This window comes from Jaculus jaculus, chromosome 12 (assembly GCF_020740685.1).
Source record: "Jaculus jaculus isolate mJacJac1 chromosome 12, mJacJac1.mat.Y.cur, whole genome shotgun sequence".
NCBI lineage: Eukaryota > Metazoa > Chordata > Mammalia > Rodentia > Dipodidae > Jaculus > Jaculus jaculus.
In genome coordinates, this window is record NC_059113.1 from 67462663 (window position 1) to 67606841 (window position 144179).

General features: G+C 40.6%; 2 protein-coding genes and 1 pseudogene across 4 annotated transcripts; 1 reads left to right on the forward strand and 2 right to left on the reverse strand.

Moving 5' to 3' along the window:
* Positions 1-1412: 1412 nt before the first annotated feature.
* On the reverse strand, positions 1413-2214 carry LOC101607858 (annotated as a pseudogene).
* A 2417-nt stretch (positions 2215-4631) lies between these two features.
* Trpc3 (transient receptor potential cation channel subfamily C member 3) lies at positions 4632-77448 on the reverse strand. Of its 3 annotated transcripts, none has more exons than XM_045131159.1 (11): positions 76684-77448; positions 52697-52879; positions 36449-36613; positions 31965-32181; positions 30493-30726; positions 27123-27387; positions 20653-20848; positions 17992-18201; positions 13545-13628; positions 8347-8422; positions 4632-5478 (listed from the first exon to the last, which is right to left on the reverse strand). In XM_045131159.1, the coding sequence occupies exons 1-11, from the start codon at positions 77413-77415 to the stop codon at positions 5336-5338; spliced, it is 2505 nt and encodes an 834-aa protein (XP_044987094.1). In that variant the 5' UTR covers positions 77416-77448; the 3' UTR covers positions 4632-5335. The 3 variants fall into 3 exon arrangements, 2 of the variants coding, with proteins under 2 accessions (XP_044987094.1, XP_044987093.1); XR_006632915.1 differs by having other exon boundaries at positions 5463-5478; positions 13545-13581; positions 76684-77444; XM_045131158.1 differs by lacking the exons at positions 17992-18201; positions 20653-20848 and having other exon boundaries at positions 13545-13581; positions 76684-77444.
* Positions 77449-126779: 49331 nt separating this feature from the next.
* LOC101614089 (small integral membrane protein 15-like) lies at positions 126780-127320 on the forward strand. Its single transcript, XM_004672991.2, has one exon. The coding sequence runs from the start codon at positions 126968-126970 to the stop codon at positions 127190-127192; it is 225 nt and encodes a 74-aa protein (XP_004673048.2). The 5' UTR covers positions 126780-126967; the 3' UTR covers positions 127193-127320.
* The last annotated feature ends 16859 nt before the right edge of the window (positions 127321-144179 follow it).

The following is a 144179-nucleotide window of genomic DNA, read 5'->3' on the forward strand; positions in this document are numbered from 1 at the left end:
ACATTGACACTGGGGTCAGAGGACAAGGGAGCTCTCCTAACTTTCAAATCAATGTTGTTGTGAACTTAAACTGCTCTAAAAAAATAGTTATGAAGGTGTTCAATAGGTTTTAATAGTAACTACATATTTATATTTTTCCTAAGTTCAAATATTTAAAATATAAATATTATATCTTTAATACTTAACTGTTCTCTTCAAAGAATAAAAAGAATAATAAACCAGTGATTTAAATAAAGATAACATGAGAAGATGACATTCTTCAATAAGGTTAAAAATTCTGAAAGGGGAAAGTGGTGGGGGGAGGGTATTACCATGGGATTTTTTTAATAATCATGGAAAATGTTAATAAAAATTAAACTAAAAAAATTCTGAATCAAAATTTTATGTATTTATTTGTTTTGGTTTTCAATGTAGGGTCTCACTCTAGCCCAGGCTGACCTGGAATTCACTATGTAGTCTCAGGGTGGCCTTGAACTCATGGCAATCCTCCTACCTCCTATCTCTGCCTTCCAAGTGCTGGGATTAAAGGCGTGTGACACCACGCCTGGCCAAAATTTACTTTTTATAAGTTACATATTTTCTTTTTTTGGAGGTAGTGTCTCACTCTGGCCCAGGCTGACCTGGAATTCATTATGTAGACTCAGGATGGCCTCTAACTCACAGTAATCCACCTACCTCTGCCTCCCAAGTACTGGGATTAAAGGCGTGCGCCACCATGCCTGGCTTTAGAATTTTTATTCTTTTTTTTCTCTTTTTTTTTTTCTCAATTTTTATTAATATTTTCCATGATTATAAAAATTATCCCATGGTAATACCCTCCCTCCCCCACCCCACGTTCCCCTTTGAAATTCCATTTGCCATCATATCCCCTCCCCATCTCAATCAGTCTCTCTTTTATTTTGATGTCATGGTCTTTTCCTCCTCTTATGATGGTCTTGTGTAGGTACTGTCAGGCACTATGAGGTCATGGATATCCAGGCCATTTTATGTCTGGAGGGAGCACGTTCTATGGAGTCCTACCCTTCCTTTGGCTCTTACATTCTTTCCACCACCTCTTCTGCATTAGAGCCTGAGCCTCGGAAGGTGAGATTGAGATGTTACTCAGTACTCCAGCTACTTCTTTCCATCACTATGATATTTTCTGAGTCATCCCAAAGTCACTGCCATCTGAAAAGAGAAGATACTCTACCCAAAGTGAGAGTAGCATTAATATAATGGTATAAATATTAAGAGAAGAGCTTACTGGATAGTTTGATAAGCATACTATATACATTTTTCCAAACATCAGATGTTACACCCCTAGGGCTCATGACTACACCTGTTTTAAGTTTTCAGTATCAGGGATGTGTTTCCCCCCTGAATTTTTATTCTTAACACAAAACATGGCCTTGAAAATTACAAGATGATAATGTTCAGTCATCACTGGCATTTTCTGATTCACTCAGCTGCAAATCATTTTCTAAGGGACTCATCAGAAGGCCACCATGATCGTGAAATCTATTGCAACTGGCATCTGTATCATAAGTCCTGTGCTGTGGTGTGGCAGACATGGGAGGATGTCCTGAGACACATTTCACTGGACCTAAAGCAGAGGACCCGTCTTCTTCCTCATCTGAATCACTGGAACTGTCCTCACTACTTGAAGATCAGGAACTGTTGGGAGTCTGATGAGCTGTTGCTACTGCTCATCTGGTCCATTAAACTAGCTTCTGCCTTCACTTCTCTTTCAATATCATCTATTGGAGATGTTGGTGACACTGTGTCTTCTAATGAAGAAAGTTTACAGGATTAGAAATACTAGCTGAGTTCTGCAGTTGATGCTGCTGTTGTTCTAGACGATACTGAATTTTATTACCTCCTTCAACTCCTGTTTTGTTTTGTTTTTTTTTTACAGTGATGTTGCTCCTGAGGTTTTCTAGTTGACACTCTCCAGTATCATGGTTAATAATTAGAATGCATTCTTTTAAGTAACGTCTCTTGGAACTGTTGAAGACAGTGACTGGTGGAATTGAACCCTGGATATTTGGTAGTTATTGTAACCTGCTCATCTTTGCCAACTTCAAGATCTCCTTCACAAGAAGCATCAATTGAATGCAGTTTTAAAGTCATAGCATACAGTGTGGAAAGCACAGTGTGGATGCTTCTTAGTTTGTCGCATAAGTTGAGAACTCATTGGCGCCGGTCCAGGCATGAGATTCCCATGGGTCCATTCATTCTCCTAGCTCCAAATCTGCCTTCACAAACCTTCTGGTTAAACTCAGCCTTGGAGCTGCTCAGCCAGGCACTGTGCCTGCCAACCGCAGACTCTGCCCCTTGTGCCCTCCTGTCCCCTCTTCTTCTCTGACTGTCCTGTCCTCCTTTCCTTCTCTGACTTTCCTGTCACCCTTTCCTTCTCTGACTTTCTTTTCTCTCAAGACCCACTTCCTAGAAGAGGGCTGTGACAACAGTGTGTATGTTGTGCAAGACTGACCCAGAAGAGCTCCCTTTATTCCCGCCAAAAGGCTTAATTAATCCTCACTTTGACCTTCTATCTTAGGGTGGATCCCCAGACACAAAATCTTACGGTGGGGGGGACTGGAGCTATAGCTTAGTTGTTAAAGGCATTTGTTTGCAAGCCTCCTTGCCTGGATTTGATTCCCTAGTACCCACATAAAACCACATTCAAAAAAATGGTCCATGGTCCATGCATCTGAAATATGTGAGCAGTAGCAAGAGGCCCTGAAGCACTACTCTCATTCTCATTCTCTTTTGCACTCTCCCTGCAAATAAATAAAAATATTTTTAAAAACCCTAACAAGGTTTAGACACAGTGATTCCCTAGAGTAAATCTCCCAGGAGAAAGAGGTAAAGACAGACAAGAACTTAAAACAATTTCACCTCAGCTTAAATCTGATTTCAGCCTCATCCCTTCTGAAACTCTTCTGGGTCCAGGATTGGAACAAAAGATTAACTCAACCTTGATATGAAGGGCAGCCATTTGTGCCCATATCAATTAGCTGTGGAGAAGGCAATCTGGGCAAGGCTGCTTCCCTTCTGCAGAGGGAGGTCTCTGAACTCTTCTCTGTTATCTGGGAGGTAGGTACTTAGCTCTGGGCAAGGGTTCAGGGCAGGGTAAGAACAGCATCTACCACATTAAAGACAAATATTATTAGCATAGAATGAAAAGTGATGAAATATTCTAAAATGATAGCAAAAAATGTACAGAGTCCTTTTGTTAACTCTCCAAAAGTAGGAATTAATATTATATAATATAGTAATATAAAAATTATAGGGGCTGGAGAGGTGGTTCAATGGCTAAGAGCGCTTCTTGTAAATCTGCCTGAGTTTGCTTCAGCTGGGCATGGCCACATCCACATCCATAACCCCAGTCTTGTGGGGCGCAGAACAGGAAAATCACTGGGGTTTATGAAAAGGACAAAACTTTGGAATCAGTGCGGACTTTGTTTCAAGGAAACATATGGATAAGAGATAGAAGGGGAACATCTCACATTTCCCTCTGCAAGCATCCACATGTGCATACAGTATACACACACACACACACACACACACACACACACACACACGCGCGCACACACACACATACACTTTACAGAACTAATCTGTAAAGGAAGTTTTATTTGATGTTCTTTGTCTTCATGTGTAGAAAGCCTTCCTATGTGATAGTAAGAGTGCTGTTATTTTGTTAATTGGTTTAGAAGTCTAATAAAAGCACATGAGCTGTGATCACAATTTGTATCCCAATAAGACTTTGACCAGAGCAGACTGGAAAGACTCAAGATGCTAAACATGAAACTTCATGGGAGATTTAAATCTAACTATAAAAATTCTTTGAGTGTTCTGAAACCTACTGGTTTGGTGTCCTTTCCTATCGAAGTTGCAGATATTGTGTATATGACCTGTGTTAAGTTCTGTTACATAAGGAGTCCAACACAGCTATATCACAACCTAGTCTGCATGTCAAGAACTACAATCCTTTCATAAGAAAAACAGATGTCAGTCATGATCAGCACTGATAGCAAGAGCTGCCTGCAAAGGAGCAGAGGCACAGCTGGTGAAGCATAGCCTACCTCCCCACAGCCATGGCTCTTTCCTATTTCTCCCTAGAGCCCATAACTAGAGTGGAGCAGACAGGCAGGACAAAAATTCATATGTTGATATCTTATTAAGCATTAGAATATTATAACAAAATAATAAACCACTATTACCCCCACTTAAAAATAAAACTTGCCCTTTGAGACATACCTGTAAGTTGAGCCAATGTGAATTTTTTCATTGTATGCATATTACATTTCTTTTTCTATTAGGAAAGCTTATGTGTTCCTGATAATGGGTGCTCTTTTAAGGTGTATAAATGATAGTTTACAGTGTTCTAAATTTGGACTTTTATAAAATAAAATGTACTTAAATTTTGATGTTTCTAGTCCTTTATTTAAAATAATGGAATTGTTGTTAAAATGCAAATATAATTTGAATGTAATTAAAATGCTGTTTTAAAGAAATAAACTTTAAATATTCTTATTAAATGAAATTCTATTAAATTATTCTCATCTTATGAAAAAAAAACTTCTCCATTGACTACATTCACATGACTAAACAACACACAAATGTAAGGCAGAAAGAAAACAAGTGCATATTTTAGAAAAATCTTTAATGTGTTGCTTTGAACAATGCTATGAAACTTTAACACATAGTGTATCTGTATATTCTATTAGCTCATTTCATTTTGTTAAATTCTTCACTTGGGTTTCAAAGGTTTTAGGATTACCAGTGACATCTAAAAGTCTCAGAAAATCTCACCAAGTCATAGTTCGTTGTAAAATTCCTTCAGTTTCTATAAAATAAAAATCTTTTCAACACTTGAGTAAGATAAAGTATGCTATATAACAATGGTCTTTCATCTATACTTAGATTTACTGGCTGTTTCTTTTAGTTGGTTTTAATGACATTTACGGAGCACCTCCTATGTAACAGGCACTGCATTAAATGCCAGAAACACAAAGATGAGAATGACTCAGTCTCTGTCCCCAAGGAGTTAATGGTCTCTTGAAGGCCAACTAGTAGTGCAACAACATAGAATATACTCTAAAGTGACAAAATGTCAGTTACTTAATATTGGGCTTTAAAATACAATGGTATGTTGTTGTTTGTAATATTGAGGCCAACAATAAAATGCATCTTCATGTGTTGAAAATCATTCGGATCTAAGCTTGTAAAGATTCACAGGATGAAGGTAGTTAATGCTGAAATTTACACTATAGTTTCAAGTATTTCATACTTAAGAATATTATTGCCCATGTTTGTGCTATAGTCAGAATCATGGCTGCAAGTTGCTGCCTTATTCACACCTCAGTACGTTGGGATTCAGTTTCTCACTGAGTTTATGAATTAGGATGGCTAATTCCTCAGTTGCTTGGCTCTTGTCCTCCAAAAGTTCATAACGAAGACTGGAGATATCTTGCTTGATTTCTTTTAATTCACCTGTAATATTTGTATTAAAAAAAATATATATATAATTGGTGATTTAATTTTCATATTTAGAAACAGAACAAAGTGAAATGCATATGATATGAAAACATTTGCTTCACAAAGCTGCCAATATAAACATTTCAAAAATTTCCTTTAAGAGATTAAAGAAATGTCTTCCTTCAAAATTCATACTGACCTTTGAAAACTTTAAAAATAGTCCAGCTATATATATAATACTAAAACTGTATCAAGTAGTAATTTTGTCAGTTTAGCTCAAATCCATATCCTCTTGCAGGTCAGGCAAGCAGTCTGCCAGGGGGTTATACCCAGCCCAGGCTTACCTTGTCTACAATATTGCCTGTAAGGTGAGGCAAATGATCAATATGCATTTTTTGTGTCAGGAAACAGTAAAATCTAATATTTCATTGTTAGACACAGGTAGAACCTGTATTTCCTTCAGACATAGGGTTGACACCTACATCCAATTGTTTTTATCAAATGGAACCCTAGCAAAACTAAAAAGTAACACTAAAAGTAAATTGATTTAGTATAACATATAAATTAAAAGTCAGATTTAAAGGAGGGAAAGAAGCTGAGTGGTGGTGCATGCCATTAATTCCAGCACTGGGGAGGATCACTGTGAGAGTTCAAGGCCATCTTGAGACTATGTAGTGAATTCCAGGTAAGCCTGGGCTAAAGTGAGACCCTACCTATAAAACCAAACGATAAAAAAAATAAAGCATGGAAAGAAGTATTTATTAGGGAAGGTCATGATGATTGTGGTCTATCTACAGAGGATCAGAGTGTAGAAAAAAGGGAGGAGACATGGACATACCTTAACAAGGACTCCACCATCCAAGAGAATAGCAGTGGTTGGATGTTATAACCCAGCTTCTCCCAAAACTTGACCTGCCAGTGAGCTATCTAGACTAAAATTAAAAACTAGGTTGCCTGTCCTGCTTCTCATGGGTAGGAGCTCTCTGTACTCTCTCTCTCCTCTTTCCTTTTCTTACATCTGGGCTTCCAAAACCTCCTTTTGTTTTCTTGGGCAAAAGCTATGTCTTTATTTCCTTAAATTCCTCTTCTCTTTTTTTTTTTTTAAATTTTTTATTTATTTATTTGAGAGTGACAGACACAGAGAGAAAGACAGATAGAGGGAGAGAGAGAGAATGAGCGCGCCAGGGCTTCCAGCCTCTGCAAACGAACTCCAGACGCGTGCGCCCCCTTGTGCATCTGGCTAATGTGGGACCTGGGGAACCGAGCCTCGAACTGGGGTCCTTAGGCTTCACAGGCAAGCACTTAACCGCTAAGCCATCTCTCTAGCCCAAATTCCTCTTCTTTTAAAGCTCTTCCTCCTAAAGCTCTAAGCTATAATAAAATCTTTTTGAACCTTAAAAAGTTAATTACAAATTAACTGGGCGTGGTAGCACACGCCTTTAATCCCAGCTCTTGGGAGGCAGAGGCAGGAGGATAGCTGTGAGTTCAAGGCCAGCCTGAGACTACAGGGTGAATTCCAGGTCAGCCTGGGCTAGAGTGAGACCCTACCTCGAAAATCCAAAAAAAAAAAAAAAAAAAAAAGTTAATTAAAAATTTTAAAAAGCTGGGCATGGTGGTACACACCTTTAATCCCAGCACTTGGGAGGCAGAGGTAGGAGGACAAGAGTTCGAGGCCACTTTGAAACTACATAGTGAATTCCAAGTCAGACTGAGTTGGAGTGATAACCTACCTCACAAAAACCAAAATGATAATAATAATAATAAAGTAGGTTGCTTTTTGATACAGGGTCTACTTGACTAGCCTGGTACTCACTATGTAGCCCAGGCTGGCCTTGAACTTGTAGCAGTCCTGCCTTGCCTCTCAAGTGCTAGGATTACCAGTAAATACCACCATGACTTACACTCTTGCCTTTAATGAAAGTGTCTGTAAATCTAGACAGATGCCCTACCTTGACAACACCTTGAAAAATAGACACAGAATACACTACTGACTACCTCGTAAGAAAAGTTAACCCAGCTGGGCATGGTAGTGCACGCCTTCAATCCCAGCACTTGGGAGGCAGAGGTAGGAGGATCGCTGTGAGTTCAAGGCCACCCTGAGACTCCATAGTGAATTCCAGGTCAGCCTGGGCTAGAGTGAGACCCTACCTTGTAAAACCAAAAAACAACAACAACAACAAAAAAACATCATGTGGTCACACATGATGGTAATCACAGCACTCAGGAGGTAGAGGTAGGAGGATTGTCATGAGTTCAAGGCTACCCTGAAGCTACATAGTGAATTCCAGATCAGCGTGGGCAAGAATGACACCTGACCTCGAAAAACCAAAAACTAAAATAAAACAACTGATTCTACAATGTCTAGAATGATGCAGTCTTTGTCACTCTGAATGGGCAGAAATTACTTCTGATCAACATTTTATTTACTTTGTTTTTTTGGTTTTTCATGGTAGGGTCTCACTCTAGCTCAGGCTGACCTGGAATTCGCTCTGTAGTCTCAGGATGGCCTTGAAGTCTCAGTGATCCTCCTACCTCTGCCTCCCGAGTGCTGGGACTAAAGACATGCGCCACCACACCTGGCTTCTGATCAACATTTTAAATAGCAATTTATTTGAAAAGATGGAGTTAGGCTGGGCGTGGTGGCACATGCCCTTATCCCAGCACTTGGTAGGGAGGACAGCCTGGGATAGAGTGAGACCCTACCTCGAAAAACCAAAAAAGAAAAAAAAAAGATGGAGTTTTAATGAAGTAAGGTAAGAGTCTCCTGTCAATCTTGGAGGAATATGAACTGCAAACTAGGATTGGATTTTTAAAGTGCCCTCCACTGTATTTTCCAGTTAGGTTAGTTGTTAAGAAAGATGTTTCTCAATTGAAGATGCTTACCTTCATTAACTTCATCATTTTCTTTGTCTACTTGTGCTTTCAAAACATACCGCTTTATAAGTCTTTTCATTATTTGCTATTGGGCAAAAAGAAATGATATGTCAACAATAGTACAAGAAGTACTCATGACTATGCTGCATAATCCTACAATGACTGCCAATAACTCAGAGGAGAGAACTTTATGTAACTATTTTGAAAGAATTACCCAGATTTTAAGATTTAAAATTTTTTTTAGCTTTTTTTGGGGGGTGGGGAGTGGTTCCAAGGTAGGGTTTTGCTCTAGCCCAGGCTGACCAAGAATTTATTATATAGTCTCAAGGTAGCTTTTGAACTCACAGTGATCCTCCTACATCTGCCTCCTAAGTGCTGGGATTGAAGGCATGCACCACCATGCCTGGCTCTTTTTTCTTTACACTTTCTACTGGAATCCATAAATATGTTCTTTTATTTTTAATCTTTAAAAAAAAAGTTTTCAATAATGGTTCAATAATTCATTGGAAGCAACGAATGTTTTCTCTTTAAGGTGCACCAACACTACATTTTCACCATAGGCATGACCTTATTTCTTATTACTTGGAAATATATATGAGTATACTTTCTTTTTTTAAAATTTTTAAATTTTTATTTGCATTTTCCATGATTATAAAAAAAAAATCCCATGGTAATTCCCTCCCTCCCCACCCCCCACACTTTCCCTATTCTCCATCACATTCCCTCCCCATCTCAATCATTGTACTTACATATATACAATATCAACCTATTAAGTACCCTCCTCCCTTCCTTTCTCTTCCCTTTATGTCTCCTTTTTAACTTACTGGCCTCTGCTACTAATGAGTATACTTTCAATGGAGAAGATTTGGAATGACAGGAAACAAAAAAGAAAATAAAATTACTGATAACCCTAGGTCCAAAAGAAACTACTATTGTTTTTCAGGCATATGTCACTCTCATATTTTCCTTCTAATTTTCTCTTTCTCTCTCTTTAAATAAGTCAATAATAAATATATACATACATACATACACATATATAATTATTAATGTGTTATATTTAGTGTTTCCTGGATATTATATATCCTATTGTACTGCACATGTTCCCTTCATAGCAATATATATTGTGAACTATTTTTTACAATCTAAATAAATGCTGTAACAGGATAATTGCTTATATTCATAGGGAGAAAATGAAAGTTTGATTCCTACCACATACCATGGATTAAAAAAAAGTTAATTCCAGCCGGGCGTGGTGGCGCATGCCTTTAATCCCAGCACTGGGGAGGCAGTAGGAGGACTGCTGTAAATTCAAGGCCAGCCTGAGACCCCATAGTGAATTCCAGGTCAGTCTGGGATACAGTGACACCCTACCTCGAAAAACCAAAAAAATAAATAAAAAATAAATAAATAAAAATAAATAAATAAATAAATAAATAAATAAATAAATTTTAAAAAGTTAATTCCAGGGGGCTAGAGAGATGGCTTAGCAGTTAAGGCACTTTAGAGCTATTTTTTAAAATAAGAGCTCTTATTAGAATAGAAAATCGATAAATCTAACTTCATTCTGATTTAGAAGGTCTGCTTATTACAAAGAAAATAGAAAGGGAGGCCACAAACTGGAAAATAATCTTAGTAATTGCTATAACCAACAAGTAATTTGGAATCAAACACAAGAATTCTAATTAAGAAAAATTCACTGGGCCTGGTAACACATGCCTTTAATCCTAGCATTTGGAAAGCAGATGTAGGAGGATCACTGTGAGTTCAAGGCCAACCTGAGACTACATAGTGAATTTCAGGTCAGCCTGGGCTAGACTCTACTTCAAAAACAAAATCAAGGGGCTGGAGAGATGGCTTAGCAGTTAAGTTCTTACCTGTGAAGCCTAAGGATCCCAGTTCAAGGCTCTATTCCCCAGGAACCATGTAAGCCAGATGCACAATGTGGCACATGCATTTGGAGTTTGTTTGCAGTGGCTTGAGGCCCTGGTGCACCCATTCTCTTTCTGTCTCTGCCTCTTTCTCTCTCTGCCTGTTGCTCTCAAATAAATAAATAAATAAATAAATAAATAAATACAAACAAACAAACAAAACAACAATAAGCTGTTAATCCCTGAGCTGCATGGGAGTCCTAGTCTCAAAAGAGCAAAAATAAGCTGGGTGTGGTGGTGTACAGCTTTAATCCCAGCACTTAGGAGCAGTGGTAGGAGAACTGCTATTGAGTTTGAGGCCACCCTGAGACTACATAGTGAATTCCAGGTCAGCCTTGGCTACAGTGAAACCCTACCTCACAAAACCAAAAAAAAAAAAAAAAAAAAATTCAAGTAGCCACTGTTCAAATGGCCAAATGACAGCAAGCATCTCAGAAGTGGAAACATGAATTGTAACAAGTAATGGAGTAACTTTAAGTTCTTTTCTTAGGAAGATACAATTTTATATCTAACAAAGGGAACACACAATACATAAACTTGATAATAATAACTGTTGGGATGAATACTTTATTGTCATGAGTGCAAACAGACCAGTCACTTTGAAAACAGTAACAACTGATGAACATTCACCCCCATTCATGGCCCAGAAAACTGAACAAGTGACCATGAGGTGGTACAACAGAGTTTATAAGCACTGTTGTCTTCAGTAGCAAGAAATGGAAAATCTAGAGAGATATCAGCAGGACAGATACATCATGGTATAGTCTACAATGCACGGTTACTGTGTTCATTAATAAGATTAATGAACCATAACTAAGCACAAATATGGGCGAATCTTAGAAGCATAATATTGAAGGAAAATTTTCAGTTGTAAAAGACTTCACAGAACATGAAACTATTTTTATAAACCTCTGGAAAATCTATATTATATTTTAGGAATTTTTATGTTTGTAATAAATCTGTCTGGAAAGAAAAAACTGCACCCAAGACACTAAAACTTCAGGATGGCAAATACCTCTTAGGGGGCGGCAAAAGTGTGGGAGGTGAGGAGAGGCAATGGACTAATAATGCTCATAGATGGTAGCTTTGTGGGCTCATGAACATGCTTCATCATTTGGTGTGCACTACATATATTCCTGTGCATGTATCAAACATCACATTTAAGATGTCACATAAGATAGGAAAAGTGGGATTAAAGAGGCCCAAACTAGTTGAGTGTGGTGGCACATGTCTTTAATCCCAGCACTTGGGAGGCAGAAGTAGGAGGATCATCATGAATTTGAGGCCATCCTGAGACTACATAGTGAATTCCAGATCAGCCTGGGATACTTCGGGAGGGGGGGGGAAGGCCCAAACTACAATGCTATCACAGTGGGAATAAAAATATACTTCAATTTTAAGACAGTAGAAATTATAAATCAAAAGTGGGCCATGCGATGCTGAGGTAAGTAGAAAGGGAGCAACTAGTATAATGTACTGTCTGGACAACAGAATAACAAGCCCATGTATTTCACCAGCCACAGTAAAATATAAATCCTACTGAGATACATGGACTCTAGATCTAGAACAGACACTACTTGTTAGGTCTTAAACTCACTAATTTAGTCACTGTATATTTAGTAAGAGCTAGTTTTATGGACACCCTGTACCAAGTGCTTGGAATAAATGATGAACATAGTCCCTTGCCAGTGAAACTTCCCATCTAAGCAGCAACTCAATGTGACAGGTGACTTTATCAGGATCTGGCGTTTTGTTTCATTTTACATTGCTGGGGTTGGAACTCAAAGCCTCACTCATGTTAAGCAATCACTCCATCACTAAACTAACCCCTGGCCTGAGGGGATTGATTGAGATTACAGTGAAGGTAGATTCTTCTAGAAAGAAAATATAATGTTATAAGTATGAATTAAAACAGCTTGAAAAGCAATAATAGAATCAGTGGGAAATAAAAACTTATTCAATAAGCAGTGCTGAGACAATGGACTATCCTTACACCCTGCTGGTGGGAATGCAAACTGGAGCAGCCACTGTGGAAGCCAGAGTAGAAGTTCCTCAAGCGACTAAAAAGAGAACTAGCATATGACCCTGGGTATATATGCTAAGAGCCCTAAGCCAGCACACTTACTGAGATACCTGCACACTATTCATAATAGATAGCAAATGGAACCATCATAGCTGTTTATCAAGAGATGAATGGGCAAAGAAAATGTAGCACATATATATGATGGAATTTTATCCAGCCATAAAGAAAAATGACATTTGCAGGAAAATGGACACAACTGGACATATTATGTTAATTTCTACTTTATATAAACCTTTAGGAATTACCCAGATTTGTTGGTATGCAACTGTTTAAGGAGAATACTGTGACTTTACACTGTAGGTAGGCTATGCATTTTGCCTGTACAAAGTATGGAAAATCTAGACTTTATAAATTCCTTGATCCTCATTACTCCTTATAAGCTAGGAGTTAAAGATCTGTTGAAACAAATAACTAGAACCTCTTCTGCACTGGAGAGCAAGGTCTAAATGTCACATCCAATATCAAAACTGTGTGTGTGTGTTTTGAGGCAGGGTCTCTCTCTAGCTGACCTGGAACTCACTCTGTAGCCCAATAACTGACAGTGATCCTACTACCTCAGCTTCTCAAGTGCTGACATTAAAGGTGTGTGCCACTATGCCTGGTAAAATGTAAAATATTTTAAAGTCATACTGATGAAACACCTGCACCTTCATTTGGAACATGGATTGCCTGCAAGAACAACCTGGAGAAGATAACACTGCTTATTCTAGTGTACTGCATCTTCCAAATGTTCTTTCAAAATTTTAGCAAAACTTTTGTCTCAACACTGCAAAAAGAATCCTTTTTGCTGTACTTAGGTGTCAGAGACCTGTAATCAAAACTACTGAGGAGGCTAAGGCAGTAGGATCCCAAGTTCAAGAACTACCTGGGCAACAAAGTGAGTTTGGGGCCAGACTGGGCAATGTACTGAGACCCTGACTCAAAATAAGCGCCCCTCCCCCCCAAAGGAGGCTGGATATAGCTCAGTGGCCAGGTGCTTGCCCAGCATGCACACAGTCCTGGGTTCAATACCCAGGACTGAAAAAAAAAGCCAGAGTGAAGGAGTTGTACTCTGACCACTGATCTCTAACATCCTATTTTCTCTGTTCTGTAGTGTCCTCATAGTAAATCTGAAGGATATGCTACCATATACACATACATAGTAACATGGGAAGGAACAAACATCAAATAAAGAGAAATGGCTAATGCATGCTTACCTGATAACGTGTTGGCTGATTGAGAATGCTGTTAAAACTGTGTGATTCAAAAACTCTCGAGTTAGACTGAGTGAAGAGGTTTAACTAGGAAAAAATACAATTAACCTAGTAAATTAGAATACATTAATTTAAAATCAGAAATATAGCCAATTTTATTCTCCTGCATAACACTTCTGAGGAATTTGAGTTTAATAAAGGGTTTAATGTATCTCCAAAGGTAAACATTAATGTGGAAACATGTTCACAGTCATCATGTGTTGGCATGATGTACTGTAACAGGTCTGTTCATTAGGAATGTATTTTAGGGGCTAGAGAGATGGTTCAATAGTTAAGGTGTTTGCCTGCAAAGGCTAAGGACCTGAGTTCCATTCCCTGGTACCCATATAAGGCCAAATGTACAAAATGGTTCATGTGTCTGCAGTTTATTTGTAGTGGCAAAAGGCCCTGGTGCACTTATACTCTCTCTCTTTGTCAAATAAATCAAATTTTAAGAAAGAATGTATTTTGGAATGTGGCTCCTACTTGTAATTTTTCATGGGGATCTAGTATACTTATCAAAATGTACTCATGACATCTAGACTTCTAGGTATCTTTAAAGCAGTTTGACATATGACTGAGCCCAAGTTCTTCCAGACTTGAGCAGAAACATGCAGACAGGTTTGGGTGATTCTACTCGTAGGCATGTTGCCTTATATTGAGCAAGGATCCAAAGTTTAGACAGAATTTGGCTTAAGAACTGGGGCTTTAGTCTCTCTCTCCTTTTTTTCCTCATTAAGCCTTGAATTCAATTTTGAGCAGGCAGAAGCCAGAGGAATACCCAGGCCTTGTCCATATTTTACCCATTCTGGCAAGTGGCCACCTGGAAGATGTGGTTCAAAATTAGGGCCTCATCTATCCAGAAAGTTATACTCTCCCTGCCTTAATCATTCAAGAGGTGTGGGAAGCCTGTGTGGAGGGAGGTGGCTGGACAGGCCATAACTTTACTGCTATGGTGCTGGTAGAATGTTGGCTAACAAAGTTAATTTTCCCTCTGCCAATAGGGGTCAGTATATGACTGCTGAATGAGATATAGCTGTCTAGGTTAGCAGGGAAGGTTGATTAGGCCCCTTCCTCTCTACTAAAAAGAAAGAAAGAAAGAAATAAAGAGAGAGAGAGAGAGAGAGAGAGAAAGAAGGGAGGGAGGGAGGGAGAAAAAAGGGAAGGGAGGGAGGGAAGGAAGGGAATTTCTTCAACTTTTCACTGAATTAAAGCTAGTAATAATGTTTGCATCTATGAGTAAGATTACGGTGGTTTAGCCAGGATGCACGCCTCAAACCCTGGAACCCTAGCTTTGAGGAGGCTCAGGTAGGACGACTGCAAGTTCAAGGCCAGTCTTCACAACTTACTGAGCTAGGGAAAGACTAGATGATAAAGCAAGGCCTCCTTCTGTTTTCAGCATCTTCTCTGAGGATGCTGCCATGTCAATGGTGCAACACAGCAGGAGTGGCACTTTGAGAGGAGTGCTCCCCTCACACTTCTGTGAGCAAGCTGTCCAGTGGAAATGCTCTGCTCATCCTGGCTGTGGTATCCCTCAGCTACACTATGACAGTGTCAAGAGTGAAAGCCAGGCGTGGTGGTGCACACCTTTAATCCCAGCACTCGGGAAGCAGCAGTAGGAGGATTGTTGCGAGTTTGAGGCCACCCTGAGACTACATAGTGAATTCCAGGTCAGCAAGACCCTACCTCAAAAGAACCCAAAATAAAAATAATGATAAAAAAGAGTTGACAAGCCTTTAATCCCAGTACTCGGGAGGCAGAGGTAGGAGGATCACCATGAGTTCGAGGCCACCCTGAGACTCCATAGTGAATTCCAGGTCAGCCTGGGCTAGAGACCCTACCTCGAAAAAAAAAAAAAAAAAGAAAAGAAAAGAAAAAAAAAGTTGAGTCCATGAATTCTGTTGCCTACTGAAATAAAAAACTTTAAGGTATATTCTATAAAGTGCAAAAACTATTTGGTTCCCATCCTTGAAATACTTTCTTTTTAATAACAAAGCCAGGGTTGGAGAGATAGCTTAGTGGTTAAGGTACTTGCCTGCATAGCCAAAGGACCAGGGCTTGGGCTGGAGAGATGGCTTAGCAGTTAAAGTGCTTGCCTGCAAAGCCTAAGAACACATGTTCGAATCTCTAGATTCCCACATAAGCCAGACGCACAGTGACAGAAGCGCGTAAGGTCACACATGCACACGAGGGGGCACACACATCTGGAGTTCAACTGCAGAGGCTGAAGGCCCTGGCATGCCCATTTTCTCTCTCTCTCTTTCTCAAATAAATTAAAAAAAATTAAAAAACAAAAAGCCAAATGATCCAGGTTCAATTCCCCAGAACCCATGTAAGCCATATGCACAAGTGGCTCATGTATCTGGAGTTCCTTTACAGTAGCTAGAGGCCCTGGTATGTTTATTCTCTCTCTCTCTCAAATAAATTAACATTAAAAAATTAATAAAGTCTCAATAGAAAGTACTCTCAATAGCACAGGAGCTGTCCACGATGATAAGTAGAGACTGGGTCCTCTTAGGGGTCAGCTACTAAACTTTACCAGTTGACTAAAATAATGGATGTCAACAGTTCACCTGTATTGCATGTAAAAGTGGGCCATAAGGTAAAAAGTCAGCTACTGGGTAGCAACCAAAGGAATTCCCCACCAACCCTGCAGTGGGCGCTGGTTAGCTCCAGTGAGTTACTTAAGTAGCTTCAGGTACCTTATCTGTAAAATAGGAGTAATGTCACAAAATCTATAATATAGAACCCATGCCACAGTGTTGCATGGTCCAAATGCACAGCACAGCACTTTGTGAACTGTGGTAAGGGAGGACATTTGATATTTGGCAAGTATGGAACTTTATACATCTCATTTGCTCCTCACAGTAGCCCTGTGGGGTTTCCTCCCTTTCAGGTGAGGCAGTTAAAGCTCAAGAGGGGTAAGGTGGTTTCTTCTGTGTTACTTGCTAGTGAGTCAGACCTGGACCTAATACCAAGCCTGTCTTCTCACTATACTTGCAAGGTGTTAATTTTAACTGTGGCATGTGACAGCCAGTCACTGCTGTGGAGCCTAGAAGCCCAGCTCTTGTACCTGTAAGAATAAAAGAAAGACTTAAATGACCACTTTATTGTTTGATGTTGGGGAATCAAAGTGAGGACTTTGCATATACTAGGAAGCACTCTACCAGTGAACTACATCCCCAGCACAGGGTCACCTTCTTTTCCAGGGTTATTACAAACCTTGAAAACACACCTCTACCTTAAAAAATTAAGAAATTAAACTGTTTTGTTTTTCTCCAAGCTTCCATTGAGAAAAAGCATTTACCTCTGCTTAGGCAGGCCTATGTTTTACAGAAGTGGTATGGTTACCTGTGAGCCTCTAGAATATTACAGCTACAGTTCATTTTCACATTTTTTTAAAGCAGAGCCTCACTCTGTATCCCAAGCTGGCCTCAAACTCACATGTGGCTCAGGCTGGCCTTGAACTTGGGATGTTCCTGTCTAGGTCTCCCGTGAGCTGGAATTCCAGACATGAACCACTGTACTAGGCTCCACTTTCACATTGGCAGACAAACTTATATTTGAACCTCACATGTGGTATTTGTTTCCTTCCCTGTTATTTGAAATCTTCCCCAATCTTTACATGTTTTACATCGATTCTATGAATATTAACTTCATATTAATAAAATGTTATTGTGAAACTTACCATCCTTAAGATGTGACTTAACTGGGTCAGCTCAAGGGCAGTCCATTTTTACTTAGTCACATGACAATATTTCTGCTATCTGAGGATGCATTGGGCTTGTGTCAATGACATGCAACCAAAGGAAAGAAGACCCAGTAAACAGCCTCTCCAAAGATGAAGAGTGTGGTGGTATGATACATGTACCATGGGGCTGAAACTATTTAACTTCAGAATCTCAGCTGAGAAGCAGGGATACACGTGTGCACATACACACACACACAGAGCAGTTTTTTTTGTTGTTGTTGTTGTTTGTTTGTTTTTGAGGTAAGATCTCACTCTGGCCCTGGCTGACCTGGAATTCACTATGTAGTCTCAGGGTGGCCTCAAACCCACAGCGATCCTCCTACCTCTGCCTCCCAAATGCTGGGATTAAAGGCGTGTACCACCAAGCCTGGCTACACAGAGCAGTTTTTGATGGTGATCTTTTTGTTTAACAAGTTAAAGAAGCTTTTTGTCTGCTTGTTTCCATCATGGCAGTTCACACAAAGTGCTGACCCACAGCAGGGCATAGACTAAGTGACTTTTGGAAAGATTACAGAAACAGTAAGCATTAGTCTATGGAAGACCATGGAGTGGACAGTTACTGCCATCATCTTCTAAGTTCACTTATGGATATTATTGAATGAACATCAAAAGCCAAGAAGAAAGAGACAAAACACTTATTTTGAGGTTTTCAATACCTACCCTGGACTTTGAGTTACCCATTCCCATTTCCAGATCTTTCTGCAGCCTTCTCCTTCTGCATTTGGAAAAATTCATGATTCGCATGATGAGATACACAAATGATTTTGGACTAGGAACCAGGCTGAAGGGTGGAGGCAATGTTTTCCCATCATCAAAATAGGATAACCAAAGTTTTGAACGTGCAAACTTCCATTCTACATCACTGTCATCCTACCAAAAATACATCCATTTATAAATTAGTTACCAAATTTTAAATATTCTAGTAACTGATACAAGTTTTTAAAGCCTGTGTGTGTGGGTGATGTGCATGTGTGTATTGTGCACATGTGTGTGCAGGTGCATGTGCACATGTGCTCATGCAGAGGCCAGAAGCTGATCGTTGGGTATCTTACTCTATCACTTTCTACCTTACTTATTGAGACAGGTTCTCTCATATGGACCCAGACCTCACTAGTCGACCTAGCACTCTTGCCTCAGGGATCCCCTGTTTCTGCCCCCAAAGTGCTGGGACGACAGATAGACATTTACATGAGTGCTAGAGATCTGAACTCTAATCCACATGCATTTTTATCTACTGCATCATCTCCTGAGTGCCCTTGATGTAAGTTCTTACAATGAATGCCTTAAAAAATTGTATTTATTTATTTGAGAGAGGGAGTGAAAGAGAGAGGCAGAGAGAAAAATTATGGGTATGCCAGGGCCTCTAACCATTGCAAACAAACTCCAGATGCATGTGCCATCTTGTGCATCTGGCTTTATGTGGGTATTGGGGAATGGAACTAGGGTCCTTAGACTTTGCACCACTGAGTCATCTCTCCAATACTGAATATCTTCTTAAAATAAGTAACTTATACATATTTTTAAACTTATATACTTATATTTATTACACAAAATCCCTACACGTCTATATACTTTTATATAATACATTTAATACTTTATGATAAGAATATCAATTGCTACCTGGTGTAGTGGTACATGCCTTTAATTCTTGGGAGGCAGAAGTAAGAGAATTGCCAAGAATTTGAGATCAGCCTAGAATTACAGAAGTGAATTCCAGGTCAGCCTGGGCTAGAGTGAGACCCCACCTCAAAAAAAAAAATTAATTGCAACCTATAAACCCACCTCTATCATTTTTTTTTATGTTCAACATTAGCTCTCACTCCCTACAGTCCTCTCTCTTCTGCTAGACCCATCTAAACCAGGTTGTTGATACTGGGTTGGTATTCAAAAGACAAAAGACAGCCTGGGCTGGAGAGATCAGCTTAGCAGTTAAGCGCTTGCCTGTGAAATCTAAGGACCGCAGCTCGAGGCTCGATTCTCCAGGATCCACATTAGTCAGATGCACAGGTGGCGCATGCGTCTGGAGTTCGTTTGCAGTGGCTGGAAGCCCTGGCGCACCCATTCATTCTCTCTCTCTCTCTCCCTCGTTCTGTCTCTGTCATTCTCAAATAAATAAATAAAAATGAACAAAAATAAAAAATAAAAAAAGACAGCTTGGTATTTAGACCTTTTTTTTTTTTTTGCTTAGTTCATTTTGTTATTTTTTCCTAATATTTTATTTATTTATTTGCAAGCAAAGGGATACAAACACACAGAGATAGAGAGAAAGAGACGGAATGGGCGAACCAGGGCCTCTAGCCACTGCAAACAAACTCCAGATGTATATGCCACCTTGTGCAGCCTCAACAGTTGAGCAATCTCTCCAGCCTTTGTTACTTTTTTCAAAGAGAATTTCATACTCTTCATACTGTAGCCTAGCATGGTCTGGAAAACACTAGGGGTTCAACTTGTGCTGATCCTTCTGCCTCTCAAATTCTGAGATTACAGGTATGTGCCACTATGTCCAGCTTGATCATTTGTATTTTCAAGTGTGTGTCTTCAAGTGTCAGATATATTTCCAAGTGGCCTGGACTAGACTTCCATATCCCTTTATCCTTAGTACTCCCCATGGGTACAACTATCCTCACTGATGGGGGGTAGGGAGTGACAACATAGTAGAAGTGCTAGCACAGCAGGGTGGCAAGAGGCTGGAGACATGGAATGATGACATAGGTAGAAGATACTATCAGAATAGGATGACAAGGGGGCTGGAGAGACGGCTCAGTAGGTAACATGCTTGCCTCACAAGTATGAAACCCTGAGCTTAATTCCCGATACCCACAAAGAAATGCTAGGCATGGTGTGCAACCCCAACTCTAGGGACATGAATAAAGGCAGGTTCTTGGTGTCACTAGCCAGCCAGTCTTCCTTAAATGGTGACCTCCAGGTCAATGAGAGGCCTTTTCTCAACAAGTGGATGGTGGGGCTAGAGAGATGGCTTATCAGTTGCCTGTGAGGTCTAAAGACCCTAGTTCGATGCTCAATTCCCAGGACCCATGTAAGCCATGTGCACAAGGTGGCATATGCATCTGAAGGCCCTGGTGCACCCATTCTCTCTCTCTCTCTTTCTCTATCTGTTGCTCTCAAGTAAATAAATAAATAAAAGTAAACAAAAAAAATCTTTAAAAAAAAAGGTGGATGGTCACTGACGATGACACCCAAGGTTGTCTTCTGGTGTTCATACATATATGTACCCATACACATAGATACATGCACACACATATACATACACATAAAAATAGGGTGTCAATGAGAGAGTCAGTGAACAGAAAACAAACTTACCTCAATTTCTTGATATGAGCTATTAATCATAGCAATTAGCATGTTGAGTAAAACCACCACCATAGTTACATTGTATATTCCATAAAGAACATATCCAATATTCTCTATGAATTTGTGATCATATTTGAGCACAACAGAAGTCACTTCAGACAAACCAAATATTGACCAAAACAAAGTTTTGAAGCTTTCTTCTACACTGTTGAGAAATAAAACACACAAGTAATGAACAGTTTCCAGTATTAAAAAGCCAAAGCAGAAAACAAGCCAGAATCCAATACTACCAGAGGGCTGGGAGCTTGGTTTGGTGACTAAAAGCATTGTGCAATCCTGTCTATAAGTCTGGATCCCCAAAACTCTCATAAAGCTGGATGCAAGTAGCAAATGGATCTGTAATCCCAATGTGTCCATGGCAAGGGGAAACAGTCAGAAGAACCCGATGCTCACAGGCCAGCTAGTCTAATGTTCATTATAGTGACAACAACAAACCATGTCTCAAACAAGTGGAGGACAGACACCAAGTTTGTCTCTGATGTCTATGTGCATACTATAGCATGTATGTGCCCATACATATACACACAACCAAAAAACTGCCATCCTCATAAACTCCTTGTAACTGATCAAAATTCTAAGAGTATAATTATTTTGCTGTATTAATTTTTTAATTTTAGATTTCTGGAAAAACTTTTATTTATTTGCATGCATGTGTGCATTGCTGGGATTCCATGTACATGCCACCATGCCCATGCCCAGCTTATGCGTAGCTTTGCAGTAACTGGTGCCAATGACTAGTTTTTTCTGAAATTACAATTAAATAAAAATTCACAGCCGGGCATGGTGGCACACGCCTTTAATCCCAGCACTCGGGAGGCACAGGTAGGAGGATCACTGTGAGTTGGAGGCCACCCTGAGTCTACATAGTGAATTCCAGGTCAGCCTGAGCTAGAGTGAGACCCTACCTCAAAAAATAAAAATAAAAACAAAAAATAAAATAAATAAATAAATAAATAAATAAATAAATTCACTCAGTTGGAGAAAGCCAAAGTCATGTCACAATAGCTATGTCTTTGTCTTAGAAAGAATGAAGATTTATTTAAAAAAATATTTTTACTGTGGAAATCAGTGTGGAGGTTCCTAAAACAGCTAAAGATTGATCTACCATATGACCCAGCTATAGCACTCCTAGGCATATATCCAAAGGAATCATCTCCTTTCCTTAGAAGTACGTGCTCAACCATGTTTATTGCTGCTCAATTTATAATAGCTGGGAAATGGAACCGGCCTAGATGTCCCTCAACTGATGAGTGGATAATGAAGATGTGGCACATTTATACAATGGAGTTCTACTCAGCGGTAAAGAAAACTGAAGTTATGAAATTTGCAGAAAAATGGATGGATCTGGAAAGGATTATACTAAGTGAGGTAACCCAGGCCCAGAAAGCCAAGCACCACATGTTCTCTCTCATATGTGGATCCTAGTGGCTTCTGCGTGAGAAGGAAAATACTCACTAGCAGAGGCCAGTAAGTTAAAAAGGAGATATAAAGGGAAGAGAAAGGAAGGGAGGAGGGTAGGTAATAGGTTGGTAATTGTATATATGTAAGTACAATGATTGAGATGGGGAGGTAATATGATGGAGAATGGAATTTCAAAGGGGAAAGTGTGTGGGGGGGAGGGAGGGTATTACCATGGGATATTTTTTTGTAATCATGGAAAATGTTAATAAAAATTTAAAAAAAGAAAAAAAATTAAAACAAACAAAGCCCCCCCCCAAATATTTTTACTTATTTATTTGCCAGCAGAGAAAGGAAGAAGAGTATAGGTTTGCCAGGGCCTCTTGCCATCGCAAATGAACTCCAGATGCATGTGCCACTTTGTATAGCTGGCTTTATGTGGGTTCTGGGGAAAGCAAATCCAGGTCAAGCAGGCTTTGTAAGCAAGTGCCTATACTACTGCTGACCCATCTCTCCAGCCCAAAGAATGAAGATTTAAGAGTCTGATCTTATAGGTGGGCTAGGAATTTCAAATCAGATTTTCTGGACTAGAACAGAAAAAGGATGTGCCAGCATGTTATTTGCATCATGATTCATAATGAAAAAGTTTTCATTTGGGATAAAAACAACCTTAATATCCAAGGAACAAACAAAATAGTTCTGGTACATCCATCCAGACAACAGAATGTTGTACAACCACTGGGGAAAGCAAAATCAATCTTTCTGTGCTTATAATATTGGTGTGCCCATTCTTTCTCTCTCTGCTCTTTCTCTCAAATAAAAATCAAATATTAAAAAATATATATTAAAATGAAATTAGAGCTATGTTAGATGAAGAAATAATATGTAACAAGTGTGAACTATTTCATTATTGAAGAAAAAAGAAGGGCATACCAATACTTATATTCTTCTTGAGCAAAAATAATCCTTGAAAGCCAGGCATGGTGGTGCATGCCTTTAATCCCAGCACTCGGGAGGCAGAGGTATGAGGATCATTGAGGGTTCAAGGCCTCCCTGAGACTACACAGTGAATTCCAGGTCAGCCTGGACTAGAGTGAAACCCTACTTTGAACCCCCCCTGAAAAAAGATAATAATAATCTTGAAGTATTTGAAAGAGACCATGAGAACTACAGAAACAGACTGAGGATCAGGTTTGAGGGCAAGGCTGTTCACTACAGACATCTTCCTGTTGAATGTTTTGTGACAAGAGCAGCCACCCCTTGTTATCTATGGGGGATTGGCTCCAGGAGTCCCAAGGGAATCAAAATGTGTGGAAACTTAAGAAAGTACCTTAGATGACATAGTGTAGTATTCACAAACCACCAGTACATAGCTTCCTGTGTTATCTAAACCATCACCTGGTTACTTATAATACCAGATACAATGGAAATGCTGTGAAAATAGTTGTTATGCTTTATTATTTAGCGACAAATGGTGAGAAACAGTGCATGTTCGGTACAGACACAAGTTGTTTACTTTAATATGTGTGTCCATGTTTGTAAATGTGTGGAGGCGTGGAGACCAGAGGACAACCTTGGATGTTGTTTCTCAAGAATGCCACCTACTTTTTAGAGATAGTGTCTCTCGTTATCCTGAAGCTTACCAATTAGATGAGATTAGTTGGCCAATTAGTCTGAGATCTTCTTGTTTTTCCCCACCCCAGCACTGTGATTAGAAGCACTTTCCATTATACTTAGCATTTTTACATAGTTTCTGTGGATTGAACTCAGGTCCTCATGCATGTGAGGCAAACGCTTTATTAAGCTGTCTTCCTCAGCCCCCACAATTTTTTACAGAATATTTCTGATGTGTGGTTGACTGATTCTGCAAATGTAGTATGCACAGATCCTGAGGGCCCAATTCCTGTCTCCCTAGAAATCTTGCTTAGCTGAGAGAGAAGAGGAGGCTACAGAGTGAAAGGTTCCTTAATTTATAAAATCTGCTCTCCACTCTTTCCATTATAATGAGTATGCAGGCCCTTGCCAGTCTAATTGACTGCATTTGTTCCTCACATGATTTTGATCAATATGTCTTTGGCTGGTTCTATCATATGATTAATCAAGAGGTAATTGCTGATCTGTGAACTGGATAAAGAATCTTTAAACATAAACTGGGTGCAGTAGCCCATGCCTTTAATCCCAGCACTCAGGAGGCAGAGGTAGGAGGATCACCATGAGTTCGAGGCCACCCTGAGACTACACAGTGAATTCCAGGTCAGCCTAGGCTAGAGCAAAATCCTACCTCAGGTGTGTGTGGGGGGAATCTTTAAACAGATTTATTTTTTAAAGAAAATAACATACATTGGTGCTGGAAAGGTGACTTAGTGGTTAAGGCATTTGGCTACAAAGCTAAATGACCTAGGTTTGATTCCCTAGTACCCAAGTAAAGGCAGATGCACAAAGTGGCATGTGCATTTGATGTTTGTTTGTTTGCAGTGGCTAGAGACTCTGGTGCACTCATACTCTGCTTGCAAATAAATAAACTAAAAAAAAATAATTTTACAACAAATTCTATTCATTCACTCAACAAATATTGATTTATTTGCATCTATGTCAGCATCTACTATATCCTAGAAATTTTGCTACACTCTGAGGATAGAAAATTGAGTAGAAATGATTCTATTTCTATAGAGTTATCCTGTCACGAAGCATTCCTGTGTGACATGAAAGCACAGATGCTGACAGGAGGCTAGGAAAATCCCTAGTTTCGGTTTCTGAGTTTATTCAACCACATTACAGCATAGTTCTACTCCTTTCTTTTGCTCCTTTGCAATAATCCTGCCCCAGAATATCTCCTTTCCTGGGTTACGTGGAGGGAATGTGTGGGGAAAATGGGATATTAAAATGGAGAGGATACTGCAATTCTGAGCTCCTACTGTGGAAAAGAGGCTTTATATAACCAGTCTTACATAATTCTCACCACATTTATATTTAAAACCTATCATGCTTATTTTAAAGATAAGGAAAATGACACTGAGGAATGTCCAGTAATTTAAACAAAGGGCACTGTTAGAAAATAGCAGATATGGCATTAAATTCCTGGTCTGTTAGATTTTCTAGCCCACATTCTTTCCACTACACCACATGGCCTTGCCCATACTACCCTCCAAGGAGTGGGGGAAAGAAAATGTAATGTATGTGCACCAAATGGAGTCAAACAGATTTTTTGAAATTTACAATAAAGAGTGTCTGGGAGCTGGGGAGATGTTCAGTTGTTTAAGGCATTTGTCATGCAAATGTGAAGACCCAAGCTCAGATCCCCAGAACCCATGTAAATGCTAGGCATGGTGGTACATGTCTGTGATGCCAGCATTGGGGAGGTGAAGACAAGCAGGTCCCCAAGGCAAAGTGGCCAAGTAGACTAGCTGACTCAGTGAGCTCTGTCTCAATAAAAAAAGTGAAGCATGATAGAGAGAGACACCCAATGTCAACCTCTGGCCTCCACACACATGCAGCCACATGCATACAGCACATTCACATACATGTACAAAAAAATAAAATAAATAAAGTGGGGCTGGAGAGATTGCTCAGTGGTTAAAGCACTTTCCTGTAATGCCCAAGGACCAGAATCTGATTCCTCAGTACCCACAAAAAGCCAGATGCACAAGGCAGTGCATGTGTCTGTAGCTCATTTGCAGTGGCTAGAGGTCCTGGTATGCCCATTCTCTCTCCCTCTCTCTCTTTCTCTCCCTCACAGCCTCTCAAATATATAAATAAAATAAAGTGAGTAGCAGGTCTCTTTCATTTTTAAGAGTTATTTAAAAATTAATTCAGAACCAGTTAGATGTTTTCAAGGGCTTGATATTATACTTTAGTCTAACGGGAACTTATTGAATATGTGTTGGCTTCCAATTGTAGCATTACAGGGAACAAAGGGAAAGGTGGTTTATGATATTCCTGCCTGTTATGACTGAGACACAAAGGGCTGATTTCATCTCCATGACAACCATGACACTCATTGGTGAAAAAGAATCTCACTGTTAGGGGTATATTTCCATGCTGGGGGAATATGGCAAAGATAAAAACTATCGGAGGTTAATCAAGGAAAACATCAGGGAGGAGGTGAATCTTCAAGGCAGAAGTCAGCATAACCAAGAGATGAAACTAGTATTCTCTTTTAGAGGGGCTGTGAAACACTTAGCTATCCTTTTATCTTACCCCACTCCTTGCAGTGATTAATAATAAAGACCCTAAAATAGAAGGTGATGCTTCATTTTTAATATGTAGCACTGAGATAAAATGATGAGACTAAATGTTCTACATAATGTAAGAGACATCTAGATTTAGACATCTGTTGTGCCATTCTGTAAAACAGCCCATTTTGTATGGAATTTTTCTAGATTCTGCAGTGAATTCTTACTGAACTAAAAATTGATCCATGGAGCTATACCTGCAAACACTGTTTCTATAGGTTTATTTTTCTGCTCTTGAAAACACCTTTATTAGAACAACTGAATTTTCCCTTTGCTTCATATAGTCTTACCATAATTTCTTAAAAACATTATTTATTTATTTATTTGACAGACACAGAGAGAGGTTGAATGGATATGGGTATACTAGGGCCTTTTGCTACTCAAACAACTCCAGATGCATATACCATCTTTCATGTTTGACTTTACATAGGTGCTGGGGAATTGAACACAGGCTTTTAGTGCCTTTGACCTCTGAGCCATCTCTGCAGCCCAACTTGTTATAAGTTTTAAACATGTTCTTATTTATTTGCATGTAGACAGACAGAGAAAGAAAGAAAGAAAGAAAGGAAGGAAGGAAGGAAGGGGGGAAGGGAAAAAATGGGCACACCAGGGCCTGTTGCTACTGCAAATGAACCCCAGATTCATGTGCATCTGGCTTTATGTGGGCACTGGAAAATTGAACCTGAGCCAGCAGGTTTTATAAGCAAGCATCTTTAACCACTGATCCATCTCCCCAGCCCCTAGACTTGTTATTATTCTTTATATAATTTTAGTAAGATTCTTACTTACGTAGTAAAAGCAGGATTTACTTTGGCCCCAAGGTAGTAAGAATAAAGTATGAACATGCCAATCATAAAGGCCAGAAACACCATAATAAAGAGAACCATAAACTTGAATATGTCCTTCACAGTCCTTCCAAGAGAGATCTGCAAGGGGCCAAAGCTTTCATTTGCAGGAAGGATGTATGCGATCCGTGAGAAGCTGAGCACCACAGCTATAGCATAGAGGCCTTCAGATATGATCTGAGGATCGGAAGGGAGCCATTTATCTCTAGCTAGAAAAGGTGAGAAAGAGATTAAAAAATGGAGTTTCCTAATTATTACTAACTATGCAAAGTAAATACTTTAAGTAGGGTCTATCAAGTAAGTAGTGGTTCTTATCTCAATTGGAACTACTCTAGATTAAAAAAATACTTAATCTTATTTATTTATTAGAAAGCAAGAAAGAGGCAGAGAAAGAAGGGGGGGGAGGAGAGCGAGGGAGAGAATGGGCGTACCAGGGCTTAAAGCCACTGCAAATGAACTCCAGATGCATGTGCCACCTTGTGCATCTGCCTTATGTGGGTCTGGGGAATTGAACCTGGGCTCTTAGGCTTTGTAGACAAGTGCCTGAACTGCTAAGCCATCTCTCTAGCCCTGGAACTACTCTAGATCTAGAACTGCTCAGATACTTTTCTTTTCTTTTCTTTTTTTTTTTTTAAGGTAGGGTCTCACTCCAGCCCAGCTTGACCTGTAATTTGCTATGTAGTTTCAGGCTGGCCTCAAACTCACAATGATCCTTCTACCTCAAACTCCCTAGTGCTGGGATTAAAGGTGTGTGCCACTACTCCTGGCTTGTTTTTTTAAATATTTAACAGTAAACGTCTGTATGACTTTCAATGGATGAAACACTATTATCACAATACTAAAATGGCTTTACATGATGTAGGAAGAAAATAAGATGCCAAAAAATAGAGATTAGGATGCTTCATGGACACAGGGTGTCTAGGATTATGAACAATGGATTAATATCCACTGTCCCTTAGTCATTAGCCTTATTGGTTGGTTATTTTCTTTCTGTAGGTAAAGCTAGACTAAAACTTCATTTCCTTGTTTGCAAATAAATCTATCTAACAATTAATGCAGATAAAGTGTCAAGCAGCAAGGAAGAAGAATGCCACTGAGTCACAATGGTGCTGGCAACATTAGAGCTGGGCTGCATAACTTACCCCTAAAGAATAAAATGCCAGGCAGGGCATGGTGGCACATGCCTTTAGTTCCAGCACCCAGAAAGCTTAGGTAGGAAGATCATTGAGCTGGAGGCTAACCTGGCCTACACAGTGAGTTCCAGATCAGCTTGAGTTAGAATGAGACCCTGCCTCAAAAAACAAAACAAAACAAAACAAAAAACCCAAACAACAATAAAAAGAAAGAAATGAAAGAATAGGATAGGATGAATAGAACAGAACAGAACAGAACAGAACAGAACAGAACAGAACAGAACAGAACAGAACAGAATAGAATAGAATAGAATAGAATAGAATAGAATAGAATAGAATAGAATGCCAGGAAGTTGAACATGTTGGATATAGGTTGGGAGTGGGGTCCCTTAGCAGCCTTTCAAAGTTTCTTCTAAATATGACAGGTCAGTGAAACACTATGTAATTAACTTCAATGCAAACTGGCCTATTTCCAAAATGGACCACTGTAAATATTTGCAAGAACGAACTTAACATTTGCTGAGAGTTTACTGTATGTCAGACACTGTATTTAATGACCCTGTAGAGTCAATGTCATCTTCTTTGTATAAAAGAAAAAATTAAGACTTAGAAAAGTTAAAAACTTAATTAAAATCATAAATCTGGGAAGCAGAAAAGCCTGTGTTCAAAAATTTCCCTTCAGCCAAAGTCACTAAATACATAGGAATAAATTTAAATGCATAGGTTATGGGAATAGTCAAGATTATATGTCACAGAAAAACATTCCTTAATTACAAGGGGTGACCAACAGCTCCATTTAAATTCTTGCTTAACAATAACAGATATTATGCTTAAAATTTTGTGCATTGTAAAATTATATATTCTGGAGTGTGAGTCCAGCCTTCCTTAGAAATGTTAACATTTGTTGGACTCCTCAAAACCTTAAGCCCCAATTACACTTTGTAAGAGTCTTCTTCACAACCACAATACATCTACACTCTGCCTTACTTTCTAATCTATAAAATAGGTGTCAGACAGTCATTTAGTTAACTAATAATTATTTGTGCTATTGGGGATTGAACCTAGGGTCTAGTACATGTTAGGAAAGCACTGAGCAATATCCCAGCTATTCTTATTTTTCTACTCTGTTCTGTTCTTTTGTTTGGGACTGAATCTCACTAAGTTGCTCAGCTTGGCCTCAAGCTTACTATGTAGCCTAATCCAGCCTTGAACTGTCCTCCTCAGTGGCTGGCATTGTTATAGATCTGTCCATCATACCTGACTAATATAAAACTATATGAATTTGTTAATTGTGGCTCCTTAATACTGGATTGAGCTGCACAAGGACTGTGCCAGTGTCTTTTTGCCTGGATGCTCTTGCCACATGAAAGACCTAACATCTTCCCCAATCTTCCTGATAGGTTTCCAGAGCTTATCTCCTTATATGTACTTTAACACCACATCCTGCCTTTGCTGAATTGTTGCTCAAGGTGCCTGTATAGAGGTCCCAGTACCTTTTAGCATAACATGCCCCTAAGAATTTAGTTCTACAGAATCCAGAGCTCATTCCTTCCCCACTGACCATAAATATTCCATACATTTCTCATGCTAGACACACAGTAGTTGCCTGTGAACCTGAGGTTTGCCTTTCTACAGTTTCAGTGACTCATGGTCAGATGTGGTCTGAACATATTAAATAGCAAGATGAGAATTAACAATTCAGAGTTTTAAATAAACTGTTCAGTTTTCTGGTATCTTGATAAAATCTTGTAAGAGTTGGCTCAATCCCTCACAGGACACAAATCACCCTGTGTCCAAAGTAACCACATGGTATAGATTACCGTCCCATTAGTGACTGAGTACAGACTCTCAGGTTGACCATCTCTATATGGCAGTGTATATGCTCAAGAAACCTTGACTCACTCAATACTGTGCCCAAAGTATAAGATAAGTGATGCTGCCAATTTTATCACAGTGTATTATCATGATTATTTTTCACTAGTAAATGTTATTAATCACTCACCATGCTTAATTTGAAAATCAAACTTTATTGTAAGTATGCATTTATATATGGGGTAAAACATAGTATATGCAGATTTTGGAATACATTTCCCAGGGATGTGGAGGCAACTATGTCTTAACTGGCTTTCCTTCCAAAATGCCCTTCTTGAAATGTAAAAGGACACCAAAGCTGATACTCACCGTAGGTAAAATACTGAACCTCGGGTGGGAGGGTCACTTCAGTGAGGTCACTCTCTTGGACATAGCTGTCCACATACTGCTGAGCTTTTGTTGCCTGCAAGAAAGCCAGGAACCGGGCCGTGAAAGCAGCAATGAAGATGGAGAGCATCCCGAAGTCCAGCACATTCCACAGCTGCACAATGTATTCCCTGGGTCCTTCCTGCCAGAGCTCCTTGCACTCAGACCACATCATTCCTGTGCAATAAGCCCAGAGTGCAGGTTAGCTTTTACAGCTGAAACAGAGAAGCCAATGCTCTGTCCTCCATCAGGCCACGCAGAAAAGGTCTATCTGTGCAAACATAAGGCTCTGGCAAAGTTGAGTGGGAGAAGCCGCTTCCACTCAGGGACTGATTCACTCAACCAAGTCAGAAGTTAGAAAACATGGTTCTACATGTGGTACCCGAAATGTCACTAACTCAAACACGGAATGTGTGTAGGTAGCAGGCACAGAAAGGAAGACAGGACAAAAGCAAGGAAGCTTCAGCAATCTAAGAATGTTGCTTTATGAGATTTTTGGAGGATAGGATACGAGGGTCCCTATGAAATCAAAGTGGTTGGTTAGTTCACATCATAGTACTCAAGAAGCAAGTAAGTCCCCAAATGAGGCCCTGTGGACATCTAATAAAAGCCATTGCCAGGTTACTGTGGAATACTCACTTGCTTTCTTGCCTCATATTCACTGCCTGTAACGGAGGTGAGGAACACAATCTGGAAGAGACCCAATTCTTAAGGAGAAGGCCCTACCAACAAAGAAGCAAATCAGAAAATGCCACTTGGAGAGGACAAAAAATTCCAGCTCCTCAAACTGCCCTGACTCTGTACAGGGAAATGAAGAATTTTTCAAAGAAATGTAATGGCTCAAAGTAAGATTCACAAGACAATGACTTGTCTCAGGATGAGGCCATGAGGTGAATAAGGAAGAATTAACCAATTAATGCAGGAAAAGAAGACACCAAGGACAGGACAGAGCATGCAAGAACGACTTTGAGTTAGAAAGCAATGCACAAATTGCTTCCAACTTCCATTTCCTGGGATGGAGCAAAAGTAACTGTTTTCTCATATTACTTGATGACTGTGACATAGCAAACATTCCAAAACTGGTATTTGGAACTAAATCAATATACAGGTTCTTTAGGCACAAGTGTTTCAATTATATGATCACCATAGTGAATGCCATTTAAAAACTCATTTTTTCAGTTGTTGAAGTTAGATTTCTGAAACATGGCAAGTTTGTCATTAGGCTCATGTTAATAATAAAATGAATTTAGTATTAAGGTAAATTTTTAGCATGACCTATTATCAAATTATTCAATTATTTTGCTATTTATCTTATGATGATGATGATGTTCTTAAGAGTAAAATGCTTTTAGTAGAAAATGATGATTAGTTACTTATTTATGGATAGAAGTTAGGGTACTTAATAAAAAGCTTACCAAGAACCCAAACCATAATTAGCATTTCCGTCCATGTGAACTGGGTGGTTTTTACCCTGAAGATCTGCTTAGGGTAGTCGATGACCGTGATGTTTGGCAATGTGCTGATGCCTTCAAACCTGTCTGAGGCGTTGAACACAAGCAGGCCCAGGAAGATGATGAAGGAGGCTGCATGCGCCACAAACTTCATGAAAGGGCTTCTCAAGATCTTCCCCAGCTGAAACATGACAGATGGGGCAGGAGGTGGCAGGGAGAGGGAGAAAGAAGGAAGGAGGAGAAAAGGAGGGTGAGATTATACCTAATATGGCTTCTACTTGGGACAATCACTATGTAAAATGACAGATAGATGATATAGATAGATGGATGGATACACAGGTGAATGGATAGATGAGAGGTAACAGATGATAAATAAAAGGGGAACTGTTTCTGTTTTTGAAGAGGTTCCTCTAAAAACATTTCACAAATCTTCAAAATTTAGTTGCTAACTGTCTAGTCTGCTGTGGACTATGTAGCACTGGTTGATGCCCTTCCAGAAACCTGAGGGCTGGTGTTGGGTTTTGCTCTTTCTTTTACATGAAAGACTATACAAAGACAAAGTTTTTCAGGCCTGGAAAAAGAAACTTCAATTTGGCATGTGCAATTCTTTCTGGCTTTGTGAATGAAATGCTATGGTGTTTGTAGACTCACCTAGTGAGTACATTAAAAAACCTTTTAAATATAAAATTACTACAGTAGAAGAATATTTTAGTTCTTCTTTCAATTTTTTTGTTTTTTTTAAAGATGGATTCTTCTTTTTTTGTTGTTGTTGTTCACTTTTATTTATTTGAGAGCAACAGACAGAGAGAAAGAGGAAGAGAGAGAGAGAGAGAGAGAGAGAGAGAGAGAGAGAGAGAGAGAGAGAGAGAGAATGGGCATGTCAGGGCCTCCAGCCACCGCAAACGTACTCCAGATGCATGCACCCCTTGTGCATCTGGCTAACGTGGGTCCTGGGGAATTGAGCCTCGAACTGTGGCTCTTAGGCTTCACAGGCAAGCGCTTAGCTGCTAAGTCATCTCTCCAGCCCAGTGTTTTTATTTTTGAGATGGGGTTTCACGCTAGCCCAGGCTGACCTGGAATTCACTATGTAGTCTCAGGTGGCCTTGAACTCAAGGAAATTCTTCTACCTCTGCCTCCCAAGTGTTGGGATTAAAGGCATGTGTTACCATGCCTGGCTTTAGTTCTTCTTTCTAAATAGCCCAGAATCATTAGAACTTGTATCATGCTTTTTGAAAATATTTTATTTACTTATTTGAGAGGGAGGAAAAGGAATACACACACACACACACACACACACACACACACACACACACACACACGGAGAGAGATAGAGAGAGAGAGAGAGAGAGAGAGAGAGAGAGAGAGAAACAAATGGGTGCACCAGGGCCTCCAGCCACTGCAAACAAACTCTAGACCCATGTGCTACCTCATGCATCTGGCTTACACAGGTACTGGGGAATCAAACATGGTTCCATAGGCTTCACAGGCAAGCACCTTTTTAAAAAGGTGCTTATTACTTTAAAGTGATTATTCTAAGGTGATTTCTTGAACATTTCCTATGACACACTGTCATTCAAAATCCCATGTTCTGAGTCAATCAATCAATTAATAAAAAAAAAATAAAAACAAAACCATGTTCTGGGGCTGCGGAGATGGATCAGTGGGTTCAAAAGCAATAGCTGTGTGTGTGTTTAAACATGGGTTTAATCCCTGGCACCTACATAAAGAGTTGAGGAAGGCCATTCATGCCTGTGATGCCAGAGCTGAGAGGAGGGAGACAGGAGAATCACTGGGGCTCACTGATCAGTCAGTCTAACTGAGAAAAAAGGAGGCTTCATGTTCAGTTAGAGACTGACTCTCAAAAGAATAAGGCAGAAGAGTGATAGATAAGGACATCTGACACCCTCTTTGTCCTCTAATATATGTGCAACACACACATACACATACACATGTCCCATGTTCTAGTAGAAATGAAAAAAAAAATTGCACTTGTTCCCAGGGCTTCTAAAGCCCAAGAATTAGGTACATTTAGTATATTTATCAAACATATTCCATGTTACACATTCAGTTTCTGCTTTTAACTCAACCTGTGATCTTTCAGGTTCATAATTGAAAGACTAACTTCAAACAAATCAAGAATCTTAATATGATGTCAACAAATGATCAAAAACCATCTGACATGAATGCAAACAAATGCCTCATCTTTCATACTAGACATAGCAAAATAAACAACACAGTTCCACAAAGCGGACACACAGTGGCAAAGAGGGCATGTGGTGGCTCTTATCCGATACATATGTGATTTCCTGGGCACTGCCAGTCTGCTTTTTGTAAAGGTTGACCTTTTAAAAAAAGGTACCTTTTTATTTGCAAGCAGAGAGAGATAGATATATAGAGACACAGAGAATGGGCATGCCAGGGCCTCTAGACACTGCAAACGAACCCTAGAGGCATGTGTTACTTTGTGCATCTGGCTTTATGTGGATACTGGGGAATCTAACTCAAGTCATTAGTTTTTGCAGGCAAGTGTCTTAACCACTGAGCCATCTCTCCAGCCCAAGGTTGATCTTTTAAAACTTCAAATGAGATGGAAAGAAATCTCCACACTGATCATTAAAATGGGACATACTTGGGAATTCTTCTTCTGATGGTATAGTCCTAGGGGTTGAACCCAGGGCCATATGCATGCTAGACAAGTGTGTGATCACTGAGACACATCCCATATGATAGGTTTTAAAATATAGGAAAGTTCATCACATTGCTGTAACTGTACTTTTAAAAATAAAGACAAGAAAAATAAATAAAAACAAGAAAAAACAGAGTGGATTCAAAGGTGCTGAAGTCAACCCAAACAGCATTCTCAGTGAATCACTTGTGTTAAAAGCTGCAAGCCCTTTGAAACTTCATTTCCTCTAGAAGTGAAAACTGTGCCTGGGTTATGACATCTGCCTCAGCGCAGGCAATGTTGCAGTCATGTCTTGTATTTAAAGAATCGTAGTTTCTCTGTGGTATATAATAAAGAAGTTAGTCATCAAATTATCAAAATGATAAACTTTCTGCTTAAGTTGCAGGGGAAGGGCTCAACAAGGAAGTGAGGTGGATGAACATTCTCACAGTGCCCGCAGAGCTCGGTGTGCAGGCAAGACTACTGAGCCCTGGGGGAGTGGTAGATGTCCAGGGTCATTTGTAAGTGACCTTGACTCATTTTGCCAGAAACTGCCTCTGATTTACACAAAACCAGATTTCAGAATATCAAAACAGGGTTAAAGGATCTGAGAGCAGCTCCTTTCTGGTGGTGCCCTTGGTCAGCCTAATACAGACTCCATTAGCAGATTCATATTTTTGTTGGTTTGTTTGTTTTTCAAGGCAGGGTCTCACTCTAGCCCAGACTGACCTGGAATTCACTACGTAGTCTCAGGATGGCCTCAAACTCACAGCAATCCTTCTACCTCTGCCTCCCTAGTGCTGGGATTAAAGGCATGCACCACAACACCCAGCTTATTTAGGGGATTTTAAAACAAGCCAATTAGCTCTACATAGGCAGGCTAAGGAGAGGTGCTGATCAAGGCAAAACTAAGCAGAGTGAAAAACTCAAACCCTTGACCCATCTATTTTAGAACTTTCTGAAAGAATAAATAGCAGAACATTACACCTACATACTTGAAGTCTGGATAACATAGGCTGTTCTTAGTTTATGTTATACACTCACCCTAGGTCTTCAGATGAGCTCCCAAGTTTGCTCTTGTGTGTGTGTGGGGGGGGTGTATGAGTATATGCAGCATGCATGCAAGTGCTTGTCATGTGTAGGGGGCTATAAGGACGACATCACATGTAGTTCCTCACGTACCATTCACCTTTTTGGAGACAAGATCTCTCACTGGTCTGGCATTTACCAAGTAGATTAGACTGATTAGCCAGGGAGCCCCAGGGGCTGCCTGTTTCCACCTCCTCAGCACTGGGTTATAGGCATGTTCCATCATGCCTGGCTTTTATTTTACATGGGTTCTGGGGATCAAACTCATGTCCTCATGTTTACAAACAAGTACTTTACTGACTGAACTGTCTCTCCAGCCCATGTTAACCATCTTTTGGTCCTACTTCATTATAAGTGTCTACTTCCTTTTCCTTTTGCCCACCAGCCCAGGCCACATATCAACAGCATCAGCAAATGCTGCATCACTCCAGCCACTTTCAGTCTTTCTGTCTACCATAGGTATTTTACCTTAAAAGCCCAAGCCTTTTATGCCTGCAAATGTGATCCATCCTGCTTATTCCCAATCCTTTCATTCCTTCTTTAAATTGACCCAGCTATTAAAAATCAGAATCTGTGTGTCTTGAGTCAGTTAACATGCACAGTAAGTAAGATAGCCTAAAGCTTAGTTTTTGCTTTTTCCCACCAAAGATACACATCACACCAACCACAGAGGGAAGACAGAGAAGGCCAGTACCCTGCTACAAGGTGCAATCCAATAGCCGATGGCAAGGAATGGAAGGCCCAAGGCCACAACCAGCACCACCAGACACTTGATTGCTATGGTCTGTTCCCGCAGGCCAGAGAGATTCTCATACCAGATGGTCAAAAGCTGCTGCTGGCAGTTGGGGTGAGCCACAAACTGTTGGGAGTAGAGAGAGAGAGGGAGAAGGGTTAGCATTCTGTCAATGGTGGCTACAGCACACATGTACATTCTCAGCAGTCATGTCATCATCTGTGTTAAGCCTCTTAATCAGCTTTTTGTTTTCTCCAAAAGTCAACATTGTTTTAAAATAAATTTTCAGGCTGGGCATGGTGGTGCATGACTTTAATCCCAGTACTTGGGAGGCAGAGGTAGGAGGATCAGTGTGAGTTTGAGGCCAACCTGAGACTACATAGTGAATTCCAGGTCAGCCTCAACTAGAGTGAAATTCTACCTCGAAAAGTTAAAATAAATAAATAAATGAAATAAAAATAAATTAACATAAACAAGTAATTTTTTAGTTATATGTATACATATAATAACCTCTTGTGTCTTTCCTCCACTTTTTAAAATTGCTTCCTAACTAATCAGGAGAAGTGAAAAGCAGAAGGGAAATATAATGTCGTCCTTAATCAGTCCTTTCTGATACAAGCTTTGAAAAAGTCACTGAGTATCTTATGGAGTCTGGGTAACATCTGATTTTCTTTGTGAAAATGGGCTTACTTGCATTTAGTTAAGAAGTGTGGGGGTAGTGGGTGTTTTTTTTTGTTTTTTGTTTGTTTTTTTTGGCTTATTGTTGACTATAGATAAAATAGGAAAGTTATTAAATTTTACGAGCAACCTCTAAACATGCATGAAAAGCTCTGCACAATGGTCAGTGGACCAGTAGGTGGTATGTGGGCTCCACACTTCACTGCTTTCAGGAACTACAGCAGATGTCCTTCCATCCACTCTTAGGAACCACCACCTAGCACAAGAACATCAGCACTTCTATCAGCAGCAGGCTTTTGTAGTAGTTGTTTCTTTTTGTTTGTTGATCAGTTTCTTGTCTTTTTGCTTTTTTGAGACAGGGTTGCACACTGTAGGCGAGGCTGGCCTGGAACTCACTATGCAGCTCAGACTGGACTATGACTCAAAATTTTCTAGCCTCACACTGTGTGCTGGGATTGATAGAGTATACACCTGTATGTCCAGCACAGTGGTTTTAATAACTATAATTCTAATTTGACAAAAAGGAACAGAACAGAGTATATTTATTTCAATTCTACCATAATTTTTTTTTAAATTTCATTTTCTTAAATCATTTGCCTGCATCATTTATATGGGCTAAGATTTCTGTCAGGCACATGAGCCACCCTGTGCATTCTGCTTTATGTGGGTACTGAGGAACTGAACCTTGTACTTGCCTGCAAAGTCAAAGAACCCAGGCTTGATTCCCTAGGACCCATGTAAACCAGATACACAAGGTGCTACATGTGTCTAGAGTTCTTTTACAGTAGCTAGAGGACCTGGTGTGTCCATTCTCTTTCTCTCTATCTGCCTCTTTCTCTCAGTCTCAAATAAGTAAATTAATTAAATATTTTTTAAAAGGTATCTTCAGGTTGGGTGTGGTAGCATATGCTTTTAATCCCAGCACTGGGGAGGCAGAGGTAGGAGGATCTCTGTGAGTTGAGGCCAGCCTGGGACTATATAGTGAATTCCAGGTCATCCTGGGCTAGAGCAAGACCCTATCTTAACCAACCCCCCAGGCCTCCCAAAAGGTGTCTTCAATAAAATAAAATAAAATAAAAATATCAAAGTATCACTGTCTTCTAAAAAACAAAATAAATACCAACAATGAACCCATTAGGAAGTGTCCCTGAGGCTATAGGTACTCCTGTCAGAAAGTTCCTTGTTCCTTGAATTCTATTTAATGATCTTAATGATGCTCATTATCATGCCACTCAGCTATTATTAATGACTCACTTACAGGGAAACAGTTTTGCACTTACTGGGCTGGAGTTGCCCACAAGCAATGCTACTTAAGATAAATTGAGGCTTACCTGCCAGGGTAAGCAGTGAAGGCACAAAGTTCCTTGCACCTACACTCCAGCCCTATGAGGCCACCTGGAGAACCTGGTTATTCACTGACAGAAGTAGTAATAATGTATTTATAATTAAGCTTGAAATACTTAATTGAATTATGTGCAACATTAACCAATAGTGCTTGGGAGGTCTAAAGTAGCACAAAGATGTAATCTCTTCTTGTTAGATGACTCATATGAAAACAACATAGACCAAGTTTGCATTTTGAAATCCTAACCTGCAATGTGTTGGCTTTAGAAGGTGGGACTTTGGGATGTACCTGGGTGCTGAGGATGGAACTCTCTCTAAGGGATTGGTGCCCTTGTGAAATTGACTCCAGCCTCAAGCTTCCAGCATCCACAGCTGTGAGAAATGCATATCTGTTGTTTGTAAATCACCCAGACTATGCAACTGCCTAAGAAATGCTTTGCTGAAACTTCCTTTTTTTAAAAAAAATTATTTTTATTTATTTATTTGACAGAGACAGAGAGAGAGAGAGAGACAGAGAGAGAGAGAGAGAGAGAGAGAGAGAGAGAGAGAGAGAGAGAGAGAGAGAATGGGCACACCAGGGTCTCCAGTCACTGCAAATGAACTCCAGACATGTGCATCCCCTTATGCATCTGGCCAATGTGGGTCCTGGGGAATGGAACTTGGGTCCTTTGGCTTTGCAGGCAAACGCCTTAACTGCTAAGCCATCCCTTCAGCCCTGAAACTTCCTTTCGATTCAGTTATAAAAAATCCCATCGCAGCTCATTTCAAAGTGTAGATCTTTAGAAGTCAAGATTTTGTCACTCTTCCAAGGTTCTAGCTTTCCTTCCTTCCTTTTTTCTTCCTCTCTCCCCCCTCCTTCCTTTCTCCCTCTTTCACTCCCTCTTCCCTTTCTGTCTCTCCCTCCCTTCCATTTTTCCTTCTTTCCTTCCATCCCTCTTTTTTTTTAAAGAAGCAGAGACTCATCATAGCCTTAAGATCCTCTTGCCCAGTCTCCTGACTATTTGGGATTAAAGATATGTGTGCCACCATGCCTTGCAAGGTTTGGATTTTAAAAAGTGTTTCACATACCAACACTGTCATTGCTTGACCTCATAATAACATCTGTAGATATAATCCATCTTGAAAAATTTCTGGGTCTACGTAAAACTTCCTAGGATTCTTACAGAGAACTCCAAAATTCTACTTCTGACCTGTGCTATATTTATATCATTTCCTTCTTGCTTCACACCTTCCTTCATAGATCCTAAATGTCTCGTATTTATTCATCACTTATTGAAAATGTCATAAATTCCTACAATCAACCAGGCCCTGCATTGAGCATTTGGCACAAGAAGATAAAAATGGAAGTATTGGTATTGCCATAAGCAGTCATTTCTTTAACCACTGAGCCTTCTCTCAAGCCCAGATCCCATAAGCAGTCATTTCTTTGGGGTACACAGTAAGCTGTCAATAGATACAATGTAAGCTATTATAATGGAAACTTGAATTCTCTATGCTTGTCAAGATAATAAGAATTTAAGCCTGGGTATATTGGCTCAACCCTATATGTAATTCCAGCCCTTGGGAAGCTGTGGCAGGAAGATCACAAGTTCAAAGCCACTACATTAGTGAAACCTTATCTCTAAAAGTGAACAAAACAAAAACAAACAAACAAAAAACCAAACAAGACTGCCCACATGTGCTAACACGTGGTTATTGAGAGACCAAAAAGAAATAACACGTAACTAATTAAACAATGACACTGCCATTGTAGGACAAACCATTGTGAACAGAGGATCCCGGCTCAGATAAGGAACTAACTGATTAAAGTTGCTTCTGTTACTCATGCTCACTTGCTCAATAAGACATTCCAGAAATACTTAGCTGTGGGGTCCTCCAGCCCCTTGCAAAAGATAGGTTCTACAAGCAGTCTGCTGACCAGAGAGAGCAACTAGAAATGTTCCCACACGCGCCTTCTTGGAACCAATCATTTTAAAAGATGCTATGTGATGTAACCCTTTTCTCCCCTTCCCACTCTTTTCCTTTATAAACCCCTACTTTTAGAAGGTCAGGGCTCTCTCCACTCTCGCTGAGTCAGTCTGTGTGGATTGAGTCCCTGCTTAAGCTTGACATTAAAAGAAACCTGTTGGGGCTGGAGAGATGGCTTAGCGGTTAAGCGCCTGCCTGTGAAGCCTAAGAACCCCGGTTCGAGGCTCGGTTCTCCAGGTCCCACGTTAGCCAGATGCACAAGGGGGTGCACGCGTCTGGAGTTCATTTGCAGAGGCTGGAAGCCCTGGCACGCCCATTCTCTCTCTCTCCCTCTATCTGTCTTTCTCTCTGTGTCTGTCGTTCTCAAATAAATAAATTAAAAATGACCAAAAAAAAAAAAAGAAACCTGTTGCTTTTACATTCGAGTGTCTCGGCTTCTGTGGCAGTCCTCTAGGTGACCTCCTGGGTGACCAGGGGTCTTGGCTCCTGGTCAGGGGTTTTGGCACAACAGTTATAATCTCAGCCCTCAGAAGGCTGAGGGAATAAAACCAGGAGTCTGAGGCCAGCCTCAGCTACATGAGACCCTGCTTCAAACAAATACATAAAACAATTTAAAATAAAATACAGTCATTGTCATCTGAATGTTGCTGTTAGTGTCTTGGAATCTGGAGGCTCTACATTTGTGAGAAATTGTAGAGAGCTCTAGAAATTCCAGGGCTCAAGCTTTAAAAATTTTTTTTCACCATTTTTTGAAATTTTTTTTTTCAAGGTAGGGTCCCACTCTAGCCCAGGCTGACCTGGAATTCACTATGAAGTCTCAGGCTGGCCTTGAACTCACAGTGATCCTCCTATTTCTGCCTCCCAAATGCTGGGCTTAATAGCATGTGTCACACTCGGCCTAGCTTCAAATGTTTAGATTTGTATGTGACTTGAAATAAAAGTCAGTAATAGAGGCCAGGAGGCTAAAAATGGGACTATGAGGGAAGGAGGAGAGGGAATGGCCTAAGGGGAGAGCATAATAAATATGTAAGTAGAGGGGCAAAATAGTGGGGTTGAAGTGGTCTAACTGGTGTCAAGGAAGGGGATAGAGGAGATGACAGGGTGAGAGGGGGTTAATTAAAATTGAAGATGTTATGAATTAGCTATATGAGAATCTACTTACTTGCTAGATAAATTCTACATTTAAAAAAGAGAGAGTTTTGAGCTGGAAAGATGGCTTAGTGGTTAAGATGCTTGCTTGCAAAGCCTAAGGACCAAGGTTGAATTCCCCAGTACCCATGTAAGCCAGATGCACATGGTGGTACATGCATCTGGACTTCCTTTGCAGGGGCTAGAGGCCCTGACATGCCCATTCTCTATCTGCCTCTTTCTCACACATCTTCTTAAATAAATAAATAAATAAAAAATATTTAAAAGTAAGCCAAATAACTTAATAAATATTATAAATTAAGTCACAGGTTTCTGAATTAAAAAAAAAATCTAATCAGAAGCATATGGCTGGGGAGGCCATAAGCCCTAGGAGAAAACTACTACTATTGTGTGAATATATTTATGCCCACTAAACTGCCCTCTAAATACTTATGTTTATGCCCAAATGTTAATGCAACTCTTTTGTACTTTTGGTGAGAGAAGCTTCTCTTTCCAGATGGTGGCGACCACTAGGATAACTCAAAACTCACCAAAGTGCTGAGAAGGGTAGTGGAGGAGTGTTCAGCACTAAATGCAACATCTCTATCACACCTTCTAAGGCTCAGAAATCATAGTGACAGAAAGAATGAAAGAGTGAAAGGAAGGGGTGGACTGCTTTGCAATATTGTCTTTTTTAAAAATATTTTAAAATTTTATTTATTTATTTATTTGAGAGTGACAGACAGAGAGAAAGACAGATAGAGGGAGAGAGAGAGAATGGGCGCGCCAGGGCTTCCAGCCACTGCAAACGAACTCCAGACGCATGCGCCCCCTTGTGCTTCTGGCTAACGTGGGACCTGGGGAACCGAGCCTCGGACCAGGGTCCTTAGGCTTCACAGGCAAGTGCTCAACCACTAGGCCATCTCTCCAGCCCATCAATATTGTCTTTTAGATACAAAATTATTGTGGTATTTCTGACCTCACAATGGCTGATGCTACCTACACAGACCTGCACAGAAGGGGAAAAAAAAAAAGACATCAAAATAGAAGAGAGACTAGTTGGAAAGAAGAAGGGATTCAGTGGAGGGGGATTTTTAGGGGTGAATAGACAGGGTTGTGGGAAGAGATTGTGATCATGTTATATTGTTATATGGAAGTGGTCAATAAAATTTAATTAACAAAACAAGAGACATCAGAGTTGTATCCTAAATTACTCTTTAGTGATTGTTTGCTTACTGTGAGCCACATCCAAAGTTCCAGTGTTTCCAGTGTGATAGAGATCTTTAAGATGACTCAGCTGAAAGGCAGCATTCATCAGTATTTCCAGCTTGTTGGAAAGCTGAGACAGGAGATCTTCTGAGCCTAGGAGTTCAAGGCAACTTGGGCAATTTGGTAAGATCTTGACTTTTAAAAAATACCAAATATGGGGCTGGAAAGATCGCTTAGTGGTTAAGGTGGTTTGCCTGCAAAGCCAAAGGACCCAGGTTCAACTCCCCAGGACCCAAGTATCTAGAGTTCGTTTGCAGTGGCTGCATGCCCTAGCAAGCCCATTCTCTCTCCTACTCTCTCTCTCTCTCTCAAATAAATAAATAAAAATTAAAATAAACAAAAATTATACCCAGGTGTGGTGGCACATGCCTTGGGCGTGGTGGCTCACCACTATCCTTTAATCACATGAGGCTGATGTAGGAGGCTCACTGTGAGTTCTTGGCCAGGCTCAGACAACAGAGTGTGTTCCAGATTAGCCTGACTAGAGTGAGACCCTGCATTGAACCAACCAACCAATCAAAAACTCAAAGAAGACTTAAGAGATAACGTAGCCATCATTGAAGGGGTAAATCCCTTCATAAAAGTCTTCACAAAGTTCAGCAAGTTTACTGTCCCCACTTCTGTCAGGTGAGGACAATTTCACTCCTCTGGGGTCTCAAGGGTCAGTGTCAGGGTATGCCCTCCCAGACAGCAGACCCTGCCGGTTCCTTGACCTTGACCTGAACAACATGCAGAACTGGAAGAAGGGACATGTCCCTATTACTGTGATTTAGGACTGCCAGTGTTCTGTTACAGCAGTGCACAGAAACAAAGGCACTGCTCTTCCTTAGATTTTAACCATTTTTATTTGTTTTTGTTGTTGTTTTGTTTTGTTTTTTGAGGTAATGTCTCTCTGTAGTCCAGGCTGAATTCACTAGGTAGTCTCAAATTGGCCTAGAACTTATAGCAATCCTCCTACCTTTGACTCCCACAAGTGCAGTGATTAAAGGTGTGCACCACCACACCCAGCAACATTTTCATTTGCATATGCATGTGTGGTGTGTGTGTATCCATGTGTATGTCGGAACACATTTGTGTAGGTGCATGTGCATGTGGAGTCTAAAAGTCAACATTGGGTATCTTCTTCAGTCATTTTCCACCTTATTTTTTAATTTTTTTGTTTGTTTTTTCCAGGTAGGGTCTTACTCTAGCCCAGGCTGACCTGGAATTCACTATATAGTCTCAGGGTGGCTTTGAACTCACAGAACTTACAACAATCCTCCTACCTCAGCCTCTTGTCCACTTTAGTTTCTGAGACAGTTTCACAGGGAACCCAGAGCACATGGATTCAGCAAGACTGGGTATCCAGCAAGCCCCAGGGATCTTTCTGTCTCTGCCTCTCTGGCACTAGGATTATAGGTGTACCACCATACCTAGCTTTTGTTGGGGGGTGGGCTGCTGGAGATCCAAACTTAGGTCCTCATGCTTGGGTGACAAGTATTTACTAATTGAGCCATCTCCTCAGGCCTTAAACTTTTTTTTTTTTTTTTTTTGAGGCATTGTTTCACTCTGTAGACCAGGCTAACTTAGAACACATGTCAATCTTTCCATCTTCATGATTCTGGACTTAGATATGAGGTAACATGCCCCCAAGAAAAGAAATATTAATGCTTAGCTCTTTTCCTCCCTCTGGGCTAATATTATTTATGGCACTAATTACATCTATATAGAGGTTGTATAGCTGATCAGAATCAACCCTTCAAACATGACACTGATCCTTGAGACCTGCACCACACACAACCAGCCTGAATCATGCTGCCTGCATTTTTACCTGTTATATTTTAAAATTCAGCTTAACAGTCCTGTATCCCACATTATTCATTCTACTCTCTTCTTATTTGAGATAATACATTACCATATCTGTTGATTCCTTTAAATCCACACAAACAGATTTTCCTCAACAACTTAAATACTAGTACAAATACATAAAGGGCATTCTTACAAAAAAAAAAAAAAAAAGCTTTTTTGCAGTGGCAGTATCATAGCCAATGAGGTTTATCTGAAATGTGATTATTGCTAATAGAAAAAAAAGAAAGCAACACAATGTGAGGAAGCAAGGGCAAAAGTCCTAATCCCTCAGGAGATGAGTTTTATTCTTCCCAGCAACTCCAAAATAGGACAGTGACATTTATCTCCTAAAACCACTCTACTTCCTAGAAAAGGTCTGATGCTGCCACACGTTCATGGCCAGCCATATAAGATTTGTGTGTTGTCTCTTGACTTCAGTGAACCAGTAAATTGAAGTCATTACAAAAACAATACCTTTGTATGAAGACTTCTGATTTGAAGAGAGAATGTTTTACACATAAGAACATTTAAATTTTTCTTTTCTTAAAAAATTATGTATTTACTAGAGAGAGGAAAGGGGAGGAAAGAGACAGAGGGAGAGAATGGGCATGCCAGGGCCTCTTGCCACTGCAACCAAACTCTAGACACATGTACCAATTTGTGTATCTGGCTTTATGTGGCTACTGGAGAATTGAACCCAGGCCATTAGGCTTTATAAGCAAGTTTCTTTATCTGCTGAGACATCTCTCCAGCCTCATTTTAATTTTTCAGTGGAACAAAACTACTACAGGGTTACAGAACTTTTTTTTTTGGTCAGACAATTAATAAATAGTAAGCTGAACCACCAATCAGAGCAGGTTATACAAAACAACCGAATAAGTTTACATTTAAAAAACACATCACACCAGGCTGGAGAGATTGCCCAGTGGTTAAGGACCTTAACAACCTAGGCTCAATCCCCTAGTACCCACATAAAGCCAGATACACACAGTGGCACATGTATCTGGAATTCTTTTGCAGAGGCCGGAGACCCTGGTATGCCCATTCTTTCTCTGCCCCCCACCACTATCTCTGCAAATAAATTAAAAAAAATTTTTAAATGTCATACTGTCATTTTATCAAGTCAACTTTCAAAAGAACTGTCTTGATGGCATTACTGTAATTCAAGAACTTGGTAGGGACACTCTGATCTTGTTTGTAATGATACTATTCGTAACATGTATCCCAAATCTACACAGCTCATCATTCTTCCTGTGCACTGCTCAGGCACTGGGCCTCCCCATACTTCCAGAAGCACCATCTGTGGAGAACTGTGTCCAAGCTGCTGCAGATCTCTTTTGTATTACTTTTCTGTAGTTAAACCTAATCCTGTTCTGAACAAAATGGAGCACAGGGAGGAAAACTCATGTATAAGCCCATGTTTACAGATTCACCAGTCTACCAAGTCCCAGTACCTTCTGTCAAGAAATTTCTTAGAACAGACAGCTCACCATGAAGTAGTACGGGGTAGGGACACTGAAGATCAGCTTCATACCACAGAACAGTACAAAGGTACAGTCAGAATTAGAACTCAGACTTCTGGGGCTCAAATCTACTCCTGATAGAAAAGATGTAGGCAGGGGCTGGAGAGATGGCATAGTGGTTAAGTCACTTGCCTATGAAGCCTATTGACCCAGGTTTGACTCCCCAGTACCCACATAAGCCAGATGCACAGGGTGGCACATGCATCTGGAGTTTGGTTGCAATGGCTAGAGGCCCTAGTGTGCCCATTCTCTATCTATCTGCCTCTTTTTCTCTATCTCAAAGAAGAAAGAAAGAGAGAGAGGAAGGAGGGAAGGAAGGAAGAAAGGAAGGAGGGAAGGGAGGAGGGAAGAGAGGAAGGAAGGAGAGAGAATGAAAAGATATAACTTTTTGTTCTTTGATCATTTGAGAGCTAGAAATAGTATTTGTATATTAGTGTTTGTTTATTTGTTTGGGGGATAGGATTGAGACAGAGTGTTAATATGTATCCCAAGCTTGCCTGGGACTGGTGGTCCTCCTGCCTCAGCCTCTGAATTATGGGATTACATGTGTATACTACCACACCCAGATAATATTCATTTATTACTAGAGGATTTGAAATGTTTAAATATCATTGCAGTTACTTTCTTATTGCTAGGACAAATACCCAACCAGAAGTAGTTGTTACAGTTTCCAGGTGAAGCTTATTGGGGGCAGAAGCTGGCTTACTTTATCATATATCCACTAACTCTCAACAGTAAGGACTAAACTTAGTATCAGCCAGTGACACACCCCCTCCATCAGGGGTCTGGAGATTATGTAGAAAGCTATCTTAATCAAAAATACCTAAGGCTATGGGGGACATTTACATTTAAACCATCACAAATATGTGAACCATTTGCATTTTTTTCTGTGAATTACCTTTTCAACTTCTTTATTTTTGATAGACCTCTATAAATCCAAACTTTGGGTATTAAGAACACCAGACCTCTGTAAATTATAATTGAGGTAGACATATTCTCCTTCATGTTCTTGTTTCTCTAACATTCAGAAGTTTCGAGTGGTAGACTGTCAAAATTGTTTATACTTTTGTTTTGAGATTTCTTCTGCTATTAACTAGAAGGTTCTTTTCTTCATAAACATTAAATTCATGGACATATGGGGATTCTTTTTATGGTCTTTTTTGTTTTCATTTTATGAGTTATTGTCACTGAGCTCTGTAGGGACTAGATGAAACTCTTGGTTTGATTTTGGGGGACTTAAGCCCTAGGACCTTAACCCAGGTAGAAGTCAATGGACTTGAGGTCAGAGTTGAGAGTAGTCCTGAGCAGGTGGCAGAAGAAAGACTGAATCCTGTATGGGGTTTAGATATCTTACCATTCTATAAAGATAATTTTGGTGGTAGAATTATGGGCTTTTTGCATACACATGACTTCACTGTTATGTGGAGGGTAGGGGGATTTCCACAACATACAAAGTTATTTTCGAACGCCTATTCTATAGACCACCTCTGAATCACAATGGGCAGATGTGTTATCATGAATGGCAGTTTTGTATGGGGACCAGAAATGAGATACTCAGAAAGGAAGCAGCAATAATAACTGGGGATTTCTTTTTTCTCTTGCTCGAATGAAGATAGGTAGATGATGAGTGAAAATGAATGAATTCTTTAAGAAGAAGAAAGGAAGAATTGGGACATTATTGGGAATTCTGAAATAGAATTCTTTTTTTGTTTAATTTGTGTGTGTGTGTGTGTGTGTGTGTGTGTGTGTGTGTGTCTGTGTGTGTGTGTGTGAGATAAGCTCTCATGTAGCCCAGACTGGCCTTGAACTCTTGATCCTCCAAAATGCTGGATATGTGCCACCACACCTGACAAAGAGAATTCTTATATGCATTTATTAAATGAAGGTTCTAAGACTATTCTAACATTTCTTTATGGTACAAACAAACCAGATGTACTTACAAAGCCCTAAACCTTCTTTCAGTTCTAAATATATTATGTTGTTTCCTGGTAGCTGATTGCTAGCAAATTTATTATTAATGGCACCTCATACATTGTAACCTGTACATGAATTTGTTTAAAATGAAGTAAGGCATTCATTTTACATGGCAGTCTGGTTAAAACACAGCACATCTGTAAATAGTTGTCTCTGCTAATATGACACTTTCAAAGCAATGATAAAAAGCCTGTGACAAGAGAAATCAATTCTCTTCTTTACAGTGCCAAGAAGAAGAGATGCATACTGCAAAACCTAGAAGAATACATCTGGATTGGGTAAGTTCACTGAGAATGATCTGTTCCAGGTTCAACCATTTTTCTTCAAATTTTTTATGTCATTTTTTCTTACTGCTGTATAGAGTTCCATTGTGTAGATATACCACATCTTTGTTATCCATTCTTCTAGTGATGGACATCTGGGTTGATTCCAGCGTTTAGCTATTATGAATTGAGCCGCTACAAACATGGTTGAGCAAATCTCTCTGGCCTGTGGTTTGAAGGTTATAGGGTAGATGCCCAGTAAGGGTATAACTGGGTCTGTTGGTCACAGAAAAAAAATCGTCACATAGTCTCACTCATCTACAACACCTAACCTGAATCTACCCAAGATACCTTACGTACCCAGCAAGCACCTCATGGACTAGACACTAGGATGAATGGGGAGGGAGGGGAGGGCATCAAAGGGGTGGGAAACACTAATCTGGACCCAAACGGCAATGGTACCATAAAATTCTACTTCCTAAAAGGCAGACCAAATGGCTGAACCTTCACTAGACCCTTACAGGAAACACCTGAACCTCAAGACACTGGAGAGGATAGGATCAAGTCTAACCTAAATTTTCTACATCTTCCCTCCCTCCCTCTCCCACTATCCCCCCCACCTCTCTCCTCTCTCTTTTTTTTTTAAGTTTTTTTTTGTTCATTTTTTTTTTTTATTTGAGAGTGACAGACATAGAGAGAAAGACAGATAGAGGGAGAGAGAGAGAATGGGTGCGCCAGGGCTTCCAGCCACTGAAAACGAACTCCAGATGCGTGCGCCCCCTTGTGCATCTGGCTAACGTGGGACCTGGGGAACCGAGCCTCGAACCGGGGTCCTTAGGCTTCACAGGCAAGCGCTTAACCACTAAGCCATCTCTCCAGCCCTCTCCTCTCTAACTCTTGTATATTAGTTATGTTTTTTCCTTGTTTTCGTAGTGGGCACTGACCTGTAACCCCCACTACCAGCATGGGGCTATCATCTACAATGAGCTTTTGATCAGAGAAACCTACAAGGTTTCCTAAAACAATAACAGACTTCTGTCAGAGTACTTGATGACCCACCAAAGGTCAGTGGTAAGACCCTATTGCTGAAGACTCCATACGCAGCTAACACGTAAAATGGAATGGCATGGCTGGAAGCCAGGAGAGTGTCAGTCTCCAGACAGTCAGTGTGTCTAGTGCCAGAAGGTGCTACATGGGCAACTGGGGGAAATGACCAATATCTGTCCAAGCAACTCATGGTCTAATCTAATTAGCAACAAATAACCTGATGTGATGCCCACACAAGTGCAACAGTGGCACATAGCCATGGTGGGGAACCAACTGCTCTTGATTTGGCTAACTGATCCCCTCAGTGGTACTAGACCCATAGCTGGAGCTGGGAAACAAGTCAGAACCATTCCCAAACATAAGCCCACTCTCCAATATCAAGCTACCATCAATCATGGGGTACAAGGGGGCCTACACCTATTAAACTCTCTATCAAAAAAGTAAGTGTTACCTCAATTTTACGGGTGCTGTAACTTACTCTCCGTTGGAGAATCTGCTTCTCTTTTTCAGATAGATGCAGATCCTAAGGACAGAGCTGCCCCAACATATCTCAAAAGGGGCCTGACTGAAACTAAAGAAAATTGGCAAAACAAGCAAGGGCGCTGTTTTCCTGATGAACCGGATACCAGCACAATGGGGAAGGAGACCAACACAGAGAAAAATCAACTCCTACCAAATCAGAGAGCCAGAGCCTCAGAGGCCCCCAACACCTCAGCACTGAAGCAGAGACCAAAAATGAACCCAACATGGCTCAGGGAATTTTGCAGAAGAGGGGTGGAAAGAATGTCAGAGTCACATGTTGGGTCATGATATGCAGAGACATTTATCGTACCAGTAACTGTGGACTAACTCCACAATGCACGACCCATTTACATCAATAAGGAGGGTCCATTGGGAGGGGGTAGATCATGGATGAGCCTATACAATGGTACCAAACTGCCTGTATTTGCTGAAAAGAAAACTAATAAATTAATTTTTTAAAGAAAGAATACATCTGGAATGTTTCCCCAAAATGGTTTACTATCAATCTTGCTATCATCTTCCCCCTAACATAAGAAAAGCCAACTGGGAAGAATGCTCTGTGAACGAGTCTAGCCAAATTAATTATCTTATATTTGATCATTTCTTTGAAAAGTTGTTTTACTTCAATCTTTACTGAAAGTCTTGGCATTTGATCATCTTAGTAAGTAGAAAGGAGATCTCTCATTAATGACTAACCAAAATACTGTAAGACATATAAAGGTTTTCTGCATTGTGGTAGAGGTGTGTGTGTATATGTGTGAGTGTCCCCAGAGGGTGGAAGAAAGAGAGGGACTCTCCACCCTCACTTGGTATTAGGTAGGGTACAAGTACTAACCAGAGGTGTGTAGCAAGTCTGATTTGGAAGGGGCCCTATGACAACAGGCTAAGGACTGCTAAGACCAGGATTGACCACCTGCTAGAGATAGAATGCTCTGTTTGGGTCCCAGAAACTCATCTGGGCCTGGTTTTGAGTGAGATTTCTGGAATCTCAGCTTATATAAATTCTCCCCCCGCCCCACGCCACACCTATGATTATGCACTTCCTAGTGTTCGTTGCCTAAATTCCCGCCTGATGAGTCGGTTGTTTTGTCTTCTAATACTAAGGACAAGGACCAGTACAAGGAAATCATTTGGTAATTCTACTTGCCTAAGAGTCATTATTCAAGTTTGAATTATTACACTTTTTTGTTTGTTTGTTTGTTTTTTTGAGGTAGGATCTCAGTCTAGCCCAGGCTGACTTGGAATTCACTATGGAGTCTCAGAAAAATCAACTCCTACCAAATCAGAGAGTCAGAGCTCAGAGGCTCTGGGTGGTCTTGAACTCATGGCAATCTACCTACCTCTGCCTCCTGAGTGCTGGGATTAAAGACATGTGCCACCACACCCAGCATGAGTTTGAATTTTTATAGCATGGAAATGTTATTAGCTAACACTTGCTTGTGCTACTTTACATGCATTATCTCATGTCATTTTCAAACAATTGTTATTGTCCCACCTTACTAACAAGCAGACCAGGACTTAGATGAGAGCTATGCTTACTCAAGGAGCCCATGGTGACATTAGCACTTGAAACCTTGCAGGCTGGCTCTCCTACTGTCTTTTCTCTTAAATGCCAGGACATTGTGCAGGGAGGACAGAAGTCTTAAAAGTGATTGGCTGACCAAGTCATAAAACCAAATACACTTCTGATAATAGTTCCTTATTTGTGATTTGTTAGCTTTTCTAAGGTACAAACATACAAATTCATATACCATGTATAACTGTCAGGCTCCAGATAACAGTGATGCTGACCATATGAAAAAGTTTAATAGTAATTTCATGGATGATTTAATAGTTTGACAAAAATTAACAAATGAAAAAAACAGAAAAGTTTTCTGCAGTAATCAGAATAAAATTAATCTTGATCTTTACTCATAGCACTGGGATGAACCACCTCCATGGCTGTGGGACCCAGACATGTCATTGCAGCTTGGCAAATCTCAGTGTTCTTGCATAATGGAAATTTCATCATTTATCTTACTTATTTTATGGGTGAAGTATAGGTTTTCTGCAAGGATCAACAGGAGAATGAATGTCATGGTACTTGACAAAATGAATACAAGCAGCAGATATCATTATAATTATGATTCTGTTTAGTTCTGAGAGTTCATGTACTAAAGCTGGCCTCAAACTCACTGTGTGTCCACCTCCCAAATGCTAAGATAACAGCCATGTGACATGAAGAAGAATATAAAATTAAAGGTATTTGGGTTGGGAAAATGGCTTAGAGGCTAAGGCGTTTGCCTGTGACGCCTAAGGACCCTAGTTTGATTCTCCAGGAGACACATAAGCCAGATGCACAAGGGGGCACGTGTATCTAGAGTTTGTTTGCAGTGGCTAAAGGCCCTAATGTGCCCATTCTCTCTTTCCATCTGCCTCTCTCTCTCGCAAATAAATAAACAAAATATTAAAGGTATTTGAATTGACAGTTTTCAGAGTATATTTGCTTATCATACTCCATTTGAATCCCACCAAACTCCTGAGATACATAAGAGATAGCATACTCCTCATATATAAGGAAACAATTCATGAGTTTTCAAAAGACTATAATGAACAATGATTCCTAAATTGTCCCTTGAATTGTAACACCAGCTTTCTATGTCCTTGGATAGTAGTGGCCCACTCACCTTTTTGACTTCATACTTAATGGCAAGTTTGACACGACTCAACGAAGCTTTTTGCATCTCCAGAGGCTCAGTGGATTCCAGATCTCCATTCAGAATGGCCTCCACTTCTTCTGAGTCACGGCAAAGATCAAGCACACCCACTACAAAGTCTTTGCACTGCATAGAGAGCTTCCTGTAGTCATTCTAAAACAGAAAGTTTCATGTTTAATACAAAGAATTTCTTGAATTTGATGACAAGTGTTTGGGTATGGGACAGAATATAAAACTGTGTCCTGCCTCTGGGGAGAAAGATGGAGAGACCCTTCCTGTATACAAGATAGGTTGAGTGAGATATTGATGGATGCCTTCTCCTGTCCCCACTAAGTTCTCCTCTGCAACCCACCCATCTGGATAAGTGCTCTGAACATGGTAGAAACATGATCTCATATGTGTGGTAACAACGTCAAATTCATAGAAGTGAAGAATACAGGCTAGGAGGTAGGGAAGGGATGAAGAGGTATTGGTCATAAGTACCAAGTTTCAGTTTATACAAGAGGAATAAAGTTTTGAAATCTGTGACATATACAATGAATACAGTTATAATGCATTGTGAATTCCAAAAATGGTAAGTGTAAATTTCAAATGTCACACCACAAAAAATAACTGAGGTATTAGATATGCTAATTTGCTTGATGTAACCATTGCACATTGTATACTAGTACAAAACATTGAATGGGGGGCCCTAGCCCAGTAGTTAAAGGTTATTGCTTGCTGGGCCGGGCGGGGTGGCGCACGCCCTTAATCCCAGCACTTGGGAGGCAGAGGTAGGAGGATCGCTGTGAGTTCAAGGCCACCCTGAGACTACAGAGTTAATTCCAGGTCAGCCTGGACCAGAGTGAGACTCTACCTCGAAAAAGCAAAAAAAAAAAAAAGATTGCTTGCAAAGCCTGCCAGCTTGTGTTCAATTCTCAAGCCAAACACATGAGGTGGATGTAAGAAGTGCCACAAGCATCTGCTGTTTATTTGTAGCAGCCACTCAGTTTTGGTGTACCCATGAACACACACACACACACACACACACACACACACACACACACAAATAAATGCAAATTTTATAGAATCATGTCATCTGCAAATAATGATAACTTTATCTCTTCCTTTCCAATTTGTATCCCTTTTATGTGTGTCTCTTGCCTTATTGCTATGGCTAGGACTTCCAAAACTATATTAAATAAAAGTGGGGACAGTGGACACCCTTATTTTCTTCCTGATTTTAGTGGAAAAGCTTCCAGTTTTTCCCCATTCAGTAATATGTTGGCTGTAGGCTTGTCATAAATAGCCTTTATTATATTGAGATATGTTCCTTCTATTCCCAGTCTCTGAAGGACTTTTATCATGAAGGGATGTTGGATTTTGTCAAATGCTTTCTCTGCATCCCATGAGATGATCATGTGATTTTTGTCCTTCAACCCATTTATGTAATGTATTACATTTATAGATTTGCATATGTTGAACAATCCCTGCATCTCTGGGATAAAGCCTACTTGGTCAGGGTGAATGATTTTTGATATACTCTTGTATTCTGTTTGCCAATATTTCGTTGAGAATTTTTGCATCTATGTTCATGAGGGAGATTGGTCTGTAATTTTCTTTTTTTGTTCTATCTTTGCCTGGTTTTGGTATCAGGGTGATGCTGGCCTTATAGAAGGAGTTTGGTAGAATTCCTTCTTTTTCTATTTCCTGGAAAAACTTAAGAAGCAATGGTGTTAGATCTTCCTTAAAAATCTGGTAAAATTCAGCAGTGAATCCATCCGGGCCTGGGCTTTTTTTAGTTGGGAGATTATTGATAACTGTTCGGATCTCCATGTTTGTTATAGGTCTATTTAAGTGATTAATCTCATTTTGATTTAATTTAGGTAGGTCATATAGATCAAGGAAATCATCCATTTCTTTCAGATTTTCATACTTTGTAGAGTATATGCTTTTATAGTATGTCCCTATGATTTTTTGAATTTCTCTGGAATCTGTTGTGATGTTACCTTGTTCATCTCTGATTTTATTAATTTGTGCCTCTTCTCTCTTTCCTTTGGTCAGATTTGCTAAGGGTTTATCAATCTTGTTTATCCTTTCAAAGAACCAACTCTTTGTTTCATTAATTCTTTGGATTGTTTTTTTTTGTTTCTATTTCATTAATTTCTGCTCTAATCTTTTTTTTTTATTTTTAAAATATTTATTTGTAAGTAAGAGAGATAGAGATAAGGCATAAAAATAAAGTGCACACGCATGAGAGAGCACAAGCAAGCCAGCGAGCAAGCCAGGCGCTTGAGCCACTGCGAATGAGTTCCAAATGCATGTGCCACTGTGCATTGTCTTGACTTGGGTATTGGGGACTCAAACCTGTCTTGTTAGACTTTGCAAGAAAGCATCTTAATGTCTGAGCAATCTGTTTAGCCCCAAGCCCTATATTTTTTCTTTTTTAAAAATTTTTATTAACATTTTCCATGATTATAAAATATATCCCATGGTAATTCCCTCCCTCCCCACCCCCACACTTTCCCATTTGAAATTCCATTCTCCATCATATTACCTCCCCATTACAATCATTGTAATTACATATATACAATATCAACCTTTTAAGTATCCTCCTCCCTTCCTTTCTCTATCCTTTATGTCTCCTTTTTACCTTACTGGCCTCTGCTACTAAGTATTTTCATTCTCATGCAGAAGCCCAATCATCTGTAGCTAGGATCCACATATGAGAGAGAACATGTGGCGCTTGGCTTTCTGGGCCTGGGTTACCTCACTTCGTATAATCCTTTCCAGGTCCATCCATCTTTCTGCAAATTTCATATCCTTTTTTTTTTAACCTCTGAGTAGAACTCCATTGTATAAATGTGCCACATCTTCATTATCCACTCATCAGTTGAGGGACATCTAGGCTGGTTCCATTTCCCACCTATTATAAATTGAGCAGCAATAAACATGGTTGAGCATGTACTTCTAAGGAAATGAGATGAGTCCTTTGGATATATGCCTAGGAGTGCTATAGCTGGGTCACATGGTAGATCAATTTTTAGCTGTTTTAGGAACCTCCACACGGTTTTCCACAATGGCTGGACCAGATTGCATTCCCACCAGCAGTGCAGAAGGGTTCCTTTTTTTCCACATCCCCGCCAACATTTATGATCATTTGTTTTCATGATGGTGGCCAATCTGACAGGAGTGAGATGGAATCTCAATGTAGTTTTAATCTGCATTTCCCTGATGACTAGTGACGTAGAACATTTTTTTAGATGCTTATATGCCATTCGTATTTCTTCCTTTGAGAACTCTCTATTTAGCTCCATAGCCCATTTTTTGATTGGCTTGTTTGATTCCTTATTATTTAACTTTTTGAGTTCTTTGTATATCCTAGATATTAATCCTCTATCAGATATATAGCTGGCGAAGATTTTTTCCCATTCTGTAGGTTGCCGCTTTGCTTTTTTCACTGTGTCCTTTGCGGTGCAAAATCTTTGTAATTTCATTAGGTCCCAGTGGTTAATCTGTGGTTTTATTGCCTGAGCAATTGGGGTTGTATTCAGAAAGTCTTTGCCAAGACCAATATGTTGAAGTGTTTCCCCTACTTTTTCCTCTAGCAGTTTCAAAGTTTCCGGTCTGATGTTAAGGTCTTTAATCCATTTGGACTTAATTCTTCTGCATGGCGAGAGAGAAGAATCTATTTTCATCCTTCTGCAGATATTTATCCAGTTTTCAAAACACCATTTGCTGAAGAGGCTGTCTCTTCTCCAATGAGTATTTTTGGCATTTTTATCGAATATCAGGTGGTTATAGCTAATTGGGCTTACATCTGGGTCCTCTATTCTGTTCCACTGATCTACATGTCTGTTTTTGTGCCAGTACCATGCTGTAGAGCACTTTTTTAGATGCTTATATGCCATTCGTATTTCTTCCTTTGAGAATGCTCTAATTAGCTCCATAGCCCATTTTTTGATTGGCTTGTTTGATTCCTTATTATTTAACTTTTTGAGTTCTTTGTATATCCTAGATATTAATCCTCTATCAGATATATAGCTGGCGAGGATTTTTTCCCATTCTGTAGGTTGCCTCTTTGCTTTTTTCACTGTGTCCTTGGCAGTGCAAAATCTTTGTAATTTCATGAGGTCCCAGTGATTAATCTGTGGTTTTATTGCCTGAGCAATTGGGGTTGTAATCAGAAAGTCTTTGCCAAGACCAATATATTGAAGGGTTTCCCCTACTTTTTCCTCTAGCAGTTTCAGAGTTTCCAGTCTGATGTTAAGGTCTTTAATCCATTTGTACTTAATTCTTGTGCATGGTGACAGAGAAGAATCTATTTTCATCCTTCTGCAGATATATATCCAGTTTTCCCAACACCATTTGCTGAAGAGGCATTCTTTTCTCCAATGAGTATTTTTGGCATCTTTATCGAATATCAGGTGGCTGCCCTAATCTTTATTATTTCTTCCCGTCTACTGATTTTGGTTTGCCTTGTTCTTTTTTTTCCAAGGCTTTAAGGTGAAGCATTAGGTCGTTTACGTGCGACCTTTCTAATTTCTTAATATAGGCACTTAAGGCTATAAATTTACCTCTTAGAACTGCTTTCATTGTGTCCCAGAGATTTTGGTATGCTGTGCTCTCATTATCGTTTGACTCTATAAATTTTTTTAATTTCCTTCTGGATTTCTTCATTGACCCATTCATCATTTAGTAGTGTATTGTTTAGTTTCCATGATTTTGTGTATGCTCTATAGCCTTTCTTGCTACTGATTTTTAGTTTGATTCCATTATGGTCAGATAGAATGCAAGGAATTATTTCAGTTTTCCTGAATTTGTTAAGATTTGCTTTGTGTCCTAATATATGGCCTATTTTAGAGAATGTTCCATGTGGTGTTGAAAAGAATGTATATTCTGCAGCCTTTGGATGAAATATCCTGTATATATCAGTTAGGTCCATTCCTTCTATGACCTCATTTAGTTCAGATGCCTCTCTGTTTATTTTTCCCGGGATGACCTGTCAATTGATGAGAGTGGGGTGTTAAAGTCACCCACCACCACTGAGTTTGGTGTTATCTGTGACCTTAGTTCTAATGGTGTTTGTTTGATGAATTTGGAGCCCCCATGTTAGGTGCATATATGTTTAGGATTATAATGTCCTCCTGTTGGAGTGTGCCCTTAATCAATATAAAGTGACCTTCCTTATCTTTCTTGACTAACGTTGGACTGAAGTCTACCTTGTCAGATATTAGGATAGCAGCCCCTGCTTGTTTTTTAGGCCCATTTGCTTGAAACACCGTCTTCCAACTTTTCACCCTAAGATAATGTCTATCCTTTGTAGAAAGGTGAGTTTCTTGGAGACAACAAATTGTAGGATCCTGCTTTTTAACCCAGTCTGCAAACCTGTGTCTTTTCGTTGGGGCATTGAGGCCATTGATATTAAGAGACATAATTGAAAGGTATGTAATTATGTTTGCCTTTTTTTTTTTTAATGGTTCCGGTTCTACCTGTGCTGTCTTCTGTTGACTAGCATTTGAGTATTGCTTGCTTTTTCTAGGCTCCTTATATGTGTGCTTTTCCTTTTCTTCAGCATGGAGGATTCTATCAAGTATTTTCTATCGAGCTGGTTTTGTCTTCAAATACTCCTTTAAACTGCTTTTATCATGGAATGTCCTTATTTCTCCGTCTATTTGAATGGATAGCTTTGCAGGATAAAGTAACCTTGGTTGACAGTTGTTATCTTTCAGAACTTGGAATATATCACTCCAAGCCCTTCTTGCTTTTAAAGTTTGTGTTGAATAATCTGCTGTAATCCTGATGGGCTTGCCTTTGTAGGTAACTTGATTTTTCTCTCTAACTGCTTTCAATATTTTTTCTTTGGTGTGTGTGTTTGGAAGTTTGATTATAATATGGCGAAAAGAGGTTCTTTCCAGGTTTTGTCTGGCTGGGTTTATAAAGGCTTCCTGTATCTGCATTGGTACCTCTTTCCCAATTTGTGGGAAATTTTCTTCTATGATTTTTTTGAAGACGCCTACTATGCCTTTGGAGTGGAATTCTTCTCCTTCTACTATGCCCTGAATTCTTGTATTGGATCTTTTCATAGTGTTCTGAATATCTTGAAATTCCCACTCATACTTTTCTATAAGTTTGTCTTTCTCTTTGTTGGACTGTATTAGATCTGCCAGCTGGTCTTCTAGCTTAGATATTCTGTCCTCTCCCTCATCCATCCTACTGGTGAGATTTTCTACAGAGTTTTTTTTATTACATTAACTGTGTTCTTCATTGCTAGTATTTCTGACTGGTTTTTCTTTATTATTTCTATTTCCTTATTTATGTCTTGTATTGCCTTCTTTATTTCATTACATTGGTGTCCTGTGTCTTGTTTGATTCCTTTGATTTCCTCTTTGATTTCTTCTTTGATTCTTTTGATTTGTTCTTTGACCTCTTTGAACATATATATAATCATTCTTTTGAACTCTTTCTCAGGCATTTCTTCCAACTTGTTCTTGTTCTTGGAGGCATTTCTGATGCATTAATACTTTTAGGTGGATTTATATCATCTTGCTTTTTAGTGTTTCTTCTGTTATAATGTATATATTTTTGCATCTTGGGTTAAGTTAATGCTTGTATTTTCTAGCTAGGTGGGTACTCTTAGCTGTATCAATTGATTTGATGTTATATATCTTCAGGGTAGGAGCTTAAGGTGTTAGGTCTGGCTCTTAAGACTCTCAGAGTATCTACAATGGTGTTCCTAGGGGTTGAGTTTCCCTGCTATAGGAGTATTCAAGCAGGCTGAGTGGAATAAAATACAGGTAGATTCTAAAATTTAACTAAACATGTACACATTCAATCAAAAACAGCCCCAAGTATGTATGCAAGAGTAGTTATTATAATGACCAGATCCTCTATCAACAAAGAGGTTAAGATTTCTGGTCTGTTGAGGGATCCAAGTCAGCTTGCGACCAAATGAGACCCTTCCCTGGTGCAATCCCAGTTACCTTGGATGACTTTGGTCTCAGTCAAGTTGCTGCCTGGGTCGTCAGGCTGCTGTTCTGATTTCTGGAGCTGGGCACTGGCTTTTCCTGCAGGGCAAACTGAGCCTGGCAAGTGTGGCCCTGCAGATCAGCACCCCTGCTGCTGGAACTGCTGCTGCTCAAACTGCTGCTGCTGGGTCTGTAGCCGCTGCTGCCTCTGCTGCTGCTGTAGCTGCCACTGCTAGAGCCACCACTGCTGCTGAAGCTGCTGCTGCTGTGTCCACTGCTGCTGCGCCACTGAAGCTGCTACTGTTGGGTCTGCCGCTGCTGCCGTTGCTGCCGCTCCGGGGTCTGCTGCTTCTGGGTCTGACGCTACTGCCGCTCCTGGGTCTGCTGCTGCTGGGTCTTCTGCTGCTGCCACGACTGGAGCTGCTACTGCTGTGGCCGCTGTTACCGGTGCCAAAGCCACTGATGTTGCTGCTGAACTCTGCTCCTGCTTGGGTCCCACTGTTGGCTCAAGTTGGCGTGGCCGTGTCCTGGGACTGCTGCTCTATTCGCCGGAGCTGGGTTCAGGCAGTGGGGGAGGGGAGGGAGCTGCAGCTGCTCTGGTTCTCTTGCTGTTCCACGTGTTCTTCTACCTCGTGGTCTGCTCCTCTGTTGCTCACTGCTGCTCTCCCTTCACGTTTCCTGAGTTGTAGAGAGCACGGGATGAGGGGAAGCTCCCGCACCTGGCTTTTCCTGCGGCTGGAGCCGAGTCTGGCCGCTTTCTGGTGCGCTTCCGCCACGGCAGTTGGCCGAGCTGCCGGGGCCGCTTTTGCAGGCCTGTGCGGGCTCTAGATGCTCTGGATCTCTTCTAGTTCTCTGTTGCTGTTTCAATTTCCTATATACCTCACTTTTTAGTAAAAGTTTGTATTTTGCTGAGTGTTTTTAGTCTTTTTCCCCTCTAGGCTGCTTTGGCGTGGTACCTACGCCACCGCCTTAACTGGAAGTCTAAAAAATGCAAATTACGAAAAGCACTCCATAGGGGCTGGAGAGATGGCTTAGCGGTTAAGCGCTTGCCTGTGAAGCCTAAGGACCCCGGTTCGAGGCTCGGTTCCCCAGGTCCCACGTTAGCCAGATGCACAAGGGGTCACACGCGTCTGGAGTTCGTTTGCAGAGGCTGGAAGCCCTGGCGCGCCCATTCTCTCTCTCTCCCTCTATCTGTCTTTCTCTCTGTGTCTGTCGCTCTCAAGTAAATAAATAAAAAATTTTAAAAAAAAGCACTCCATAGTATTCCATAAGCAAATTCAATGACTTTATCAGTTACAAATTGTAGATGGAGATGCAGCTCAATGTTACAGTGCTTGCCTAGTATGCATGAAGCTCTGAATCCAATTCTCAGCACTACAAAAGTAAAATAAACATTTTGGGGTGTTTACCCTTGAAACAGCTTCACCATATATGTTTTAGAACCCACTAAATAGCCCAGGCTAGCCTTAAACGTGAAATCCTCTTGCCTCAACCTACAGAGTGCTGGAATTACAGCCTATTAAAATAAAAATTTCAATTTGCTCCATAAAGACAGATGTGGTGGCTCAAGGCTGTAATCCCAGAACTGGGGAGGCCAAGATCATAGGATTATCATAAGTCCAAGGCAAGCCTGGGCTATATTAAGTGAGTTTCAGGCCAGCCTAGGTACAATGTGAGACCATGTCTCAAAAAATAAAAAAAAGGGCTGGAGAGATGGCGTAGCGGTTAAGTGCTTGCCTGTGAAGCCTAAGGACCCCGGTTCGAGGCTCGATTCCCCAGGTCCCATGTTAGCCAGATGCACAAGGGGGCGCACACGTCTGGAGTTTGTTTGCAGAGCTGGAAGCCCTGGCGCGCCCATTCTCTCTCTCGCTCTCTATCTGCCTCTTTCTCTCTCTGTCACTCTCAAATAAATCAATAAAAATCTTAAAAAAAAAAAATAAAAAAAAATTAAAAACAAAAAGCAAGAAATTTGCTTCAGAAAAAAAAAAGTTGTATGCACACAGTAATATGTTTAGATTAAGAAACACTGGCTAAGTATGATGACAGCAAATCAAAAAGCTTTATCTCCTTTGTACAAACAATGGTTATTTTAATGCTAAAACAAGCCCACTTCTATAATGGAAATTTTTCTAAACAGGCAGTTTGACACTGAAGAGCTACTGTATGTGGAAACAAGTCCAGTGTCTAACCCCTTGCTGCGAAGTACAGACCTCATACCAGCTGCAGCACAGGGAATGAACTAGGAAAGCAAATTCTTAGACTCTGTCCCAGAAGTTCCAAAGCAGAAACTGAGGAAGGAGCCAGCAATTGGTGGTGAATCACTTTTTCAGCTGCTTTTGATAGAAGTCATTGTTTGAGAATGACTGTTGGATAACTGAGGAGTGGAACAGACCCACCCATCTATATGGAGAATTTCTTCCCTGGTTTGTGGAAGCACTAGCTAGCATCTTTCCCTGCAGAGCTGGAAGAAGAGAAATGGCTGATGATATGTACTTGAATTCTACAGGGTTACAGAAAAAGTTTCCACTGGAACCAACACTTTGATAAAAATAATCAGTGAATCTTTAATTCCATTTAATTCCATATTTGTTTGGTATGATGGGCTACTGGTAGCCTTCCCTGATTACCTGCTGAATGGAAATTTATTTTTGGCCTATTAGTTCTAGTTAAGGTACCAATGACTATCTCCTGGGAAAGTGTTTTATTTTTGGAAACCCTAGCTAAAACTCAATGACTTTCACTAAAAGTCTAGTCCCTCAAGAAAGTTAAACTATGCACTGGATATAATTCCAGCTCTCAGGAGTCTGAGGCCAGCCTGGGCTACATAGTGAAATTCTATCTCAAAAAAAAAAAATCAAAAAAGTTAGCCATGTAATAATTTAATTTAGCACACTTGAGGAAAACAGAGTCCTTCATTTTAATATGTAGCTATATAACCAAGTGATACTTTATACAGTAGAATTACTGGGCTTCCAAAAGAGTGTACTTTAAAAGAAGACATGATGAATTCCAATGTTTGTCCCTTAAATAACTAATTTGATTTGGTGGGAAAAAGCACATTACCAACTAAAATAAGCATGAAGTGGAGAGTCTGAAAAAATAGAATAGTTTCCATTTCAGATATCAGAAATTCAGATAAAAAACAGTTACAGTTAATCTTTTTCCCACATAAGGGAAGAGAGAGTGAATAAAACCTCAGTCTCCATTCAAGTTGGTATTCTGACTAATAAAATTAATAAAATGTTCAGTCTCTAATTTCTTTGCAGAGGGTCAGTTAAATCTGCTTCCATCTGCTTCTCATTCCTGAAAGGCTAATGGAATGGTTGTTTTTTGTTTGTTTGGTTGGTTTTTTGAGGTAGGGTTTCACTCTAGCCCAGGCTGACCTGGAATTCACTATGGAGCCTGAGGGTGGCCTCGAACTCACGGCAATCCTCCTACCTCTGTCTCCCGAGTGCTGGGTGGAATGTTTTACTATAGCAGACAGAAGTGTAAATCTGTGTTGTTTCCACAAAAAGTTCCCTTTTTGATAGTTTTCTAGGTGAAATTGCCTCATATAATTCTTCAGCCCATACTGTTCTGTAAGATTTGTTACAACATAGGTTGGCCATTTTTTAACTTATCAGAATTAGAAGAGACTTCTATACTTTGAAGAAAGTCTGGTACTCACTTGTGAAGTACTACCTGAATAGTGCTTGACTATCTTTGAAAATTACATTCTAGAAATTGTCCAGCTTAATTTAAATACATCTAGAACATTTCACATGGACTGAAAGATCTACCAAGAAACAAACAAAAATGGTAATCATATAATTGTAAAGAAAATGCTTTGTTTTCATAACAAGGCAAATATTTCCTGCTGGAAGATGTCTGTTGCCCACTTTCAGAAAACAGAGGTGGACATAATGGTAATTTGTTTTTATTGGCTTTTTGTTTTGTTTTGTTTTTGTTTTTGGAGGTAGATTCTCACTCTAGCCCAGGCTGACCTGGATTTCACTATGTAGTCTCAGGGTGGCCTTGAACTCATGAAGATCCTCCTACCTTTGCCTCCCAAGTGCTGGGATTAAAGGCGTGTGCCACCACATACAGAGGCTTTTTGTTTTTTTTTTAACATTAGGTTTCCTTATGTTGCTCAGAAGGATATGAACTCCTGGGCTTAAGTAATCCTCAAGCCTCAGTTTCTTAAATAGCCTGAACTGTAGGCATGTGCATAGTGTTCAGGGAAAAGAAAGCCCTGACTAATGATTTCTTTGTTGCTAAAGTATGTGTGAGGTCCTGCCTTATGTGGCTTCATAGCTCAAACCCAGCAAACTGAGGACTAAATAGCTCTAATTTCGTTTCGTTGATTGGTCTTCATAGCATCTCTTTTCTATGATTTTTCACAATTAACAGGTAGGCCAGAACTCAAAGCCTGATGATCTGCTCAACCCTGAGGAAAAAAGTGGTGGTTTGAATGTAAAGTATTACCTATAGCCTCAAGTGTTTGTAATCAAGCCTCATACTTGATCCCCAGCTGGTGGACACTTTGGGAGGTGGGGCCTTTCTGAAGGAAGGATGTCACTGGAGTTAGAACTTGAGGTTTATTAGTCCAGTCCTACTGAGTGTTCCCAGCTAGCTCATTCTCTCTTCTTCTACCCAGCTGTGTGCTCCTCCCATGCTTTCCCTACCACAATGAAACTTCCTTTTGAAGCTACCTCCTTCCTTCCGTGCACAGTTAATGTGTGGGTGGGCACAAGCGATCTGGAGTGAGTAGGCCAGACCCATATCTGTACTCCTCCCACCGCCCAGGTCTGAGTTCCTTGCACATCAGTGCGTGGGTGGCCACTGTCCTCTGGAGTGAGTAGACCAGACCCCTGTATCTGGGCTGCTCCCACCTCTCCAGTCTAGGTTGCCTGCACTGGTCTTTGTCCTGGAGGGCTCAGCACTAAGTAGGCCAGATCCCAGTTCCCTTACTCCTCCTAGTCCCTTGGGCCTGGTAGGTTCCATTGTGTCTTGCTCTGGGAGGCTTGGCCCCTGTGTGCGCTGTGGAATCAGGCCTTTTGCTCTGGTATCCTGACTGGCCACTAGGTAACAAACATCCCTGTTCACCTGAGTCAGAGGGTGAACAGGCCAAAGGACACAAACTTGCTTCCTCCTTAATAAAACAGTCTTCCTAAAATGTATAGACAACAATGCAAAAAAAAAAAAAAAAACAATGAAAGTCAGAAAATGGAGAAATCTCCACCAAGGATGCCTAGTCCTACTATGGAAGCCTCCAATGAGATAATAGATAAATCAACAGAAATTCATTCCCAAAATGAAAACTCAACAACCAATGAGACCCTGATTAAAAAAAAAAAATCACTGAACTTGAGGCAAACTATCAAAGAACCAACAATTGTATCAATGCAATTGAACAAAATTTTCTTCTAGAGTGTTCAGCTTTTGACAGTAGGCTTAAATTGATGGAAGAAAATGTTAGAACCCTCCAAAGAGGTATGAATAAATTGAAGATAAGTCAAGAAATGGAAGACCTCAACAACAGGTTGATTAAGCCTAATGAAGACTTGATCAAATGGAAGAATGAACTACAAGAAGCATCAAGAAAATCAGATTTCAAATTGAAATTATACCTCAAAAAAGAGATGGACATTATACAAAACAATACAACAGAAAACAAAAATCAAATAGAGTTTATGAAAACCTTTCTAGAACCACTCACTAACTCATGTGGAAGACAGAACCTCTGACCTGGAAGATAAGACAGAAGAAATTGATTGGGAGGCCAAAAACTTTGTTAAGTTAAAAAAAAAAAAATCAAGTGAACAAAATACAAGGGAACCGTGGGACACTTTGAAACGACCAAATATCCAGATCATGGGTATACCAGAAGGAGAGGAAATCCAGACCAGAGGCATAGAAAACATATTCAAAAAATTATTGAAGAAAATTTTCTGAATCTTACAAAAGTGAGGCCCATCCAGATACAAAAAGCCCACAAAACACCAAACAGGCAGGACCAAAGAAGATACTCTCCAAGACACATCATAGATAAAACCCTTAACAATGAAAACAAAGAGATAGTGTTAAAAGCAACAAAAGAGAAGCAATTCACAACATACAAAGGCAATCCCATTAGAATAACATCAGATTTCTCAATGGAAACCCTGAAAGCCAGAAGGGCCTGGAATAGGCCCTTCAAAGTCTGAAAACCTATGGCTTCCAACCCAAGGTACTTCACCCAGTAAAAGTATCCCTCATAATAGATGGTGAAAGAAAAACTTTCCATGAAAAAGTCAACTCTATAGTTATACGAACACAAAACCAAATGTACAGAGAATACCTGAGGGAATCCTCCACACAAAACAGTAAAACAACCAATCTGAGGAGCCAACAAGAAGATCACAATAACCAGAATAGACCAGGCTCAAAATAGTATGTAACACAAGTAAGCACCCAACCCCACAAAACACCTCACCACAGCAGGGATTAATTAAAACAGTAATAACCTTAAATATTAATGGTCTTAACCCACATATCAAAAGACACTGGCTAACAGGACAGATCAAAAAACTGGACCCTTCTATCTGCTATCTTCAAGAAACCCACCTCACCACTAAAGATACACATCTCCTCAGGGTGAAAGGTTAGAAAATAATATTCCAAGTAAATGGAAATAAAAAAAAACAAACAAGTGGGCATTACTATGTTAATATCTGATATAATAGACTTCAAACCAAAAGTAATCAAGAAGGGCAAAGAAGCCAGGTATGGTGGCACATGCCTTTAATCCCAGCACTTGGGAGGTAGAGGTCGTAGGATTGCTGTGAGTTCAAGGCCACCTTGAGACTCCATAGTGAATTCCAGGCTAGCCTGGGCTAGAGTGAAACCCTACCTTGAAAAACCTAAAAAAAAAAAAAAAAAAAAAAAGGACAAAGGCCACTTTTTACTCATCAAGAGAATGATCCAACATAAGCACATCACAATCATAAATATATATGCCCCAACACACTGGCACCAAAGTTTGTAAAACAAAATCTATTTGACAATTAAACAGAAATAAAACCAACACCATTATATTTGTAGACTTCAATACTACACTATTGTCAACAGACAGATCATTCAAGCAGAAAATCAACAGGGAAATAATAGATTTCGTTTTCAGTGGCTGGAGGACCTGGAGCACCCATTCTCTCTCTCTCTCTCAAATAAAATATTTAAAAAATCAGTAGCTTTTCTATATGCAAAGGACAAATATACAGAGAAAGAAATCAGTGAGACGGTTCCATTTTCAATAGCAACAAAAAAAATTAAATTCCTTGGAATAACACTAAAAAATGTGAAGGAACTATATAATAAAAACACTCAAGAAAAAAATAGAGGAAGACTTAAGAAGACATGTTCCTAGATAGGTAGAATTAATATTGTGAAAGTGGCAATTCTACCAAAAGCAATACAAAGACTTAATGCAATACCAATAAAAATACTAGCATCATTCTTCACTGAGACTGAAAAAATGATCTCAAAATTTGTATGGAATAGCAGAAGACCTCGGATATCCAAATATATCCTCAGCAAAAGAAACACCTCTGGTGGTATCACCATACCTGATCTAAAGCTATATTACAAAGCCATAATGACAAAAACAGCATGATATGGGAATAAAAACAGAAACACAGACCAATGGAATAGAAGTGAAGACCCAGACTTTAGGGCAAGCAATTACAGCTGTTTGATCTTTGACAAAGGAGCCAATAATGTAGACTGGAGAAAAGACAGCATCTTCAACAAATGGTAATGGACACATTGGATGACCATATGTAGAAAAATGAAAATAGACCCACTCATTTCGCCATACACAAAAATCAAGTCCAAATGGATTAAAGACCTCAATATAAGACCTGAAACTCTTCAACTACTGGAACTAAAAATTAGGTAGCACTCTCCATGATATAGAACTGGGAAAGACTTCCTGAACAAAACCCCAGTAGCCAAGGAAATTAAACAAGCACTCAACCAATGGAATCTCATGAAGCTAAAAAGCTTTTGCACAGACAAACAGACCATAAGCAGAGTCAATAGTTTACCCACAGAATGGGAGAAAATCTTTGCTAGGTATACCACTGACAGAAGCCTAATATCTAGAATCTACAAAGAATTCTAAAAACTAAACAAACGACAAAAAAACAAATCAAATAACTCACTCCAAAAGTGGGGCAGAGAACTAAATAGGGAGTTCTCAGCGGAAGAATTACAAATGGTTAACATACATTTAAGAAAATGTTCAACATCCCTAACCACTAAGGAAATGCAAATTAAAACAACTATAAGATTCCACCTTACCCATAAGGATAGCAAACATTGAAAAGTCAAATGAAAACAAATGTTGGTGAGGCTGTAGAGAATTAGGAACCCTCATTCACTGTTGGTGGGAATGTAAGCTGGTACAACCACTGTGGAACTCAATTTGGAGACTCCTGAAAAGAATGAATATGGACTTACCAGAAAACCCTGCTATTCCCTTGTTGGACATTTACCCTAAAAGCTCCACATCTCAGTTCAGAAGTATGTGCTCAACCATGTTTATAGCTGCTCAATTCATAAGAGCTAAAAACTGGAATCAACCCAGGTGCCCATCATTGGATGAATTGGAATTCTACTCAGCAGTAAGGAAAAATGACACATTGAAATTTATAGAAAAATGGTTGAATTTGGAACAGATCATTTTAAGTGAATGCACACAATCACAGAAAGACAATCATTGCATGATCTCATTTACAGTTCCTAACCTGGATCAGCCCAAGTTGCTGACATAACTGAATAGCATCTTGAGGCTTGGACAATAGGGAAGGAAGGGCTTGTGTGTGTGGGGGGGGGAGGTGACACAAAATTAGAACCCAAATTGAACCGGTACCACAGAATCCTCTATCCTGGAAATCAGACTAAAAGGTGGAGCCCTCAAGCGAACCTTAGAGGGAGCATCTGAATTGAAGGGCCCTGGAAAGAGTGAGATGAAACCTAACCTCAAATTTCTCCTGTTTCTTTTTCTTCTCTACCTTTTCTTTTTCTTTTCCCTTGGCATTAACCTATAATTCCCTGTACCAGGATGTGGTCTATATCCACATTGAGCTGCTGATCCGAGAGACCTACTAGATCTCCCAAAACAAACAAGACAGACTTCTGTCAAGAGTACTTGATTACCCACCAGAGGTCAATGGTAAGACCCTACAGCTGAAGACACCAAACACTGTTGGCACAGACCATGGAGAGACCTGGTTATAATCCAGAGGAGAGTCAGTCCTCAGATAATTAGCCCATCTAGTACTGGAAGGTGCTACATGACCTACCAGGGGAAAGTGGCCAACATCTGTCCAAACAACTCAAAGTCTAAGCAACTCAGAAGCAAACAACCTGACGTGATGCTCACACAAGTGCAACAGTGGCCCACAGCTATGGTGGGTAACCAGCTGCTCTTGGATTGGCTAAGATATCTGCTGAGTGGAAAGGAAACCACACCTGGAACTGGGAAACAAGTCAGAATAATGTCCAGATAATGATTCTGCTTTCCATTGTCAAGCTCCCACTAACCTTAGACTATAAAAGTATCTACACTCTTAATTCTCTCTAAATTAATAATGGTTATCCATTTAGCTGACACTGACTTCATTCTCTGTTGGGGAATCTGCTTCTCTTTTTCAGGTGGAAACTGAACTTGAGGAGATTAATGACCCAGGACACTCCACCATGGCCCCAGCTGAAACCACAGAGGAATTGGGGAAACGAGCAAGAATGCTGCTCTTAGTTAAGCTGATATCAGCACAAGGGTGATGGAGAAAGATACTGAGGACACTTAACACCTACCAAACCAGACATCTAGATGCTCCTAAGTGCCCATCACTGAAGTAGACTTAAAATGCTCCCAGCATGGCTAAGGGAATTTTGCAAAAGGTGGGGGGGGGGGGAGAAGGATTGTTAGAACCACAAGTTGGGACACTCTGTACAGAGACATTGCCTCTCCCCCATAACTGACTGCTGCCCCCATAATGCATGACCCATAATCCTTATGGGGTTGACCTGCATCCCCAATGAGGAAGGCCTCTTCAGACAAGAGGCCAGAAGGAAGGAAAGGATGGTACCAACATGTGATGTTTACATACAAAATATGACCATATCTAATAATAAAAACAAAAATAAAATCTAAAAAAAAGGAAACGTCCCCTCTAAGCTATAAGCTGGAAATAAAACCTTTCCTTCTGTAAATTGCTTTGGTTTGGGTGTTCTGTCCTAGCAACAAGAAAGTAATTACTACAAGGAACTGGAGAGAGAGTTCAGTGATTAAGACACTTGCCTGTGAAGCCTAAGGACCCTGCTTCAATTCCCCAATACCCATGTAAGCCAGATACATAGGTGGTGCATGTGTCTGGAGTTCATTTGCAGTGGCTACAGGCGCTGGCATATTCATTCTCTCTCTCTCCCTCTCCCTCTCTGCTCTTTCCCTCTCTTTAATAAATAAATAACATACAAAAATTGCCAAGGGAATGCATTAATTTCATAAAATACCACAAATGGTCATTCCTATTTTTTATTTTTTACAAAGTAATTACTACAAAGAACATTGGAAGTTTAGTTTCATCAAACCTGACCATACACTTATGGCTTAATCTCCATTCTGATCCATTTTTTAATCTAATGAGGAAAATTTGAGTTAAAATCTAAGCATGCATGGGGTTGTCACGCCTTTTCTCTAACAGCAAGAGAAACAGGACCGAGTAGTGGGAAAGCAGGAACCTGAAGCTAAACTTCCTGCACCAGAACAATGCTTATATTTACTTACTAGTTATGCAGTCTAGGGAATTTCTTCAGCCTTTAGTAGCATCAACATTAAATACTGACAGCAGACGTGGTGCACACTACATAGCACAGCAGTACTTCAGTGTTATCAGGAACCTCCAGGACTGTTTTACATAGAAATAGCAAGAGTGGGCATCTGTGTCTTGTTCCCAATTTGAGGGGAAAGGTTCAACATTTTTCTGATGAATTTGATGTTATACAATGACGTGTTGTATACGATACTTATTACATTTGATCATATGGTTTTGGTACTCCCTCCTGTTAATGTGGTATAACACTTTTGGAGGGTGGGGTTGCCTATATTAAAATATCTTGCATCCAAGAGATAAATTGCACTTGGTCATGGTTATGGTGGATGTTTCTTTTGGTATATCATTGACTTCTATTTGCTATGATTTTTTACATCTATGTGCATTAGGAATACTGGACTATGTTTTTTTCTCTAACTAGAAGCTTCCTGAAATTTCTTCCTGCTATAGATACTATCTCTCTTTGGATCATATTCATTTTGTTTTCTGTTTAGAGTTCTACCGTGATATGAGTGGAAACTGCTTTTCTACTTTAAGTTGAGGGAAACTGAGGTTCAGGGAAGGCAGATGGTTTTGTTCTTTGTTTTATTTCATTACAAAAAAAAAATTACAACACATAGTAAGACCCTATTGCTAAAGATACCACATGCTTGGGCTGTAGGACACTGGGAAATCAAAATGGGGCTGAGCTGGAAGCCTCCCTGTTGACTAGCTGTCATGATGCTAGAAAATGCTATGCAGACTGTTGAGGGAGAAAAGTTATCAACAATCGAAACCAGCATTGGACCCTGCAAGCTTCACAGCTGGCCAGCCAGGTCAAATGTGTCAACTAGTACAATAGTGGCATGCCTTTTATGGGAGAAACCAAAGAAACCAACTGCTCTTTGACGGGATTTGAAGCTTACTCAAACCCAATCAGAAATTCCCAATCAAAAGGAATTCATGCTTGGTACTGAAAATCCAATTAAAAACCAATGGGGGGGGGGGGCTGGAGAGATGGCTTAACAGTTAAGGCACATGCCTGCAAAGCTTAAGGATCAAGGTTTGATTCTCTGGGTCCCACATAAGCCAGATGCACAAGGTGGCACATGCATCTGGAGTTCATTTGCAGTGGCTAGAGGCCCTGGCACACCCATTCTCTCTGTCTCAAATAAATAAATAAATAAAAATATGAAAAAAATACACCAATTGGGGCTGAAGAGATGGCTTAGTGTTTAAAGGTACTTGATTGCAATGCCTTATGGTCTAAGTTCCATTCCCCAGTACCCACATAAAGCCAGATGTACAAAGTGGCTCATGCATCTGAATTTCATTTTCAGTGGCAAGAAATCCTAGTGTGCCCATTTTCTCCCTATTTCTCTCTCCTTGCAAATAAATAAATAAAATATTAAAAATTAAAATTAAAAAGCCTATGGTTTGGGAGATCATAGGCCCTAGATGAGAAGCTACCACTATGTTTGGTTAAATGCACATATTATGTTCACCAAGTTGCCCTCTAAATATTTTTTTATGCCCACGCATTAATGCTACTCTCACATTTGAGTAGAGAAGGTTCCTTTTTAGATGGGGAGGACTCAAAATTCGAAGTGCTGAGAAGTGATAGTGGAGTGTTCAACACTAAAAAAGACATCTCTGTCACACTCTCCAGGATTCAAGGACCATTATGGAAGACACGGTAGAAAGAATGTGAGAGCCAAAGGAAGAAGAGGAGTGCTTTAGACTATTGTCTTCCATACCAAAGTGGCTGTGGAATTCATAACCTCACAGTGGCTATGGCATTCATGACCTAACAGTGGCTGAACCTACCTACATATGACTTGCATAATAGGAAGGCAAAAAAAAAAAATACATCAAAATAGAACAGGAAAGAAGAAAGGATTAAGTAGAGGGGGAATATGGAAGAGGAACAAAAAAAAGTAGTGGGAGGGTATTATGATCATGGTACACTGTGTATAGAGGTGTCAAAAATGTTTTAAAAAATTACATTACCATCTCCCCAGTTAAACTTAGGAAATTTCAATTGTGGTCTCTAGGCTTAATAAATGGCTAACTTCCTTGCCACTGACAAATGGATGATTAGACCTGAATCCATCCATCCAACATTCTGTTTCTCAGAATATCTACAGACAGCATTTGAACATCCAAACTACTTCTTTAATAACCTGTCAGTGGCCTGTCTATTAATTCATCTACATCTCTGTCCTCAGATGCTCAGCCTCTTCAGACAGTGACCTTCATCTGCTCTCTGTGCTCCCCAAGGAGCTGTGGAGAAGGCAGAGGCTGAGAATCAAGTACCCACAAGAGGCCATTTGAGGGCAAGAAGCTTGATACTACAAGCCATGGGTAGGCATCTTCAAAGAGGGAAAATCCCTCTGCTTTACCAGGGAGCAGCACATTATCTATTTTTTCATTTTAAGGCCAGTACTTTGAGCTCAGAGTCTCTCTGGGAAAGAATATAGTGAACAAACACCACAAGACAGGGCAAAATTAGGTTACCTGATTTCCTCAGAAATGAGCTTCATTTCCATCGCCCTGTCAGAACACAGAGTTTCTGGACCAGGGCTGAGAAAGCACGATTTTCTCATCTGTCTAGAGTGCTGACGGAAGGATAGTAGTGTGGGATGAAAGAGCAAATGGCACACAGAATAAGAAAGAAAAGACCAATAGCCAACTAAAGCTGGGGAAAAAGAGGCACAACCAGTAAGCTGAAGCTGCAGCTTCTGAAGAACCATCCTAATGTGGCTCTGAGAGCAACACTACTCAAAGGCTTGCCATACAAGCCAGACAGGGACCTGGGAGATACAGTTTTGTATACTCTCAAGTATCTGATAGCTTGGTGTCTGTCTGGAGAACTTGTGAGTTTGTGTGTGTTTTTTCCTCTTTTGCTTCTTGTGGTATGTTCCCACCTTTGTAAGGTTTTCAGAGTCAAAGAGATTATAAGTAGTATTAATATGGATTTAGCTGGCTTCAGGGTAAAACTATGAATAACAAATTCTCTTACTATCACTTCACAGAGATATCTTTTCTCTGTAGAACTTCAAACATTTCCATCTTTAGTAAATTATTAAACATAAGCTTAGAAAATATTTCCTTTTACAGAATTTCCTTTGTAGACTTTCAATATATGTCAAATAAAGTAAAAGTAAGCGTTACATGACCTATGACATAAGTGGAAAATAAACAAATTCTAAATTTACTACTATGTTTCAAAAATAAAAAAAGTGATGTTAAAAGTATTTTGCCCAGCTACTTTTCAATTGGCTCTAGCCAGACTGAGTTTTAGATCTGGTCCACTTGAGTTCCATTTAAATTTGTTTTCATCAAGTCCAAAGAAATAATTATTTCCGAATATCACAATTTTTTTTTCTGAGGTAGCATCTCACTTTAGCTCCGGCTGACCTGGAATTCACTATGTAGTTTCAGGGTGACCTCAAATTCACAGCAATCCTCCTACCCCTGCCCCCTTAGTCCAGGGATTAAAGGCATGTGCTACCACACTTGACCCAAATATCACACTTTTTTTGTTTCGCATCTGGTTTTATGTGGGTGCTGGGGAATTAAACCCAGGGATTACAGACTTGCAAGCAAGCACCTTTAACCACTCAGTCAATCTCACCAGCCCCTAAAAAAATCTTCAAAGGATAGAAATAGAAAAACATTTATAATAAATATGTGTAGCTTTTGCATCAGAAAATTGAATCGACTAACAACATTATTATAGTAAAGCCAGATCTCTGCTAGGACACTATGATGGCTGAGGAATACCTAGTGAATTTGGTATAGATGTAAAGGGGGAAAAAAAACCTATTTTCAGGTAGCGCAAGGTTTTCCTAGCCTAAATTATATTACTAGTTTGACTTGAACAAATCTTACTTAACTATGAAAACCTATTTTGAGACTGAAACACAAAATAATCACTTTTGCCAGGGTGGTGGTGTATACCTTTAATTCTAGCACTAGGGAGGCTGAGGTAGGAGGACTGTCATAAATTTGAGCCTGGGACCACAAAGTGAGTTCCAGGTCAGCCTGGGCTAGAGTGAGACCCTGCTTAAAAAGCAAACAACAAAGAATAATCATTCCTTCTGTTATCTTACCTCATAACACTTAGCCAAAAAGATTAACTGAAAACAAACCAAGGAACTGGCTGGTTTTTGCAGCCATCTTCTTAAGAGGAAGATGGGACAGCAGAGCCTGCTGAAATAGGGGCAGGTTTTACCAGAACAAGCTTTGTAATAGCTAGAAACATTCAGAATGCAAAAGTTTGTGGCAATGGAATGAAAACTGAAAATGGCCTATTATTAATACAGAATTCTTTTAAAATAATACTGCCTGACTGGAAATGATATCTAGAAAAAAGTTAGTCCTTATAAAAAAAAAACAATAAAAGCAGAAAAAAGTTCACTAAAAAAAAATCATCGAAGCAACCTATTTTTCTGCCCTGTATTTCTGGGGTGACTCAACAGCTATGCTGGATCCCCATTCCAAATACACATTTGTGGAATTCAAGATGACACATGAGTCCTACCAATGAGGTGATTGGTGCTGTAAACAAATTCTAGAGACATGTGCCACTTTGTATAACTGGCTTTACATAGGTCTTGGGTAATCAAATCCAGGCTGGCAGGCTTTACAAAGTTATCTCCCCAGTCCTGAAATGACTTTAATAATGTTTGAGCCCTTTATTATTATTATTTTTTATTTTTAAATTTTTATTTATTTGTTGGAGACAGAGAGAGGGAGATAGAAAGAGAGTGTGAGAATGGGCACACCAGGGCCTCTAGCCACTGCAAATGAACTTCAGACGCATGTGCTACCATGTGCATCAGACTTATGTAGGATCTGGCAACTCGAACTGGGGCCCTTAGGCTTTGCAGGCATGTGCCTTAACTGCTAAGCCATCTCTCCAGCCTTTTATTTGAATTTTGATTTTAAAGGAATATACAAAGGCTTGAGCTAACTCTACTCAGTTAATACAGTGCTTGCCTAGCATGCATGAGGCCCTGGATTCAATCCCCAATACTGTATAAAATGGGCACAGTGGTATGTGCCTATAATCCCAGCACTCAGGAGATGAAGTAAATTCAAGGTCATTCTTTGTTACATACATAGGATACCTGACACTTTGTCTCAAAACAAGCAAATAGCACCCCTTCTCCCCCCCCAAAAAATAATGCTAAAACATTATTTTGAGTGAGAACAAAGAGCACCCATTGCTACCACAGACCAACACTATTGCCCCTCCAGGGTCACACCTCTCGAGGAATAAAGAAAACTTGGCTTCTTCTGTAAGGGGTGACACCATTCAACAAAATAAAGAATCTGGGAAGGGGATCACACCAGGTTCCTCCTTTTGCCAAAAAAAGATGAAAGTCCTGGGTTTTGTGAAAATTTACTTAGAACGCAGAGTACCCTCCATTAAATAAATAAATAAATAAATAAATAAAGTTGGGGCTGGAGAGATGGCTCAGCTGTAAAGTACTTGCTTTTAACCAGTATCCACTTAAAGCCAGATGCACAAAGTGGCCAATGTGTCTGGAGTTCATTTGCAAAAGGCTTCGATGTACCCATAGTCTCACACTCTCTCTCTTCTTCTCGCTCATAAACAATAATTAAATGAATGAATAAATAAATATTTAAAAAGTGAAAACTTGGGCTGGAGAGATGGCTTAGCGGTTAAGCGCTTGCCTGTGAAGCCTAAGGATCCCGGTTCGAGGCTCGATTCCCCAGGTCCCACGTTAGCCAGATGCACATGAGGGCGCAAGCATCTGGAGTTCATTTGCAGTGGCTGGAGGCCCTGGCACGCCCATTCTCTCTCTCTTCTTTCCCTATCTGCCTCTTTCTCTGTCTGTCACTATCAAATAAATAAAAATAAAACAAAAAAAAAATTTAAAAAAAAAGTGAAAACTGAGCCAAGCATGGCAGCACATCTTTAATCTTAGCACTTGGGAGGCCGAGGTACAAGGGTCACTGTGAGCTCGAAGCCAGCCTGAGACTATATAGTGGATTTCCAAGTCAGCCTGGGCTAGAGCAAGACCCTAGCTCAAAAAAAAAAAAAAAAAAATATGGGGGGGGTAGTTTAAGAAGCAACCAGCCATCAGCAAACTTTAAAGGCACCGGGCAGAGCTGATTTGTGCATGCTCACGTGGAGGCTTACCTTGAACTCTTTCTCTATATTGGCCAGCTTGGCCAACTCATTGCTGAGCTCCAGGGCCGTGAGCACCGGATCCTCGCTGGACAAGGATAGGTAGGCAGGGCTGGCCAGCCCTTTGTAGGCATTGATCCTGGAGCGCGAGTGGCTGAAGGCGTCAAGCCGCTGCTTCTCAGCGCAGTCGGCACAGCGACAGAAGTAGTCATGTGGCCGCTCGATGCGCGCGCCCTTGAGTAGCAGCAAGTGCACCACCTCATACTTGAGGCAGTGTGCAGCCAGGATGATGGGCGTGATGTCGGGCGAGAAGCGCGTGCCGTCCTCGTCGTAGGCGTAGAAGTCGTCATCACGCAGCTCCTGCTCACAGGGACTCAGCGTCAGGCGCCGGCTGGCCGCAAAGCCCGGGTGGCCTAGGATGGCCTCCACGATGCGCACGTAGCCCTTGCTGATGGCCAGCAGCAGCGCGTCGCCGATGCGTGCCAGGTTCTCTTTCTTCAGCAGCAGCTCGGTCACCTCCAGGTGCTCATTGCCCACGGCCAGCTGCAGCGCGTTCTGGCCCATGTAGTCCACGCAGTTCACGTTCAGCGTGCGCGACTCCTCCAGCATCTTGCGCACCACGGGGATGTTGCCATACTCCGCAGCGTCCAGGAAGCGCTCTTCCTCTGCCGTGAGGCTGGGCCCGCGTGCACTGAACATGAAGGCTGGTCCGCGCACCGCCTGGCGCCGGCCTTTGTCACGCATCCCCGCCGCTCGCCTCCGGGAAGGGCTGCCCTCCAAGGACCTGGTCAGCGGGGCAACAACACAGCAGTGGGATTTCGGGGTATGGCAAAAGCCAGAGGCAAACCTGAGGCCTGGGGATGGCTGGGTCAGATGCTAAGACACACCAACTACCCCTCACCTAACATGGGTGCAGAAAGAGGCCTTTCCCAACAGCTCAGACACTTCTGCAAAGGGCATTTTGATGGAACAATAAAACAATTTCCACGCACCTACCCTTCCTGGTAAGGGTGGTGGATTCATTCATGGTACCTGGAAATGTAGCTAAGTGGTAGAACACATCTAACACGTGTGAGGCGTTGGCTTCAATCCCAATACACAAAATCACAAAGAAAGGTCTTGGAAGTAGTGGCTACTTGGTACTTACTACCAAAGCGCCAGTCTACTCTACTGAAAGGAAGTTGATTTTTTCAAAAAGTAGAACAAAACCTTCTTAAATTGTTACATACTTTTAACTAAAAATCACGCACAGACACTTGGAAATATAATATCATCTTGATCCCTTAGTTTTACCCATTTCTCTTAAGGAGGCTCTCTCACCTACCAATTATTTTTCCACAGAATCCATTTTCCCATGACCTAGACAGAGATTTAGCAAAACTTGAGCATCAACCTAAATTTACTTACTGAAAATAACTTTGTAATAAGGAATTGATTAATTACTAATATTACATATTTGCCTTTTGAACTGAAAAAGTGGCTTAACCAGGTTGAAACATTAGTAGGATTACTCCGAAGAAAACACTTGGTACTAGTGTATCCAAAACAACGTGCCCTTGAAAGCCTAACATTAGCCACATGAGCTGAGATCTAACTGTATTTAAGGTTAGGCTGAATATTGGATGTTTGCAGTGATTTCATCTCACATCTTAATTTTAGTAATGTCGCTTCCTTCTTCCTCTTTACCCCACTTGTAAATTGGTAAATTATAGCCCAGTGTGGTGGCCCATGTCTATAATCCCAGCACTTGGAAGCCAGGGCAGTAGGGTTTGCAAGTTCAAGGCTGGACTGGGCATCTTGGTTAACTCTGTCTCAAATAAAAACATTAAAAAGAGATGGGGAGGGAGGCTGGAGAGTTGGCTTAGCGGTTAATGTGCTTGCCTCTGAAGCCTAAGGACCAAGGTTCCACCCTCCAGATCCCACATTAGCCAGACACACAAAGGTGAGGAAGCCCAAGGTCACACATGCCCACTAGGTGGCACAAGCATCTGGCGTTTTCTTACCTCTCTGTTTCTTTCTTTCTCTCTCTCTAAAAAAAGAGGGGGGCTGGGGATATAACTGAGTTGTAAAGTGTACACCTAGCATGCATGAGGCCCTGAGTGCAATTACAGTTCTACAGAATCAATAAACAAACAGAATAGAAATTTCCAGATTTTTCTCATGCACTTAAGAATAGAAAGCTTTGTAGAATTTCTGAACCTCTGAAAAATGATACAAAACAAATCATGTAATTTTCATTATCTGTTGCCAGCAGACTTTATAAATAGAGTATGTTTGTAGAATTCTAATTTACACTCAAATGTCTTTTCTTTGGAAAATAAACCAATTAAAGAGTTACATCTCAATGAAAGAGCCTTTCAATTTGAGTTACCTGTAAAGAAAACTACAAGGGCTGGAGAGATGGCTTAGTGATTAAGGTGCTTACTTGTGAAGCCTAAGAATCCAGGTTTGGTTCTCCAGGTCCAATGTGCACAAGGTGGCACATACATCTGGAGTTTGTTTGCAGTGGCTAGAGGCTCTGGCATGCCCATTCTCTCTCTGTTTTTCTCCCTCCGTCTCTAATTTAAAAGGGGGAGGGGCTGGGGAAATGGCTTAGCGATTAAGGCATTTGCCTGGGAAGCCTAAGGACCCCGGTTCAATTCCCCAGGACCCATGTAAGCCAGATGCACAAGAGGACACATGCACCTGGTGTTCGTTTGCAGTGGCTAGAGGTCATGGTGTGCTCATTCTCTCTTTCTTTCTATCTGTCTCTTTCTCTCTGTCTGTCTCGCTCAAATAAATAAATAAAATATTTTTTAAAAATAAAATAAACCAAAAGAAAGAAAACTACAAAAAAATTTTCACAAGAAATTAACTTGAAAATCATAAAAAATGACCATTTCGTGAATGTTTTTCTTGGTATTTTAAGTTGTTTTGTGATGTTAAAGAATCCACACATCCATCATCAAAGTTACTTTTTATTTTGTTTTGTTTGATGAGAGCAACTAAACTTTACCCACATTCATTATTAATCTCCTTTACAGTGTTACAGTGTAATTTTATTACCTAGAGTCTTCATGGTGAATCTTAGTATTTGAATATTTTAATATATCTTCTCTCAGAACCTCTGCCCCCACAATGTGTATCCAGACTGAAAGTTTGATTTTGGTACTATGCACACAAGTCACTTCCATTCCGTCTTTCAAAGATCCTAACAGTGATTCAAGTGTGAGGTCTGACTTTTCAATCAGGACTAATTATACTGCCATTTCAAAATAAAAGCACCACCTGCGTGCCACTTATCTTTCCTGAAGGAATTCACAAAAGGTGAGCCCTTTCACTTTCTTTACAGCACTAAAGTAAGCTCCACTCATCTGAACTGATGTAAATGGTCTTAGTCAGCATTCATGTCATCCACAAATCCATAAGGGCTCAACATCAGATGGCCTTGTTCAATGTCATGTCAACATAAGAAACAAGGAAGGGATGAAGATGAGTAGAGATAATAATGGACCCAGCAATGCCAACATGGAAATTATTTTCCCATGATTTGCATCCCTGCAAATTCAGTGGATCTGTATGGGAGTGCACTGGAGTACCACCAATGGAAATGCTCTGTGAGGGCTGTGTTTGAGCTCCTTCACTAGCACTAATGTGAACCACTGGCAGAAACTCCTTCCTGGCTTCCTGATGGAGCCCTTGTCCCAGATGTGACTGTATTTGGAAATGAGGGACTACAGAAGATAGGCTTAGTGGAGATCATGAGGTCCTCTCACATTTCCCACATGAGAACACATGGAGAAAGCAGTTATCTGTAAGGTGAAAAGAGCCTTCACCAGAGCTTGATGGTGCTGACACCCTGACCTCTGATTCCCAGGCTCAAAACTGTGAGGAAACAAAATTTCCATGTTGAAGATATAGTAGTGGTTTCTTATAGCAGCCAGAGTTGACTAAGACACACACACACACACACACACACACACACACACACACATATGTATATGTGTGTGTGTGTGTGTGTGTGTGTGTGTGTATATATATATATATATATATATATATATATATACACACATATATGTATTATTATTATTATTATTATTTTTTGGGGGGGGTTTTCGAGGTAGGGTCTCCCTCTAGCCCAGGCTGACCTGGAATTCACTATGGAGTCTCAGGGTGGCCTTGAACTCATGGCAATTCTTCTACCTCTGCCGCCCGAGTTCTGGGATTAAAGGAGTGTGACACCATGCCCAGCTAAGGCACATATATTTTATAGACTTTTTTTCATGCTTGTTGGAGTCTTTGCATCTGTATAAATACTTAAGCAGATGAAAAGTTCTTTCTGAAACTGTTTTGGTACATCCATTGGTAACCTTCTGCTCTATTCCATTCAGAAGCAAGAATACAAATGACACCCCTGGTTGTCATAAATTTGCCAGCAGGTCATCTGACCTCTAACAGTATTTCTTCCAGTGTGAGACCCTATGAGCACCTGGCATGTGCTCAGTGTGCAGATTTCTAGCCTCATTCCAAATGAACTAAATCAGTTTCCCTGGGGCAGGGCCCTACATAATTTAAATGAGATTCCTTGGCAATTTCTTTCTTTAAAATAATTTTTAAAATTTATTTGAGTCAGAGAGAGAGAAGGAGAGAGAGACAGAGACAGAGAGAGAGAGAATGGGCGCTGGGCTCACCAGGGCCTCCAGCCATTGCAGACAAATTCCAGATGCAGCTGGCTAATGTGGGTCTTGGCAAATTGAACCTGCGTCCTTTGGCTTTGCAGGCAAGTGCCTTAACCGCTAAGCCATTCCTCTAGCCCAGCACTTTATATTAATAATAAAATCAGGGACTGTGACAAATTAAAACAGTGGAACTATATCTTGGATCAATGGCCCCAGGTTTTGATGCCTTTGAGAACTTGTCACATTGTCCCTGACAAAAGGTAAATTGAAATGACATATTTGAGAAGTACAGGCTAAGGGACCCTGCATTCATTTAGTTTTTTTTTTTTTTTTTTTTTTTTTTTTTTGTCTCATTTCTATTTAAAATTTGGTCTCCAGGAGGCAGCTGCTGTACATAAGGAGCCTTCACTGTGACCAGGTAATGTCATGATCTTGAACTAAGGAGTTGAAGATATTGTCTATTATGGCTTTACTGAACCTAAGGATTCAAGTGTTAAAGCCAAGTCACTCTTGTGTGCTATCAAGATGTCTCGCTTTTCCAGATAAATTTTTGTCTTTTAACCTATATTCCATATGTTTTAAGTTATTTTTTTAAGCAGAGTATTAACAATCTCTTTTGTGCCACTATTGAATATATCTCTGACTACTAAGGTCATGACTTGCTATTATCCATGGAGTACATTCATAGCCTGCCCCACCCTGCCTAACTAAACTCTTTCTCTAGTTTCAGATTCACTCCTCACCATCACATAAACCCATTATTTTTCTTACTCCTGTACTGCCAAAGGTATTTTCTAAAAATGTGTTAGCTACTCTTCTCTTTTGCCTTTCCAAATATAAGATAGTTGCCCTTATTGACTCAAAACCTCTTCTGCCATGGTGGGATGCAATATAGAAGAAGGTCAAGGTAAAATTCTGACTTTTGCAAGAAAAATCAGAATTTTGCAAGTAGAGTTTAGGAAGAGGAAGTTGATAGCAGACTCTTTCTCTCTCACTCATTCTGAGGGGCCTCGTCACAGAGTGCTCTTGTCACACAGATAGGGTAGCTCTTCCACTTTCCTCTCCAAAGCATGATGCTTAGTGTCTTCAGAGAAGAAAGAAATAATAGAGGCAATGGAATTTCAAAGGGGAAAGTGTGTGTGTGGGGGGGAGGGAGGGTATTACCATGGGATATTTTTTTATATCATGGAAAATGTTAATAAAAATTAAAGAAAAGGAAATAATAGAAGGGAAGTACAAGTGGTGACATAGATTCAACAAAATGGGGAAGCACTGAAGCCTGGATTCCCACCAGGCTTTATTTTATGTGAAGATGTGGGACAGTGTAGACTGCTTATGTAGTGGAATGGTGCTAGCTGGGTCAGAGCTTTCTCCAGCTACACCTATCTCCTGGGTGGGGTACACTCTGCAATTGAAGTTGGGGAACATGCACCAAAGGCAGAGGGGACCACTGGTGCTGGGAACTAGATTGAGTTTTCTTCACCTCTGCCTCTGTGGTAAGGGAGCCCAGCTGTAACTAAACCTGCCAGGGAGTGCTTTTGGCTTCCTAATAATGTCACCTCAGCCAAATTCAAATTACTTCTAATGACAAGCAGCACGTAATTAGTCAAGGAACATGTCCAGAGATCAGAAGTTAGAGAGCACCAATTGTTTTTCCTCCAGAGACACCTACATGCCCCTCCCCAGACCCTGAGCAGTTTTATGCAATTGAGAGTGTTGAATGGCATCCATAAAGACCATCGTTACAGCATCAAACTCAGATAAAAGGGACCTACCTCTCAGTGTCTTGCCTAGTGTATAAGCAGGGCATAGACATACATTGGAGACTGAAGGAAAGACTAAGTAAGCAAAAGGAAAAAACAGGGAAAACCTTGTCCTAGTTGAGAAAATCACGATGATAATGTAGAACAGGCCTTCCCCTCCCTCCCTCCCTCCCTCCCTCCCTCCCTCCCTCCCTCCCTCCCTCCCTCCCTCCCTCCCTCTCTCTCTCTCTTTTAAGGTAGGGTCTCACTCTAGCTTGTGCTGACCTGGAATTCACTATGTAGTCTGAGACTCAGGGTGGCCTCAAGCTCACGGGGATCTTCCTATCTCTGCCTCTCAAGTGCTGGGATTAAAGGCGTGTGCCACCAAGCCCGGCTAGGTCCTCTCTTTTTGATAGCTCACACAACTGCTTTTGATTGCTTAATTCTCTTACTGAATAAGCATCTGTTTACTAAGCAAACAAAACAAAAACATAAAAACTAATTTAAACCTCAGACTGGATCTTTGGCTGTATTTTCTCTCCTACTCAGTTGGTGAGAGGCTTGGGGAAAGTCTGTTTTTTATAAAGAACAGGAGCTGCAAACAGCTGTAAATCCAAGTTGTTGTGAGTGCCTGGATATCCTACACTTGATTCTGGGACTTTCCTCTTGTTTCCATCCCTAAACACATTCTCTTTTTTAAAAAAAAATTATTTCTTTACTTATTTATTTATTTATGAGAGGGAAGGAGGGAGGGAGGGATGGAGAGAGAATGGGCACACCAGGGCCTCCAGCCACTGCAAACAAACTCCAGACACATTTGCCACCTTGTGTACCTGGCTTACGTAGGGACTAGGGAATCGAACTTAGGCTTTGCAGGCAAGTACCACTAAGCCATCTCTCCAGCACCCTGAACATACTCTTAATTCTTCTTTACCAGTTCGGACCCTTCTTGCCTTCTGTGGTCCAGCTCATGTCATAACCCTAGACAGAGGGGTAAGGTCACAGTATAACCCTACATAGGGGTTAAGTTTCACAAACTGAGCCTATATGACAAGCAAGATCTTGTTTGTTCATGTGAGGTCTTCAAACCTTCTCTGTGACCCTTCTTGGCCACAGGGTCCTGAACTTTTGTCACATGCATAGCTGTTCATCAGTTGAGGTCATTTTATTTCTCCCCATGATTTCTGTCACTTTGATCTCATCTTGTGACATTTGTCCTCAAGTTTGTCTGTGGGAAAGTGTTTCATGCTTATTTTAAACCTCGTAGGCCATCTCTATAGGATCTAGTAGAGTGCAGTCTATGTTTAAAGACACTCACTAGTTGATATTAATTCTGCAGATAAAAAGACCATTAGAATGCTAAGTTCCTAAAAATCACAGAGGGGTAGAGCTTTAGAAAATCAAAGCTTGGAGGTCTTCTCCTAGGCTCTCTCTACTTAGCACACTGTCTCCAGGGAATAAAAAAATGAACAACAGGGTGAAAACTGAAATCTTTCTAATAAATTAAATGCCTAGCCTATGTGTTGGAATATTTTGATTCTACAAAGAACAGCTTCTAAAATGGCTCTCTGGTTTGAATCTCAGGCTCGCTGACACTGTCTCTCAGTGACAACTGAACATTATTATTAACCTCAAATGCTATATTAAAATGAGGAAAAGGATTAGTTCATTTAACAAGCAGCAAACAAAGTGACATCAGTGTGAACAACACTAACACCCAAAATGTTTTGACAGGTCAGTTCACCAAACTGAAGACAGGGACTAAGCCAGCTGGACAAAATCCAGTCCCTTGTGTTGTGAAGGTCAAGAAGACCAGAAGGAGCCAAGATCAGAAATGAAAAAGTGCTAGAGAGCAGCCACCATGCTAGCTGAGGTATTTGGGATGGTGAAGTGAAATGAATATTGCAGGCCCTTTCAAAGGATAAGAAATGGACAGCTCCATAGACTCCCAGCAAGTCATTAAAAATATGTATCTCTTTATGTATTCTTGGAAGGAAAGAAGTGGTATGGGCCACTCTAAACTTCAGTAGCCCCTAAGCACATCAGCAGCAAGGCTGGAGGAAGGCAGCTATCAGTAAACTGTCTAGTGTGGGTGTCTTAGGTTACCTCGTCCCTAGCACACCACCCCCTTTTGCTAAGCCCACATTTACCTATACATCTATAGTTCCTCGGATCACTGTCACCATAACAATGAAACCAGCATGAGTAGAGAAGATACTACATTTAAGAACGAGGAAGGCATAGCTTTCTAAAAAGATCCTCATGCCGCAAAACTTAAAATGTAGAGATTCTCGCACTTACAAGCCTAGAATGATAGTCAAGTATCTACAGAGATGGACTTCTTGAGTCTCTTCTGGTCTCATGTTCAGAATTCTTAATGAACAATCAACCTATGTTAACTTTGACATTTGCCATAATAACCATCAGGGATAAGATGCTATTACATGAGAGAAGAGGGAAGGTTGGGGCTCCTAATTCTTCACTTTCCCTTTATCCTTCTGGGGGAAAGCATGAACACTGCTTTCCAAATTCCTAGTGATCAAAGCCAAAGCAAGCAAAATAACACTAAGTAAGAACAACAGAGTCTGGCATTGCAGACTGTGGTAATACTTTGTAATATGTGTGCCCAGCACAGTATTTGCCAAAAGCCATCTAGGCTATACATGTTTATGCTTCCAGGAATATATTTCATGTCTAACTCCATTAACCAACTACTGTATTGCTTTGTGTTTGTCCATTTTTATGCCTGTCTCTTCAAGGACATAATGTTCCTAAGAACAGGAACAGACTCTATCAGTACACAGTGGAGAATATCTTTTGAGGAATGCATGTGCAGGTGACTCCAATACTAATACACAGACTGCAGATCTAAGGAAGAGACAATGCTCCCTCAGCTCAAACAGCATCTTGGTCACATATTGTCATATAAAGATATAGCAATAATTTTTTTGTTTTTTTATAATACTTTTGTTCATTTTTATTTATTTATTTATTTGAGAGTAACAGAGAAAGAGGTAGATAGAGAGAAAGAGAGAGAATGGGTGTGCCAGGGCTTCCAGCCACTGCAAACGAACTCCAGATGCGTGCGCCCCTTGTGTATCTGGCTAATGTGGGTCCTGGAGAATCGAGTCTCAAACCTGGGTCCTTAGGCTTCACAGGCAAGCGCTTAACTGCTAAGCCATCTCTCCAGCCCAATTTTTTTGTTTTTTACAAAACAAAGAATCCCTAAAAGTTTGGCTATGTCATATTTTCACTTTTCTTTTTCTCAGTCCTTGAAATTGAACCTAGGATCTTATGCAAAAGCAAGTAGTCTATCATGTAGCTACATCCTCCTCAGCCCTTAATTTTTTTAAATTTTGACACAGGGTTTCACTCTGTAACCAAAGGAGGCTTTGAACTTTTGATGCTACTGCCTCAGTCTTCTGAATAGATGAAATACTTCTAATAATCTGTCAATGCAATCCAAGAAAGTGGTTTATTTATTTATTTTTGTGGCAAGCCCAACAGACTGCTTAAGGTAGGGGCTCATTCTAGCTTAGGCTGACCTGGAATTCACTAGGTAGTCTCAGGATGGCCTCAAGGCAATCCTCCTACCTCTGCCTCCCAAAGGCTGAGATTAAAGACATGTGCCACCATGTTCTGCTATTTATTTATTTATTTGCAAGCAGCAGGAGACAGCAAGAGGAGAAAACAGACAGAGCATGGACATGCCAGGGCCTCCAGTAGCTGCAAACAAACTTCAGATGTATGTGCCACTTTGTGCATATGGCTTTATGTGGGCACTGGGGAATTGAACTCAGGTCATTAGGCTTTGCAGGCAGGAGCCTTCATCACTGACCCATCACTCCAGCCCCCCAAGGAAGTGTTTATAAGAAAAAAAACTGTATAATTTTAATAAAATGAAATAGAAGGCTTTGCAATACTAATACCAAGCAGAATATTTCACAATACTATGAAAATAACAGATGTTGTTTCTGTTACTAGTGGTTCCCCATCTCTTCATCCAAATCCTATAAGTCCAATGTAAACAGTGATAATTCCTTTCCCCTCAGCTTGTCTTTTATCTGCTATAATTCTTGCTACTTTCTATATATCACTTTATCATAATCATTATGTTACGATAGACTCTGGGACCTTTTGGCTTTCGTCATATCAAGAATCGGCTCTAAATTAGAGCCATTTCCTCTTTCTGAAACACCTTTAAAATCATGAAGCATACTTCTTTTGAGCCTTTCTTTACACATATAAAATCATCTGTTTCCTTTCCCAAAACTTTACTGACTGAAGGAAGAAAATGATTAGATTATGTAAGTGATGGCTGCTTTCCTTATCACTTCATGTCTGAACATTAAATGTTAATACATATTCCAATAAAAACAGTATCTTGAACACATTAGTGAAAGTTAATAACCAGACATTAAAAGAATAGAAACAATGATTCTTTCAATCAACTTTTCAAGTACAGATTTCTGCTTAGTCACATTCAATTTTGGTTATGCCCCAGAGATATTTCATGAATTCTAAGTCTCTTGATTTTTGAATTTACATAAAAATTGTCTTGTCAGGATATTCTGAGGACAAATAAGGGATATATATTAAAATTAATAACCTGTACTGATTAATTAATAATCAAACCTACCTCCCAAAATAAATTCATTTTCACAATATCTTTTGAAGCTATTTTTTATTATTTCAAAAGAATAAGAGACAAAAAAATTGAAAGATCATATAAATTCATTCTATAATTGTTTAAGAATTGAAACAAAGGCTAGAGAGATGGCTAAGTGGTTAAATAAAGGCACATGCTTGTAAAGCCTGATGGCCTGGGTTCAATTCCCCAGTGCCCATGTAAGGTCAGGTGAGCTAAGTGATGCATACATCTGGAATTCGTTTGCAGTGACAAGAGGTCCTAGAATGACCATTCTTTCTCTCTCTCTCTCTCTCTCTCTCTCTCTCTCTCTCTCTCTCGCAAATAAATAAATAAAAGAATTGAGATTGGATGAATTCAAATAATAAAAAAACTACTGTCTCAAAATAAGCCTGTATTTTTCTATGTAAATATATCAGGTGCTATCAATTACTGATCATTCACATCTAATGTTATTAGATGCAAAGGAATTACCTTTCTTTTATGACCATGCACATCTGAACTCCAAAGTCAGAGGTTTACAGATGCATGCTCCTACTTCACCCTGCAACTTACCTTTCAGCAAAGAATTCACATGCATCAACTTGGACAAAATACTTTAGAGATGCAAGAGAGCCAATAGAATACCCACAGAATGGGAGAAAATATTTGCAGGTTACCCAACTGATAGAGGCCTTATCTCTAGAATTTACAAAGAACTCAAAAGTCTAAACAATAAGAAGACAAAACCCCACTCACAAAATGGGGCACAGAGTTAAACAGGCAATTCACAGAGGAAGAGATACAAATGGCAAACACACACCTAAGAAAATGTTCATCATCCCTAATCATCAGAGAAATGCAAATTAAAACAACTATGAGATTCCACCTTACCCCAATAAGGATAGCCAACATCAAAAGGTCAAATGAAAATAAATGCTGGCGAGGATGTGGAGAAGCAGAGACACTCATTCACTGTTGGTGGGAATGCATGATGGTACAACCACTTTGGAAAGCAATATGGAGACTCCTGAAAAAGCTCACTATAGAAATACCAACAGACCCAGTTATACCATTACTGGGCATCTACCCTAAAACCTTCAAACCAAAAGCCAGAGAGATTTGCTCAACCATGTTTGTAGCAGCTCAATTCGTAATAGCTAAAAGCTGGAATCAACACAGATGTCCATCATTAGAAGAATGGATAACAAAGATGTGGTATATCTACACAATGGAATTCTATACAGCAATAAGAAAAAACGACATAAAGAAATTTGAGGAAAAATGGTTGAACCTGGAACAGATCATTCTCAGCAAACTTACCCAATCACAGAAAAAAAATCGACACATAGTCTCACTCATCTGCAACACCTAACCTGAATCTACCCAAGATGCCTTACATACCCAGCAAGCACCTCATGGACTAGACAATAAGATAGATGGGAGGGTGGGGAGGGAATCAAAGGGGGAAAACAGTAATCCGGACCCAAACGGCAATGATACCATAAAATTCTACTTCCTAAAAGACAGACCAAATGGCTGAACCTTCACTAGACCCTTACAGGAAACACCTGAACCACAAGACACTGGAGAGGGTAGGATCAAAATTGACCTAAGTCTCCTACATCTTCCCTCCCTCCCTCTCCCCCTCTCCCCTCTATCTCTCTCCTCTCTAACTCTTGTATATTAGTTATCTTTTTCCTCAATTTCTTAGTGGACACTGACCTGTAACCCCCACTTCCAGCTTGGGCCTACCATCCACAATGAGCTTTTGATCAGAGAAACCTACAAGGTTTCCCAAAACAATGACAGACTTCTGTCAGAGTACGTGATGACCCACCAAAGGCCAGTGGTAATACCCTATTGCTGAAGACTCCATACACAGCTGACGTGTAAAATGGAATGACATGGCTGGAAGCCAGGAGAGAGTCAGTCCCCAGACAGTCAGCATGTCTAGTGCCAGAAGGCACTACATAGGCGACTGGGGGAAATGACCAAGATCTGTCCAAGCAACACATTGTTTAACCTAATTAGCAACAAATAACCAGATGTGATGCCCACACAAGTGCAATAGTGGTACACAGCCATGGTGAGGAACCAATTGCTCTTGATTTGGCTAACTGATCCACTCAGTGGTACTAGACCCATAGCTGGAACTGGGAAACAAGTCAGAACCATACCCAAACACAAGCCCACTCTACAATATCAAGCTACCATCAATCACGGGATATAAGAGGGCCTAAACCTACCATACTGTCTATCAAAAAAGTAAGTGTTATCTCAATTTTCCGGGTGCTAACTTACTTCCATTGGAGAATCTGCTTCTCTTTTCCAGATAGATGCAGATCCTAAGAAGAGAGCTGCCCCAACATACCTCAAAAGGGGCCTGACTGAAACTAAGGACAACTGGCGAAATAAGCAAGGGTGAGGTTTTCCTGTGAACTGGATACCAGCACAAAGGGGAAGGAGATCAACGCAGAGAAAAATCAACTCCTACCAAATCAGAGAACCAGAGCCTCAGAGGCCCCCAACACCTCAGCACTGAAGCAGACCAAAAATGAACCCAACATGGCTCAGGGAAATTTTGCGGAAGAGGGGGCGGAAAGAATGTCAGAGTCACATGTTGGGTCATGATTTGCAGAGACATTTATCATACCAGTAACTGGGGGCTAACTCCACAATGCACGACCCATTTTCATTAACAAGGAGGGTCTAATGGGAGGGGTAGATCACAGATGAGCCTAAATATTGGTACCAAACTGCCTGTATTTACTGAAAAGAAAACTAATAAATTAAATTAAAAAAAAAGAGAGAGAGTATAAAATTAGCACTGTCAAGGTATCTTCTTAACAGGTCACACATTTAGACATTTCAATCTCTAAATTAAAAAAAAATTGGGACCAAATATATATTATTATCTATAACTGGAACAGTGAGAAGAAAATGGGAGAACTTTCTGTTTGTTTTCTTTGACAGTCCCTGTCCTATGTAGCACAGACTGCCCTCATACTCACAGCAATCCTTCAGCCTCCCCATAGCTTGTATTACAGGCAGGAGCCACCACTCCAGGCTTACTTTGTTCATTCGTTTGTGCCTGCCGGCCTGCCTTCCCTCCTTCCTTCCAGAGAGAAAAATTTGGTGCTCCAGGGACTATTGCTGCTAGAGCTGATGAACTTCAGATGTATGCAGCGTTTTGTGTATTTGACTTTACGTGGGTACTGGAGAAGTCGAACTTGGGCCATCAGGCTTTACAAACAAGCACTTCTGACTGCCAAGCATCTCTCCAGCACGTATTCTCTTCTTAATAAGAGTTTTTGACTTGATAATTGTAGGCACATTTCCATGACCTAGATGCTAAATTAAAGTCAGAGTGCTATAATGGGCCTAATTTCATAATATCACTGCTGAGTCCCTTATGCCCAAGTGTGAAGCCAGCCACCTCCCAGTCCATAACTGAGACCTTCTGTCCACAGCCAGATTCCCTGGTGTTCACTCTCTCAGGGCTCTCATCTGGTTCCTCACTCAGAACACTACTGTCCTATGTTGAGAGCAGTGTGGCATGTACTCAGAAGCCAGAGCCCCTTCTCAGATGCCCAGTTAGCAGCACTTCACTGCAAGGCAAGCAAACCTCCACCACAAGAGGTGGCTCAATCCCAGATAAGACGTACAAGGCTCCTTCCCACAAAAGGCATAGGAGCAGCTGAGCATGATGGTGCATGCCTTTAATTCAAGCACTTGGGAGGCAGAGGTAGGAGGACCACTGTGAGCTCGAGGCCACTCTGAGGCTACATGGTAAATTCCAGGTCAGCCTGGGCTAGAGTGAGACCCTACCTTGAAAAGGAAAACAAAAAAAAAAAAAAAGGCACAAGAGCTACTGAATAGTAGTACTCTTCTTTAGTGGCATCTGCCATGGTGTTTTGCTGCTTACTGTAAACTGGAATTAGGGTTTGTGGCATATTGTAGACAGAGGAAAAGCTTAACGATTAAGAACAATTTTAAGGGACAATGAGAGACCCAGAGAGAAAAAGATATTTGCTCTCTCACCATGGGAATAAAAACGGCCTCTTAACCTCTGAGATGCTGAGGAGATGCTCCAAGCGGTGTTCTGCAGGTCATTTGTGCCTTGAGAGCCTTTCTCTTACCTCTTTTTCTTACAAGCTTCCTCAAGTTGATTAGCCATCAGCAGCCAAATTACAATGATGATTTAATTGGATCTCATAAATGAAGTAATACTAATTAATAGTTTCCTGCATTGTTCCTCCCTAGAGTAAATGCATTTTAAAATGTCTTTGAGGATGAGGGAAATGCTCTAGTCAAAGGAGGGCATGATGCAAACAGCACACAGCTCTGGGAACTTAAGAGGCTTTGGCTGGCCTGGGATTGCTGTGAAATAGCTCTCCACTTGCAACTTCAGTTTCTTCAGGTGGAAAACAAAGTATGGGATGTGATGCAACCTTTTCAATTCAAACTGCAATTATTCTTCAAAATTATCTGTGTTTGTCATATGTAGATATGTACTAAGTTCTACAATGATTCGGGATGGGAACTCCAGAGGACATTATTACACTGTGGAGACTATTATCTACTCATTTAATATAATCCATGAGTGAAAACACTCTTTAGCAATTCTGATTCTGTTAGGCTTGCCAGGTAGCTCAGTCAGTAAAGTATTTGCCTCACAAGCATGATGGTCCAAGGTTAAGTCCCAGCAGCACCTACATACAAATGCTGGTTGTGGTGGTATGGGGAGATAGAGACAAGAGGTTCCTTGGGGCTCACTGCCTCATTGGTGAGCAATGCCACAGGTCTGGAAATAGAAGGCAAAAGAAATTCTAGAAAAGTGACATAAGGCTGGAGACTAAACTAAGGGAACTGCTGAAGTCTATATCAGGAGTATGTAGAAACACTCCCCTCAACCCCAATCTCCCAAGTGATATAGTCAAGTGACAACCTTTGTACTCTCCTATGAGAAAGAGGGATTGTAGAATCTCTTAGTTATAGAGGTACAGATGCTATAAATGTGAGGAGATCAGAGCAGACACTAAGCTCATCAGTGATCCCACCAACTTCCACAATGCCAATAGCCAGCTTTATAATTTTTCAATTCCTCCTTTTTTATTATTGTTTTTACATAGTGCATCTCTGAACTAGGAAAAGTAATACTACAAAAGCTATAGTAACTCCCAAGAAAGAAGAAGTCTTAGAAATTAAAACTTTAGTGGCTAGAATGTATGAGTATAGTTAAACATGTGCTTAGTATACATGAGGCCCTGACTTTAATCCCCAGCACCCTCCAATGTGTGTTGGGGAGGACTAAAATGGAAAAAAAAAAATCAGTAAAAGAGTTGGAAGATAGACTCAAAGAAATTTCTCAGAAAGAAAAAAACATTAAAGGCAAGGATTGGAAGACAGGAAAGAAGGGACTTGAAAAGTAGGGATCAGCCCAGGAAGTCTAACATCTAAATAATGGGAATTCAAGAAAGAAAACAGACAGAAAATAGAGATTAGGAAAGAAGATAAGAAACATTCTCAGACAAAAGAATATAAATTTCAGATTTAAGGAATGAAAAAAAATCCACCCCAAAGCATAGCTTCAGGATAGCATGGATGAAGAAGCCATTCTAAAAGCTTCCCAAAGAAAGAAAAAATAAATAAAGACTATGTACAAAGTCATATAAGTCCAGATGGGTCATATTGATGAAAATATACATAGTTGAAGACTATAGAAGGTTTAGCTAAAGAAGCAAAGACAGGATGTGACAAATACTTAAAAGAATACTCAAAAAGAGCAAAGGTAATTATTTTAAAATATAGCTGTTTTATATTACTTGTTGGCAGTAAATTTGGTGCAAGATTTTAATGATGACCTTAAGAAACATATCTGGCAGAAACTGTAACAAACCATGTGGAGGATAAGGAGAGATTAAGTATAAATGAGGAAAATTCTCACTCAAAATTTTTGATAAAACCTACATTGTTGCCCAAGACATGATAGCACATAGAGGATTGACAGTGGAATGTAGCAGACAGGAGAAAAGGGAGAAGGGACTAGGCAACAACTGGGGCTTGCTGATCTTAAAAGCTTTTTTGCTTTCTCACATTCAAAGCTGCATTTGTGTATTACTTTGATATTGTAAAAGTCTAATCTAAAACAAACCAACAAAAATGACAATTCTGTATTACAGTATAGTGCAACTGTGACTCTGGAGAATAAAACTTGTTATACAATGAAAAGTTTCAGACTATTAACATCCTCAAGTTTAATGTCACACTCAGCTGTTTGGGTGGAATTAAACTACCTTGTGATGAATCCTTCCTTTCCTTAATAAAACCAGTCAACTTGCCACTGCAAAATCAACTGTTACTTGGAGAATTTCTGAGTTCTCTAGGGATAGGAAAGAGGTATTACTTCCACTTAGATGCCTGAACCAACACATACAACACTATTCTTAATCTCACAGTTAAACCAAACCAAGAAACCAACATTCAACTAGATTCCCTGGGCTGTGAAGCACTGAGTATCACCTTTGGCTCCCTTCTCATAGCACTAAGCATTGACCTGCTCAGTAACTTCCAAAAAATTATTTATTGGGTACCAAATTCTTCATTTGCCAAATTATGGCAATGAAAAAAACATGCTTTGAGAAGATACCAGTTTAGAGAATTCTTGCTGGAGCTGAGCTGAAAATCTCCTCCATGTAGACCAGCTGACAGAAAACTGGAAAAAGTTATGCTGCATGCAGCTCAATGGGAGGAAGAGAAATCACCAGAAAAGATACTCAACAGTGGACACTGCAAGCCTTAAATCTGACCAGCTGGCCAAATGAGCCAACGGGTGTAATAGTGGTAGGTCTGTCATGGGGGAAACCAATCACTCTTTAATTGGACTGGAGGCCTGCTCCATGGGAGGGGATACATCCCTGATACTGAAAACCTACAACAGCGGTAGTCATGAGCCCTAGAGGTGTAACATCTGCTGCTGTCTGGCTAAATGTATATACTAGACTCACCAAACTGCCTAGTAAGCACTTCTCTTAATGTCTATACCTATATATTAAAGCTACTCTCACTTTTGGTTAGAAAACCTTCTCTTTTCAAATGGCAGTGACCTTGGGATGACTCAGAAGGCACCATGGTACTGAGAAGTGACAGAGGAGTGCTTAGCACTGAAATATCTCTAACACACCTTCCAAGGCTCAGGGTCCATTGCAGAAGAGGTGGCAGAAAGAATGTAAGAGCCAAAGGAAGGTAGGATTCCTTACAACAGGCTCCTCCATATACAAAATGGCCTGGATATTCATGACTTCACAGGGCCTGACACTATCTACATAAGACCATCATAATTGGAGGAAAAGATCATGACATCAAAATAAAAGAGACTGATTGAGAGGGGGAGGGGATATGATGTAGAGTGCTTCAAAGGGCAAAGTAGGGAGATGGAGGAAATTACCATGGGATATTGCTTATAATTATGGAAGTTGTCAATAAAAAGTAAATAAAAATTAAAAAGAGAAGATACCAGTTTAAAGGACAATAGGAAGTATGACACAAACACAAATTGCTGTTTGATTAGGACTGATCTTTGTTAGCACTTCCTGTGAAGATAAACTCCAGAATCATCTATCTAGCATCTTCTTTAGCTAAGGAACACATTGTTGAGAAATAGGATGACTCTGGAAACAGCTGTAAATATTACATAGATTTATTTTGTTCTTGCTGAATGTAGTCTCTTGCTCACTTGGGTTTTGGCCACCTGTGTGTCCGCTCTTCCCTTTTTTTAGAATTCTGCTTTAGGCGGCCTTAAAGGCACCTCCTTCTCCCTTTTCTCTTCCATCTAAACTGAAGTTTTCCCCTCAACAAACTAACTTAGGTTCCCCTCTGTTTCTTCCCCCCAGAAATGGCATTTGTGAATGTACATCTTAGAGTAACTGGTCTATAGACGTGTTCTCAGTGATCGCGGCTGACGGCAGGCCTAACACAGAACCTACTCCAGAGCTTTGTGTGACTGACCCGGAGCTTCAAAATGGAGACCTCTAATCTCCATTCCACCCTCCTTTCTCAGATAAGAGTGTGGTGCCCCATTTAAGGTAACAGAAGAATTTTTAAAGAATCAAGAAATTGAACAAATTCTTAAAAACCAATCAAAAAAGAAAAATGGGCAATGTTTTGAAACCCTAGAGGGCAGAAGCCAACTAACAGCAAGGTTAAACATACACTTTCCATCCATTTCCTGGGCCATTTCCACTGCACGCTATCAGCAGTCACTGAACCACTCAGGGATGCGTCGCTCATTTCAACTTAGAACCTTTCACCCAGGGGTCTGCTCCCAACCACTTATTTATGTTTATTTTTCTTACAGACAAGGCCAACTAAGCCTTGGCACCAGCCTGACCAAGCAGGCCCAGCGCCAATCCTTGTGTCAGGCAAGACCCGGCCTTGGACCCGGCCAAAGACAGCCGTGGGGCAGCAGAGGGCGCTGCAGGGCCTGGATTCCCGCACGAGAGCGAGCGTCACCTGCCCTCCGGCAGGCAGCACTCATGCTCCCAATCCGGAAAGGTTGTCCTCCTTTCCTAAAGAATGGCCGAGAGGTGCACCGCAGGCGCGTCGCTCTCTTCATCTCTGTATCTCCATGCAGTGCAGGCGGAATATTTTCAACACTGGAAATTGATAAAAAGTAGTTTTCTCACCCTTTGGAGTGAGGAAAGAAACGAAAGGGGAGAAGGGAGGAGAAGCTAGGACAGGACAAGACAAGAGAGAGGAGAGGAAAGGGCAAACAGAGCCACTGCCCCTAAGCAGTCTGGCGACATGGGCCAAGTCGCCTGAAGGCATCTCTCACCACAGCCGCCCGGAGGCCTGAGTAGGAACGCCCGTCGGGAACCCGTCCACCCATCCCTTACCTGGCACTGTGTCTCCCCTCCCAGGTCCCATTTACGCGCCCCGAGGCGTTGGAGACCCGTTCCAAAGTCTGCTCCCTGGGCTCTGCCTCCGCGCACACGGCGGTTTCTGGCCTCCCGGGGGGCCCGGGTCCGGGCCCGGATCCGAGTCCCTTCCCGCCCTAGGGATCTGCAGGCTGCCGTCGGAGGCCGCCGGCCAGCAGGGCGGGCTTGGGAGCCGGCGAGGCCGCGTCATCCAGACCTGTGCCCAGCCCGCGGGAAGCGAGTCCCAGTCCCGGTCCCGCCCTACCCCCGCCCCCCCCACCCCGGTACTCACGCGTCGAGTCCCGGGGACGCCGGTGCGCGCGGGCCGGGCGGCTCCAGCTCGCCGTTGACGCCCCTCCAGCCCCGGCGGCGGCGCTGCGGCTCCGCGTCCTCGGCCTCGCCATCCTCCTCCTCAGGCGCGGGCAAGGTCACCGTCGCCGGCTCCCGGCGCTTCTTGCCCTTGGTGGACATCGCGCCCGAGAGCGGCGCCGCCCGCGGTCAGCAGCCGAGCCACTGCCCGTCCAGCCGAGGGAGCTGCCGCGGCCCGGACGCCGGGACCGAGCCCGCGGCAGACAGCGGAGCTCGGGGCCAGCGGCAGCGAAGCCGGCTCCTCGCTCTCTGCCAGCCCGACAGCATCGCCGCGAGACGGCCAGTCTCCGGCGCGGAGGGAGGGGAAGGAGCGGGAGGAGGAGGGACCGATTCCCCAGCAGACCAGCAGGTGGTGAGCAAAGAAAACCCAGAAACTTCCACGCCCCACTCTCCTCCTTTCAGAGACGCTGGACCCCTTTGCATCTTCCAGGGAAGGCAAAAGGAGCTGGGTTGTGATCTTCTATACGATCAATCTAGAATTCCAAAGCATCATTTACTCATTGCGTTACTCACGCCAAGAGCTGATCTGACCCTATGGGGCTTTCATGCATTTCCCCTAGTGCCCACGTACCCCACAGTGATCATTCAATGAATCCCCAAAGCATCTAACAAGAATTCTGTACTTTCCATAAAGTACTTTTATCAGGAGAAAAAAAAAAATGGCATAGTGTCTCACTCTGTAAACCAGGCTGGCACAAAACTCTCTGGATAGCCCAGACTGGCCTCCAACTCACAGCAATCCTTCTGCCTCAGTCTCCCTAAGTAATTTTCAAAATGTAAATGATGGATTTTAAACTTCAAGGTTACTCATTCTTTGGGGAAGAAAGGGTTATGGAATTTTGACCAATCTTAGGGATCAAGCAACCTAGCAACCGAGTTATTTCAGTTATTAAGTTAGTTAGTTAGTTAGTTAGGCTTTGTTTATGCAGTGGTGCTGGGAATGGAACCCATGGCCTCAGGCTTACATGATTGAGTTACTAAAGTACCCCAGGCAAGTAAGCTCCGAACAGACCCAAGAGAGACTTTCCATTGCTTCAAGCAAACAGCCTTCCTGTGACTCACCTTGGAAGGATCACAAAAATACTAGACATGCTGTGAGCAGATAAAATAGGATTTATTCACTGTATCCAGTAACACTGTACTCCAAGGAAGAACAATTCTTCCCAAACTCCAGCAAAACACAAGGAAATGTAGGTCCCTTTAGTTTAATTCTTTAATCATAAATAAAGGGGGCTGGGATGTAGCTCAGTTGGTAAAGTGATTTCCCAGCATGCCCAATGCCTGGGTGCTGCATGGGGAGGTAGAGGCAAGAAGATCAGAAGTTCAAGGCCAGCCTCTATTACATAGCTAGTTTGAGGCACGACTGGGCTTCATGAGATGGAGACTCAATAAATAAATAAATATAAATAAAGTGCTATATGTTTATCACATTGAGAGTATGTATATATGTAAGGAAGCAATGGTATTAACATCTAGTTCAGGGAAGATAGGGACAAGTAAATAATGATTTATAGTAAGAAATTGTTTTTGCTTGTTATTTCATATGAAAGTATTAATTTCCACAAGTAAGTTACCAGATGCTTTTGATTCCACCTTTAAGTACTTCTAAACTTCTAAAGTACTTCTGATTGCCTTCTCCACACTAGTATTACTGCCTCCTTCAGGCTCTGGCTGTCACCTCTGCTGTCCAGTCCTTTTGAGACCATGCTCAAAGCAAGTCTCTCTGCAACACACCTCTTCCTAGAGAGAGACAATGCTCAAAGCAAGTCTGATTGTGACTTTCCTCCATAGAAATCTGTGGTGGCTTCCCACGCTTTCAAATTAAAAATTCAAATATGACAGGTCTCTGTGGTCTGATGCTAATTCTTTAGTGTCTCCTCACCCTTGGCCTCATTCTAAGTCCAGTAACCCTTGACTTCCTGTTCGTCATCTTTCCCATTCCCTTTCCCATTTCCTGCCTCTGTCTAGGCCATTTCCTGATGCTAAAAGATCTCTTTCCTTGCCCTCCTCCTATTTTTCCTGAAAACCTGGCTTAGAGGCGGCCTCCAGTCTGACAGCCCTCATCCATCCTGATGAAGTTCCCACAGTCCATGCTTATTACAGCACTGTCCACACCACAGTCTCAGCTTCAGAGCACATCACATAAGTTAACTCCTTATGTACCTGTCTTTTCTTTGAACTGAATTCCTTTCTATTTGTTTTGAGCTTCTCAGAACTTACTTTCTGTCTTTGCCATTTAGCTGAGTCCTTGATGCACAGGACAAACTCAGTATGTATTGAATGAGTTACTGAAGTCCACAGGTTCCTCATAGTATGTCAATGAGTTTATGAACTGCCCTTCAGAGGCTCCAGAGAGCAGCTCAGGGAATGTTGGAGTCCCTGAGGACTGCCAAAGCAACCCTTCAATGATGCAGTGGCTGAAACAACACAAATTCTCACCATCCTGGGGCCTTGAAGTCTGAGTTCAAAGCGTCAGCAGGGTTCTGTGTGGCTTCTCTTGGGCTTGTGGGTGGGTGCCTCTCAGGGGATCTTCATATAGCCTTCGCTTCAGGCCTGTAACCCAATCTCCTTTCTTAAAACACCACTTGAACTAGACTAGGTCTCAACTAATCACCTCATTTTACCTTTTTTGCCTCTTGGAAGACCTTATTTCCAACTACTGTCACATTCTGAGGTACTGGTCTTTAACCTATGAGGTTTGGGAGACATAATTCACCCTGTGACACACTCTGACTTGCCTGGGCCAAGAGAGTAACTCTATCAAGAGTCTAATGTGTGGTGTCTCAGACCCATAACTTCAGCACTCAGGAAGCTGAGGTATGAGGATTTCTGTGAACTCAAAGCCAACCTGGGCTACAGAGTGAGTTCCAGGTCAGCCTGGGACCCTATCTGGAAAAAAAAGTGTGGGGTTAAAGTTGAAAGAGATTAAAGAAAGGAAGAGGAGATATAAAAGAAAGTAGTTCTTAGAAGAGAGGAAGCTGGGCATGATAGTGCATGCCTTTAATCTCAGCACTTGGGAAGCTGAGGTAGGAGCATTGCTGTGAGTTAGAGGCCAGACTGGGACAATAGAGTGAGTTCCAGGTTAGCCTGGGCTAGAATGAAACAGAGAGAGCCTTCCTGGCACAAGCCAGTCTGGCCCTTTTTATTTTCTTCTGTAAAAAAGGGTCCCACTGTGTATCCATTGTTGGATTCCACTGTACTCAGTAAGTACAAGCTTGCCTAGAGTATACTCCAAATCCGTTACTTCTTTGGGAAACCAAAAAAAGAAAGAAAGAAAAAGACATTCAATATTTAAAATATGCAACTGTTGATGTAGGTGGTTTTCAATTAGAAGTTAGCCACTGCTGAACACTAGTGAAGCAAGTTCAAATACAATTAATGATTAAGAAAAACCTGATCATTTCCCCCTTCGATTTCTAATAAATTCTATACCTTCTTTAAAATCTGTCACATATTATGGAAGCCTTCTGTTCCCTGTCTTTAGCACCTCTCCTCACTTTTTTCTCTCTCTCCTTCCCTCTCCATCCCTCCTCTCCCGTCTCTTGCCTTCTCCTTCCCTTCCCTTCCCTTCCCTTCCCTTCCCTTCCCTTCCCTTCCCTTCCCTTCCCTTCCCTTCCCTTCCCTTCCCTTCCCTTCCCTTCCCTTCCCTTCCCTCCTCTGCCCTTCCCTCTCCTCCCCCCCCTTCTTTCTCTCTCTCTAGGATGCCTTTGACACATCTGCAAAGACACTGTGACAATTAATTCATAATTAATTCATGACACCCAGCATGTAGGTTAGACTTGGTAGTTACCTACAGGGATCACGAGGTGGGGACAGAGAAAATGTTCCAAATAATACACATCTTTCTACCCTCCTAAGAATAGAAGTTTTCTCACAGATGGGCTTTGCTTTTTTGTATTTTCTGTTTTGTTTTTGTTTTCTGAGGTAGGGTCTCATTCTGGTCCAGGCTGGTGATAAATAGCAGTGGACATTGCAAGCCTCAAGTTTGATCAGGCCAGACCAAATGAGCCAGTGGGTATAATAGTGGCATGTCTGTTACAGTTTCCTCCATAACTGCTCTCTAATTGGAATGGAGGCCTGCTCCACAGGAGGGAATGCCTGGTACTGAAAACCTAGTCAGGAGAGGTCATGAGCCCTAGGAGAGAAATGTCTGCTGTTCTCTGGCTAAATGCATATATTATGCTCACCAAACTTCTCTGTAAGTACTTTTCTTAACATTCATATCCATATATTAATGCTGCTCTCACTTTTGGTTAGGGAACCTTCTCTTTTCAGATGGCAGTGACTACTGGGATGACTCAAAAGGCGCCATAGTGCTGAGAAGTGACAGAGGAGTGTTCAGCTGAGACATTTCTATCACACCCTCCAAGGCTCAGGGTCCATTGTGGAAGAGGGGGGTGAAAGAATGTAAGAACCGAAGGAAGGGAAGGACTGCTTACAATGCAATCTTCCAGACACAGAATGGCTTGGATGTCCATGACCTAACAGTGCCTGGTACTACCCACACAAGACCCTTATAATAGGAGAAAAAGATGCTGGCATCAAACTAAAAGTAAATGGACTGGAGAGATGGCTTAGCAGTTAGGCGCTTGCCTGTGAAGCCTAAGGACCCAGGTTGGACATCCCAGAACCTATGTAAGCCAAATGTACAAGGTAACACATGTGCACCGATGGCAACATGTGCACCAGGTGGCATAAGCATCTGGATTTCCTTTGCAGTGACTAAGGCCCTGGCCTGCCAATTCTCTTTCTCTCTCATGAAAAAATAAAAATACATATTTAAAAAAGAGAGACTAATTGAGAGGGGGATGGGATATGATGGAGGGTGGATTTGTGAAGGAGAAAGTGGGGGGGAGGGAATTATTATGGTTTATTGTCTATAATTATGGGAAGTTGTCAATAAGTAACAACAACAAAAAAAAGGAAGGCCCAAGATGGAAAGTTTCTCTTTTGTCTTGTGAACCAGTCTAATGTCTCATTACTATCTGTATATAGGTCATTTTCTTTGGCCTCTTCCTTTTCAACATTCTTTCTGCCATCTCTTTCACAGTTGCCCCTGAGTTTTGGTAAATGTGGTAATGGTATCTCAGTACTGTCTTTTCTCGGCACTTTGATGAGTTTTGGGTGTCCCCAGTACTTACCACCGTCTGAGAAGAGAAGCTTCTGCCAGGCATGGTGGCACCCGCCTTTAATCCCAGCACTCAGGAGAATGTATATTCTGCAGCATTTGGATGAAATGTCCTGTAGATATCTGTTAGGTCCATTCCTTCTATGACCTCATTTAGTCCAGACATCTCTCTGTTTATTTTTGACCTCATTTAGTCCAGATGTCTCTCTGTTTATTTTTTCCTGGGATGACCTGTCAATTGATGAGAGTGGGGTGTTAAAGTCACCCACTACCACTGTGTTTGGTGTTATCTGTGACCTTAGTTCTAATAGCGTTTGTTTGATGAATTTGGGGGCCCCCATGTTAGGTGCATATATGTTTAGGATTGTAATGTCCTCCTGTTGAAGGGTGCCTTTAATCAATATAAAGTGTCCTTCCTTATCTTTCTTAACTAATGTTGGACTGAAGTCTGCCTTGTCAGATATTAGGATAACAACCCCTGCTTGTTTTCTAGGTCCATTTGCTTGAAACACCTTTTTCAACCCTTTCACCCTAAGATAGTGTCCATCCTATATAGAAAGGTGGGTTTCTTGGAGGCAACAAATTGAAGGATCCTGCTTTTTAACCCAGTCTGCAAACTTATGTCTTTTGGTTGGGGCATTGAGGCCGTTGATATTAAGCGATATTATTGAAAGGTGTGTATTCATTTTTGCTATTTTTTGTAGTTCTTCCAGTTTTTCCTTTGCTGTCTTATGTTAACTAGTATTTGGGTATTGTTTGTTTTCTCTCGGTTCCTTGTATGTGCGCTTTTCTTTTTCTTCAGCATGGAGGATTCTTTCAAGTGTTTTCTGTAGAGCTGGTTTTGTCTTCAAATACTCCTTTAGCTTGCTTTTGTTGTGGAATGTCCTTATTTCTCCATCTATTTGAATGGATAGCTTTGCAGGATAAAGTAACCTTGGTTGACAGTTGTTATCTTTCAGCACTTGGAATACATCACTCCAAGCCCTTCTGGCTTTTAAAGTTTGTGTTGAGTAATCTGCTGTAATCCTGATAGGCTTGCATTTGTAGGTAACTTGATTTTTCTCTCTGACTGCTTTCAATATTTTTTCTTTGGTTTTTATGTTTGGTAATTTGATTATAATATGGAGAGGAGAGGTTCTTTCCAGGTTTTATCTGGTTGGTATTCTACAGGATTCCTGTATCTACATTGGCACCTCTTTCCCAATTTGAAGGAAGTTTTCTTCTATGATTTTGTTGAAGATGTCTAGGATGCCTTTGGAGTGAAATTCTTCTCCTTCTACTATGCCCTGAATTCTTATGTTTGATCTTTTCATAGTGTCCCAAAGATCTTGAAATTCCCACTCATACTTTTCTATTAGTTTGTCTTTCTCTTTGTTGGACTGTATTAGATCTGCCACCTGGTCTTCTAGCTTAGATATTCTGTCCTCTCCTTCATCCATTCTACTGGTGAGATTTTCTACAGAGTTTTTTAAAAATTTCATTAACTGTGTTTTTCATTGCTAGTAATTCTGACTGGTTTTCCTTTATTATTTCTATTTCCTTATTTATATCTTGTATTGACCTCTTAATTTCATTAAATTTGTGTCCTGTGGTTTCTTTGATTCCTTTTATTTCCTCTTTCATTCCTTTGATTTCTTCTTTGACTTCTTTGAACATGTTTATAATCATTCTTTGGAAATCTTTCTCAGGCATTTCCTCTAACTCATTCTCACTGGAGGTCATTTCTGATGCATTAATACTTTTTTGTGGATTTATATTGTCTTGATTTTTGGTGTGTCTTGTGTTACAATGTATATATTTTTGCATACTGGATTATGTAATGATTGGATTTTTCTAGGCAGCTCGGTATTATTAGATGTATTAATCTATCTGGTGTCATATAACTTCAGGGTGGGAGCTTAAGGCTCTAGGTGTAGCTCTCAAGACTCTCAGAGTATCTACAAAAGAGACTCTGGGTGTTAGGTTTGCCAGCTATGAGAGTATTCAAGTAGGCTGAGTGGAACCAAATATAGATAGTTTCTAAAATTTAAGTATACAATGTACACTTTCAATGAAAAACAGTTCAGAGTATTTATTCAAGAGTTGGTATTATCACAACCAGATCCTCTGTCTGTCCCTTAGGCTATGTGGAGCCTCACCAACTCCCTTAATCCTGACAACAAGGAGGTTAAGATTTCTGGTCTATTGAGGATTCCAAGTCAGCTTATGACCAGGTGAGACCCTTTCCTGGTGTAATCCTAGTTACCTCTGGTCCTGCTTGGGTCCTGCTATTGGTTCAAGTAGGCATGGGCGGGTCCCTGGACCACTGCTCTGTTCGCTGGAGCTGGGCACTGGCAGTGGAGGAGGGGAGGCTGCCAATGCTGCTCTAGTTCTCTCGCTGTTCAATGTGTTCTTCTATCTTGTGATCTGCTCCTCCGTTGTTCACTGCCATTCTCCCTTCACATTTATTGAGTTTGTGGAGAGCTCCAGTGTGAGTGGAAAATCCCCTCACCTGGCTTTTCCTGCCACTCAAGCCGAGCCTGGTGGCTGGCTGCCGCGGATATGCTTCTGCTGGCCTGTGTGGGCTCTGCATATTCTGGATCTCTACTACTTCTCTGCTGCCATTTCAATTTTCTATACACCTCACTTTTTAGTGAAAGTGTGTATTTTGCTGTTTTTTTTTTTTTTTCTCCCCTAGGCTGCTTTGGCATGGTACCTACACCGCCATCTTAACTGGAAGTCCTCAAGGGTTCCCATTTTTGCACACCTCACCAGCATTTGTTTTTGTTTTCTTAATGACTGCCATTCTGACTAGACCTAGTACTCGCTCCATGGATATCTGACAATCATGGTAAAGAAAGGCTGCTAATCTGAGGAGGGAGTGGACAGTAGCTAAAGGGAAGAGCTGGGGATCTGGTGAGAGACTACAGTCTGTCTCAATCTTTTAAGACAAAAGAGTAGAAATTTATCACTGCTTGGGGACAGTTCTCCAGGAGTGCCTTGCATATCAATGTATCTCTCCATCAGACACAGTGGCTGTCTTTGTGTTGAAACACCTTTTCAAGGATGTTTGTAATGGTCCTGGGTGATGTACCTGCCTCTGGAGCAAAGACCAAGTATACTTACCATCTAGTATAATAAATAAAATGATCTCAGCCAGACATGGTAACTCACATCTGTAACCAAAACACTCAGGAGGCTGAGAAAGGAGGATTACCATGAGTTGGAGGCCACCCTGGTATACATAGTGAGTTCCAGATCAACTCTAGGCTAGGGAACGATACACTCTCTTAAATACAAACAAACAAAAATGCACTCCCTGAGGCCAAGGCTATTTTGACCTTATGGCCACCCTAGCTCTCAGGGTTCCTCTCTTAAGGCTATTACTGCTATGCAGAGCTCCTTTGTTGCTTTTAGTATCGCTATGGGAATGAGACTCAGAACTGGTACCAGTGCTGGCACTAGCTGTTGCTACAGCTGTAATCAGCTGTCTTTTGTCTCTGGCCAGGAGATTTGTGCCTCATGCCAGTATCCATGAAACTATAAGTGACCACCTCATTACCTTGCAAGCATGGTAGAACCCAGACCCTTCATAATTCTGGATAATTATTGTTATACAGATGAAAAATTTCATAGCTTTCTACAGAGCAGAAGTCCCCAAGAGTAAATGAGGTTCTTAACGAGCTTATAATAGCTTTCCCTTGTGACTGAGTGTGTTATGAAGCCATTCCTCTATGTCTATGCACTCTTTTTTTACACTTGCTAGTACATTTGTTTAAATGTGAAATCACTACCAAAAGAATCAATGCTGTTTACCCAATGATGGATGTCACTGAGGTGTGCCAATTCCAAGACTGCTCACTACTTTTGAAAGCTATTGTTTTTACAGATTTGAGGGAAAATGTGGGAAGCAATCATTTAGCAGTCATTTTTTTTTACCTCACTCAGTGTGAGTGCTCAGAAGTCAAATCTGGCCAGTGTTTATTTTTGGCAAGGTTAAAAACAACTCTACTTCATCCTAATCCCTCTGATCCCTGCCAGCACTCTTCCAAAAACTGTTTATAGGCAAGTTCCTCAAAGTTATATTTGTCCTTCCTTGAGGGCAAGAGAGCATTCTAATGGCTTATAGGTGGGAAACTGGCAGATAGGTCCTCTAACTCACTTGTCAGAAAGAGAGGCTGGGAAATAGAATAATTCAGTAGTTTAAGTCCTGGTGAAATAATTGCTTATTTATTCATCCTGTTCAGGCTCAATTCTTAAGAAATATCAACAATGCCAACTAGAAAACCAAGTGTAATCCCTTCACTTCTCCTGCTCACACAGCCCTTTTGTGCCATGTTTGTTCTGTAGGAGACGTATAGCTTCTAAATGCAATCTCATTCTAAGGCCTGGACTGCTAGCAGGGTTAGGATGAGGTTGCTGATCTCTGTATTACCAGATTAGTATTAATCACTTCACTTTGTTTCATTTAAAAGCACAATATCTGGGGTTGCAGAGATGGCTTAGTGGTTAAGCACTTGCCTGTGAAGCCTAAGGACCCTGGTTTGAGGCTCAATTCTCCAGGACCCACATTAGCCAGATGCATAAGGGGACACACGCATCTGCAGTTTGTTTGCAGTGTCTGGAAGCCCTGGCGCACCCATATTCTCTCCCTCTGTCTCTTTCTCTCTCTGTCACTCTCAAATAAATAAATAAAAATGAACAAAATTTTTTTAAAAAAAGAGAAAACAAAAAGCACAATATCTGTTCACCACTAAAGGTGCAGATGCCTGACTTCATGAGCCCATAGGTCTAACCAGGTGTGACTCTAGGAAATAGTGTAGCTCACTTCACTTCACTTGGGATATGCAAATGACAGTTTGTCCTTTGGAGATCTCTAATCTTCATGTGTAACTCCTTTATCCTGTAAGTCTTTGCTTTAGGTCAACATGTTAAGATAAAGCAAAAAGAAAAGTGAGAGAGAAAACTAAAAATGTCTTATGCTTCTCCCTGTACTTACATGGAATAAATTATCTTAAAATGTATGATAATCACACAAGATGCTTGATAGTCTCCACTTAATGCAAATTTTGACTAAAAATTAAAATGACAGATATTCATTCAAATAAGACCATTTAACTCAATTGTTGATGATTTTGATATGATATAATATCTGGAAGGACTTTAAGAACAGAAGGAGATTATACTGTGGGATGAAACATACTTTAAAGGACTTCTAGTCTCATTGTCTACAATGCTTGACTCCCTGTACTACTACAGCTTAACTTTCACATATATGCAGTAATATCCTTGTTACATTATAAAACGTTTTAAAAATGCAATTTGCTGACTTCTACACACCTTTAAAATGCATTATGTCCTTACTTAGAAGAGGTTTGGGGGCTGGAGAGATGGCTTAGTGGTTAAGTGCTTGCCTGTGAAGCCTAAGGACTCCGGTTCGAGGCTCGGTTCCCCAGGTCCCACGTTAGCCAGATGCACAAGGGGGTGCACGCGTCTGGAGTTCGTTTGCAGAGGCTGGAAGCCCTGGCGCACCCATTCTCTCTCTCTCCCTCTATCTATCTTTCTCTCTGTGTCTGTCACTCTCAAATAAATAAATAAATAATTTAAAAAAAAAGAAGAAGAAGAGGTTTGGATGCCAGGAAAAAAAAAAATTCACCATGTGGTGTCCATCTTAATCCATAGGTCAAGTTTGCTAGTAACTATCTTTTCTCTCCCCCCCCCTCTGTCTGTGTGTGTGTGTGTGTGTGTGTGTGTGTGTGTGTGTGTGTGTATATATATATCTGTGTGTTTAAAGATGTTCTTATGTGTGTGGAGGCATGTGTATGTATGTGTGGTGGTCAGAGGTTGACATTGGGTGTTTTTCTCTATTGCAATCCATTATATTTACTTAAGCAAGGCCCCGCTCTTGAACTCAGAGCTTACTGATTCAACTAGTCTAGCTAGTCAGCTTGCCCAGTGGCCCTTTGTATCTGCTTCACAAATAAAATTATAGGTGGACCAACATGCCCACTGTGTGCTAATGGTCCAAAATCAGATCCACATGCTTTACCAACTAAGCCATCTCCTTAGTCCCATAACTAGTCTTTTTCCTTGTGCTTTTCAGTAACGAATTTGGTGCTCAAAGGGGACTTTAAATGACATCTTTGTGGGTTCCCAAAAGCTCGAAAGGCAACACCACCTGTATTGTAAGAACTGGAAATATTCAGCTGTGTATAGAACTTCTTCAGAGCTTCTATCATATTTATGAATTGGGAAAGGAAAGAGAGGATATTTCATAAGAATTTATGTTAGTATAAACCAGGAAGGAGACAGGCTATATATTTGGACATGCAATAGATTTAGCCTTGACTACAAAACAAGAGAATGGTACAAGTTAAAGCTGGAAAGTTGAAGCTTTGAATTTCACCTTGGTGATTTATGATGGAAAGAGTTGTACCCATTGTACTCTGTTGGCACCTCATGAAGGTGACACTTCCACAGAGCCTACAAACAATAAAACAATGTGGAACCCATGTCAAATAGATAATTTCTGCACACCAAAACATTTGTTAAAAATGTTATATTAGGGCTGGAGAGATGGCTTAGCGGTTAAGCGCTTGCCTGTGAAGCCTAAGGACCCCGGTTCGAGGCTCGGTTCCCCAGGTCCCATGTTAGCCAGATGCACAAGGGGGCGCACGCGTCTGGAGTTCGTTTGCAATGGCTGGAAGCCCTGGTGCGCCCATTCTCTCTCTTTCCCTCTATGTGTCTTTCTCTCTATGTCTGTCGCTCTCAAATAAATAAATAAAAAATGAACCAAAAAACTTAAAAAAAAAATGTTATATTAACGTTGGCTCCTAACAACAAAGAAGAAATCATTTCAGTAGGGTATTTTTTGTTTGTGTTATGAGGATATTTTTCCTCATGTAACTATATAGCTAGCAGCTTACAGTTCTGAAATCCCAAAGGAGAGAGAGACTTCCCACACACACATCAGCAAGGAGTTGGTACACTCCCAAGACATAAATGGCCCCAATTTTCATGCAAAGTCAGATTAGTGAATCACTGGTGGATTTTAACCAAAAATATATTGAAGGGCTAGTTCTACTAATAATGCCTTATTCAAAACAATCAGCTCATCTTTGGCTGGAAATATTTTTTTCTGGTCTCTCCTCCTCCTTCCCAGACAGGCTGGAAATGGGAAAAAACAAAAAACAAACAAACAAACAAAAAACCAAAAAACAACTTCTTTTAGCTTGGGTGCTTTCCAGATGTTTTCTCTCTTAACTCTCCCTAAAATAAATCTCATAATTTACCCTTCAGTTGGTATTTTCAATTCTTTGATAATTTGGACAAGGACCAGAAGTTAAGGTTCATGAGCCTGGGTGTCTCCTGCATCTTTGTGGAGATTTAATCCTTCCCAAGATTCCAATCCCACATCAGTTTTGTTATTTTTTTGTTCACAGTTTCAAAAGTATCAGTCTATCATGGTGAGGACAGTGAGGAGGAACAGAGTAGCTTACATCCTGGCACCAAAGAAGCAAAGAGAAGAGGACATAGGAAGAGACCATGGCAAGATACAAACTCCAAAGTAACAGGCTTTGCCTGTAATCCCAAGACTGAGGAGGCTGGGCCAGGAGGACCAGGCCAGCGTGGACATGTAGAGTGAGACCCTATCTTAAACAAAAGAAAATATAGCCAATACCTTAGTGACCCACTTCTTCCAATTACGTTCCTTCTTACATTTCCCCACCCTCAACAATGCCAAACTATGACTACATCAAAGGATTTGCTCATTCATTAGGACAGCATCCTTGGATGAAATCATCTCTGGAAACAACACCTTAATCAACATACTCAGGATATGATTTACAAGTCTCCCAGGCATCTTTCAATCCAATCAAGTGGACAGTGAAGATTAACTACCTCCCATACAGTCTTTTCTTTAAAATATGTTTTTTGTTTATTTACTTATTTGAGAGAGACAGAGAAAAAGAGGGAAAGAGAGAGAATGGGAGTGGCAAGGCTTCCAGCCACTGCAAATGAACTCCAGACACATGTGTCTCCTTGTGAATCTGGCTTACATGGGTACTGGGGAATTGAACCAGGGTCCTTTGGCTTTGCAGGCAAGCGCCTTGATCACCAAGCCATCTTCTCCAGCCCTACAGTTTTTTTTTAAGATTTATTTTTATTTATTTATTAGAGACAGAGAGAGGGATGGGGAAGAGGAAGAGAGAATGATAATGGGCATGCCAGGGCCTCTAGCCACTGCAAATGAACTCCAAATGTATGCACCACTATGTGCATCTGGCTTATGTGGGACCTGGAGAATCAAACTTGGGTCCTTAAGCTTCACAGGCATGTGCCTTAACTGTTAAGCCATCTCTCCAGCACCCATACAGTCTTTACCAGACGCCTTGGTCCCATAAATTGTTTCTTCTAGAACTCAAGACCCATTATCAGCAAATTCTGCTATGTCTTCTACTGAAATTTCCCTGCATCATCCTGCTTTCTGGAAAACCTGACTTCTGAGAGTACTTTCTCTCCTGATTGGGTTGGTTTGTCTGTTTTCCACACCTGGGTTGACATTAGGTTTATGTTACTTTTTTTCCTCTGCTTCAGGCCACTCTTCCTACCTCCTCTCCAGCTTTGGAATGCCCTCAAGTGATATTACCAGCCCACAGTCATTACTGCAATTATCTATTCATCCCCTGGCTCCTCCCAATAGCTCTATGATTTTAGCCCCCAGTTCTTCACTCATGCCAGTCTCTTAGCTCTTTTGCTAAATTTATCTTTCAGGGTGATCTTTCTAGAACCCAGCTTCTCAGTTTCCCAAGTTCCTTTCCTGCATCCTATTTCAGTCATAACTTCATGCTCATACCCTAGACCTAAAATGTCTCTAGCTACCAAAAGATTTCACCAATGAAAAGGCTCAGAAGCAATTAGTCCATGAACCAATTTATTTAAATGGCATATTCAGAGTTATGTTTGAGATTTTTAACCATCTAGGATGGTGGATTATTGAAAAGCTGATGCCGGCATGTGATGCATAATCTATCTCATTTTTCATCATTAAGTAGATAATCATAATCTATGTTTACAGAGTTTAAAAAGTGACATAGAGTTCTGCATACAGCATAAGTCAAGACTGAAATTGATGAACAGTAATATATCATAGGATTATTTATGTTATTTATCTAGAATGCACTTACCTTCCTACTTTTTTGAATTACCACAAATTCTTCCCATATTTACTTCTTGTAACTTACTGAGATCTGATAAGTTGTATAGAATATATATAAGCCTGTTGGGAGCCCTCCCCCATGATGAGCATGATGGGGTTAGTTGCCACTGTGAAAAAATACCAAATACCTTCATCCTTGCCCCAGGTCAATGATTGGGTAAGGCGTTCAGGGACTTTCTGCCCCGGCAGCTGTTCTGGGAAAAACCACCAGATGTTCCCTTATGATAGAGCCTCACAACGCCTTCTTGCACTTTTACTTCTCTCCCGTCTTTTGCCCTATAAAAACCCTCTGTTCGTCAATAAAGAGAGACCTTGACAGCCATTTGCTTGGTCTCGTTCTCTTTCTCGCCCATCTCCATGCAGGCCATAACCCTCCTCGCTCTTCATGTGGTCTAAGTCCTGCGGGTCGGGGCAAATGGCGCCCAACGTGGGGCTCAAGGCACAGGTGAACACCGGACAAACAGCAAATCATCCCACGGGGACTCCGGGGACCACCTTCATCAGCTGCCTGACTCATCACTCGTGGGAATGGCTGCCGCAGTACGGTAAGCGTTTTTGAGGATCCTCATTTTTTCATTTTGTCCAATTTTCAAGATGGGCCATAAATTAAGTAAAGAAGCTCTCTTCATAAAAGATTTAAAAGCTTCACTCAGGGAAAGAGGAATCAGAGTTAAGAAAAAGGACCTTATAAAATTCTTTATCTTTATTGATGAAGTCTGTCCTTGGTTTATTATTTCTGGACCTGAAATTCACCCGGGAAAATGGCAAAAGGTTGGTAGGGACTTAAACTCTCTCTTACAATCGACGGGGCCAGAAGCTGTCCCTGATTCTGTCTTTTCTTATTGGGGACTCATTAGAGATGTGGTGGAAGAAGCTAATTCTGATCCACATAAGAGCCACCTCCTCTCTGTAGCCGAGTATTGCCTAAAACCGCTTTCGCAGCAGGCTTCTTTGGTTTCACTTTCTCCTCCGAATAAAACATCGCCTTGCCCATCTGTTATTATAGATATAAATAGGACCATTGACCCCTCCCCCTGACACAAATTCCCCTCACAAATATCTTTCCACCCCTCCCACGCCAGGAAGAGACCCCAGATGTCCAGCTTATACACCCTGTCTTCATAGAAAAAACAGGGTCTGATCCTGAACCCCTCGACCCAGGAGATGCCTCTACTCTGGAGGATGAGGCTGCTAGGTACTATAACCCTGACTACCCACCATTGGCCACTGTTCCCCCACGTATACCTCCCCCATATTTTCCCCAAGTATGTGCACCCACCTTACTCCCCTTGGGTGTCCCCCAGCCTACTCTTACCCAGGCTAAGGCAGAGCTAGAAACCAAAATCAAGGACCTAAAAGACGTCCTCTCCCTCCAACAACAGTTTGCCACTCTGTCCACAGAGTTGGCCTCACTCCAATCTTCCATCGGGGTCACCATCCTAGGCAAGCCACATATCCCACCTTCTACATGTGCTAGGCCTAAAAACAAGGCTTCCCGAGGTGCTCGCCCTCAGCTAGTCTTCCCTATTCTTACTCGGTTGGTTACGAATGCCACCTCCTCTGGGGGCGATGGGCGTCTTCCCCCCACCTCCTCATCCCAGGATAACCCTCCCTCTTCCCCAGAGGGGTCAGAAGAAGAGGAAGAAGGCTCGGCCTCTGAAGAGGAGGAGAATGTTCCCGCCCCTGGCCCTGCTCCCCGAGGGGGCCTTGAGCCCCGTAGATTTAAGCTCCTAAAATTTAAAAATCTCAAGGAACTTCACTCTGCAGTTAAGACTTATGGACCCAGTGCCCCTTTTACTGTCTCTCTCTTAGAAACCTTATCTTTGGGGGGGATATTTGTTACCTGGCGAGTGGGTCAAAATTGTACAGTCTGTACTTACCAGGGGACAATTCCTTACATGGAAGGCAGACTTTATTGACAGGTGTCAGACCTTTGCCAGTCATAATCAAAAAGAGCCTAATTCTCCTACTGCTTCCTGGTCCCTTGAAAAACTTTGTGGCCAGGGGCGATATGCTAAGGAATCTAAACAACAATGCCTTCCCCAAGGCCTTTTGGCGCAAACATCATCTGCTGCCCTAGCTGCCTGGCGCTCCATTCCTACTCAGGGCTCCATTACTTCCCCCCTCACTAAGATTATACAAGGAACTCAAGAAGATACCCTGACTTTGTGGGCCATCTCACAGAAATAGCTGAGCGCATTTTTGGGCCCAAGGGAGTAGATTCAAAATTTGTTAAACAATTAGCCTATGAAAATGCCAACACTGCTTGCTGTGCGGCCCTACGAGGAAAAGTTAAATCTTTATCCCTCGATGATATGGTCCGCATCTGTAATGAGGTTGACCCCTTCACACATAAGCTTTCCCAGGCTGTTCATCTGGCAATTGGGGCAGCATTACAAATGCCTACAGGCCCCAAGACTTCCTTTAAATGCGGACAAGCCGGCCATTTTGCAAAGCAATGCCCTATAACAACCAGCCAAAACATGGCCCCCTCACTGGGCATAGCCTGTCGACCCCCTCAGCCCGCTACCCTCTGCCCTCGCTGTAAGAAAGGCAAACATTGGGCTAATATGTGTAGATCTAAGACTGACAATCTAGGAAATCCACTCCCCCCATTACAGGGAAACGGGATGAGGGGCCAGCCCTGGGCCCCACAACCTGTCCAATTTCTGTCGGCCTCCGGGACCCGCCTACAGAAGCCTGCTCCCCCTCCCCACAATCTGCCTCTCTCCCTTCAACAGATACCCTGCGAAGAGCCACCTCAGGCAGCTCAGGACTGGACTTGTGTACCCCCTCCGGCATCTTATTAACCCCCGAAGATGGGGTCCAAGTCCTCTCCACTGGCATTCAGGGTCCACCACCACCAAACACCTTTTTTCTGCTCCTCGGTTGAGTATCCTCCACTCTCCGAGGGTTAATAGTTCACCCTTCCATTGTGGACAATGACTATACTGGGGAACTTAAGATTTAGTCAGTGCCCCCTAGGGGCCCATTTCTATACCCGCTGGATACCGCCTTGCCCAGACACTTCCTTTACCCATATCTACTGTTCACCCATCGATGGGCCCCCCTCGAGGTCCTTCTAAGCCTGGCTCTTCTGATATTTTTTGGGTCCAAGAACTCTCTAAGAGCCGTCCTACCCTCAAACTCAAAATAAATGGTAAAACCTTTGAAGGAATTTTAGATTCAGGAGCAGATTCCACTGTTCTGTCTCATAGTGTTTGGCCATCATCATGGCCCTTACAACCATCCATGACCCACCTTCAAGGCATAGGACAGTCGTCCAATGCCGCGGACTGACTCTCGGGGAGATCAGGACCGAGGGAGAACAAGGGCGAAGGCTCAAGGAGAACTCGGGATTCGGCGAGGAAATGACAGACAGACACACTCTAGGTAGAATATGCTGCTGCAATTTACTGAAGGTTTTATGAAGATTTTATACAGATTGAACAGGGAAACTTAGCAAGCCAACAAGTGATCTCAGAAATCATTAATCTAAACAATCTTAAGTATTGTTCTATTGTAAGCATACATGTAATGTTGATCAGGCAGGAACTGTACCCATTTTTTAAGAAGGAACGCCTTGTATCATTGACCACAACATTATACAAACAGAAACTAGGTGTAAGGTGAATAACAGGTTACTTATTTCTTATACCCCAAGGACTGTATAAACACCAAGGCTTACGTGTCCTTGTTAAGCATTTCATAAATGGAAGAGAATGCCATAGCCTCTTTATTCCTTTATAATTTATTCATCTATTACCGAATTTATCATATCCTCCCTCATAGGGGAGTGGATCTAGGTAGTTCCCAGCTCTGGGAGTCTACTATCAGCCCTTGATCAAGTACTGAACATACCCCCCAGGAAGTTTCCTGGTGGGAATGCCTAAGTTTTACAACTCCTTATCTGTAGAACTGTCATACTTCTAATGAACATTACCGATTAACATTTCTACTTTCACTTTCTCAGGATCAGTATTGTTCTAAAACATCATAAGCTGTTTCTACTCTACACCATCTAAAAACTGTTTTAGAGTTAATTTTTTATTCCTAGTAGAGTTATACATTCCCTCCATTGCCCTAATCATAGGAGGGGCACATTCAATACTCAGATTGTTTCTTGTACTCTGATTGCGTGTATGATTACTAATAAGTGTTGAATTAGCTGTTCTTAGACAAACAGCTAGAAGAAAGCAGGAAAGAAACAGCATTGGCGCCAGCAATTAGGTCGTCGTGACTTCATGGGCAGCAGGAACCTTTACAGTAACCGACTGCCAAGGGGTCACCGGGGGCATCCCTCCGAGGAGTGCTGGCCCTCTGTCCTCAGCTCTCATCCAGTACAGAAGCATCTCTGCTTGCTACACAGGCGAGGTCGCCGTGGACGTAGCAGTCCAACACTTTACAGAGCTCCCAAGTTTTAAATTGGGAAGACTCAGAGGGAAACTCAGGTACCGTACAACCCTTCATAGTACCAGGGCTTCCCATTAACCTTTGGGGCCGAGGCATCCTTACCCAGATGAGAGTTTATATGTGTACTGCCCCCAATGGGGTTGTGGCTAAACAAATGTGTTCCCAGGGGTTTATCCCTGGCTTAGGACTGGGTAAATACAATCAAGGCCGTCCTGAACCCATCCAACCCTTGGCAAATACTGATCGTTCGGGCCTTGGTTATAACAAAAATTTTTCCTAAGGGCCATTGTTCCTCCTGCACTCCAGGCAGACAAAATCACCTGGAAAGACAACACTCCTGTCTGGATTGATCAATGGCTCCTCCCCTCCAAGAAATTAGCTGCTGCCATCAAGTTGGTGCAGGAACAATTACAGGCAGAGTACATAGAACCTTCTACCTCGCCTTGGAACACCCCTATTTTTGTCATTCACAAAAAGGGAAACAAATGGCAACTGTTACAAGACCTAAGGGCCATTAATAAGACCATGGTTCCCATGGGAGCCCTACAACCTGGACTTCCTTCCCCTATAGCCATCCCTAGAGGATATCATAAAATAACTATTGACTTAAAGGACTGCTTTTTCTCTATACCCCTCCACCCTGAAGATCGTGAGCGCTTTGCTTTTAGTGTCCCCATAACTAATTGTATAGGACCCTCCCCCAGGTTTCAATGGAAAGTTCTACCCCAAGGTATGGCTAATAGCCCGACCCTTTGCCAAAAATATGTGGCGCAAGCCATTAACCCATTCCGTATAGAACATCCCAACATTTACATTATTCATTATATGGATGATATTCTCCTTGCAGGGCCAAATAAAAATCAGCTTCTGATCCTCAGCCAACAGCTAATCAGCTCTTTACAAACTCTAGGGCTCCAAATCTCTCCAGAGAAAATTCAAACCTGTCCTCCCCAATTTTTCTTAGGATTTGAGTTACATCCTAATAAAATTCTTTCTCAAAAGGTAGCCCTTAGAACTGACTCCTTACGATCTCTCTTAATGACTTCCAACGGCTCCTGGGAGATATTAACTGGCTCCGGCCCTACCTTAAATTGACTACAGGTGAACTCAAGCCTCTATTTGACATTCTTCGCAGAGAATCAGACCCTTCCTCTCCACGCTCCCTGACACATGAAGCCAGTGCTTCCCTAATTAAGGTAGAAAAAGCAATTCAGTCCCAAAACATTGGCTACTACTCTCCTACCTCTCCACTTCGGTCACTTATATTCCCCACTCCCTTCTCTCCTACTGGTCTCCTCTGGCAGATGCAGCCACTCTTTTGGCTTCATTTGCCTGCTTCTCCTTCAAGGATATTACCCACATACCCTGTCCTGATGGCAGATATTCTGAGGCTTGGTAGAGAAAGTTCCCTTAAACTCTTTGGTAGAGATCCTGATAAAATAGCTGTTCCCTATAGTGTTACTCAAATTCAATGGCTCCTTCAAACTTCTGATGAATGGACTGTAAACTGTGTCTCCTTTCAGGGCCAAATAGATAATCACTTTCTTGAGGATAGACTGGTTCAATTCCTATATAAAACACCTGTAACCTTCCCCAAGATAACCAAAAATCAACCTGTTGTAGGAGCTACCTTAGTATTCACAGATGGCTCCTCTTCTGGCATGGCAGCCTATAGTATTAATGGACAAGTTTCCCGATTCCAGACACACCTCACTTCTGCCCAACTTGTGGAACTTAGCGCAGTTATCAAAATATTCTCTCTCTTACCTAACCTCCCCTTTAATCTTTATATGGATAGCTCCTATGTAGCCCTGTCCGTGCCATTACTTGAGACTGTGCCTTATATTTGCCCCTCTACCAACGCTTCCCCCCTTTTTTCAAAACTACAGCAATTACATTAATACACTGGAGTTCTACTCAGCGGTAAAGAAAAATGAAGTTATGAAATTTGCAGAAAAATGGATGGACCTGGAAAGTATTTTACTAAGTGAGGTAACCCAGGCCCTGAAAGCCAAGCACCACATGTTCTCTCTCATATGTGGATCCTAGCTACAGATGATTGGGCTTCTGCATGAGAATGAAAATACTTAGTAGCAGAGGCCAGTAAGGTAAAAAGGAGACATAAAGGGTAGAGAAAGGAAGGGAGGAGGATACTTAATAGGTTGATATTGTATATATGTAATTACAATGATTGTAATGGGGAGGTAATATGATGGAGAATGGAATTTCAAATGGGAGAGTGTGGGTGTGGGGAGGGAGGGAATTACCATGGGATATATTTTATAATCATGGAAAATGTTAATAAAAATTAAAAAAAAAACTACAGCAATTGATTCTTACACGAAATACTCCTTTTTTTGTTGGACATATTCGTGCTCACTCTGGGCTCCCTGGTCCTTTGACTGCGGGCAATGATCTGGTGGATAGAGCCACCCAGGTAGTGGCCTTAGGCTTAGACATTGACCCTTTTTCAATCGCACTACAGGCACACTGATTACATCATCTCAATGCTCAGACACTCCGCCTTAGATACAAGATCTCCAGGTAACAGGCCAGGCAAATTGTCAAGGGTTGTAAAAACTGTCTCACCCTCCTCCCCGAACCCCACCTAGGTGTCAATTCACAAGGATTAATCCCTGGGGAGCTTTGGCAAATGGATATTACTCATATTCCTTTTTTTGGAAAATCAAAATTTGTTCATGTTACTATAAATACCTTCAGTGGGTTTCTCTTTGTGACAGCTCAAGTAGGTGAAGCCACCAAACATGTAATAAATCATGTACTTCAGTGCTTTACTGCCATTGGGCAACCCAAGGTCATTAAAACAGACAATGGGCCAGGTTATACTAGCCAGCGATTCAAACAATTTTGTGCCCAATTACAAATAAAACATATCACTGGCATCCCTTATAACCCTCAGGGACAAGGAATTGTAGAACAAGCATATCAAACCCTCAAAAACATGTTATTTAAACTTAAAGACAGCCCTGGGGTCTTATTTCCAAAATTGGGTAATCACAAAAATACTCTCAATCACACCCTGTTTGTCCTAAATTTTCTGACTCTAGACGTTCACGGACAATCGGCCACTGATCGCCTCTGGCATCCAAAAACATCCAAAAATTACCAACGGGTCCTTTGGAAGAATCCCCTCACCCATCAATGGCAAGGGCCTCACCCTGTACTTATTTGGGGCAAAGGCCACACCTGCGTCTATGATACGGAGGTACAAAACGCCAGGTGGTTGCCAGACCGACTAATAAAATTATATAACCCTTCCAGGACTAGTCCTGAGAATGATGCTCCTTTTTGCCTTTCAGATAATGATTCATCTGCCCTTCCTGATATTTCTGATGTTCCTGCACATGGCACTAACGACTTCCAACCATCAGCTGTTTAACTATACTTGGTCCATAATAAATGGAGCCAGAGATACAGTTAACTCCACAAGTTATGTGGGGTTAAACCCAAGTTGGCCAGACCTTTATGTTGATCTTTGCCAGCTAGCCCTTGGAGGGGACCCAGATTAGGGCACCCCAGATCTCTTTTGGCCTCAGCAACAGGCCCCTGAGTTAACTGATTCCCTTACAGAGGGCGGATGTAGTAATTCTCTCCATAGGGCTACCTTAGCACTCTCCTCCTATGGCTTCTATATTTGCTGTGGGGATCACAGGAAGAGAGAAACAGCCCGCTCCTGTGGTTATCAGTCAGATTTCTTTTGTGCCAAATGGGGCTGTGAAACAGCTGGGGATACTTATTGGAAGCCCTCCTCTAGCTGGGATTACATAACACTCCATCGTACACATCCCAGAAAACAGGTCTACTCAAACACAGACCCCAAACCCTTAAATACCCTCTGTGCTTCAGAGTCACAATGAAAGGGTTGGTGTAACCCCTTAAAAATCTCCTTCACTGCCAAAGGAAAAGAGGCTTCCTGGATCACTGCCCTTCAAGGCTATGAATGGGGTCTTAAATGGTATAAGGAGGGGAAAGATTTTGGGTTAACTTTTAAAATAAAGTTAACTAAAACCTTACCCAATCCCCAAGGTGTGCCCCTTGGCCCCAACATCATCCTTAAAAAACAAAAAGTTCCCTCCCCTCCTCAGGCTGTTACACCTAATGGCAACCTTTCTCTACCAACCCCGATTCAACTTACACTACCCCCCAAACGTTCTAGTTCTGCTGATCTGGTCTTACAATTGGTTAATGCCTCAGTTACTGCCCTTCGCTCCACTAACATGTCCACAGATAATTATGAGGAATGCTGAGTGTGCTATTCACCCCTGCCTCCCTTTTATGAGGGGGTTGCCACCCTCTCTTCCCCTCTCTTTACCAACCACACAGAAGCCCTTCGCTGGTCTCCTGCGGAGACACGCCTTACAATTGAAAGCGTTTCAGGCCTTGGCCTCTGCCTGAGGGGTCCTTACATTCGCCTTCCCCAACAAATTGCTAAGCTTTGTAATCAAACTATTGTCGCCAATTTTTCCTTTTTGTATATTGCTGCCCCTAATACCACTTATTGGGCCTGCTCCTCTGGCCTCACCACTTATGCAGTGACCTCCCTTTTATTACAAAACCAAGAATACTGTGTCCTTGTCTTTCTTTTGCCTAAACTTACTATTCATCAACCAGAGGACCTTCTCCCCTTTCGGGAACATGGTTCTTCCTTTTCCCGCCCTAAGAGAGAACCTCTTATTGCTATTACACTTTCAGTTATCCTTGGGCTGGCGGCCACTAGAGCTGGCACAGGCACTGCCTCTTTGATTACTTCAGAAAATCATTTCAATCAATTAAGTATAGCCATAGATCGGGATATTAAAGAATTACAGAATGGCCTAGAAGCACTTAAAGAATCTGTAGTCTCATTGTCAGAGGTTGTTCTTCAAAATAGACGCAGCCTAGACCTCCTCTTTTTAAAGGAGGGGGGATTATGCGTAGCCTTAAAAGAGGAATGCTGCTTTTATGCAGACAAAACAGGTCTAGTTCAGGATAGTATTGAAAGGATTAAAACCAACTTAGAGGAAAGAAAAAAAAAACAAACGTGAACAACAGGAGTCTTGGTATCAAAATTGGTTCTCTACTCCCCCTGGCTTTCTACCCTATTACCTAGCATTCTTGGACCACTTGTAGGTCTCCTCCTATTAATTTCTTTTGGAACATGGGCCTTTAACTGTTTAACTCAATTTGTTAAACAACAGGTAACCTCTGCAACATCCTTACAGGTCCACTATCATCAACTGCAGACCTCAGGAGAATATAGCCCCACCTGTGCATATGAGGACATTTATCATGATACACAGCCTGGCACTGCCCTCAAGTTCACCCTCCCCTCCCCTGGGTGGAGACCCCCTTGGCTTCGTCAGTGGTGGAAATAAGGGACTCCCAGCTTTTGGGGCTTTCGTTTGTGTCAACCGCCTCACCATTAAAATGCTGCAAGGTAACTCCATGACGGGATTATTGTGGTGCCATAGACCAGAGTAATACCATATGCTGTGAAGTGTCTCAATGACAGGATTATTGTGGTGCTGTTAACCAGAAGCCCACTGCTCACAGAGTGTCCCATTGAGGGGCATTGTAACCACCCTTGGCCTTCTGTATTTCCGGTACAGATAGACAAGGGTAAGGTACACTTAACTGTTTGCAGTGCTGGACACGGGGTCACACCACATAGCCTAAGACAGAGCCTTCACCAATGGAACTGGAAATGGAGTCACACCACATAGCCTAAGACAGAGGCCTTGCCTTTCCAAACAGAGATGTTGGCGATGCTAAACAGAAAATGAAAAACCTAATCAAAATCCCCTTGTCTTTTTTAAGAAGAAAGGGGGAGATGTTGGGAGCCCTCCCCCATGATGAGCATGATGGGGTTAGTTGCCACTGTGAAAAAATACCAAATACCTTCATCCTTGCCCCAGGTCAATGATTGGGTAAGGCATTCCGGGACTTCCCGCCCTGGCAGCTGTTCTGGGAAAAACCACCAGATGTTCCCTTATGATAGGGCCTCACAACGCCTCCTTGCACTTTTACTTCTCTCCCTTCTTTTGCTCTATAAAAACCCTCTGTTCGTCAATAAAGAGAGACCTTGACAGCCATTTGCTTGGTCTCGTTCTCTTTCTCGCCCATCTCCATGCAGGCCATAACCCTCCTCGCTCTTCGTGTGGTCTAAGTCCTGCGGGTCGGGGCATAAGCCTTTGTTTACTTTATTGTAGAATGATTTAAGGCTTTGCTCTTCTATAACCATTTTATACTCTGAGAAAAATTAATCAGTTTACTAAGAAACATATTTTTTTCTTATAAAATTTCAGTATCATATCTTTTTGTCACACTTCAGAGCTCAAGGGATTAGTAATTTTCTGTATGAAAATGGAAAATATATAATAACATGATTATAAAACCAATCTAACTCCATTCCTTTGTTTCTTGTTAATCAAACATTTTTTATTATGGGAATAATTATTTGATTATTAATTATTATGTGTATTAAGTATAGTAGAGGTATTACAGTTATAGTAGAATAATTTATAATAGAAAAGTCGAATATTTTATAAGATTTCATGGCATTTCCATGAATAGCATGGAACACTAAACTATCACAAAAGTAATGCCATTGAAGAATAGCTTTTCATGTGAGTGAAATTTCATGGCCTCCACTAAACAAACAATTGTGGGCTGCACACTTCATGAATAGTTTGTGCCATTTCCCTGACAAGCAAACATAGACAGAAGTCTGTAAGAACCTATACTTTGTTCTTGGGATAGGAAAGAAGAGAAGCTATTTAGCATTTCTGCTACTTATGGATTTTCCTTTAGATTTTCTGTGAATTTTAAAGTTTCCATACTGACCATCTGTTGCCCCAGTAAAGAGATTATTTTTTAAGTCTATTGTTCAAATTATAATAACACCATGTGGACTTCTGGTTAAGATGGTGGTGTAGGAACCACACCAAAGCAGTTTAGGGGAGAAAAAGCCCCCTTCCCCCCCCAAAAATGAACAAAATGCACTCTTCTACTAAAAAGTGAGGTGTATAAGAAATTACCAATGGCAGCAGAGAAGTAGGAGAGATCCAGAGCATCTTGAGCACACACAGGCAGGCAGAAGTGGCTCCAGCAGCGGTGGCACTAGGTCTGTGGGGCCACAGCTGCAAGGCTCAGCTTGAGCTGCAGGAAAAGCCAGGTGAGGGGGTTCTCCACTCACATCGGAGCCCTTCACAAACTCAAGAAATGTGGAGAACCACAGTGAACAATGGAGGAGTAGATCATGAGGTAGAGGATCATGTAGACCAGTGGGAAAACTAGAGCCACCATCCACAGCCTCCCCTCCCCCACTGCCAGCGCCAGCACCAGCAAGCACCAGAGACCTGGGGAAGGGAGCTCATAGCACCAAGCACCGGCAACGAGAGCAGCAATCTAAATTCCCAGCCAGCCTAAGTGAAGCCACAGTGTACCAAAGAGGGACCCAAGCAGGAGCACAGCATAATTGAGACCAAAATCATCCTAATAGGTAACTGGGATTACACTATGTCAGTACCTACCAAAATAAGCCTGGTATATGGGCCTGAACTGGAAGTGCTAATTGCACCTTCAATATCAGGAAAAATTATATGTTAATTCTGATGGATGGTCAGATTTGCCATTCTTAAAAAAGCTATATTTTGGGCTTGTTATTTGTTGCTTCTTGACCTATAGTAGCATTGTTTCCTCTTCTTTTGTACATTAGGGAAGGGTCTCACTTGGTCACAAGCTGACTTGGAACCCTCAACAGACCAGAAATCTTAAACTCCTTGTTGTCAAGATTAAGGGTGTGGGTAGGGCACCACACACCCTAAGGGACAGTGATTTTGTTAGAGGATCTGGTTGTCATAATACCTACTCTTGCATAAATACACTTGCTGGCTTTCATTGAAAGTGTACATAGTTCAGTTAAATTTTAGAATCTGCCTGTATTTTGTTCCACTCAGCCTATTTGAATACTCTCATAGCAGGTAAACCCACATCAAGGGTCACTTTTGTAGATACTTTGAGAGTCTTGAGAGCCACACCTAGCACCTTAAGCTTTTACTCTGAAGATATATAACATCAGATTGATTGGTACATCTAATAATACTAACTGAAGCAGCTAACTAGAAAATCCAAGCATTAAATTTATCCAAGAAACAAAAATATATACAACACAATATACATAACAAAAGAAACACCAAAAATCAAGACAATATAAATCCACCAAAAAGTATTAATGCATCAGAAATGATCTCTAGTGAGAATGAGTTAGAGAAAATGCCTGAGAAATATTTCAAAAGAATGATTATAAATATTCTCACAGAAGTCAAAGAGGAAATTAAAGGAATCAAAGAAGACACAGGACACCAATTTAATAAAATAAAGAGGTTGATACAAGACATAAATAAGGAAATAGAAGTAATAAAGAAAAACCAGTCAGAATTACCAGCAATGAAGAATATGGTCAGTGAAATAAAAAAATAAAAAGATAAACTGTAGAAAATCTCACCAGTAGAATGGATGAAGGAGAGGACAGAATATCTAAACTAGAAGACCGGGTGGCAGATCTAATGCAGTCCAACAAAGAGAAAGACAAACTAATAGAAAAGAATGAATGGGAATTTCAAGATATTTGGGATACTATGAAAAGATCAAACATAAGAATTTAGAGTATAGTACAAGGAGAAGAATTTCATTCCAAAGGTATTATAGGCAATTTCAACAAAATCATAGAAGAAAACTTCACCCAGGTTGGGAAAGAGGTGTCAATGCAGATACAGGAATCCTTTAGAACATCAACCAGACAAAACCGGGAAAGAACCTCTCCTCACCATTATTATACTTAAACTACCAAACTATCAAACCAAAGAAAAAATATTGAAAACAGGTAGAGAGAAAAATCAAGTTACCTAAAAAAACAAGCCCATCAGGACCACAGCAGACAACTCAACAAAAACTTTAAAAGCCAGAAGGGCTTGGAGTGATGTATTCCAAGCTCTGCAAAGCTACCTATTCAAATAGACAGAAAAATAAGGACATTCCAAATAAAAGTAGGCTAAAGGAATATTTGAAGACAAAACCAGCTCTACAGGAAATACTTGAAAGAATCCTCCATGCTGAAGAGAAAGAAAAAACACACATATAAGGAACCTGGAAAAAAGAAACAATACTCAAATACTAGTTAACATAAGAGAGCAAAGGTAAAAACAGAAAAACTACAAAAAAATGGCAAAAAATAAATACCCATCTTGCAATAATATCTCTTAATATCAATGGCATCAATGCCTCAACCAAAAGACATAGGTATGCAGACTGGGTTAAAAAGCAGGATCCTTCAATTTGCTGCCTCCAAGAAACTCACCTTTCTACAAAGGATAGACACTATCTTAGGGTGAAAGGTTGGAAAACGGTGTTTCAAGCAAATGGGACTGTAAAAGAAGCAGGAGTTTCTATCATAATATCTGGCAAGGTATACTTCAGTCGAACATTAGTTAGGAAAGATAAGGAAGGTCATATTATATTGATTAAAGGCACACTCCAACAGGAGGACATTACAATCTTAAACATATATGTACCTAACATGGGGGCTCTGAACTTCATCAAACAAATGCTATTAGAACTAAGGTCACAGATAATACCAAACACAGTGGTAGTGGGGGACTTAACACCATACTCTCATAAACTGACAGTTCATCCTGGCAAAAAATAAACAGAGATGTGGCTTAGTGGTTAAGCGCTTGCCTGTGAAGCCTAAGAACCCCAGTTCAAGGCTCGGTTCCCCAGGTCCCACGTTAGCCAGATGCACAAGGGGGCGCACGCGTCTGGAGTTCGTTACCAGAGGCTGGAAGCCCTGGCACGCCCATTCTCTCTCTCTCCCTCTCTGTGTCTGTCGCTCTCAAACAAATAAATTAAAAAAATAAATAAAAATAAAAAATAAACAGAGATGCATCTGGATTAAATGAGGTCAAAGAACAAATGGAACTAACAGATATATACAGGACATGTCATCCAAATGCTGAAGAATATACATTCTTTTCAGCAGCACATGGAACATTCTCTAAAATAGACCATATATTAGGAGACAAAGCAAATCTTAACAAATACAGGAAAATTGAAATAATTCCTTGCATTCTATGTGACCACAATGGAATCAAGCTACAAATCAATAGAAGAAAAGCTATAGAGAATACACAGAATAATGGAAACTAAACAATACACTACTAAATGATGAATGGGTCAATGAAAAAATTAAGAAGGAAATCAAAAAATTCATATAGAAAATGAGAATGAGAACACAACATACCAAAACCTTTGGGACACAAGGCAGTCCTAAGAGGGAAATTTATAGCTTTAAGTGCCTATATTAAGAAATTAGAAAGGTCTCAAGTAAATAACCTAATGCTTCACCTTAAAGCCTTGGAAAAAGAAGAACAAGGCAAACTGAAAATCAGTAGATGGGAAGATATAATAAAGATTAGGGCAGAAATTAATGAAATAGAAACAAAAAACCAAAAATAAATCCAAAGAATCAGTAAAACAAAGAGTTGCTTCTTTGAAAGGATAAACAAGATTGATAAAACTTTAGCAAATCTGACCCAAAGAGAGCAGAGACACAAATTAATCAAATTAGAGATGAAAAGGCAACATCACAACATATACCAGAGAAATTCAGAAAATCACAGGGATATACTATAAAAACATATACTCCACTAAGTTTTGAAAATCTGAAAGAAATGTATGATTTCCTTATATGACTTAGCTAAACTAAATGAAGATGAGATTAATCACTTAAATAAACCTATAACAACTATGGAGATCCAAGCAGTTAACAAAAATCTACCAACTAAGAAAAGTCCAGGCTCAGATTGATTCACTGGTGAATTTTACCAGACCTTCAAGGAATAATTAACACCATTGCTTCTTAAGGTTTTCCACAAACTAGAAAAAGAATGAGGGGACCACGCTTGCTATGGCGCCCCCAGCCACTTCCTCACGCCCCAATCCGGCTGGGGCCGGCCTGTGGGCCGGTGGCCCGGCCGGCTTCCACCAGGGCTGCTTCTGGTGTGGCGAATTAAATCCTGTCAGAAGTGTATTGTACAGCTAAAGACAATGACCACCGGGTCATCTGAGATTGTTTGGCCTACTGATAAGCCCAGGAAAAGATTAGAGATCACTACTCAAGCAGAATTACAAGTGGTTATGTGCACACCCATTCTCTACCCAGTTTCCTAAGACTGTCACAAAGATGTTTGACATAAAGGCGTGGGCTGAGTATGTCGTGGAATGGGCTGCAAAAGACCCATGTGGCTTCCTTACCACACTCATTCTGGCTCTCACTCCACTCTTCCTAGCAAGCGCTGTCCTGTCCTGGAAATTGGCCAAGATGATTGAGGCCAAGGAGAAAGAGCAAAAGAAGAAGCACAAACGTCAAGAAAATATTGCCAAAGCTAAACGACTAAAAAAAGATTAAAGGAATGGAGAGGTTGTGTAACTGGAGAAAAAACATTTGGAAATCGTGCAGCTTTGGAAGGACTCACTAAGGTTTCATTTCATGTTCATGGAAGTATTACTTAATAAATTACAGCTGACCATATAGGAGAATCATGTTCTGACCTCGATACTGTAGTAACTTTTAGGCTGTTACAGAAGTTTGTTGGTTTCTGCCAAAAGTTACTATGAATTGGCATTTACCATACCGGAGCATGTTTAATCTGAAAATCCAAACCCCTCTCAAATCTGAAACGTGCAGACATGACGTTGCAAGTAGCCAGTTCCACACGTGAACTTGTGAAGTCTGCAGCTAAGATACAGGAGCACTGAAAATAACATTCTCTTCAGGTTAAATGAGACGGAGATGAACTTTGATTAGACCTGGATCCCATCAGCAAGGTGTTATGCAAATACTCTTAAGGTCTGAAAAACTAAAATATTACTGGTCATTATTTCTGTTGAGGGATGCTCAACTTGTAGTTCTTTATAACTGACAGCTGGGTGCCATTTTGCAGCTTATGTTTTCAAGTGAAAACACTATATGAAGAAAAATGGCTTTACGACTATGAACTTGATTCAAATACTGGTTTAAAATGAGGTTCTATTCTGGAAGTGAAAAGTTTATGTTGGCTTGAAAGACATACAGTTTATTAATCACAATTTTAAGAATCATTATTTCTTATTTTTTGGAATAGAAGCATTGCTGACTTTTTCTCAAAGGGAAATGATATTAATAAGTATGTCTATTTTTTTGCATTTTTCTCACATTGACCTTTGAGGTGGTAATTATCAAGACATTTTGCATTTTTAATGTAATTTTATAAAGAATTCTCTTACTGGCCATGTAGAGGACCACCTGCTGGACATAATAGTTTTTGTATTTCTGAGCACTGCCATTTTCCTAGATGAGTTGCTGAGAACAGAAACACTGGTGTAAAGCTTGCAGACAAAATGCCAAGTGCTGTTGTACTTGGGCATCAGCGTTGCCTTGTGCTTATGACAGCTGTGAGACAGTTAACATGTCTTATCTGATAATTTGCTGATTATATAGATAGGACTTGTTTTTATTTTTTTTAAAGATTTTTATTTATTTAAGAGTGAGAGAAAGAGGCAGATAGAGAGTGAGAGAGACAATGAGTGTGCCAGGGCTTCCAGCCACTGCAAACGAACTCCAGACACGTGTGCCCCCTTGTGCATCTGGCTAACGTGGGTCCTGGGGAATCCAGCCTCGAACCGGGGTCCTTAGGCTTCACAGGCAAGCGCTTAACCGCTACGCCATCTCTTAGCCCAGGACTTGTTTTTATTACATTCTGTTTTAAACTCGTGTGGTAGTGGTATCATGATTTTTTTTTTAATCAAACAGGATCAAAGTGAAAATTAAAATTTCAATCTTCTGATGGAGAATGGAATTTCAAAGGGGAAAGTGGAGGGGGAGGGTATTACCATGGGGTATTTTTTATAATCATGGAAAATGTTAATAAAAATTGTGAAAAGATAAAAAAAGAAAAAAAATTTCAATCCTCTAAAGATTAAGTAAACAGTTAAATCCTACTTCCTAAGTGGTAGAGAAAGGCTTAAAATTTAAATTAAAAAAATTTTGAACAGTATAGTAGTGATTACACAAACTAGATAAATTATACCGAAATGAGAATGGAAAATATTATAAATTACACGTACAGAGCAAAAACCTAGTAAAACTGGAACTTTCAAATACTAAACATGGTTTTTCTAAATGCATGGTCTAGTAACTTTATCACTGTAGTATTTAATATCTTATTAATGTTTTTTGCACCTCTGATAATGAATATTAAGGTATATAATTGATCAGTAATCCTAATTTTAAAAATTAAATGAGATATTGAAATAAATTTGATACTTTTTTATAAAAAAAAAAAAGAATGAATCCTGCCAAACTCTGTCTACAAAGCCAGAATCACCATGATACCAAAACCAGGCAAAGATAGAACAAAAAAAAGAAAATTACAGACCAATCTCCCTCATGAACATCGATGCAAAAATTCTCAACAAAATATTGGCAAACAGAATACAAGAATATGTCAGAAAGATCATGCACCCCAACCAATTAGGCTTTATCCCAGAGATGCACAGATGGTTCAACATATGCAAATTGATAAATGTAATACATTATATAAATGGACTGAAGGACAAAAATCACATGATCATCCATTAGATACAGAGAAAGCATTTGACAAAATTCAACATCCCTTCATGATAAAAGTCCTACAGAGACTGAGAATAGAAGGAACATATCTCAATATAATAAAGGCTATTTATGACAAGCCTACAGCCAACATATTACTAAATGGGGAAAAACTGGAAGCTTTTCCAATAAAATCAGGAACAAGACAAGGGTGTCCACTGTCCCCACTTTTATTTAACATAGTTTTGGAAGTCTTAGCCATAGCAAAAAGGCAAGAGACACACATAAAAGCGATACAAATTGGGAAGGAAGAGATTAAGTTATCATTATTTGCAGATGTCATGATTCTATACATAAAGGACCCTAAAGACTCTACCAGCAAACTGTTAGAGCTGATAAACACCTATAGCCATGTAGCAGGATACAAAATAAATACACAGAAATCAGTAGGCTTCTTATATGATAACAACAAACACACAAAGGTTGAAATCAGAGAATCACTAACATTCAGAATTGCATAAAAAAATAAGGTACCTTGGAATTAACCTAACCAAGGAAGTGCAGGATCTCTACGATGAAAACTTTAAAACACTCAAGTAAGAAATTGTAGAAGACACTAGGAAATGGAAAAACATCCCTTGTTCCTGGATTGGAAGAATCAATATTGTGAAAATGGCAGTTTTACCAAAAGCAATCTACATATGTAATGCAATCTCCATCAAAATTCCAATGGTATTCTTCACAGAAATAGGAAAAACAATCCAAAAATTCATTTGAATCAGAAAAAATTTTGAATATCCAAAACAACACTGAACAACAAACATAAGGTTGGTTGTATCACCATACCTAATTTTAACCTATACTACAGAGCCATAGTAACAAAAACAGCATGGTACAAAAGCAGATATGTAGATCAATGGAACAAAATATAGGACCCCGATGTAAATCTGGGTAGCTATAGCTACCTGATATTCAATAAAAGTGTCAAAAAATACTCATTGGAGAAAAGACAGCCTCTTCAGCAAATGGTGCTGGGAAAACTGGATATGTGTCTGTAGAAAGATGAAAATAGATTCTTCTCTCTCTCCATGCACAAGAGTTAAGTCCAAATGACTTAAAGACATTAACATCAGACCTGAAATTTTGAAACTGCTAGAGGAAAAAGTAGGGGAAACCCTTCAACTTATTGGTCTTGGCAAAGACTTTCTGAATATACCCCAATAGCTCAGGCAATAAAACCACAGATTCACCACTGGGACTGCATGAAATTACAAAGATTTTGCACTGCAGAGGACACTGTGAATAAAGCAAAGAGGCAACCTACAGAATGGGAAAAAAAATCTTTGCCAGTGTATCTGGGATATACAAAGAACTCAAAAAAATTAAATAATAAGAAATAAACTAAGACAATTAAAAAATGGCCTATGCAACTAAATAGAGTTCTCAAAAGAGGAAATATGGATGGCATATAAGCATCTAAAACAATGTTCTACATCCCTAGTCATCAGGGAAATGCAGATTAAAACTATGTTGAGATTCCATCTCACTCCTGACAGATTGGCTACCATAATGAAAACAGATGTTCATAAATGCTGGCAAGGATGTGGAAAAAGAGGAACCCTTCTACACTGCTGGTGGGAATGCAATCTGGTCCAGCCGTTGTGGAAATCAGTGTGGAGCTTCCTAAGACAGTAAAAAATAGATCTACCATATGACCCAGCTATAGCACTCCTAGGCATATATCCTAAGGACTCATCTCATTACCTTAGAGATGCTTGCCCAACCATGTTTATTGCCACTCAATTCACAATAGATGGGAAATGAAACCAGCCTAGATGTCCCTCAACTGATGAATGGTTAATGAAGATATGGCACATTTATACAATGGAGTTCTACTCAGCAGTAAAGAAAAATGAAGTAATGAAATTTGTAGGAAAATGGATGGATCTGGAAAGAATGATACTAAGCGAGGTAACCCAGGCCAGCTAAGCCAAGCATCACATGTTCTCTGTCATATGTGGATCCTAGCTACAGATGATTGGAGTTCTGTGTGAGTGGGAAGAAAAGTCAGTAGCAAAGGCTAGTAAGCCAGAAAAGAGATAGAAAGGGAAGAGAAAAGAAGGGAGGGGTACTTAATAGGATGGTACTGTATACATGTAAGTAGAATAGATTAATGGGGGTGAAAAGGCCTAAAATAAGGTCAGGGGAAGAGATTGAGTCAAGAAAAGGTGGAGAGAGGGCTAATGAAAATATAAGAAGATATAAATAAATCATATGGAATCCTACTTTTTTGGACAATGGAGCACTTAGGAGCTGTAGATTGTTGCTAGAAATTTTTCCGTGCCAGGAATGGGGATATTCCAGGGAGTTGTTGGCCAGCAAGGTCCCTGATGCCCCCAAACACTATAGGCCATTGCTGAGGCCCATGGTTTCCCACCAGAAATACATGTTAAGACCCTATTGCTGAAGACTTCACATACTTGTGCTGCAAGGCCACTGAGGAATCCTTCTGGAACTGAGCTGATAACCTCCTCCATGTAGACCAGCTAACAGAAAGCTGGAAGAAGCCATTCTGTATGCAGTTCAATGGGGAAAGAGAAATCACCAGTGAAGATACTCAACAGTGGACACTGAAAGCCTTATATTTGGCCAGCCAGGCCAAATGAGCCAATGGGTGCAATAGTGGCATGTCTGTCATGGTGGAAACCAACTTCCCTCTAATTGGACGGGAGGCCCACTCCATGGGAGGGAATACATCCCTGATACTGAAAACTTAAAACAGGGGTAGTCATGAGCCCTAGCATTGTAACATCTATTGCTATCTGGCTAAATGTATATACTGTGCTTATCAAACTGCACAGTAAGCACTTCTCTTAATGTTCATATTCTTATATTAATGCTACTCTCACTTTTTTTTTTTGAGTAAGGGATATTTATTGAAGCTTACAGATCCATGGGATGTTCAATAATGGCAGAAGAAGTTGGTCCCCTCTTTTTTTTGTTGTTGGTGTTGTAGAACATACAATCTCTTTAAAATTTTGCCTTAAAATTGAAGAAAAAATAACAAAATTTTTGTTTCACTTCTCAACACATTGAGTTGCAGTTCAAATGTGCACTTGTTCTTTCCTGTGGTGAAATTACATTATCTACCTTATATGAATCCACAGCATAAAGAAAGCACTAAGTTCTTAGGTTGATGAGGGACTCAGTTGTTCATTTGGGGAAACTAAAATTTTCCCGACAAAATTACTTAATAACATGACTCATCATTGTACTTTTCCAGCACAATCCAAATGTTATGTTTTTTAAATATTTTTTAAATTTTTATTAGCATTTCCATGATTATAAAAAATCCCATGTTAATTCCCTCCTTCACCCCCCACTTTCACCTTTGAAATTCAATTCTCCATCATATTACGCCCAATCACAATCATTGTACTTACATATATACAATATGAACCTATTAAGTACCCTCCTCCCTTCCTTTTTCTTCCCTTTATGTCTCCTTTTTAACTTACTGGCCTCTGCTACTAAGTATTTTCATTCTTACGCAGAAGCCCAGTCATCTGTAGCTAGGATCCACATATGAGAGAGAACATGTGGCGCTTGGCTTTCTGGGCCTGGGTTACCTCACTTAGTATGAAACTTTCCAGGTCCATCCATTTTTTCTGCAAATTTCATAACTTCATTTTTCTTAACTGCTGAGTAGAACTCCATTGTATAAATGTGCCACATCTTCATTATCCACTCATCACTTGAGGGACATCTAGGCTGGTTCCATTTCCCAGCTATTATAAATTGAGCAGCACTAAACATGGTTGAGCACATACTTCTAAGGAAATAAGATGAGTACTTTGGATATATGCCTAGAAGTGCCATAGCTGGGTCATATGGTAGATAAATCTTTAGCTATTTTAGGAAACTCCACACTGATTTCTACAATGGCTGGACCAGATTGTATTCCCACCAGCAGTGTAGAAGGGTTCCTCTTTTTCCACATCCCCACCAACATTTCTGATCATTTGTTTTCATGATGGTAGCCAATCTGACAGAACTGAGATGGAATCTCAACATAGTTTTAATCTGCATTTCCCTGATGACTAGTGACGTAGAACATTTTTTAGATGCTTATATGCCATTTGTATTTCTTCCTTTGAGAATGCTCTATTTAGCTCTATAGCCCATTTTTTGATTGGCTTGTTTGATTCCTTATTATTTAACTTTTTGAGTTCTTTGTATATCCTAGATATTAATCCTCTATCAGATATATAGCTGGTGAAGATTTTTTCCCATTCTGTAGGTTGCCTCTTTGCTTTTTTCACTGTGTCCTTTGCGGTGCAAAATCTTTGTATTTTCATGAGATCCCAGTGATTAATCTGTGGTTTTATTGCCTGAGCAATTGGGCTTGTATTCAGAACGTCTTTGCCAAGACCAATATGTTGGAGGGTTTCCCCTACTTTTTTCTCTAGCAGTTTCAGAGTTTCAGGTCTGATGTTAAGGTCTTTAATCCATTTGGACTTAATTCTTGTGTATGGCGAGAGAGAAGAATCTATTTTTATCCTTCTACAGATATATATCCAGTTTTCCCAATACTATTTGCTGAAGAGGCTGTCTTTTCTCCAATGAGTATTTTTGGCATTTTTATCGAATATCAGGTTGCTATAGCTACTTGGGCTTACATCTGGGTCCTTTATTCTGTTCCACTGATCTACATGTCTGTTTTTGTACCAGTACCATACTGTTTTTGTTACTACGGCTCTGTAGTATAGGTTAAAATCAGATATGGTGCCACCACCAGCGTTATTTTTGCTGCTCAGTATTATTTTAGATATTCAAGGTTTTTTTGTAATTCCAAATGAATTTTTGGATTTTTTTTTTTCTATTTCCATGAAGAATGCCTTTGGAATTTTGATAGGGATTGCATTAAATGTGTAGATTGCTTTTGGTAAGATTGCCATTTTCACAATATAGATTCTTCCAGTCCAGGAACAGGGGATGTTTCTCCACTTTCTAGTGTCTTCTGCAATTTCTCGCTTGAGTGTTTTAAAGTTCTCATTGTAGAGATTCTTTACTTCCTTGGTTACGTTTGTTCCAAGGTACTTTATTTTATTTTTATTTTTTTGATGTAATTGTGAATGGGAGTGATTCTCTGATTTCATCCTCTGTGTGTTTGTTGTTAGCACATATGAAGGCTACTAATTTCTGTGTATTTATTTTGTATCCTGCTACATGGCTGTAGGTTTTGATCAGCTCTAACAGTTTGGTGGTAGAGTTTTTAGGGTCCTTTATGTATAGAATCATGTCATCTGCAAATAATGATAACTTTATTTCTTCCTTTCCAATTTGTATCCGTTTTATGTGTGTCTCTTGCCTTTTGCTATGGCTAAGACTTCCAAAACTATGCTAAATGAGGGAGATTGGTCTGTAATTATCTTTTTTTGTTGTATCTTTGCCTGGTTTTGGTATCAGGGTGATGCTGGCTTCATAGAAGGAGTTTGGTAGAATTCCTTCTTTTTCTATTTCCTGGAAAAGCTTAAGAATAAATGGTGTTAGCTCTTCCTTAAAGGTTTGGTAAAATTCAGCAGTGAATCCATCTAGGCCTGGGCTTTTTTTAGTTGGGAGATTATTGATAATTGTTCAGATTTCCATGTTTGTTATAGGTCTATTTAAGTGATTAGTCTCATTTTGATTTAATTAGGTAGGTCATATAAATCAAGGAAAGCATCCATTTCTTTCAGATTTTCATACTTTGTGGAGTATATGCTTTTATAGTATGTCCCTATGATTTTTTGAATTTCTCTGGAATCTGTTGTGATGTTACCTTTTTCATCTCTGGTTTTATTAATTTGTGTCTCTTCTCTCTTTCCTTTGGTCAGATTTGCTAAGGGTTTATCAATCTTGTTTATCCTTTCAAAGAACCAACTCTTTGTTTCATTAATTCTTTGGATTTTTTTTTTTTTTTTGGTTTCTATTTCATTAATTTCTGCCCTAATCATTTTTATTTCTTCCCACCTACTGATTTTTGGTTTGCCTTGTTCTTCTTTTTCCAAGGCTTTAAGGTGAAGCATTAGGTCATTTACTTGCGACTTTTCTAATTTCTTGATATAGGCACTTAAGGCTATAAATTTACCTCTTAGAACTGATTTCATTGTGTCCCAGAGATTTTGATATGTTGTATTCTCATTATCATTTGACTCTATAAATTGTTTGATTTCCTTCTTGATTTTATTCATTGACCCATTCATCATTTAGTAGTGTATTGTTTAGTTTCCATGATTTTGTGTATGCTCTATAGCCTTTCTTGCTACTGATTTTTAGTTTGATTCCATTGTGGTCAGATAGAATGCAAGGAATTATTTCAGTTTTCCTGAATTTGTTAAGATTTGCTTTGTGTCCTAATATATGGTCTATTTTAGAGAATGTTGCATGTGCTGCTGAAAAGAATGTATATTCTGCAGCCTTTGGATGAAATGTCCTGTATATATCTGTTAGGTCCATTCCTCCTATGACCTCATTTAATCCAGATGCCTCTCTGTTTATTTTTTCCCAGGATGACCTGTCAATTGATGAGAGTGGGGTGTTAAAGTCACCCACCACCACTGTGTTTGTTGTTATCTGTGATCTTAGTTCTAATATTGTTTGTTTGATGAATTTGGGAGCCCCCATGTTAGGTGCATATATGTTTAGGATTATAATGTCCTCCTGTTGGAGTGTGCCGTTAATCAATATAAAGTGACCTTCTTTATCATTCTTGACTAACGTTGGACTAAAGTCTACCTTGTCAGATATTAGGATAGCAACCCCTGCTTGTTTTCTAGGCCCATTTGCTTGACACACCATCTTCCAACCTTTCACGCTAAGATAATGTCTATCCTTTGTAGAAAGGTGAGTTTCTTGGAGACAATAAATTGTAGGATCCTGCTTTTTAACCCAGTCTGCAAACCTATGTCTTTTCGTTGGGGCATTGAGGCCATTGATATTAAGAGATATAATTGAAAGGTATGTATTTATGTTTGCCTTTTTTTTTTTTTTTTTTGTGGTTCCGGTTCAACCTGTGTTCTCTTCTGTTAACTAGTATTTGAGTATTGCTTGCTTTTTCTAGGCTCCTTATATGTGTGCTTTTCCTCTTCTTCAGCATTGAGGATTCTATCAAGTCTTTTCTGTAGAGCTGGTTTTGTCTTCAAATACTCCTTTAACCTGCTTTTGTCATGGACTGTCCTTATTTCTCCGTCTATTTGAATGGATAACTTTGCAGGATAAAGTAACCTTGGTTGACAGTTGTTATCTTTCAGAACTTGGAATATATCACTCCAAGCCCTTCTGGCTTTAAAAGTGTGTGTTGAATAATTTGCTGTAAGCCTGATGGGCTTGCTTTTGTAGGTAACTTGATTTTTCTCTCTAACTGCTTTCAATATTTTTTCTTTGGTGTGTGTGTTTAGAAGTTTGATTTTAATATGGGGAGGAGAGGTTCTTTCCAGATTTTGTCTGGCTGAGGTTCTAAAGGTTTCCTGTATCTGCATTGGCACCTCTTTCCCAGTTTGGGGGAAATTTTCTTCTATGATTTTGTTGAAGACGCCTACTATGCCTTTGGAGTGGAATTCTTCTCCTTCTACTATGCCCTGAATTCTTATATTGGATCATTTCATAGTGTCCCTAATATCTTGAAATTCCCACTCATACTTTTCTATAAGTTTGTCTTTCTCTTTGTTGGACTGTATTAGATCTGCCACCTGGCTTCTAGCTTAGATATTCTGTCCTCTCCCTCATCCATCCTACTGGTGAGATTTTCTACCGAGATTTTTATTTCATTAACTGTGTTCTTCATTGCTAGTAATTCTGACTGGTTTTTCTTTATTATTTCTATTTCCTTATTTATGTCTTGTATTGCCTTCTTTATTTATTTCATTAAATCGGTGTCCTGCGTCTTCTTTGATTCCTTTGATTTCCTTTTTAAGTTCTTCTTTGACTCCTTTCATTTGTTCTTTGACTTCTTTGAACATATTTACAATCATTCTTTTGAAATTTTTCTCAGGCATTTCCTCTAACTCATTCTCACTGGAGGTCATTTCTGATGCATTAATACTTTTAGGTGGATTTATATTGTCTTGCTTTTTAGTGTTTCTTGTGTTATAATGTATATATTTTTGCATGTTGGATTAAGTTAATGCTTGGATTTTCTAGCTAGCTGGGTATTCTTAGCTGTTTCAATTGATTTGATGTTATATATTTTCAGGGTTGGAGCTTAAGGTGTTAAGTGTGGCTCTTAAGGCTCAGAGTATCTTCAAAGGTGTTCCTAGGGGTTGAGTTTCCCTGCTATGGGAGTATTCAAGTTGGCTGAGTGGAATAAAATACAGGTAGATTCTAAAAGTTAACTAAACACTGTACCCATTCAATCAAAATCAGCTCCAAATATGTATGCCAGAGTAGTTATTATAACAATCAGATCCTCTATCAACATAGAGGTTAAGATTTGTGGTTTGTTGAGGGATCCAAGTTAGCTTGTGACCATGTGAGACCCTTCCCTGTTGCAATCCCAGTTAGCTTGGATAATTTTGGTGTCACTCAAGTTGCTGCCTGTTCGTCGGGCTGCTGTTCTGATTTCTGGAGCTGGGCACTGGCTTTTCCTGCAGGGCACACCTAGCCTGGCAACTTTGGTTCTGCAGATTAATGCCCCCGCTGATGGAACTGCTGCTGCTAAAGCTGCCTCTGCTGTGTTTGTCAGCAGCTGAAGCTGCTGCTGCTGGGCCCACCACTGCTGCTTTCTCTGCTGCTATGCTGCTTTAGATGCCACTTCTGGAGCCAGTGCTGCTGCTGAAGCTGCTGCTGCTGGGTCCACTGTCACTGCTGCCACTTAAGCTGCTGCTGCTGCTGGATCTGTTGCTGCTGCCTCTGAAGCTGCTGCTGCTGGGTCTGCCACTGCTGCCGCTACTGGATGTGCTGCTGCTGGGGCCTCTGTTACTGGTGCTGGAGCCGCTGATGTTGCTACCAGACTCTGCTTCTGCTTGGGTTCTGCTGTTGGCCTAAGTTGGCATGGCCATGTCCCGGTACAACTGCTCTGTTTTCTGGAGCTGGGCTCAGGTGGTGGGGGAGTGAAGGGAGCTGCAACTGCTCTGGTTCTCTCACTGTTCCACATGTTCTTCTACCTTGTAGTCTGCTCCTTCATTGCTCACTTTCACTTTCCCTTCACATTTCCTGAGTTGTGGAGAGCTCCGGTGTGAGTGGAAAATCCCCACACCTGGCTTTTCCTGTGGCTGGAGCCGAGTCTGGTGGCTTTCTGATGCACCACCACTGCTACAGTTGGCGGATCTGCCGGGCCACTTTTGCCAGCCTATGCAGACTCTGGATGCTCTGGATCTCTTCTACTTCTCCGCTGCTGCTTCAATTTCCTATACACCTCACTTTTTAGTAAAAGTGTGTATTTTGCTGGGTTTATTTGGTTTTCCCCCCTCCCCGGCTGCTTTGGCGTGGTATCTAAGATGCCATCTTAACCAGAAGTGTCTCTTGATTGGGTGATTTCTACCAGCAATGCAAACCGAACTACAACAATTGGCTTCCCTGTTAACTTTTAACCATGTTTGTTGATTCTTCCCATGGGAAAGCCTGGGAATCAGTTAATGTCATTCAATCTGTACATTACTTAGTACCTCTAATAACAAAAAATGATAATTTAGACTTCCTTGAATATTATCTGTTGGGTGGGTAAGTATAATTGTTGAACCATAATATTTCTTTATATTATATAGATTTTCACAGTTTTCTTACAGATATTCAAAGCCACATGTGAGAATATGTATTTTCTCCCAGAAGGGACTTAGGCACAGGGTAAATTTAAAAAGTGATATAATAAAAGTATAACAGGGTCTTTTTGATATTTCCTCAGGCCTGATAAGTGAGAATGATGCAAAAATAAATATTTTCCATTTCCACATGAATTATAGTTATCTTATTCACAAAAGCTATGGGGAAATGTTATTTTTTTAAATGAAATTCTAATTTTTCCTCATTATTATTGAATCCCTCCCTCCATCTTCTTCCTTCTTCTAGTAAATTACATATTAGAAAGTAGGTTTCTATAAGAGCTGCTAAAATGAGTGTGTATTTTCTCATTTACTCAACAAAAAACTTAGGAATCATTTTGTGCTGGTGACAAAACAAATACAGTTACTAAAAAAAAAATAGTACGGTTTTTATTAAAACAGAGCTCTTCAACAGCTTCTTTTGAAATCCAGGCACTATGGTACACACCTGCAAACCAGCACTCAGGAGGTTCAAGGTGGGATATTCAAAGCAACCTGTCTCATAAGAGACCTTGTTTCAAAAATTTTTATTTGAAATAAAAATAAGTGTATTGCGGGTTGGAGAGATGGCTTAGTGGTTAAGCGCTTGCCTGTGAAGCCTAAGGACTGCAGTTTGAGGCTTGATTCCCCAGGACCCACATTAGCCAGATGCACAAGGGGCGCACATGTCTGGAGTTCGTTTGCAGTGGCTGGAGGCCCTGGCGTGCCCATTCTCTCTCTCTCTCTCTCTTTCTCTCTGCCTCTTTCTCTGCTCTCAAATAAATAAATAATTAAAAAAATACGTGTATTGTAACAAATTAGTGCTTTGTCAACTAATTTTTGACTTTAAAAAACAATTCATGTTTTCTCATAATATTATAAAGTCCTTTTTCTAAAATAAAATCTTTATAAAAGGATGACTTCATAACATTATACTTACTCTTACATAATTATAAGGCTAATAAATTCCTTGTTTAAATGAATACAATGTCATTTACATAACATAATCTATATAGGGCTAGAGAGATGGATTAGCAGTTAAGTGCTTGCCTGTGAAGCCTAAGGACCCCAGTTTGAGGCTCTATTCCCTAGGATCCATGTAAGTCAGATGCACAAAGTAGCACATGCATCTGGAGTTCGTTTGCAGTGGCTGGAGGTGCCCCCATTCTCTCTATATCTACCTGCCTCTTTCTCTCTCTGTCTTTTGCTCTCAAATAAATTAATAAGAATTGAAAAAAAAATGTATATGCTTGAAGTTAGAAATTCTGAAAATCAACTTATGGGATGGAATAAAGACAAATGCTCTGTGAAAGAGGTTCTCTTTACCGCTCTCTAGAAGTTACTGGGCACTGTATTACTCATGTTGTATTAAGCACATTCTGAAGTGAATTTATGTGTTTTTAAATTTTAAGCTTATTTATTTGCATGTGTGTGTGCACATACACACATCAGGACCTCTTGCCACTGCAAACAAATATCAAAAGTTTCTGCTACATTTGTGGCCAACTTATATGGTTGGCTTGTGAATTGAACACTGGGTTGGCAAGTTTTGCAAGCAAGAGCCTTTAGGCACTGAGCAATTTCCCTAGCCCCAAGTTTATGGTTTTTTAAAAAGTAAAATGGTAGCTATTCTCAGCTATTGGTGACCAATTGAATATTCTTGATGTTTTAAAATGTTTTTTTTTTTTTTTTAACGTGAACATTTCAAAGTCCTGAATAATTTCAAAAAGAAGAAGAGAGAAGTTCTGAGATCTTTCCAAGAGTCTTCCCTGCCTCTCCCAACCCTGAGAAACAGGCACAGTGATAAAGGGCTTGGAGGACCAACACTATGGGACATGGAGTCAGAATGGGGGACTGGCTTCTCAGATCACTGTATCCAACATTCTCATTCCACAATGAGGAGAAGGAGGTAACAAGAGACAACTGACTTCCCATTCCTCTCCTTTTCTCCATTCTGATCCTTCTGCTTGCCCAGTGAGAAAGCAGGTTACCCTGACCTCTCCTCCCTTTCAACCATTCTTCAACTCCTATTACTTGTAACTGAGCTATCTCCACTCCCATCACCTCTTTCCCCATTGAGACACTCAGTATCTTCAGTCCTCATTACTGCTCTGGTTTATGAATGGTTCTTCTGGCACTCTGGGTTTAGATCTTTCTCCCCAGCTCCCAGCATTTTCTGAGGCCAATGTTACCTTTTATGGTCAGATTCCATTGCTATCCAAAACCCCTTAAGGATGACTGTTACCCCCTGGGTATAGCCCAAGTTATTTCTTTTCTCTTTTATTGTTATTATTTCAATATTACAAAATGACATAGTCTTTTTTGTCATGGTGCTCACAGCCTTATTAAGAAAAATGTGCATACATTAAAAAAGAACAATCTTTAAAATTATTTCACATTTATCATGATATTGGAGCTTTGTGTATTCTCTGTATACTCAGTAGCTGCAAAGATTAGCATGAGAGATATATTTCCTTTTGTGTCATAATTTACATAAAAAGTAGATATGAGGTTGGTGGCAAAATACCTATAATCTCTGTCAGGATGCAGAGGCAAGAAGATTTTGAGTTTAAAGCCAGACTGACTACACAACAAATTCTAGGCCAGCCTAGACTACATAGCTAAACCCTCTCAAAACTAATAGGAAATAAACAGATAAATGTAAAGTAAATAAAGTGGATACATATATATGCATGTTACATATAATGTTATATATCATATATAATGTTATATATATAACAAATAATATTAAAATGAGCTGGGCATGGTGGCATACACCTTTAATTCCAGCATTCGGGAGGCAGAGGTCGGAGAATTTCTGTGAGTTCAGGGCCAGCCTGGGACTATAGCGTGAGTTTCTGGTCAGCCTGGGCTAAGGTGATATGATACAAAACAAAACAAAACAAATGAAGCTTCAGGGGTTGGGAAGATGGTTTAGTCAGTAAAACACTTGCCATGCAAGTGAGGACTTGGGTGCTAATCCTCAGTGCTCAAGAGCTGCACATGGAATCCTTGAAACAAGCTGCTTAGCTAGGCTAGCCAAATGGTGAGCTCTAAGTTCGAGACATTCTACCTAAATAAAGTGGAGAGCAATTGAAGAAGAAACTTGATATCAACTTTTGGCCTCAACAAGCATGTTCACTGCTGCAGAGAACTTTTTCTGGGGACACCTGAACATACATCTATTCACCCCAGATAGGGTCTATACTCATGGGCATTTGTACACATGTATGACCACATAGAAATGAACACACACACACACACACACACACACACACACACACACACTTATGCAGAGGAAATAGGAAGTGTCCTTTGCCTTACCCATGCCTCCTTCCCAAAGGGTCAGATGGAGGTGCTGGACAGTGGGAGCAGAAGCTGGATGTCTGCCTTGTGGGCCAGTTAGCTTCTTGCTCACCCCTTTCAGCAAGGCTCTGATATGCCTGTCAATGGTGCTGTTCCCAGTGTCTTGACACAGAGAAGGACTTTTGCTGTGGGAATATCTATGGTTGTCCTTCGCTCTCAGGATAAAGTCCACTTCTTCAGCATAACCTAAAAACTAGATCCCATTTACCTTTTCAACCTTCCATAGCTCCTCTCCTTCAAAATCAGGGTCAGCTGTACAGAATTTCTCTCAGGACTGCTACATCTACATTTCCCTCCTAAACAAAGCCAGACCTGCATGTATACCTATGCCTTAGACCACCTTTTTTTTTAAAAAAAAAAAAAAAAAAAAACAAAACATTTGTAGCTGGGCGTGGTGGTGCACGCCTTTAATCCCAGCACTCAGGAGGCAGAGGTAGTTGGATTGCTGTGAGTTCAAGGCCACCTTGAGACTCAGTAGTGAATTCCATGTCAGCCTGGGATAGAGTGAGACCCTACCTCGAAAAACCAAAAAATAAAAATAAAAAATGTTAGACAGAGTTTCACTATGTATCTCAGACTGTCCTTGAATCACAATCTGATCCTGATCATTCTGCCTTAGCCTCTTGAGTGCTGGGACTATAAGGCACACCACTTTCTGGCCAGATGCTATAGAGTAGTGGATTATTGGCATAGGCCACTCTTCTACTCAGTTACAGTCTTTGAATCTTGGAAAGACTCTGTCATAATATCTGAAACAACTGACATACTACTTCATGCTATCATTTCAGATTGTTTTTCCAGGTAGAATCTCACTGTAGCCCAGGGTGACCTGGAATTCACTCTGTAGTCTCAGAGTGGCCTTGAACTCATGGCGATCTCCTACCTCTGCCTCCCGAGTGCTGGGATTAAAGGCGTGCACCACCATGCCCAGCTCATTTCAGTTTTTATTTTCAGCTTTTTCATTGAAGTGGGCCATGCATCCTAAACAATGCCTGGATCACATATGTATGGCTCCATGAACTTCCATGAATGAAGCTATGCTTAGTTGCATGGATCAAAGAACAGAGAATTACTCCAGAACCCCACTCCACACCCCCACCCAGTCCTTTCCTCTTATTTCTGATACAATAGTTTTTGAAGTTTATATAAATGGAAGCAAACAATATATGTCCTCTTTTGTGTTTATCTGATTTTACTCAATATTATGCTTGTAAAATTTGAAGGCATTTTTTAAATGACTAATATTGTTGTATCTAACATTGTAATCAATGTATATGAGATGTTTTCCATATTGCCAGTTCAGAAAGAAGACAGCTTTTGTAAGGCCTAAATGAAATGCCTCTCTAGTAGACATGGTGGCTGTCTGTTCAGCTTTCTCTTCTCTTCTTGCCACCAACACCATTTTGCTCAGATAGATCCCTTTTCCCACACAGCCTATGACTGGAGCACCTTCACCTGAGCCCAGGAGCTTCAGAAGCTCGCCGGCTGTGCAGCAACACAGGGAATGGCTGGAATGAGAGTTGCTACAGCATTGGGCTAAGGTAGAAATGCCCTAGGAAGCTCTGCTGGGCTGTGCACATCATCTTTACAGGTAATTTTCACAGACTTAAGGAACAAAATGACTTAAGAGAAGATCATGAAAGAAATGGGAGTGAAGGTCACAA

Excerpts from the sequence above, each read along its gene's own strand:
- Trpc3 (XM_045131159.1), bottom strand. The coding sequence starts at position 77,415 with ATGCGTGACAAAGGCCGGCGCCAGGCGGTGCGCGGACCAGCCTTCATG. Across the intron at positions 52,880-76,683 it reads ATATAGAGAAAGAGTTCAAG|AATGACTACAGGAAGCTCTC; the intron begins GTAAGCCTCCAC and ends TTTCTGTTTTAG. Across the intron at positions 18,202-20,652 it reads GCTCATATCAAGAAATTGAG|GATGACAGTGATGTAGAATG; the intron begins GTAAGTTTGTTT and ends TATTTTTGGTAG.
- LOC101614089 (XM_004672991.2), top strand. The coding sequence starts at position 126,968 with ATGTTTGACATAAAGGCGTGGGCTGAGTATGTCGTGGAATGGGCTGCA.